The following is a 112,342-nucleotide window of genomic DNA, read 5'->3' as shown; positions in this document are numbered from 1 at the left end:
TCTACCTCTTGTCTGTTCCTCCTCTCGTCTCCTCTATTCTCCCTCTCCTCGCTTCTCCCCCTATCCTCCCATCCCCTCTTCTCCTGCTTATCTCCCTCTCCCCTCTTCTGCCTCTCTTCCTCTCCTCTCACCTCCCTCTTCCTCCACTCTCTTGTCCCTGTCCCTTTCCTCTCATCTCCCTTTCCTCACTTTTCCCTCTCCTCTCTTTTCCCTCTCCACTCCCGTTCCCTGTCCTCTAATCTCCACCTCCCTCTCCTCGCTTCTTCCTCTCCCTCTCCTCTCTTCTCCCTCTGCCTCTCTTCCATCTCTCCTCTCTTCTACCCTTTCCTCTCTTCTCCCTCTCTTTTCCTTCTCTTTTCCTCTCCCCTCTTAATCCACCCTTCTCCCTCTCCCCTCTTCTCTCTCCATCGCCCCTTTCCCCTCTTGCTCCTCTTTTCACCCTGGCCTTCTCTTCTCTTCTCCTTCTCCCTCTCCTCTCTTCACTCTCTCCCTCCCCTCTCTTTTCCATCTCCCTCTCTTCTCTTCTCCCTCCCCCTCAATTCTCCCTCTTCCCTCTTCTCCCTCTCCCGCTTCTCTCATCTCCCTCTGCTCTCTTCTGCTTCTCTCTCTGCTCTTCCTCTCCTCTTTTCAACCTCTCCTTTCCCTCTCTTCTCCCTCTCCCCTCTTCTCCCTCTCTTGTACCTCTTCCCTCTTAATCAACCCCTTCTCCCTCTCCTCTCTTCTCCCTCTGCCTCTCCTCTCTTGTCCCTTTCCTTCCCCTCTCTCCTCCCTCTCCGCTCGTCTCCCTCAGTTGTCCCTTTCCCCTCTTCCCCCTCCTTTGACCCTAGCCCTCTCACCTCTTTCTGTCTCCTCTCTTCTCCCTCTCCCTCTGCTCTCTTCTCCTCTCCCTCTCCTTTCTTCTCCCTCTCCATCTCCCCTCCCTCCCCTGTCATCTCCCTCTCATCTCCTCTCTTCTCCCTCTCATCTCTCCTCCCTCTGCCTCTCTTCTCCTCTCCCTCTCCTTCTCCTCTCTCTCCCACTCCTCTCTCCTCTCAATCCCTCTCCTTAATTCTCGCTCTCTCCTCTTCTCCTTCTCTTCTCCCTCTCCACTATTCACCATCGCTTCTCCCTCTCCCTCCCCTCTCTTCTCCCTCTCCCTTTTCTCTCTTCTCCCACTCCCTCTCATATTGCCTCCCTCTCCTCTCCTCACCTGTCTCCATTTTCGTTTGCTCCTCCTCTCTCTCTCCCCTCTCTCCCCTCTTCTTCTCTCCTCCTTTCTCTCTCTCTCCCCCCTCACTCACTCCACTCCTCGCTAACTCCCTGCTCCCTCTCCCCTCTCCTCTCTTCTCCCGCTCCCTCTCCTCTCCTTCTCCCTCTCTCTCCTCTCTTCTTCCACTCACTCTCCTCCCTCTCCCTGTCCTTCTCCTCTTCTCCTCTTCCTGTCCTCTCTGCTCTTCTCCCTCGCCCCCTCTCTCTCCCCTCTCTCTCTCCCCCCTCTCTCTCTCTCTCCCTCTCTCTCTGCCCCCTCCTCTCCCTCCCCTCTCTCTGCCCCCTCTCTCTCTCTCCCCTCTCTCTCTCTCTCTCCCCCCTCTCTCTCTCTCCCTCCACACATTCTCTCTCCCCTCTATCTCTCCTCCCCTCCTTTTCTCTCTCTGGCCCCCTCACTCTCTCTAACCTTTCTCTCTCTCTCTCTCCCACATCTCTCACTCTCCCGCTCTCTCTCTCTCCAAATTGCTTCTCTCTCGCCCCCTCACTCTCCGCCCTCCTTTCTCTACTCTATCTCTCTCTCCCTCTCCCCTCTCTCTCTCTCTTCCTTCTCTCTCTCACCTCTCTCTTCTCTATCCCCTCTCTCACTCTCCCTCTTTTTCTCCACTCTATCTCTCTCTCGCCCCCCTCTCTCTCTCCCCCCTTGCTCTCTCCTCCTCTCTCACCTCCTCTCTCCCTCTCCTCTCCTTCCCCCCCCTCTCTCTCTCCCCTCTATCTCATTCTGTCCTCTCTCTCTCTCTACCCTCCCTCTCTCTCCTCTCTCTCACTCTCCCCTCTGTCTCTCCCCTCTATCTCACTCTCTCCTCTCTCTCTCTCCTCTCTCTCACTCTCCCCCTCTGTCTCTCCCTCTATCTCACTCTCTCCTCTCTCTCTCTCCTCTCTCTCACTCTCCCCCTCTGTCTCTCCCCTCTATCTCACTCTCTCCTCTCTCTCTCTCCCCTCTCTTTCTCCATTCTATTTCTCTCTTGCCCCACCTCTCTCTCTCCCCCTCGTTCATTCCCTGTCTCTCTCCCCCTCTCTCTCCCCCTCTTTCTCCTCTCTCTCTCCTCTCTCCCCGCTCTCTCTCCCCTCCTATCTCTCTCTCCTCTCTCTCCCCTCTTTCTCCACTCTCTCTTTCCCACCTCTCTCCCTCTCCCCTTTCTTTCTCTCGCTCCCCTCTCTATCCTTCCCCGTCTATCTCTTTCCACATTTTCTCTCTCCCCCTCTAGCCTGCTCTCTCTCTCTCCCCTCTATCTCACTCTTTCCTCTCTCTCTCTCCCCTCTCTCCCCTTCCTCTCTCCTCTTTCTCACTCTCCCTCTCTCTCTCCTCTCTATCTTTAGCTCCCACTCTCTCTCTCTCCCCACTCTCTCTCGCCTCACACTATCTCAACTCTCACCCCGCTCTCTTCTCTCTCTCTTTCCCCTCTCTTCCCGCTCTCTCTCGCTCTCTCTCTCCCCCTCTCTCTTTCTCTTGCTCTCCACCCTCTCTCTCTCTTGTTCTCCCCGTCTCTCTCACTTTCACCCCTCTATCTCTCGCACTGCCCGTTTCACCCACTTTCCCCTCTTTCTTTCTCTTTCTCTCTCCCCTTCTTTGTCACTCTCTCTCTCCCTCTCTGTCTACTTCTCTCTCGCTCCCTCTCTCCACCTTCTCTCTCTATCTCCTCTTCTCTCTCTCTCTCCACTTTGCTCTCTCTCTTTCGCCACCTTCTCCCTCTCTCTCTATCTTCTCCTCTCTCCCTCTATCTGTCCCTTCCCTTCTCCCACTCTCTCTCTCGCTCTTTGCCCTCTCTCTCTCTCCCCCACTTCTGCCTCACTTTCTCGCTCTCTCCCCACCTTCTCTCTCTCTCTCTCTCTCCCCTTCTCTCTCTCGCTCCCTCCCCCCTTCTCCATCTCCGCCCTTCTATATCTCTCTCTCCTTCTCTCTCTCTCTCTCCCCCTCCTCTCTCTCTCCCCCTGTCCACCTTCCCTCTCTCTCCCCCTGTCCACCTTCCCTTTCTCTTTCTCCCCTTCTCTCTCTCTTTCCATCTCTCTCTCCCCCTCGCTCTCTCTATCTCCCAAATTCTCTCCCTCTCACACCCACTCTCACCCATCATCTCTCTCTCCCTCTCCCCTTTTCTCTCTCTCCCCTCTCTTTGTCCCCTTTCTCTCTCTATCTCTCTTTCTCCCCTTTCTCTCTCTCTCTCCCTTCTCTCTCTCTCTCCCCTTTCATGCTCTCTCCCTCTTTGCCCTTCTCTCTCTCTCTCCCCCTTATATCCCTCTCTCTCGCTCTCCCTCTGCTTGCTCCCTCTCTCTCTGCCCTGTCTCTCTCTCTCTGCCCTGTCTCTTTCTCTCTCTTTCCCATTGTCTCTCTCTTACTCTCCTGCCCTCTCTCTTTCCCCCACTTCTGTCTCTCTCTCTCTCCCCTTCTCACTCTCTCTCCTCCTTCTAGCTTTCTCTCCCTCCCCCTTCTCTCTCTCCCTTCCCCTTCTCTCTCTCTCCCGTTTCCTTCTCTCCCTCCCCCCTCCCTCTTACTCTCGCTCTCCCCCTCCATCTCTTGCTCTTCCCGTTCCACTTGCTTTCTCCTCTCTTTCTCTCTCTCTTTCTCTCTCGCTCTCTCTCCCCCATTCTCTTTCTCTCTCTGTCTCTCCACTTGTTTCTCTCTCTCTCCCCTACTCTCTCTCTATCTCCTTTTATCTCTCTCCCTCTCCCTCTTCTCTCTTTTTCTCTCCCCTCTTCTCTCTCTATCTCTCCCTTCCGCTTCTCTCTCTGTCTCTCTCGCTCTCTGCCCTCTCTCTCTCTCTCCCCTTTCTGCCTCACTTTCTCTCTCCCTCCCAACCTTCTCTCTCTCTCCCGTTCTCTCCCTCGACCTCTCTCTCCCCCTTTTCCCTCTCTCCCTCTCCCCTCTCTCTCTCCCTCTCCCCTTTCTCTCTCTATCTCTCTCTGCCGTCCTCTATCTCTCTCCCCTTCTCTCTCCTTCTCCCTCTCTCCCTTCTCTCTCACTCTGCCGCTTTCCCTCTCTCTCTCCCACCTGCTCTCTCTCTCTCCCCGCTTCTCTTTCTCTCTCTCTCCCTTCTCTCCCTCTTCCCCTTCTCTCTCTCTCTCCCTTCCCCTTCTCTCTCTGTCTCTCTTGCTCTCTGCCCTCTCTCTCCCCCTTCTGCCTCATTTTCTCTCTCCCTCTCTCCTCCCTCTCCCCCTTCTCTCTCTCTGCTGCCTTCTCTCTCTCTCTCCCGCCCTCTCTCTTTCTCCCCCACTTCTCTCTCTGCCTTCTCTCTCTCACTCTCTCCCCTTCTCTCTCTCTCCTGCCCTCTCTCTTTCTCCCCCACTTCTGTCTCTCTCTCTCTCTCTCCGACTTCTCTCTCACCCCCTTTCTCTCTCTCTCTACCCCCCGACCCTCTCTCTCTCTCTCCCCTTCTCCCGCTCTCTCCCCTTCCCTTTATCTCTCTACCACCTTCTCTCTCTATTTCTCTCCCCATCCTTCTATCTCTCTCTTTCTCTCCTCACTTCTCTTTCTCTCTGCCCTTCTCTCTTTCTCTCTGTCTCTCTCTCCCACCATTTGCTCTCTCTCTCCCTTTTCTATCTCTCTCTCTCTCTCTATCCCCCTACTCTCTCTCTTTCTTTCCCCTTTCTCTCTCTCTGTCCCTCTGTCTAGCCCCACCTTCTCTCACTCTCTCTGTCCCGCGCTCTCTCTCTCAGCTCTTCTCTCTCTCTCCCACCTCTCTCTCTCTTTTTCTCCCAACTTCTCCCTCTCTCTCTCACTCTCTCCCCATTCTCTCTCTTCTCCCTCACTCCCCCATCCCTCTCTCTCTTTCCCCCTTCTTGGTCTCTCTCTTTCCCCCCTTCTCTCTCTCCCTCTGTCTCGCTCCCTCCCCTTCATCTCTCTCTCTCTCCCTCCTCCCTCTCTCTCTCCATCTCTCTCTCACCCTTCTCTCTCTCTCGCCCTCTCTATCTCTCTCTCGCCCCCTTCTCTCTCTCTCTCCCGCCCACTCTCTCGCTCTCTGCATTCCCTCTCTCCACCATCTCTGACTCTCTCTCTCACCCTCTCTCCACAATCTCTCTATCTCTCCCTCCCCTCCCCTTTCTCTCTCTCTCCCCTTTCTCTCTCTCTTTCCCTTCTCTCCCTCTCTGTCTATCATTCTCTCTCACCCCCCCTTCTCTCTGTCTTTCTCTCCCACCTTCTCTCTCTCCCTCTGTACCCCCTTCTCTCTCTCTTTTTCATTCCTCCACATCTCTCTCTCTCCGCGTTCTCTCTCCCTCGATCTCTCCCCCTTCTATCTCGCTCTCTCTCCCTCTTCCCCTTCTCTCTCTCCCCACCTTCTCTCTCTCACCTTCCATCTCTCTCTTGCCTCCCTTCTCTCTCTCTCTGTCTCTCTCTCCCTCCATTCTCTCTCTCTCCCCTTCCTCTCTCTCTCTGTATCACTTTCTCATGTATTCTCCCTCTCTGTCTCTCTCCCCCTTGCTCTCTCTCTCATTACCCCCTTCTCTCTCTCTCTGTCTCCCTCTCTCCCCTTCTCTCTCTCTCCCTTCTCTCTCCCCCTACTCTCTGTCTCCTTTTCTCTCTTTCCCCTCTTGCTCTCCCTCTCTCTCTCCTTCTCTTGCTCTCTCTCCCCTTCTCTCTCACTCACCCGCTTGTCTCTCTCTCTCTCCCCCTTCTCTCCCTCTCACCCTCTTCTCTCACTCTCCGTCTTCCCCTTCTTACTCTCTCTTTCTCTACCTCACTCTCCCTCTCTCCCTCCCTCGATCTCTCTCTCTCCCCTTCTCTCCCGCTTTCCCTCCTTCTCTCTGCCCCTCTTCCACCTTCTCTCTCTCCCCCTCCCCCTTCTCTCTCTCTCTCTCTCACACACCTTCTCTCTCTTTCTCCGTCTCTACCGCCTTATCTCTATCTCTCTTTCCCTCCCACCCCCTTCTCTCCCTCTCTGTCTCTCTCTCCCCCTTCTCTCTCTCTCTCCCTCTTCCTCTCTCTTGCACCTTCTTACGCTCTCCCCCTGCTCTCTCTCTTTCCCACTTCTCTCCCTCTTGTTCCACCTTCTTTCTCTCCCTCTCCACCTTCTCTCTCTATCCCTCTCTTGCCCGCCCTCTCTCTCTCTCCCCATTCTCTCTCCCTCTCTCTCACTCTCACCCCCCTCTTCTCTCTCTCCCTCCCCCTTCTATCTCTCTCTCCCACCTTCTCTCTCTCTCCCTCTCTACCCCTTCTCTCTCTCTCTTTCTTTCCTCCCCTACTCTCTCCCTATCTCTCTCTCCCCTCCCCTTCTCTCTCTCTCTCTCCCTTCTCTCTCTCTGTCCCCCACTCCCTCTCTCTATCTCTCTCTCCCCTTCTCACTCTCTCTCTCTATCCCCCTTCTCTCTCTCTCTATCTCTCTATCCATATCTCTCTCACTTTCTTTCCCCCTGCTCTCTCTCTCTTTATCCCCCTCTCTCTTACTCTATCTCTCTCTCTCTCTACCGCCTTCTGTCTCTCTCTCTAACTCTGCATCTCTTTCTCTCTCTCTTTTTCCACCCCCCTCGCTTTCTCTCTCACTCCCCCCTTCTGTTTCACTCTCTCTCCCCTTTCTCTCTCTCACTGACTCTGTCTCTCTCTCTTCACCCTTCTCTCACTCTCTTTCTCTCTCTCTCCCTACTCTGTGTCTCTTTATCTCTTTCCCCTCATGCCCTCTCTCTCTCTCCCTTCTCTCTCTCTCACCCGCTTCCCACACTCCCTCTCCCCTTTATATCCCTCGCTCTCTCACCCCCACTTCTCCCCCTCTCTGGCTCTATCTCTCCCTATCTCTCCCTCTCTCTCTGCATTCTCTCTTTCTCTCCCGCATTTCTCTCTCTCTCCCATTTCTCTCCCTCGCTCTCTCTCTCTCCTTCTCTCACTCTCTCTGCCCGCTTCTCATCCTCTCTCTCCTCCCCTTCTCCCTCACTCCCCCTCTCCCCCTTCTCTCTCTCTCTCTCTCTCATACACACACACCCCTTCTATCACCCTCTCTCTCTCCTCACTTCTCCCTCTCTCCAGCCATTCTCTCTCTCACCCTGTCTTCCTTCTCTCTCTCTCCACCCATTCTCTCTCTCACCCTGTCCCCCCTTCTTTCTCTCTCCACCCATTCTCTCTCTCACCCTGTCCCCTCTTCTCTCTCTCTCCACCCATTCTCATTCTCTCTCTCTCTTTCTCTTTCTCCCCACTTCTCTCTCTCTCTCCCCTTCTCTCTATCAGTCTCTCCCTTTTCTCTCTCTCTCTGTCTTCCCCTTCTCCCCCCCTCTCTCTCTCCCCCTTCTCTCACTCTCTCTCTCCCCCACCTTCTCTCCCTCGCTCTTGCTCTCATGCTCGCTCTCACCCCCTTCTTTACATACATCCAAACATTTAGGGGGTCCAACACCCCACTTGGTGCAAATACATCTTTATTAAAAGAAAACAACACGTAAAAGTCTTTCTTAAAAATAACCGAACACAAAAAAAAACAACAATCTTTATTCAGGAACACAAAAAAAATGAAAGGTTCAAACAGGTGTAACTCTCTCCACCTTAGCATAATGCTTCTTCCAGGTCCTTTCGTTTTGGAACTCTAGGATTTTGCCTTTTCCCTTGCACCGAGAGCACAACAGGTACAACACTATTCCCAGCTGGCAAACCACGAGGATGTGGGAAGTCATTCTGACTCATGAAGGGACCTCTATGTTTTCGAAAATGTCCCACCAGGGTGGGACTGTGGTACCTTGAATCTCTCCCTCTATCTCGTGAGCTTTCTGTCCCAAAGTATAGAAATACTTTTGTGATAACTCTACAGATTTTAGTAGTTTAGTGAGATGTTCTGGTAGAGGGGGAATTTTGTAACCGAAATGTGTGACAGAGCTCTGCAGGTTGGTAATGTTTTCCCTAACAGTGAGGTGAACAGTGGGGGGTTCAGGAATGGGGACAATCCATTCCTGGGCCACTTGAACTTCTGCCTTGGGTTTAAAACAAAAACTGCTGTCACTTACCGGACACCAGATGTGCTGTCCAAGCTGGTAGTGGGGCGCACTTATGGTGACACAATATGTCCCACCACCTATATATACTACCTGTGGGGGAACATGGCCTTGTGCCATTACCTCCATGGTACAGTTTATAGGCCGTGCACCAGCAGTTTTAAACCCGCACTGTGGTCTGGAATAGGCGTTCAAGTGCTGGGGACACAGTACTACGTGTGCACCCCAGCTCCGGCACCCAGAGAGGTCTGTATCTGTCATCATGTGTTCCCACTTTATATCGTAAGGTGGGACCGCTGCAAAACGGACGTGTGCACCCCCTTGAATGACTCCAATGTTCTCCACCCTATATACCGGTGCAGGTCGGGCTGTCCCACCCATGACCGGCATCCTCACTACTGTACCCATGATGGTGTGGTTGGAGTGCCCACAATCTACTGGGACAGGGTAAGCTTCAGAGGCTAGGCGGAACTGACACGGGCTTAGTGAATTCACAAATGGGTGGAGGGCTGCGAGGTGCTTGTTGCTGATCCAGGAGGGGACTAAACCTTGCTTTAAATCCTCCAGGTTGCTACGGCCCTCGCCCAGCAACCATGCCCCGTACAGCACGCGCACCTCATTCTGTGCAGCCTGGTCTGATGCATTCCTATCCTCTCGAATGAGTGCATTCATTGTTTTGGCGTGCCTTTCCAACTCAGCAATAATCTCCTTTAAATGGACCGTCATGGCCTGGTCCTCGTGTAGCTCTGAGCCTATCACTGTGTTCTCCTCTGTTAAGATTTTTCGTAATTGTGTTTTTAAACCGTTTATTTGTGTTTGCAATTCTATGTCATCCAGACTGTCTATCACAGAGGATCCTGTATTATATGCTGTGAAAACATCATTCCAGGTGCCCCTCCTTTGTCTCCCCGCATTGCTAAAGTACTCAGTGTGGGTAGTGTACAGTTCTGTTTTGTCTACATTGGCAAAATCAAACTCATAGAATTTCCTGAACATTTCTCTTAACAGGCCCTGGTAAAGCTGTTCTGTCTCCTTGGGGCACCACTCAGGTAAGTGTACCTCTGTGAGGTTTAGAATTACGGAAGCTACCGCGTAGTGTACCCCCTGGTATAGCACCTTTTCGGTCGGCACTAGTACCAGCCCATTCCCTGGTCCCTTGGTAATGGCAGGGCACTTCTCCATATGTGTCCTTACTGTCGGGGCCATGGGCAGGGGCTTTTGGGCATGTGCCACGGGTTCAGTGGCCTTAACTGAGGCTTGAGAGGATGGGGTTATGCAAGTGTGTAGGTGGGAATCCCATTCCACTCCCTTCCCCTTGTCCAGCCATGCTGCAGAAAAGTGGGGCAGGTCTTCTGTGATCCCCACATGCAGACATAGATTTCCTGTTCCGATTTCCACCACTTGTCCCTGCACACGCTCACCCATGGTTCATTGTAATGGTCCGATGGGTGTCGTTCCCCAGTTGCTCCCAGCCAGCTGTACCATCCCCCATGTCTCTGCTCAGCTTCCTGAGCCACCACCACCTTCCCAGGGGAATCTGTCCTCTGCATGTCACAAAGATTTCTGTCAAGGGCCCAGCAATCTCCTCCCTTGCCTCCCTCAGTACTCTGGGGTAGATCCCATCTGGCCCTGGGGACTTATCCACCTTAATATTCTTCAAGACGCCTAACACCTCCTCTTTTTGATCTCAGCATGATCCAAGCTATCTACACACTCTTCCCTAGACAAATCGACTGTTAAGTCCTTCTCTTTGGTGAATATTGATGAGAAGTATTCATTTAGTATCTCTCTCATTTCTTCTGGCTCCACACACAGATTCCCACCTCTATCCCTGAGTGGGCCTACCCTTTCCCTGGCTACCCTCTTACTTTTTACATATGTATAAAAGGCCTTTGGATTTTCCTTGATCCAGGTTGCCAGTGACCTTTCATGACCCCTTTTAGCCCTCCTGACTCCTTGCTTAAGTTTCTTCCTACTTTCTTTATATTTTCCAAGGGCTTCATCTGTTCCCAGCCTTCTAGCCCTTACGAATGCTTCCCTTTTCTTTTTGACTAATCTCACAATATCCTTCATTATCCAAAGTTCCTGAAACTTGCCATGCTTATCCTTCATCCTAGCAGGAACATGCTGGTCCTGAATTCTTATCAACTGATGAATGAAAGCCCCCCACATGTCAGTTGTTGATTTGCCCTCAAACATCCGCCTCCAGTCTAGATTCCTCAGTTCCTGCCTAATTTTGTTATAATTAGCCTTCCCCCAATTAAGCACTTTAACCCGACGACTCCTATTATCCTTATCCACCAGTACCTTGAAACTTACTGAATTATGGTCACTTTTCCCGAAATGCTCCCCTACTGAAACTTCGACCACCTGGCCGGGTTCATTCCCTAATACCAGGTCCAGTATTGCCCCTTCCCTAGTTGGACTATCTACATATTATCTCAGGAAGCCCTCCTGGATGCACCTTACAAATTCTGCACCATCCAAACCCCTAACACTAAGTGATTCCCAGTCAATATAGGGAAAGTTAAAATCACCCACCACAACAACCCTATTGCTTTCACATCTTTCCAAAATCTGCCTACAACCTGTATGCTGGGGCAGGGGAGGGAGGCCTCCCCGTAGGTGAACCCGGTCTGACTGGAGTATCGGGCGGAGTTAGATCCCAGCCACCCTGGCCATCTTCCCACATGGGAATAGGTAGTGATCTCCTCCATGTTACCTCGCCTCCCAGCGGCCATTCCTATCAGGGCGAGTAGGAGTATGCCCCCCAACCTATCGAAATCCTTTCTGTAGGGAGACATAAGAGCATAAAGCCAGATCCTGAACAGATTCGCTGGCTTGGGTAAAGCATAGTCGAGTCTTGCGACCTCGACTCAATACAAACACTCTTAAACAATAATACTTAAACTACCAACTACCTTATTTAAAATTTAACTAAAACACCCAAACTTAACAATCTCAAAATTAAATAACAGAAGTTATGTACATCCGCCACCCGTCCCCGGGCGGCCAGGTTAATCTCTGTTCGGGCTACAGGACACTACTCCCTTCGGTGTGGCCGCCGTGTCCTGTACCTTTGGTCCCTCGCAGCCTGCAGCTGCTGGCTGGGGACCTCTGTCCTCAGATTGATCCCTGACTTGAGGGGCTGCCCTTTTAAACTGGGAGCCGGTGACCACGGTTTCTTTGGCCGTGGCGGTCGTGGGGACCTTCTCAGGACTCTGGCTGGTGGGGGTTTTCTGGCTGGTGGGTCTTCAACCCGAGCCACTGACCCCTCTTGTACGGTCTGTGGAATCTCCACTGCCGCTGGCTGGGGATTTCTATCCTCAGGCTGTACCTCTTCTAAACCTGTGTCAGGGGCAGGTAACTCTCTGCCCTCAGGTCCCACCTCATCTGAGTCCCAGATGAGCGGGGGAGTGTCCCAAACGGTGGGTGGGATGGCCCTTCCCTTAAAACAAGCCACTGCGCCTGCTTGTGCAGTCTGTGAGTTTGCTCCTGCTGCAGGCTGAGGATTTTTATCCTCAGACCTTGCCCCAACTGGCTGTTCCCTTCTCTTGGATTTAAACAACTTACATTGGTTAATGTGGAACCATTTGGTGCGCTGAGGCAGCTTTATGGCGTATACCATGGGGCTTGCCTTATCTACAATGCTGTAGGGCCCCATGTATAATGGTTCTAGACTGTTTACCCGAGCAAAATTCCTAACCATAACCTGATCCCCTATCTCCCACTCGTGGTGCGTACGGGGTTCTAGCAGCAGTCGGTTACTCCGATGCTGTTTTCCCATGTTGCTAGCAGCCTGCCAGTGAACCTGTTTAAGGTGTTCAAACAGATTCCTGATGAAGCTGTCCCAGTTCTCTGAGCTGACCCTCCGTGAGCACCGGGGCTAGCACATGGGTGGGGGTCCGCATAGCCCTACCAGTCATGAGCTGGTGTGGGGAATACCCTGTGCTTTTTAACTGGCTGGCTCCGATCCCCATTAGGACCAACGGTAAGACTTCTACCCACTTTCTAGGTGAGTCTACCGTCTCTTTCCTCAGCCTTTCTTTCAAGGTTCTGTTCATCCTTTCTACAATCCCTGAGGACTATGGGTTGTGTGTAACGTGCCATTTCCCTTCTATGCCGAGTACCATAAGGGTTTTCTGCATGACCTGCCCGGTAAAGTGGCTCCCTTGGTCGGACTCCACGTACTGTGGTAGCCCCCATCGTGAGAACACCTCCCTGACCAGGATCCTGGCTGTACTCAGAGCCGTGGCTGTTCGGCAGGGGAAGGCTTCTACCCACTTTGTGAACACATCCACCAGGATTAAGCAGTACTTATAGCCTCCCTGGGCGTTGGTAGGGGCCTGATGTAGTCGACCTGGATCGACTGCCATGGTCCTTCTACCCTCCTGATGTGTCCCATAGGTACCTTCCTTTTGTGCAGGTCAGGGTTGTTAGGAGCACACACCAGACAGCTGGCAGAGAACTCGCGGACATCTTCCCTGAGTCCTGGCCACCATCCTGCCTGTTTCACCCGCTGCCAGGTGGTCTCAGGCCCAGGATGCCCCGCTCCTGGACCCTCATGGGCCAGTTGAAGGAATTCCCTCCTGTGCTGCTGTGGTACTACCCATTGATCTCCCTTAAACAGCATGCCTCCCTTTACAGAGAGGGCTGCTGTGCTATAAGGGCCGTCTACCCTTTCCCCTTCTGCCACTGCACTGAGGACTGCCGTGAGGACGGGGTCTCGGATTTGGACCGTCTTAAGGTCCGGGGTTAAAGCTACCCCTGCACTCCCCTGTGTCCCATTCCTACCCGTGACTGCTGCTATAGGACGGGACCCATATGGGTCCCAGAAAATGCCTGTGCGGGTACCCTCCTTAGCTAGCACGTCGCATGCCGGTTGCCTTCACTCCGGGGTTCTGCGGAGGAATGGGCTTTCACCTTATGGATAAAAACCTCCCCTTCCTTCCCCACTGCTGCTAAGATTTTCTCCAGCAAGGATTTCACTGTGAGGGGTCTCCCGTCAGTGGAGGTGTATCCGCGGCGGGACCAGATCGCCAGGTACTCCGTACAGGAATTGCATGTGAACATGCTGTCCGAGCAAATCGTGTATGGGGTGGGGAATATCTCAGGGTGTGTAACCACATACACTACCGCGGACAGTTCAGCCTGCTGGGTGCCCATAGTGCTGGGGAGCTTAATTGCCAGGACAAGGTTTGCGGCTGGGTCATAAACTCCATACCTCGTGAGTCGCTCCCCAGCAGATACTGTGCTGGAGCCATCCACATAGATTTCACGGCCTGTGGGGTGTATCCCAGCCCGTAAACCTATGTCTACTACCCAAACCTCTTCTATGGAACACCGATGGGCTGTTCCAGGATATAGCTTTGGCTCGCAGAACCCTTTTACTTTTAGGTCCGTCTGTGAGAGAAGCAGGGTCCAGCGAGCAATGCGGGTACTGCTCACTGTCCCATCCTTGATTCTCCCATCCTGGAGCATCTGGGTGGGCATGTAATGGGTGAGGAGGGTGATGGGAGAGGTGCCTGTGAAGATCAGTGATCTTTTCACAGCCCAATGTGTGGCCAAGAGGTGCCTTTCATAATTGGAGTAGCTCCTCTCCACATCTGTGAGTATCCCGGAGGAGTAGACCACCGGTCTCAGCTTGCCACGCCGCTCTTGGAGCAGCACAGCACTCAGGCTGTCCCCACTGGCTGCTGCCTCCAGGAAGAACTCTTTCCCTCCATCTATGGCCCCTAGAGCTGGTGCGGTCTGCAGATCTTTCTTGAGCTTGACAAATGCTGCCTGGCACCCCTCATCCCAAACCCACTCCACTCCCTTATGCAGGAGTCGGAGCAGAGGGGCTGCTGCGGCCACATAGTCCTCAATGAAGTCTCTGTAGTACCCGGTTAGCCTTAGAAACGATCTCACTCCCGTGACTATGTTGGGGACGGGTAACTCCTGTACTGCTTCCCGTCTAGCTTTATCTATGGCCCTTTCCCCAGTACATATTGTCAGGCCCAGGAATTTCACCTCCTGCTGGCCGATCTGCACTTTCTTTGGGTTCACTTTAAAACCTTCCTGTCCGAACAGTTCCAGCTGTTCGGCCAGAAGTGGGCCATGCTCCTCTCTCGAATCGGTGAATAGGAGCAGGTCATCCACGTATTGTACCAGCCGCCTGGGCTGGCTGAAGCCCTTTAAACTGTTTGTCATGCATTGGTGGAAAATGCTGGGGCTATTGTGGAAGCCCTGAGGCAGACAGTTCCAGGTGTACTGTTGCCCTTTAAAGGTAAAGGCAAACTTGTACTGATCCTCTCTCCTTAAAGGGATGGACCAAAACCTATTGGAGATATCCAGCACCGTGAAAGTGGTCGAGGATGCTGGGATACTTCCTATCAGGTCATCAACTGCTGCTACCGTGGGTGCACAGGCTGGGATGTTACTGTTGAGCACCCGATCGTCCACTGTGGCCCTCCAGGAGTTGTCCGGTTTTCTAACCGGCCACAGTGGAGAGTTCACGTGGGTGGCTATTGGTCTCAGGACTCCCTGTTGCACTAAAGAGGACATGGCTGCTTCCATGTCTGGCTCCGCTTCCCTGGGGAAGTTATATTGCTTTTGTGGTTGGGTCACGGGGTCCCCATCTCCACTGACCTCGAACCCGTTGACCCTCCCACAGTCGTGTTTGTGTGTGGCAAATGTGGCTAGGTGGGCTCGCACAAATGCCTGGAACTCCCTTGGGGTATTACTGACCATGAGTTCGAGGTTATAACCCTCTTCAGGCTTCATGGTGCACAGGGTCCCCTTCCCCTGTTTCCCTGGGATGACTACTACTCCGTCTTCCTTTCTTGTTTTTGCCCCCCATAGGCAGTGATTCCTCAAATCCACTAGGATCCCGTGACCTACAATAAAGTCGGCTCCATTAGGATACAGGTCCACTTAGAGCAGAATGTTCCTAAATGAATGGTCAGCGGGATGGAAAATGAGCCAGCCTGTTCTTTACCTGTGGATCCCGACAGACTGTATGGGACCCCGTTAGATAGAGGTGAGGTGGTGGGGTTAGCTGAATGGATCACGGTACATGATGCTCCTGTGTCCAACAGATAGGCCCCCTTTACCTCTTCTACCTCCATCTCAACGAGGGGTCTCTTCCATAAGTCGTAGGTAAGGGAACACAGGTAAACAGGCTGCGCTGGCTCTAGTCAGAGTTGTGGGTTAGATGGGGCTGATGGGGTCAGCGCACCGGTGGGGGCTACTACCTTCCCTGGGCCAGTCAATAGGGTCCTCATGGCATTCAAAAATGACTCAACCATGGCGGGAGAGATTTCTGCCTCTGTCTCTTGGGCTGGGGTTGAGGAATTCTTTCCCTTGTTATGTTTCCAAGGATTCTTACACTCCTTCCTCCAGTGTCTATTCTTCCCACACCCATAACAGTTGAGCTTTGTGCTGGAAGGGTTATTCCCTTCCTGATGCCACTCCTTCCTACCCTGGCCGGGTTTCATTTCATGCACTTTCCCTTTAGGTGGGTGTGCATCGGTTCCTTTACCATTAGGGTAAGCTATGGTCAATTGTCTGATCACTGTGAGTTCGGTAGTCAGGGGATTCTTTGGGTCAAACCACATTCCTGCCATGGCCCTGACCTGTGGCAAGCTGTTTGCCACCAGGCAATGGAGCCAGTGGGCCCGCTGATCCTGGTCCAGGTTAGCCGGGTTAGGCGTCCCACTGCATGCGCTCCTATACACCGACCACAACCTGTCTGCAAAAGCCTGCGGGGGTTCTCCTACGAGCTGCACGGTTTCTTCCACCCAGGAGAATGGACTTCCCTCATTCATCCCCATGGCCTCAAGAACTTCCTCCTTGAGCTCCCCATAATCACACTGTCCCATCTTACAGTGGTCAGAGAGGGACTGGAAGAGCTTACTCTCCAGGGAGAATAGCAGCATTTTGGCCTGTTCAGTGTCATTGCACTCATTGATGCTTGCTGCTTGTTCCACTTCCCTGAAGTGGACCGAGGGATCCCCATTTGCCACAAGTTTAGTTAGATGGCTTACCGTGGCCCTAAGCTGTTGGGTGCTGTGGGGAACTACGAACTGGTTTTGGAGGGGTCCCTCATCCCTGTTATCAGTGGGCGGGCTGAACCTTTGCTGCCGGGCCGGGCACATCGGCCCCGGTCCCAACATTTCTTGCTGGGGGGTTTCCTCCTCAGCTTCTGCCCCTAATTCCACCCCTCCTCCTGCTCTTCAGCCGGGTAGTCCCTTGGCACTACCTGTGGTATCTGAATCATCCTCCCCAGGTTCCCTGTGAAGTCAACCTGGGCTGCACTAGGACTTATGAGGCACACCATGCCTTTTGCCATCCTTAGAGAAAGGTTCCGACTCTCTGCTTCTAGCAGGGGCCATGGTCTGCATCCTCAAACCCCTGTGAGCTCACTATCTTATAGGCTGCCTGTAAGCCTTTTACTTTCTCCTCCTGCTCTCTTACTTGTCTTGCTAGGCGGGCATTCTTTTCCCACAACTCCAGCTCACTGTTCTTGGCCTCAGTGACCTGACACTGTAAATATTCCTGCTGGGTCTTATGCTCCCCCAATAACTGCAGCCTTTCCTGGTTCGGAGCCTGCAATGTTAACAGTAACTTCTCCCCTGCTCGGGCCTTTGTTTGGACTTCCAGGGCCGACTCCCGAGTCTCAGCTGCCTGTGCTTCAACGAGCCTGTCCAAAAGCTGGATCTGTTTCCTGAAGCATATCAGCCAGAATGCCTTTTCTATGGATTTTTTATGGTCCTTCCCTTCTGTCCATTTAGCTGCAGCATCTACCGGGTACCCAGCCTTTAACAGATTAGTGACCCATTTTTTTTCCATATTCACCTTACTGAACACATAATTTGAGATCCTCTCTTCCATTAGAGTTCTCTCTTCCAAATCAGTGTCCACTGCATCGCATCCCTTTTGCCAAGGTCCTGGCGCGGTTGCCATTATGTAGGAGGTGGTGTATGTGTCAGCTCCACCTCTGACTTCTGAGTGGTTCGAATCGCTCCCACTCCCTGGGTTCTAGACCTTGGACTTATTTGGGGGTTGTGACAACGTGCAGCAGACAACTGGTTTTGAAGCAAGAAAAAAACTGGGTTTATTGAAGTCACAAATGAACTTATAACATTAGGATTACACTGAGATTATACAGACCTACAAAGTATACTTAGTTAAGAATGGGGAGCACACGGCATAACGAGGGAAAAATCACGCTACTAATCCCCTTACCCTTGTCCCACCCCCAAAACCTAACTAAATTGAACTAGGAGAAGTCAGGGATCATGCTCACCAACCAGGGTTCCTTGACAGCTCAAAATCCAGCCAGGTAAGCCGGCTGCAGTTTTGGGGTACGCTCTTTGTGTCCTCTGGGGCTTGCCGTCCCCACGTGGTCCTGGTCTGTGGAATCTGCGAAGGTTCTTCAGTTGGGTGGAGGGCGCGGTTGTGGGTGGTTGATCTTCGTGGAGGGCTGCGGTTGTGGCCTTGTTGTCTTCGGTTGAGCCTGCCACCCCATGCCTCTCACCGTGATGTTACCTGCGGGCCTGCAAACTTCCAGATCTCCTCCCTGCTTAAACTCTGCTTCAACCGCTCCAAAATCTGCTCCCCCTCCCATCCTTCCCTTTGTAATTGGTGGCCCAGCTATACTGTTTTTCGAATTTCTTAGCTGAATCCAAATCAAGGTTAGTTCTTTGTCTATTGGTGGGCTTCTTCAGGTGATTGTTGTCTCGTTGCTTTTAATGGGCTCACATGATGTTTATCATTATCTTCCTGTCCCCATAACTAGTCTTGAACTGAAAGCCATTGTATATGTGGAGTATTGATAGATTCGCATAATTGCATTGATTGCCGCCTTCCTACCTTAGTAGTTAGTAGCGATTATTTATGCAAGATTTTGATGGGCTTTAGTTTCGTGTAAGATGAAGTCTTTCTCTGGGTTGATTGTTTTAAAGGGAAGAATGCGTATTCTGTCTCCTCTCATTGTCTGGTGTCAGGCAACAATCCACACTGCACTCAACAAGCCCGGGCATGTCCAGTCCCAGGCCTTCATGGGCCTAGCCTCCTGTCAGCAGGGTTCTATACTTAACTCAGCAGTTGGGTCCGCTGCCATTAAAGTCCAAAAGTCATATCCTTGTCGATGATATGAAAAATGTGAGAATTTTGAGAACCCTTCACCTTCTTCCCCCCCAACTTTTCTATCTCTCTCTCTCTCCCCTTCTCCCTCTCTCACTCTCCCCTCCTCTCTTTCTCTCTCACTCCCTCACTCCCTCCCTTCTCTCTCCCTCCCCCTTCTCTCTCTCTCTCCCCTTCTCTCCCTCTCTCTCCCTCCATCTCTCTCTCTCTCTCTCACTCCATCTCTCTCTCCCCTTTCTCTCTCTCGCCTCCCCTTCTCTCCCTCTCTTTCTCCATCTCTCTCCCTCACTCCCCCTCTTCTCTCTCTCTCGCCATCTCTGTCTCCCCCTTCTCTCTCTCCTTCCATCCTTTCCCTCTCTCACTCCCCTCGTCTCTCCCTCTCCCCCTCCCCCTCTCTCTGTGTCCCCCCTCTCTCTCTCTCTAACTCCCCCTTCTCTCTCCTTCTCTCTCCTCTTCTCTCTCTCACTCTCCCCACTTCTCTCTCTCTCTCCCCTGTATCTCTCTCTCTCTTCCCCACTTCCCTCTCTGTCACTCTCCCCATTCTATCTCTCTCTACCCCCTTCTTCTCTCTCTCTCCCACTCCACTCCTCTCTCTCTCTTTCTCTCTCTCACCCCTTTCTCTCTCTCTCACTCACCCCTTCTCTCTCTCTCCTCCCTTCTGTCTCTACCTTTCTTCCCCCTCTCTCTCGCACTCCCCCCTTCTCTCTCTCTCCTCTTATCTCGCTTCTCTCTCCCCTTTCTCGCTCTCTCTCTCCCTTCACTCTCTCTTTCGGTCTCTCCCCCTTCTCTCTCTACCTGTCTCACCCCCTTCTCTCTCTCTTACTCCTCTCATCTCTCGCTGTCTCTCTGTCCCCCACTTCCCAATCTCTCTCTCCCCTCTTCTTTCTCTCTCTTCTCATTCTCTCGCTCTCTCTCCCCCTTGGCTCTCTCTCTGTCTCTTTCTCCCCCAATTTTCACTCTCTCGCCCCCTTCTCTTTCTCTATCTACCCCCTTCTCTCTCTCTGCTCCACTTCTCTATCTCCCCCTTCTCTCTCTCTTTCTCTCCCCATTCTCTCTCTCTCTCTCCATCTCTCTTTCCCCTTCTCTCTTTCTCACTCCGTTCTCTCCCTCTTTCACTCCCCCTTCTATCTCTATCTCTCTCTCCCCCTTCTCTCTCTCTCCCCTTCTCCCTCTCTCTCCCCCTTCCCTCTCTCTTTTCCCCTTTCTCTCTCCCTCCCTTTCCCCCTCTCTCACTGCCCTCCTCTATCCCTCTCTGTGCCCCACCTCTCTCTCTCTCTCTCTCTCCTCTCCTTCTCTCGCTCTCTCTCCCCTGCCATCTCTCTCTCTCTTTCAGTCTCCCCTTCTCTCTCTCTTCCCCACTTCTCTCTCTCTCACTCTCCCCCATTCTCTCTCTCTCTCTCTACCCCCTTCTTCTCTCTCTCCTCCCCTTCTCTCTTTCTCTCTCCCTCCCTTCTCTCTCTCTCACCCCCTTCTCTCTCTCTCCCTCCCATCTCTCTCTCTCTCCCCCTTCTCTCTCTTCTCCCTTCTGTCTCTGCCTTTATTCCCCCACTTTCCCTCTCTCACTCCCCCCTTCACTCCCTCTCTCTCTCTCACCCATTTTCTCTCTCTCTCTCTCTCCTTCTCTAACTCTCTCTCTCTTTCTCACTCTGCCCTCCTCTCTCTCCTTCCGTTCTCTCTCACCTCCTCTCTCTTTCTCTGTCCCCCTTTCTCATTTTTTCTCTGTCTCCCCCCTACTCACTCTCACTCACCCCTTCTCTCCCTCCCCACTTTTTTATCTCTCTCTCTCTCCCCTTCTCCCTCTCTCAATCTACCCTCCTCTTTCTCTCTCTCTCTCCCCCTCCCCCTTCTCGCGCTCTCTCTCCCTCTCTTTCTCTCACCCACCTTTTCTTTCTCCCCCTCTCTTCCTCCCTTCTCTCTCTCTCCCTGTTCTCTCTCTCTCTCTCTCTCCCCCTTCTCTCCTTCTCTCTCTTGCCCTTCTCACTCTCTCTCTCCCCACATCTCTCTCTCTTTCCCCCCTTCTCTATCTCTCACCATCTCTCTCCCCCTTCTCTCTCTCCGCTTCCCTTCTTCCCTCTCTCACTCCCCCTTCTCTCCCCCTCTCCCCATCTCTCTCTCTCTCCCCGTTTCTCTCTCTCTCTCTCTCTCTCCCCCTTATCTCTCTCTGTGCCCCCTCTCTCTCTCTCTACCTTCCCCTTCCCTCTTTCTCTCTCTCCCATTCTCTCTCTCACTCTCCCCCTTCTCTCTCTCTCTTCCCCACCTTTCTCTCTGTCACTCTCCCCATTCTATCCCTCTCTCTACCCCCTTTTTCTCTCTCTCCTGCTCTTCTCTCTCGCTCTCTTTTTCACTCACCCCCCCTTCTCTCTCACCCCCCTTCTCTCTCTCTCTCACTCACCCCTTCTCTCTCTTCCCCACCTCTCTCTCTGTCACTCTCCCCATTCCAGCTCTCTCTCTACCCCTTCTTCTTTCTCTCTCTCCTCCCCTTCTCTCTCTCTCCCACCCTTCTCTCTCGCTCTCTCTCTCACTCACCCCTCCTTCTCTCTCTCACCCCCTTCTCTCTCTCTCTCACCCCCTTCTCTCTCTCTATCACTCCCATCTCTCTCTCTCTCTCCCCTTCTCTCTCTCTCTCCCCCTTCACTCTCTCTCTCTCTCTCCATCTCTCTCTCCCCCTTCTCTCTCTCCTACCTTCTGTCTCTACCTTTCTTTCCCCCACTCTCTCTCCCCTCTTCTCTCCTCTCTCTCTTCTCTCTCTTTCTGTCTCTCCCCCTTCTCTCTCTCTCTTACCCCTTTCTCTCTCTACCTCTCTCACCCACTTCTCTCTCTCTCTTACTCCCCCATCTCTTGCTGTCACTCTGTCCCCCGCTTCCCACTCTCTCCCCTTCTCTCTCTCTTCACCCATTCTTTTTCTCTCTCTCTCCCCCTTGCCTCTCTCTCTATCTCTTTCTCCCCCACTTTTCTCTCTCTCTCACCCCCTTCTCTTTCTCTGCCTACCCCCTTCTCTCTCTGCTCCACTTCTCTCTCTCTCTCGCTCTCTCTCTCCCCTTCTCTCTCTTTCTGTCCCCATTCTCTCTCTCTATCTCTCTCTCCCCATCTCACCCCATTTTCTCCCTCTCTCATTCCCCCCTTCTCTCTCTATCTCTCTCTCCCCCTTCTCTCTGTCTCTCCCCTTCTCTCTTTCTCCCTCCTTCCCTCTCACTCTCTCTCTCTCTGTCCCTCTCCCCCTTCTCTCTCTCTCTCTGTCCTTCTCCACCTTCTTTCTCTCTCCCCTTCTCTCTTGTCTCCCCTCTCTCTCTCTCCCTCCCCCTTCTCTCTCGCTCTCTCTCACTCTCCCCCTTCCCTCTCCCTCTCTCCCCATCTCTCTCTCTCTCTCTCTCCCATTCACTCTCTCTCACCCTTCACTCTCTCTCCTACTTCTCTCTCTCTCTCACCCCCTACCCTTTCTCTCTCATGCTCCCCCTTCTCTCTCTCTCCCCTTCTCTCTCTCTCTTATTCACCACTTCTCTCCCTCTCTCCCCCCTTCTCTCTCTCTCCCCACTGTTCTCTCTCTCTCTCTCCCCACCCCTTTCTCTCTGTAGCCACAGCTGTTGAACCCTGCACACTTTCCAAGGAGCAATGCTGAGGAGGTATACAATGTGGCCCATTCTACTTCTGGTGTTATAAGTGAACTCTGTGAGGGCTATAGAAGTAATTAATGGGTCAGAATGGGTCCTTCAGATGGCTGGACTGGTCAGGACTTCTAGCCTTTTAGTACTTTCTATTTGCGGCTCTCCAGGACAACAGTGGTATGTGTATCCAAGTACTGGTCTCATTCCCAAGTTTTCAATCAACAGCATGGGTCCGAAACAGAAACAGAATTACCTCGAAAAACTCAGCAGGTCCGATTCCTGGTTATAACAGCCTTCCATGATTCATCTGCATCTTATGATTAATTGTCCATGACTATGGCTGAGGAATGTTATGACTTGTGAGTCAAAATAACTCATCAGGCAAATGTATCCTAAATGCAATATGCCAGAAGTTTAAACCAGTTATTGCAAAACAACCAGAATAATGTAACCAACAGTGCAGAACTGGAAATAAAATCAATCCAATCAATTAAGCCAGCATTAGTAGTTGTGTTGTTTATACTGATAACTTCTGATTAATCATGTAAGTTAGTTAGAAATGTTAAATAATGTCTAGTATGTAGAAAATGTATTATCTGAATTTCCATATTAATATATGTGACAAAGGCTTTTAGATCAATCCTTGTCCTTATTCCTGATCTGAAATCTAGCATCTAATATTATTACTTTTCATTAACTTTTAAATTTCTTCTGTTACAACAGCAACTTGCATTTATATAGCACTTTTAATACAGTAAAATGTCCCAAGGGACTTCACAGGAACATTATCAAACAAAATTTGACACCGAGCCACACAAGGAGACAATAGAGCAGATGGCCAAATACTTGATCAAAGAAGCAAGTTTTAAAGAGCATCTTAAAGGAAAAAGAGAAGTGGAGAAGCAAAGAAGATATTCCAGAGTTTAGGCTCTAAGTAATCAAAGAATGATTGCAATGGTGGAGTGATTATAAGTGGGAATACACAAGATGCCAGAATTGGATGAGCATCAACATCTCAGAGGATTGTAGGGCTTGAGAAGGTTGCTTAACCAGGAGTCAATGTAGGTCAACAGTAGTTAATACGAGTTAGGATACAGGAAGCAGATCAGCTTAAATTTATGGAATGTGGAAGACGGGAGGCTGGCCAAGTCATTGGAATAGTCAAGTCTGGAGGTAACAAAGGCATCTATGAGTTTTTCAGCAGCAGGTGATTTTAGGCGGGGCAGAGTCAAATAAATGTTACAGAGATGGGACCAGGCTGTCTTAATGATTGTGCAGATCTGTGAAGCTCACCTCAATGTCAAATCCAACACCATGGCTGTGAACAGTCTACATCGGCCTCAGACAGTTGCCAAGGAGAGGGATGGAGTCAGTGGTTAGGGAACAGAGTTTGTGGTGAGGACCAAAAACTATGGCTTCAGACTTTCAGCGCAACAATGAGAGTAATAGCTTTTAGTCAGAGTCAAGACAGCGTCAAACACAGACAGAAATAAACTATTGGTATTTTATTAAAATACTTTGTGTCAACACACCTAATATCATCACCAAATTAAGAATAATCAAAAGCATTTAGATATATATATTATATATATAATTAATTGACAAAGTGTAAATCTTAACAGGCTCAAATCCAGGTTTCATGGCATTGAAGTATATTGGTTGCAACTGGGGTCTGTCGATATAACCGAGCTATTTTCAATTAATAAAATTACAGTATAGCTTTGCAAATTTACATCAGCACACAGGATTCAGCATTTTCTGCTGATGTAAAGTCCCTGACTATTTTAATAACCTTCAACATAACACATGAAGTCAGATTCATAGGATCTTACAATACAGAAGGAGGCCATTCAGACCATCGTGTCTGTGTCAGCTCTTTGAAACAGTTGTTCAATTTAGTCACGTCATGAAAAGCCGATTACCGCCATGAATTACTTACGGGCGAATTGAACTTTCTAAGGAAGACTTGTGTGTTTTTAAAGAAATACAAGAAAGGACACTGAGCAAAAGATGCTTGATCATGTAAAGTGACGACTTTCTGGAAAATTCCTAAATGAATTATACTGACAGACTGCCCTGAAAGAACATGGAATGTCACACCTGAAAAAGTGTCATGATCTTCTTCAAGCAGAGACACTTGATAGGAAGTTAGGAAAGATGCATAAGACAGAACTTTAATCTCCTGTGGTTGCGGAGGCAAAAGGCTGATTTACATGTCTCAGCAGTCACCCAAAACTCTGCCAGTTGCCTTCACTCCGGGGTTCTGCAGAGGAATGGGCTTTCACCTTATGGATAAAAACCTCCCCTTCCTTCCCCACTGCTGCTAAGATTTTCTCCAGCAAGGATTTCACTGTGAGGGGTCTCCCGTCAGTGGAGGTGTATCCGCAGCGGGACCAGATCGCCAGGTACTCCGTACAGGAATTGCATGTGAACATGCTGTCCGAGCAAATCGTGTATGGGGTGGGGAAGATCTCAGGGTGTGTAACCACATACACTACCGCGGACAGTTCAGCCTGCTGGGTGCCCATAGTGCTGGGGAGCTTAATTGCCAGGACAAGGTTTGCCGCTGGGTCATAAACTCCATACCTCATGAGTCGCTCCCCAGCAGATACTGTGCTGGAGCCATCCACATAGATTTCACGGCCTGTGGGGTGTATCCCAGCCCGTAAACCTATGTCTACTTCCCAAACCCCTTCTATGGAACACCGATGGGCTGTTCCAGGATATACCAGGTTAGCTGCGAGCTTTGCTCACTGTCCCATCCTTGATTCTCCCATCCTGGAGCATCTGGGTGGGCATGTAATGGGTGAGGAGGGTGATGGGAGAGGTGCCTGTGAAGATCAGTGATCTTTTCACAGCCCAATGTGTGGCCAAGAGGTGCCTTTCATAATTGGAGAAGCTCTTCTCCACATCTGTGAGTATCCCGGAGGAGTAGACCACCGGTCTCAGCTTGCCACGCCGCTCTTGGAGCAGCACAGCACTCAGGCTGTCCCCGCTGGCTGCTGCCTCCAGGAAGAACTCTTTCCCTCCATCTATGGCCCCTAGAGCTGGTGCGGTCTGCAGATCTTTCTTGAGCTTGACAAATGCTGCCTGGCACCCCTCATCCCAAACCCACTCCACTCCCTTACGCAGGAGTCAGAGCAGAGGGGCTGCTGTGGCCACATAGTCCTCAATGAAGTCTCTGTAGTACCCGGTTAGCCTTAGAAACGATCTCACTCCCGTGACTATGTTGGGGACGGGTAACTCCTGTACTGCTTCCCGTCTAGCTTTATCTATGGCCCTTTCCCCAGTGCGTATTGTCAGGCCCAGGAATTTCACCTCCTGCTGGCCGATCTGCACTTTCTTTGGGTTCACTTTAAAACCTTCCTGTCCGAACAGTTCCAGCTGTTCGGCCAGAAGTGGGCCATGCTCCTCTCTCGAATCGGTGAATAGGAGCAGGTCATCCACGTATTGTACCAGCCGCCTGGGCTGGCTGAAGCCCTTTAAACTGTTTGTCATGCATTGGTGGAAAATGCTGGGGCTATTGTGGAAGCCCTGAGGCAGACAGTTCCAGGTGTACTGTTGCCCTTTAAAGGTAAAGGCAAACTTGTACTGATCCTCTCTCCTTAAAGGGATGGACCAAAACCTATTGGAGATATCCTGCACCATGAAAGTGGCTGCGGATGCTGGGATACTTCCTATCAGGTCGGCAACTGCTGCTACCGTGGGTGCACAGGCTGGTATGTTACTGTTGAGCACCCGATCGTCCACTGTGGCCCTCCAGGAGTTGTCCGGTTTTCTAACCGGCCACAGTGGAGAGTTCACGTGGGTGGCTATTGGTCTCAGGACCCCCTGTTGCACTAAAGAGGACATGGCTGCTTCCATGTCTGGCTCCGCGTCCCTGGGGAAGTTATATTGCTTTTGTGGTTGGGTCACGGGGTCCCCATCTACACTGACCTCGAACCCGTTGACCCTCCCACAGTCTTGTTTGTGTGTGGCAAATGTGGCTAGGTGGGCTCGCACAAATGCCTGGAACTCCCTTGGGGTATTACTGACCATGAGTTCGAGGTTAGAACCCTCTTCAGGCTTCATGGTGCACAGGGTCCCCTTCCCCTGTTTCCCTGGGATGACTACTACTCCGTCTTCCTTTCTTGTTTTTGCCCCCCATAGGCAGTGATTCCTCAAATCCACTAGGATCCCGTGACCTACAATAAAGTCGGCTCCATTAGGATACAGGTCCACTTAGAGCAGAATGTTCCTAAATGAATGGTCAGCGGGATGGAAAATGAGCCAGCCTGTTCTTTACCTGTGGATCCCGACAGACTGTATGGACCCCGTTAGATAGAGGTGAGGTGGTGGGGTTAGCTGAATGGATCACGGTACATGATGCTCCTGTGTCCAACAGATAGGCCCCCTTTACCTCTTCTACCTCCATCTCAACGAGGGGTCTCTTCCATAAGTCGTAGGTAAGGGAACACAGGTAAACAGGCTGCGCTGGCTCTAGTCAGAGTTGTGGGTTAGATGGGGCTGATGGGGTCAGCGCACCGGTGGGGGCTACTACCTTCCCTGGGCCAGTCAATAGGGTCCTCATGGCATTCAAAAATGACTCGACCATGGCGGGAGAGATTTCTGCCTCTGCCTCTTGGGCTGGGGTTGAGGAATTCTTTCCCTTGTTATGTTTCCAAGGATTCTTACACTCCTTCCTCCAGTGTCTATTCTTCCCACACCCATAACAGTTGAGCTTTGTGCTGGAAGGGTTATTCCCTTCCTGATGCCACTCCTTCCTACCCTGGCCGGGTTTCATTTCATGCACTTTCCCTTTAGGTGGGTGTGCATCGGTTCCTTTACCATTAGGGTAAGCTATGGTCAATTGTCTGATCACTGTGAGTTCGGTAGTCAGGGGATTCTTTGGGTCAAACCACATTCCTGCCATGGCCCTGACCTGTGGCAAGCTGTTTGCCACCAGGCAATGGAGCCAGTGGGCCCGCTGATCCTGGTCCAGGTTAGCCGGGTTAGGCGTCCCACTGCATGCGCTCCTATACACCGACCACAACCTGTCTGCAAAAGCCTGCGGGGGTTCTCCTACGAGCTGCACGGTTTCTTCCACCCAGGAGAATGGACTTCCCTCATTCATCCCCATGGCCTCAAGAATTTCCTCCTTGAGCTCCCCATAATCACACTGTCCCATCTTACAGTGGTCAGAGAGGGACTGGAAGAGCTTACTCTCCAGGGAGAATAGCAGCATTTTGGCCTGTTCAGTGTCATTGCACTCGTTGATGCTTGCTGCTTGTTCCACTTCCCTGAAGTTTAGTTAAATGGCTTACCGTGGCCCTAAGCTGTTGGGTGCTGTGGGGAACTACGAACTGGTTTTGGAGAGGTCCCTCATCCCTGTTATCAGTGGGCGGGCTGAACCTTTGCTGCCAGGCCGGGCACATCGGCCCCGGTCCCAACATCTCTTGCTGGGGGGTTTCCTCCTCAGCTTCTGCCCCTAATTCCACCCCTCCTCCTGCTCTTCAACCGGGTAGTCCCTTGGCACTACCTGTGGTGTCTGAATCGTCCTCCCCAGGTTCCCTGTGAAGTCAACCTGGGCTGCACTAGGGCTTATGAGGCACACCATGCCTTTTGCCATCCTTAGAGAAAGGTTCAGACTCTCTATCTGCTTCTGGCAGGGGCCATGATCTTTCCCTTCTGTCCATTTAGCTGCAGCATCTACCGGGTACCCAGCCTTTAACAGATTAGTGACCCATTTTTTTTCCATATTCACCTTACTGAACACATAATTTGAGATCCTCTCTTCCATTAGAGTTCTCTCTTCCAAATCAGTGTCATCTGCATCGCATCCCTTTTGCCAAGGTCCTGGCGCGGTCGCCATTATGTAGGAGGTGGTGTGTGTGTCAGCTTCACCTCTGACTTCTGAGTGGTTCGAATCGCTCCCACTCCCTGGGTTCTAGACCTTGGACTTATTTGGGGGTTGTGACAACGTGCAGCAGACAACTGGTTTTGAAGCAAGAAAAAAACTGAGTTTATTGAAGTCACAAATGAACTTATAACATTAGGATTACACTGAGATTATACAGACCTACAAAGTACACTTAGTTAAGAATGGGGAACACACGGCATACCGAGGGAAAATCACGCTACTAATCCCCTTACCCTTGTCCCACCCCCAAAACCTAACTAAATTGAACTAGGAGTGGTCAGGGATCATGCTCACCAACCAGGGTTCCTTGACAGCTCGAAATCCAGCCAGGTAAGCCGGCTGCAGTTTTGGGGTACACTCTTTGTGTCCTCTGGGGCTTGCCGTCCCCACGTGGTCCTGGTCTGTGGAATCTGCGAAGGTTCTTCAGTTGGGTGGAGGGCGCGGTTGTGGGTGGTCAATCTTCGTGGAGGGCTGCGGTTGTGGCCTTGTTGTCTTCGGTTGAGCCTGCCACCCCATGCCCCTCACCGTGATGTTACCTGCGGGCCTGCAAACCTCCAGATCTCCTCCCTGCTTAAACTCTGCTTCAACCGCTCCAAAAACTGCTCCCCCTCCCATCCTTCCCTTTGTAATTGGTGGCCCAGCTATACTGTTTTTCGAATTTCTTAGCTGAATCCAAATCAAGGTTAGTTCTTTGTCTATTGGTGGGCTTCTTCAGGTGATTGTTGTCTCATTGCTTTTAATGGGCTCACATGATGTTTATCATTATCTTCCTGTCCCCATAACTAGTCTTGAACTGAAAGCCATTCTATGTGCGGAGTATTGATAGATTCGCATAATTGCATTGATTGCCGCCTTCCTACCTTAGTAGTTAGTAGCGATTATTTATGCAAGGTTTTGATGGGCTTTAGTTTCATGTAAGATGAAGTCTTTCTCTGGGTTGATTGTTTTAAAGGGAAGAATGCGTATTCTGTCTCCTCTCATTGTCTGGTGTCAGGCAACAATCCACACTGCACTCAACAAGCCCGGGCATGTCCAGTCCCAGGCCTTCATGGGCCTAGCCTCCTGTCTGCAGGGTTCTATACTTAACTCAGCAGTTGGGTCCTCTGCCATTAAAGTCCAAAAGTCATATCCTTGTCGATGATATGAAAAATGTGAGAATTTTGAGAACCCTTCACCTTCTCCTCCCCACAACTTTTCTATCTCTCTCTCTCTCCCCTTCTCCCTCTCTCACTCTCCCCTCCTCTCTTTCTCTCTCACTCCCTCGCTCCCTCCCTTCTCTCTCCCTCCCCCTTCTCTCTCTCTCTCCCCTTCTCTCCCTCTCTCTCCCTCCATCTCTCTCTCTCTCACTCCATCTCTCTCTCCCCTTTCTCTCTCTCTCTCACCTCCCCTTCTCTCCCTCTCTTTCTCCATCTCTCTCCCTCACTCCCCCTCTTCTCTCTCTCTCGCCATCTCTGTCTCCCCCTTCTCTCTCTCCTTCCATCCTTTCCCTCTCTCACTCCCCTCGTCTCTCCCTCTCCCCCTCCCCCTCTATCTCTCTATCTCCCCCCTCTCTCTCTGTGTCCCCCCTCTCTCTCTCTCTAACTCCCCCTTCTCTCTCCTTCTCCCTCCTCTTCTCTCTCTCTCTCTCACTCTCCCCACATCTCTCTCTCTCTCCCCTGTATCTCTCTCTCTCTCTTCCCCACTTCCCTCTCTGTCACTCTCCCCATTCTATCTCTCTCTACCCCCTTCTTCTCTCTCTCTCCCACCCCACTCCTCTCTCTCTCTTTCTCTCTCTCACCCCTTTCTCTCTCTCTCACTCACCCCTTCTCTCTCTCTCCTCCCTTCTGTCTCTACCTTTCTTCCCCTCTCTCTCTCACTCCCCCCTTCTCTCTCTCTCCTCTTATCTCGCTCTCTCTCTCTTCCCCTTCTCGCTCTCTCTCTCCCTTCTCTCTCTCTTTCGGTCTCTCCCCCTTCTCTCTCTCTCTCCCTCTCTCTCACCCCCTTCTCTCCCTACCTGTCTCACCCCCTTCTCTCTCTCTTACTCCTCTCATCTCTCGCTGTCTCTCTGTCCCCCACTTCCCACTCTCTCTCTCCCCCCTTCTTTCTCTCTCTTCTCATTCTCTCGCTCTCTCTCCCCCTTGGCTCTCTCTCTGTCTCTTTCTCCCCCAATTTTCACTCTCTCTCGCCCCCTTCTCTTTCTCTATCTACCCACTTCTCTCTCTCTGCTCCACTTCTCTCTCTCCCCCTTCTCCCTCTCTTTCTCTCCCCATTCTCTCTCTCTCTCCATTTCTCTCTCCCCTTCTCTCTTTCTCACTCCGTTCTCTCCCACTTTCACTCCCCCTTCTATCTCTATCTCTCTCTCCCCTTCTCTCTCTCTCCCCTTCTCCCTCTCTCTCCCCCTTCCCTCTCTCTTTTCCCCTTTCTCTCTCCCTCCCTTTCCCCCTCTCTCACTGCCTCCCTCTCTCCCTCTCTGTGCCCCACCTCTCTCTCTCTCTCCTCTCCTTCTCTCGCTCTCTCTCCCCTGCCATCTCTCTCTCTTTCAGTCTCCCCTTCTCTCTCTCTTCCCCACTTCTCTCTCTCTCACTCTCCCCCATTCTCTCTCTCTCTTTCTCCCCCTTATCTCTCTCTGTCCCCCCTCTCTCTCTCTACCTTCCCCTTCCCTCTTTCTCTCTCTCCCATTCTCTCTCTCACTCTCCCCCTTCTCTCTCTCTCTTCCCCACCTTTCTCTCTGTCACTCTCCCCATTCTATCCCTCTCTCTACTCCCTTTTTCTCTCTCTCCTGCTCTTCTCTCTCACTCTCTTTTTCACTCACCCCCCTTCTCTCTCACCCCCCTTCTCTCTCTCTCTCACTCACCCCTTCTCTCTCTTCCCCACCTCTCTCTCTGTCACTCTCCCCATTCTATCTCTCTCTCTACCCCTACTTCTTTCTCTCTCTCCTCCCTTTCTCTCTCTCTCCCACCTTTCTCTCTCGCTCTCTTTCTCACTCACCCCTCCTTCTCTCTCTCAGCCCCTTCTCTCTCTCTCTCACCCCCTTCTCTCTCTCTATAACTCCCATCTCTCTCTCTCTCTCCCCTTCTCTCTCTCTCTCCCCCCTTCACTCTCTCTCTCTCTCCCTCTCTCTCCCCCCCTTCTCTCTCTCCTACCTTCTGTCTCTACCTTTCTTTCCCCCACTCTCTCTCCCCTCTTCTCTCCTCTCTCTCTTCTCTCTCTTTCTGTCTCTCCCCCTTCTCTCTCTCTCTTACCCCTTTCTCTCTCTACCTCTCTCACCCACTTCTCTCTCTCTCTTACTCCCCCATCTCTTGCTGTCACTCTGTCCCCCGCTTCCCACTCTCTCCCCTTCTCTCTCTCTTCACCCATTCTTTTTCTCTCTCTCTCCCCCTTGCCTCTCTCTCTATCTCTTTCTCCCCCACTTTTCTCTCTCTCTCACCCCCTTCTCTTTCTCTGCCTACCCCCTTCTCTCTCTGCTCCACTTCTCTCTCTCTCTCGCTCTCTCTCTCCCCTTCTCTCTCTTTCTGTCCCCATTCTCTCTCTCTATCTCTCTCTCCCCCTTCTCTCTGTCTCTCCCCTTCTCTCTTTCTCCCTCCTTCCCTCTCACTCTCTCTCTCTCTGTCCCTCTCCCCCTTCTCTCTCTCTTTCTGTCCTTCTCCACCTTCTTTCTCTCTCCCCTTCTCTCTTGTCTCCCCTCTCTCTCTCTCCCTCCCCCTTCTCTCTCGCTCTCTCTCACTCTCCCCCTTCCCTCTCCCTCTCTCCCCATCTCTCTCTCTCTCTCTCTCCCATTCACTCTCTCTCACCCTTCACTCTCTCTCCTACTTCTCTCTCTCTCTCACCCCCTACCCTTTCTCTCTCATGCTCCCCCTTCTCTCTCTCTCCCCTTCTCTCTCTCTCTTATTCACCACTTCTCTCCCTCTCTCCCCCCTTCTCTCTCTCTCCCCACTGTTCTCTCTCTCTCTCTCTCTCTCCCCACCCCTTTCTCTCTGTAGCCACAGCTGTTGAACCCTGCACACTTTCCAAGGAGCAATGCTGAGGAGGTATACAATGTGGCCCATTCTACTTCTGGTGTTATAAGTGAACTCTGTGAGGGCTATAGAAGTAATTAATGGGTCAGAATGGGTCCTTCAGATGGCTGGACTGGTCAGGACTTCTAGCCTTTTAGTACTTTCTATTTGCGGCTCTCCAGGACAACAGTGGTATGTGTATCCAAGTACTGGTCTCATTCCCAAGTTTTCAATCAACAGCATGGGTCCGAAACAAAAACAGAATTACCTCGAAAAACTCAGCAGGTCCGATTCCTGGTTATAACAGCCTTCCATGATTCATCTGCATCTTATGATTAATTGTCCATGACTATGGCTGAGGAATGTTATGACTTGTGAGTCAAAATAACTCATCAGGCAAATGTATCCTAAATGCAATATGCCAGAAGTTTAAACCAGTTATTGCAAAACAACCAGAATAATGTAACCAACAGTGCAGAACTGGAAATAAAATCAATCCAATCAATTAAGCCAGCATTAGTAGTTGTGTTGTTTATACTGATAACTTCTGATTAATCATGTAAGTTAGTTAGAAATGTTAAATAATGTCTAGTATGTAGAAAATGTATTATCTGAATTTCCATATTAATATATGTGACAAAGGCTTTTAGATCAATCCTTGTCCTTATTCCTGATCTGAAATCTAGCATCTAATATTATTACTTTTCATTAACTTTTAAATTTCTTCTGTTACAACAGCAACTTGCATTTATATAGCACTTTTAATACAGTAAAATGTCCCAAGGGACTTCACAGGAACATTATCAAACAAAATTTGACACCGAGCCACACAAGGAGACAATAGAGCAGATGGCCAAATACTTGATCAAAGAAGCAAGTTTTAAAGAGCATCTTAAAGGAAAAAGAGAAGTGGAGAAGCAAAGAAGATATTCCAGAGTTTAGGCTCTAAGTAATCAAAGAATGATTGCAATGGTGGAGTGATTATAAGTGGGAATACACAAGATGCCAGAATTGGATGAGCATCAACATCTCAGAGGATTGTAGGGCTTGAGAAGGTTGCTTAACCAGGAGTCAATGTAGGTCAACAGTAGTTAATACGAGTTAGGATACAGGAAGCAGATCAGCTTAAATTTATGGAATGTGGAAGACGGGAGGCTGGCCAAGTCATTGGAATAGTCAAGTCTGGAGGTAACAAAGGCATCTATGAGTTTTTCAGCAGCAGGTGATTTTAGGCGGGGCAGAGTCAAATAAATGTTACAGAGATGGGACCAGGCTGTCTTAATGATTGTGCAGATCTGTGAAGCTCACCTCAATGTCAAATCCAACACCATGGCTGTGAACAGTCTACATCGGCCTCAGACAGTTGCCAAGGAGAGGGATGGAGTCAGTGGTTAGGGAACAGAGTTTGTGGTGAGGACCAAAAACTATGGCTTCAGACTTTCAGCGCAACAATGAGAGTAATAGCTTTTAGTCAGAGTCAAGACAGCGTCAAACACAGACAGAAATAAACTATTGGTATTTTATTAAAATACTTTGTGTCAACACACCTAATATCATCACCAAATTAAGAATAATCAAAAGCATTTAGATATATATATTATATATATAATTAATTGACAAAGTGTAAATCTTAACAGGCTCAAATCCAGGTTTCATGGCATTGAAGTATATTGGTTGCAACTGGGGTCTGTCGATATAACCGAGCTATTTTCAATTAATAAAATTACAGTATAGCTTTGCAAATTTACATCAGCACACAGGATTCAGCATTTTCTGCTGATGTAAAGTCCCTGACTATTTTAATAGCCTTCAACATAACACATGAAGTCAGATTCATAGGATCTTACAATACAGAAGGAGGCCATTCAGACCATCGTGTCTGTGTCAGCTCTTTGAAACAGTTGTTCAATTTAGTCACGTCATGAAAAGCCGATTACCGCCATGAATTACTTACGGGCGAATTGAACTTTCTAAGGAAGACTTGTGTGTTTTTAAAGAAATACAAGAAAGGACACTGAGCAAAAGATGCTTGATCATGTAAAGTGACGACTTTCTGGAAAATTCCTAAATGAATTATACTGACAGACTGCCCTGAAAGAACATGGAATGTCACACCTGAAAAAGTGTCATGATCTTCTTCAAGCAGAGACACTTGATAGGAAGTTAGGAAAGATGCATAAGACAGAACTTTAATCTCCTGTGGTTGCGGAGGCAAAAGGCTGATTTATATGTCTCAGCAGTCACCCAAAAATCCAACTCCTGTTGATTTATATCTCAATGTTAAATAGTTCTGATATGAATGTAAGACAACTATTTCCACTCCTGGAATACGCAGGAAAAAATGGGTTAAAAAGCTAGCTGCAGACTGTGTTGGTGTGGTGTGCTGTGAGAGTAACAGCACAAGAAGGCCAACTAGTCACCCTTGCAGTTGCAGGTGAAATCTCTCTCTCTCTCTCTGTCTCTCTGTTGCTGGAGACAAGGCTCAGCAGAAGCCATGATCAAAAAAGAAATAGGACAGCCTCTTCAGCTACCCTGCAGAACCAAGTGTCTCCAAACCAACTGCGAAACTGCCAAAGTCAGCTCTACTGGAACCACCCAACTTAACGGCCGCAACGTACCAGAATCTATGCCTCACGGACAAGCCAAAGACTGACTTGTACTATCATGATAATACAAAGACAAACACTGAATTGCATCCAGAAATATTAGACTTTAAAAATAAGACCTGAGTTTTAATAAAATATACATGCTGCAACGCTGAAGGGTGACTCCCTAAGATGCGATAGAGCCCTGTCCTGTTTCCAGACAAGGTACTTCTAAAGACATCTAGAAAGTAATGGTGCCCTCTGGTAGAGACAATGGGACATAATGAAAGATGAGAATCATTTTAACAAGAAATCCTGTGAGCAATGCCCAGACAGATTTGTGAATTTGCTTCCCACTTGAAGTATACAAAGAAGGGGTTAAAAGTGAGCTGAAAAGCTGCCCTGGTGTCTGTCTGTTGGTGGGTGTTCTGAGACAGAGCAAGTGCTGGAAGTTTGACTCAGAAGTAACAGCTACACACAGTACTCCTGAAAATCGCCATTTTTCAGGTATCCCGATCTTTCTCCCTCTCTACCGAATACACCACACTTGAGGTGCTGTTGGGGGCAGTGATGGGCCAGGGAGAGATGCTCTTCCTAAGAAATAGCAGGATGAAGCCAGCTGCTGCTCCATAGGGAGTGTGACTTGAGGTTGCCCAGGAAGTCAGCTATGCTCCTGGATTCAGTGTAGGTATCACCTTGATGATCTGATCTGGTAAAGAAAGGTGAGTACAGTTGCACATTCACTTATACTCTGCTGTGTGCATCATACCCTACCCCTCACTCTTCTTGTCAAGCATACTTCATCACATAGAAACATAGAAACTAGGAGCAGGAGTAGGCCATTCGGCCCTTCGAGCCTGCTCCGCCATTCATTATGATCATGGCTGATCATCCAACTCAATAGCCTGCTCCCGCTTTCTCCTCACACCCTTTGATCCCTTTTGCCCCAAGAGCTATATCTAACTCCTTCTTGAAAACATACAATGTTTTGGTCTCAACTACTTTCTGTGGTAACGAATTCCACAGGCTCACCACTCTCTGGGTGAAGAAATTTCTCCTCATCTCAGTCCTAAATGGTTTACCCCATATCCTCAGACTGTGACCCCTGGTTCTGGACTCCCCTACCATCGGGAACATCCTTCCTGCATCTACCCTGTCTAGTCCTGTTAGAATTTTATAGGTTTCTTTGAGATCCCCCCTCATTCTTCTGAACTCCAGCGAATATAATTCTAATCGACTCAATCTCTCCTCATATGTCAGTCCTGCCATTCCAGGAATCAGTCGGGTAAACCTTCGCTGCACTCCCTCTATAGCAAGTACATCCTTTCTCCGATAAGGAGACCAAAACTGCACACAATATTCCAGGTGTGGTCTCACCAAGGCCCTGTACAATTGCAGCAAGACATCCCTGTTCCTGTACTCGAATCTTCTGGCTATGAAGGCCAACATACCATTTGCCTTCTTTACCGCCTGCTGCACCTGTATGCTTACCTTCAGCGACTGGTGTACAAGGACACCCAGGTCTCGTTGCACATTCCCCTCTCTCAATTTATAGCCATTCAGATAATAATCTGCCTTCCTGTTTTTGCTACCAAAGTGGATAACCTCACATTTATGCACGTTATACTGCATCTGCCATGCATTTGCCCACTCACTCAGCTTGTCCAAATCACACTGAAGCATCTCTGCATCCTCCTCACAGCTCACCCTCCCACCCAGCTTTGTGTCATCTGCAAATTTGGAGATATTACATTTAATTCCCTCATCTAAATCATTAATGTATATTGTGAATAACTGGGGTCCCAGCACCAATCCCTGCGGTACCCCACTAGTCAATGCCTGCCATTCGGAAAAAGACCCATTTATTCCTACTCTTTGTTTCCTGTCTGCCAACCAGTTTTCTATTCATCTCAATGCACTGCCTCCAATCCCATGTGCTTTAATTTTACACGCTAATCTCTTATGTGGGGCTTTGTCGAAAGCCTTCTGAAAGTCCAAATAAACCACATCCACTGGCTCCCCCTCATCAACTCTACTAGTTACATCCTCAAAAAATTCCAGTAGATTTGTCAAGCATGATTTCCCTTTTATAAATCCATGCTAACTCTGTCCGATTCTGCCACTGTTTTCCACGTGCTCAGCTATTAAATCTTTTATAATGGACTCTAGAATTTTCCCCACTACCGATGTCAGGCTGACTGGTCTATAATTCCCTGTTTTCTCTCTGCCTCCCTTTTTAAATAGTGGGGTTACGTTAGCTACCCTCCAATCTGTAGGAACTGTTACAGAGTCTATAGAATCTCGGAAGATGACCGCCAATGCTTCCACTATTTCTAGGTCCACTTCCTTAAGTACTCTGGGATGTAGATTATCAGGCCCCAGGGATTTATTGGCCTTCAATCCCATCAATTTCCCCAACACCATTTCCCTACTAATACCGATTTCTTTCAGTTCCTCCCTCTCACTAAACCCTGTGTTCCCCAACATTTCTGGTATGTTATTAATGTCCTCCTTTGTGAAGACAGAACCAAAGTATGTATTTAGTTGGTCAGCCATTTCTTTGTTCCCCATTATAAATTCCCCTGTTTCTGACTGTAAGGGACCTACATTTGTCTTCACCAATCTTTTTCTCTTCACATACCTATAGAAACTTTTACAGTCAGTTTTTATGTTCCCCGCAAGCTTACTCCCATATTCTATTTTCCCCTTCTTAGTCAATCCCTTGGTCCTCCTTTGCTGAATTCTAAACTGCTCCCAATCCTCAGGTCTGTTGTTTTTTCTGGCCAATTTGTATGCCTCTTCCTTGCATCTAATACTATCTCTAATTTCCCTTGTAAGCCATGGTTTGGCCACCTTTCCTATTTTACTTTTGCACCAGACAGGAATAAACAATTGTTGCAGTTCACCCATGCGCTCTTTGAATGTTTGCCATTGCCTATCCACTGTCATCCCTTTAAGTAATGTTTCCCAATCCATCATAGCCAACTCGCGCCTCATACCATCATAGTTTCCTTTATTAAGATTCAGGACCCTAGTCTCAGGATCAACTACGTCACTCTCCATCTTGATGAAGAATTCTATCATATTATGATTGCTCATCCCCAAGGGGCCTCGCACTTTATTTTGCCAATTATTCCTTTCTCATTACACAATACCCAGTCTAGGATGGCCTGATCTCTCGTTGGTTCCTCAATGTATTGGTCCAGAAAAACTTCCCGTATACACTCCAGGAATTCCTCCTCTATGGTATTGTTACTAATTTGATTTGCCCAATCTATATGCATATTAAAGTCACCCATAATTACAGATGTTCCTTTATTACATGCGTCTCTAATTTCCTGTTTAATGCCATTCCCAACATCACCACTACAGTTTGGGGGTCTATATACAACCCCCACTAACGTCTTTTGCCTCTTAGTGTTTCTCAGCTCTACCCATACAGATTCCACATCGTCGGAGCTAATATCTTTCCTCACTATTGCGTTAATTTCGTCTTTAACTAGCAATGCAACTCCACCGCCTTTTCCTTTTTGTCTGTCTTTCCTAAATACTGAAAACCCCTGGATGTTCAGTTCCCATCCCTGGTCACCCTGCAGCCATGTCTCCGTAATCCCAACTATATCATACTTGTTTACATCTATTTGCGCTGTTAATTCATCCACTTAATTGTGAATGCTCCTCGCGTTAAGGCACAAAGCCTTAAGGCTTGTCTTTTTAACATTACTTGTCCTGTTCCCACTATTTTTCACTGAGACCCTGTTTGATTCTTGCCCTTGATTTCTCACATCACACCTCACACCCACTTACCTTGTAAGCACACCCATCCTTCCCTTTCAATGAATGTCCTCACATCCCCATCTATTCGTACACTGCTACCACTCACTTTCATTCTTATTCATTTCATTACCTCTTCCTCATAGGCACACTCACCAAACACACTGCTTTCATCAGACAAATTGACGTCATTGTCATGGGCCTGCTCTTCTCCCCATTGCAGGAGAGTGCAAGACAGAGGGAGAGGAAACGAACCGGAGATGGTCCTCCACAGATCCCATAACTGCAGAGAAGGAGGGGCTGAAGGTCAGTGGTGCGTTGGTGTCCTTGGTCATCAGGGCAGGCTGCAGCTGCTGGAGTTTGCCTCTATGCTCTCCAGCAACTGCTGCTGACCATGTGTTCAAGCTCCAATCTGAGGCAACCAAGTCACTATTCATCCCGATGATTTAAAAAACCGTCAAACTGTTTAGTAAACACGCTTTCCTCTTCATTAAGGCTGATAATACCATTCACTGGAAAGGAACTGACCAGGGTGACTGCAGGATGCAACAATGTAGAGATTATGAGGAGTTCAATTAAAGCCATTGCGGTAATGATCATTAGTAAAACATTAACATTGGTATAAGCAGCTGTGAATCCCTTTGTGCATCTAAGACATCTTTCTAATTTACTTCCTCTTACTCCTACACAGTGAGAGCCCTGTGGCTTCAGCTGAGCTGGAGGCAAATTAGTTCACTTCAAATACATATCCTTTTGGAAATTCCTATGGAATCTGATCTCTCTACTCTTTCAGATACAGTAAAACCCCACTGTTTGCAACTTCCTTGTTCACTTTACCGCACTTTGTATTTTGTGCACAGCATCGCCCACCAGCTGAGCAATGTCCACTTCTCTCACTCTCTCTTCTTTCCCCGGGGACTCAGCAGCCATGATGGAACAGAGACTGGAATGATTTCAGCTGAAATGCAACTCGAACAAAGGAATTAACCCCAAAATGTCTGAATTTCTGGGTCCAGAGCTGCGATATCAGTTCTATTCAGGTTTAAATCGTCACCAATGTATTTCTCAGAGGCTTCCCCTTCTGTCCAATACAGGTACAGTTTTGCTGGAGAGTCCAATGCTGTCCCCACATGGCCAGAACATATCTAATCGGATCAGGAAAGAAGGGCCCTAGAGTAACTGATTTAAAAGGTTTAATGTAAAGGAATAAGCCATGGCATGAGAGCTCAAAGCCTTGGTGTGCTCTTCGCGCTCCATGTGGGAAGCCAGGAACATTTCCAGTGCCTGAGACCAGCATGTGTGCAGGAAGTGTGTCCAGCTGCAGCTCCTGGAAGCTTGGGTTTCAGAGCTGGAACAGTGGCTGGGGACACTGTGGAGCATCCGCGAGTCTGAGAGCATCGTGGATAGCGCGTTCAGAGAGGTGGTCACACTGCAGCTGAAGGGACTTGAGGAAGGAAGGGAATGGGTGACCACCAGGCAGTCCAAGAGAAACAGGCAGGTAGTTCAAGAGTCCCCTGGGGTTCCGCTTGCAAATCGGTATTCCATTTTGGAGGCTGATGAGGGAGCTGGTTCCTCCAGGGAGTGCAGACAGAGCCAAGCTTCTGGCACCATAAGCAACCTGTCTGTACAGGAAGGGAGGAAGAGAGGAAGAGCAATAGTAATAGGGGATTCTATAGTCAGGGGAACAGGTAGGTGCTACTGTGGCCGTCAACGTGACTCCAGGATGATGTGTTGCCTCCCTGGTGCCAGGGACTGGATGACACTGATCGACTGCGGGGGATCCTGAAGGGGGAGGGGATAAGGCAGAGATCATGGTACATGTTGGTACCAATGACAAAGGTAGAAAGAGAGATGAGGTCTTGCATCAAGAATTTAGGGAGTTAGGCAATAGACTAAAAAGCAAGACCCCTCTGGTTGTAATCTCTGGTTTACTCCCAGTGCCACGTGCTAGAGAGCTCAGAAATAGGAGAATAGCGCGGATGAATACATGGCTTAAGAGTTGGTGCAGTAGGTAGGGTTTTAGATTCCTGGACCACTGGGGCCATTTCTAGGGAAGGTGGGACCTGTACAAGCGGGACGGTCTACATCTGAACCAGAGCGGGACTAACATCCTTGCAGGCGGGTTTGCTAGTGCTGTTGGGAGGAGTTTAAACTAATTCGGCAGGGGGAGGGGACACAGAATGTTAGCAGAATAGGGACACATCATAATACAGTAAAACAATCAAGTCAGAGGGAGTATAGCTGCATTAAGTTTCAAAGGAGTAAGGCTAGGCTGGATGGCCTCTACTTTAATGCCAGGAGTATTACAGATAAAATGGATGAGATAAGGGTGCGGATTGACATGTGGAATTGTGATATAGTAGCCATCACTGAGATGTGGTTGAGGGTGGGGTAGGATTGGCAGCTCAACATTCTGGGAGAAAGAATCTTCAGGCGAGACAGGGGAGGGGGTAAAAGAGGAGGAGGCATTGCATTATTAGTTAAGGAGTCAGGTATTACAGTAAGGAGAGATGATATATTGGAGGGGGCATCGAATGAAGCTTTTTTGGGTAGAGCTTAGGAATAAAAAAGGAGCAGCTACATTGTTAGGTGTTTATTATAGACCCCCAGATAGTCAGCGGGAAATTGAGGAGTAAATATGTACACAATTTGTGGAGGTGTGTAAAAACAATAACAATAGGATAATTATATTAGGCGATTTCAACTTTCCCAACATTAATTGGGATAGACATAGTGTTAAGGGCTTGGATGGAGTGGATTTATTGAAATGAGTACAGGAGACCATTTTAGGTCAATATGTAGTGGGTCCAACAAGGGAAGGCGCAGTGCTGGACCTAATTCTGGGGAATGAAGCCGGACAGGTGGCTGCGGTGATGGTGGGGGAGCATTTTAGTGATAGCGACCACAGCATGGTACAAATTAAGCTTGTTATGGACAAAGAAATAGACAAGTTGCAAAAAAATGTTTTGGATTGGGGGAGAGTGGATTTTAGTAAAATAAGGCAGGATCTGGCCAAGGTAGACTGGGAACAGCTACTTGTGGGGAAATCTACAGAGGAGCAGTGGGGGTGTTCAAAAAGGAAATGGGGAGGGTACAGGCTCAACATGTTCCCTCTAATGATAGAAAAGAGTAACAAGCCCAGAGAACCATGGATGACCAGAGATATTCAGGTTACGATGAGAAGGAAAAGAGAGGCTTTTAGCAGGTACAAGGGAAGTAAATCAGCAGAGGCATTAGTGGAGTACAGAAAGTGCAGGATGGAGCTTAAGAAAGTAATTAGGAGAGCAAAGAGGGGATATGAGAAAGCTCTGGCTGATAAAAGTAGGGAAAATCCCAAGATATTCTATATGTACATCAATGGGAAGAGGATAACCAGGGAAAGAGTAGGGCCCATAAGGGTCCAAGGGGGCAATCTATGGGTTGAGCCAGAGGACATCGCTAGAGTGTTGAATGAATACTTCACATCTGTCTTCACCCAAGAGAATGAGGATGAAGGTATTGATCTTGGGGAGAGAGACTGCGAGGTTCTTGAGCAAATTGATATAGGGAGTGACAAGGTATTGGAGGTGTTGGCAGGCTTAAAAGTGGACCAGGTCCAGATGATTTGTGTCCCAGACTGCTGAGGTAGGCAAGGGAGGATATCGCAAGGGCTCTGACCCAAATTTTTAATTCCTCTCTGGCCACAGGGGAGGTGCCAGTGGACTGGAGAACAGCTAATGTGGTTCCGCTATTTAAGAAGGGTTGTAGAGATAAGCCAGGGAACTACAGTCCAGTGAGTCTCACGTCAGTGGTAGGGAAACTATTGGAGAAAATTCTGAAGGAGAGAATCTATCTCCACTTGGAGAGGCAAGGTTTGATCTGGGATAGTCAGCATGGCTTTGTCAGAGGGAGTTCATGCCTAACAAATTTGATTGAATTTTTTGAGAAGGTGACCAGGTTTGTAGATGAGGGTAGTGCAGCTGATGTAGCTTATATGGATTTCAGCAAAGCTTTTGACAAGGTCCCACATGGGAGACTTATAAAGAAGGCAAATGCACATGGGATACAGGGTAATTTGATAAGGTGGATTCAAAATTGGCTTAGTTGTAGGAGACAGAGGGTGATGACAGAAGGATGCTTTAGTGACTGGAAGCCAGTGTCCAGTGGTGTACCACAGGGATCTGTGCTGGGTCCCCTATTATTTGTCAATTATATAAACGACATAGATGACTATGTAGGGGGTAGAATTAGTACGTTTGCGGATGACACAATGATTGGCCGGGTGGTTAACAGTGAGGTTGAGTGTCTTGGGCTACAGGAAGATATAAACGGGATGGTCAAAAGGGCAGTTAAGTGGCAGATGCAATTTAACCCTGAAAAGTGTGAGACTTTGGAAGGAGTAATTTGACAAGGAAATATTCAATGAACATCATGACACTAGGAAGTTCTGAGGAACAAATGGACCTTGGCTGTGTCCATAGATCTCTGAAGGTGGAGGGGCATGTTAATGGGGTGTTGAAAAAGGCATATGGGACACTTGCCTTTATCAATCGAGGCATAGATCACAAAAGTAGGCAGGTCATGTTGGAGTTGTATAGAACCTTGGTGAGGCCACAGATGGAGTACTGTGTGCAGTTCTGGTTGCCACATTATAGGAAGGATGTGATTTCACTGAAGGGGGTGTAGAGGAGATTCACCAGGATATTGCCTGGGATGATACATTTAAGTTATGAAGAGAGGTTGGATAGACTTGGGTTGTTTTCGTTGGAGCAGAGAAGACTGAGGGGCGACCTGATCGCGGTGTACAAGATTATGAGGGGCATGGACAGGGTGGATAGGGAGCAGCTGTTCCCCTTAGTTGAAGAGTCAGTCAGAAGGGGACATAAGTTCAAGGTGAGGGGCAGGAGGTTTTGGGGGGATGTAAGGAAAAACCTTTTTACCCAGAGGGTGGTGATGGTCTGGAATGCGCTGCCTGGGAGGGTGGTGGAGGCGGGTTGCCTTACATCCTTTAAAAAGTACCTGGATGAGCACTTGGCACATCATAACATTCAAGGCTATGGGCTGAGTGCTGGTAAATGAGGTTAGGTAGGTAGGTCAGGTGTTTCTCACGTGTCGGTGCAGACTCGAAGGGCCTCTTCTGCACTGTGTGATTCTGTGATTCTGTGAATTGAGTCCCATTCAAAAGCAATTTTCCTTTTTGCGATTTTGCTGTTTGTGAGGTTTCGCAGGAACGTAACCTCCACAGATGGCGGGACCTGACTGTGGTGCATTCTTGGTTATAACAGCCCTCCATGATTCATCTGCATTTGGCAACATCATGAGTTATCATTAATTATACATGACTATGGCTTAGCAAAGTTATGACTTATAAGTCAAAATGGCTCATCAGGCAGATGTATCCTAATGCAATATGCCAGAAGTTTAAACCAGTTCTGGTGAAAATTCATGCTGGAATTCTCTGACAGGATTTCCGCTTGTCTCTTTTGCCCTGCTTACCTTCATTGCTTTCCATTTCTCTCTTGGTGTTTGACAAGGTGTTTACTAAAACTCACTTTCACAGCCATATTTCCTTCCTAATATCACTACCGTCAACACCCCTTTGACCTTTTGTTTATGATATCTTTGGCAATCTCTCCTTTGCCTCCACCTATCACTGGCCCTCTCTGTCTTCCTCTCCACAGATGCTGTCAGACCTGCTGAGTTTTTCCAGCAATTTTTGTTTTTGTTGGTGAAACATTAAACATGGTTAACCCCAACTCTTCACTAAATAACTGATTCTACAGTGTTTTGGCACATTTGAGTTTAAAATCAAGAGGTACCAAAGTATAATACAATGAGCTTTGAAATAAAATGCAGTTTTTTATGATCAGGTGAGGAGGGGTTGAAAGGCCCTCTTTTCCCTCTCTTCGACTGACTGTAACAGGGTGTTTGTGAAAACAATATACTTGCCAATTCAGTGAGTGTTTAACTGTTTACACACTGTGAACATAAAAGACATAATCAAGCAGGTTTTCTTGAGTTGTAACAAAGAAAGAAGTTAGCTTTATTATACTTAGTCGGAGGATAGTAAAAATAATAAAATACATTCCGACTTTTATACATGCACACACGCATGCATGCGCACATGCACACACACGGACGCACACACACACACAAATAGATTACAGAGTGTGGAAAGTTAGATTAATCAAATTACAGTCCAGAGAAATAAAAGAAGCATACAGTCTGTGGAGGTTGGCGATTTAGTTAGCTTCAGGCTGAATTCGATGGTCTCCTGCATTTTCCTTAGTAGTCCTGATGCTACCAGCATTGTCACGATTTAAAGATGAAGATGGCTGATTTTGGCTCTTCTCCTGCAGACAGTAGTGCAGGGTCGATTTCCTTCAAGAAGTCTCTGCCTGGAGCGGGGGCGCCCCTTGACGGTCATGGCCAGCAAGCAGCATTCAAAGCCTGCAGATGGGTTGGAGAGGCAGAACGGAGGGACCCGACTCGGGTTTTCTCTCATCACCATCTCAGCTGCTTGTCCAGTCCTTGCTGCATTTGGATATGCTTCAGTATCTGAGGAGTCGCGAATGGTGCTGAACATTGTGCAATCATCAGCAAACATCCCCACTTCTGACCTTATGATGGAAGGAAGGTCATCGATGAAGCAGCTGAAGGTGGTTGGGCCAAGGACACTGCCCTGAGGAACTCCTGCAATGATGCCCTGGAGCTGAGCTGACTGACCTCCAACAACCACAACCATCTTCCTTTGTGCTAGGTATGATTCCAACCAATGGAGAGTTCCCCCCGATTCCCATTGACTCCAGTTTTGCTAGGGCTCCTTGATGCCACACTCGGTCAAATGCTGCTTTGATGTCAAGGGCAGTCACTCTCACTTCACCTTGGGAGTTCAGCTCTTTTGTCCATGTTTGAGCTAAGGCTGTAGTGAGGTCAGGAGCTGAGTAGCCCTGGCGTAACCCAAACTGGGTGTCAGTGAGCAGGTTATTGCTGAGCAAGTGCCGCTTGATAGCACTGTTGATAACCCTTTCCATCACTTTACTGATGATCGAAAGTAGGCAGATGGGGAGGGAATTGGCTGTGTTAGATTTGTCCTACTTTTTGTAACAGGACATACCTGGGCAACTTTCTATATTGCCAGGACAGTGTTGTAGCTGTACTGGAACAGCTTGGTTAGGGGCGCGGCAAGCTATGAAGCATGAGTCTTCAGTCCTATTGCTGGAATATTGTCAGGGCCCATAGCCTTTGCAGTATCCAGTGCCTTCAGCTGTTTCTTGATATCACATGGAGTGATTCCAATTGACTGAAGACTGGTATCTGTGACGCTGGAGACCTATGGAGGAAACCGAGATGGATCATCCACTCAACGCTTCTGGCTGAAGATTCTTGCAAATGCTTCAACCTCATCTTTTGCACTGATGTGCTGGGCTCCTGCATCATTGAGGATGGGGATATTTGTGGAGCCTTCTCCTCCAGTGAGTTGTTTAATTGTCCCCTACAGCTGCATGTGGTAGGACTGCAGAGCTTGGGTCTGATCTATTGGTAGAGGGATCACTTAGCATTTTTTTATTCATTCAAGGAGTGTGGGCTTTGTGGGCTAGGCCAGTATTTATTGCCCTAATTGCCCTTGAGAATGTGGTGGTGAGCTGCCTTCTTGAACCACTGCAGTCCATGTGATGTGTTATGGTCATGTATGCCAGGCAGACCAAATCCACAAGGGAAACTTGACCACGCTATCACAACGGTTTTGCAATTTGTATTTATTGTGAGAAGATTTGTGCACTAACACCTTTAGAGATTTTAAAATGTAAATTAAAACATTTATTAACAAAATATTTCAAGCACATACATAAGATTACAGTTACATAATACTGTAACAAATCCCAAAATTCCAAGTTAACCTGACTCTCAACCATACACCCCTTTAAGGCAACAGTCCAAAATAGATTTTAAATTTAAATAGGCAAGCCAGCAAGTTTACCACAGCATCCACTCGACAGTGGAATTCCAAAGGCCTTCCTCCGCCTTTGGTTACTGGACACAGCAAACTTCTGCAAAAGTGGCTGGGGGCTTCCCTAAGGCTGTTTTACACGGTCCTTTTAAATCTTACATGGCCCCACATCACCTTCCATCCTTCTTTATATATGTTTCTCTCTCCTTAATCTGTAAATTCCATTGTTCCATATGTCTTTGGAAATTTACTTTTCCCATAATATTAAAAATCTTTCATGTTGCCAATATAGTCAGTACCTTTGGGAAAAATAAACATACTGCTTGGCCTTGCTTATCTTGTTAGTAGTAAACATCATATCATCCCTTTGAAACCCAAACAACCCCTTCACTTATCTACAAACGTATATTTCCTTCACACCCTACATACTAAGCTCTCATCCATGTTTACTCATTAGCATTTCAAATACCTTTTACCCCTAACTTCTTTTGATAATTTCAAACTTGTAGTCTATCTGATTCTAATTCAATCACACAGACAGAACTATCTACACTCACACCCATAAACCTGTTTTTACAATAAATCACAATAACATAATGAAAAATATTTTAGTTTCATGATAGGTATAGGTACACCCACAGTGCTGTTAGGGAGGGAGTTCCAGGATTTTGACTCAGTGACAGCGAAGGAATGGCGATATATTTCAGGATGGTGAGTGGCCCTGTCTATCGTTTGTTGCTTATGCTGTTTGGCACATCCTGTGTTATAGCTTCGCTAGGTTGACACCTCATTTTTAGATATGCCTGGTGCTGCTCCTGGCATGCCCTCCTGCACTCTTCATTGAACCAGGGTTGATCCCCTGGCTTGATGGTAATGGTAGAGTGGGGGATATGCTGGGCCATGAGGTTACAGATCATGTTCGAGTAAAATTCTGTTGCTGCTGATGGCCCACAGTGCCTCATGCTTGCCCAGATTTTAGTTGCCAGATCTGTTTGAAATGTATCCCATTTAGCACAGTGCTATTGCCACACAACCCAATGGAGGATATGCTGAATTTGAAGACTGAAATTTATCTCCACAATCACTGTGCAGTGGTCACTCCTACCAATACTGCCATGGACAGATGCATCTGTGGCAGGCAGGTTGGTGAGGATGAGGTCAAGTATGTTTTTCCCTCTCGTTGGTTCCCTTACCACCTACCGCAGACCCAGTCTAACAGCTATGGCATTTAGTACTTGGCCAGCTTGGTCTGTAGTGGTGCTACCGAGCCACTCTTGTGATGGACACCTCCCCATAATCATCTATTTTAAGTGCCCATATCCACTGGTCAAATGCAAGATGCTTAATCCTTTCAAACTCGATGTAACCTTGCTTGGGACATTTTCAGAAAGTTTGGAACTTTTAGAGGTCCACCTCTGGTTTGAGCTTGTATGCACTCAGGATAGCCATTTTGGGTTGTCTCATAGTTTGATGAACTCTCGTCAGGCAATAGGGAATAAACTTCATGGGCTTTTCCTGTTAATTTCCTTTGCAGCAGTAGGGTCCAAACCTCTGCTGGCCACTTCAATTGCTTTCCAAGCTTTTCAAATGAGATGAAAAATGCTTCCACATGCCCCTCATCAAGCTTTGGTATCAAATGGGAGTACTTTAAGAGCTCAACATTCGCTCCTGAGCTAGGACTGTTTCCCTCACTAGAGATGCACTCACTAGATACAGTTGATCTCTCTGAGCTGCCTTATTTCCCGTTTCTGCCTCTCCATCTGGAAAGCTTGGTCCTTCTCTCTTTCCTGGAATTCTAGCTCTAGTCTCCACTGCTTCAGCTATATCATTGCCAAACCAGCCTTTCATCCCAATCCCAGAGCTTTCGACCTTGTGAATTGAGGTGGTGGCTGCCAATGGTAAAGCAAGTAAAATCCGCAATAAAATTAAATGTTTATTCCAATAAAATTTTTCTAATGTCATAATATTGAATATAAACATCTGGAATATAAAATAATTCACAGATAAAAATAATTCTGATTTATAAGGTGGACTTACTTAAAATCTGAGTATTATTATTTGTACATTGAACACTATTGCATTCACATCAATAGAAGATAGAGTTTGTCAATGAAAAAGCATATTGTTAGAATACTATTAAACAAAGCACAATTACTAAAAGGTAATTAAAATCTCTTCTATATAACATGATAGATGTAAAACTTAGCTCATGAATCTTGGCTAAAGTGTGGACCAGTGAGACCCAGCAAAATTAAACGTTCATGTGTTTGTCTCTACTTTTCATCTTGAATTTGAAGCTAACTACCCAAAATGCAATTGTTTATTTTGGCAAAGTTCCCATAAACCACAACTACTCATAGAATTTATTTGTGACCAGCAATGGCTTTTTTAAAGCTAAAAAAATTGGCTGGGAGTTAATGCAGATGCAATGGCCCCAACCACTGGCTGCAAAGTCCACCCCTGGAAATACAATGGAATTCTAAGTTGTTCAAGCAATTAATTACTTGAAGTGATGGCTTCCACCACACTGAGGCAGGTTATCCTGTCTCCAAGAGCTAGTAGCCAAACAGGGGGTTGGCAACTCTTCATTCCCAGCAAAGCCACCAAGAGTGACAGTCACTGCTCGGACTACAGTAGACACAGACCAGGAACATTGCCAGAGGCCCGGTGTTAATGCAAGTGTGGCAGGCACACTAGGGCCAGTCAGGCAGGGGGGCACCACCTGAGCCTGCAGACAGGGTATACCCAGCAGCCCCACCATGAGGTGTGGGCCCCATCCGCCACTAATAAAATACCAGTGGCCGCATGATCCTGTGCTGGTACCCATGTCTTTATACTATGGGATAGGTGTTCATCCTGGAGGAGGTAGTGGGAGTTGGGAAATTTCCCGGTTTGGCCAGCCCATCTTGGGACAAAGTGCCTGCATAGGCAGGATTTTCATTCTGGGGTGCTAACGGGAGTGGGGCCCACTGACCCCAGAAACAGTTTGGAGGCAGCCACATAGGATGCCAGGTGCGGAGGTGGGCTGTTTGAAAGGTCCGCCTTGGTGCCTTGAGAGTGCATCCCAGTTACAATAAAAATAATAAAACAAAAAAAACCGCTCTCTAGCCCTCACCCCTCACACACCCTCACCCCCCACAGAGCACCCATGCCCACCATGCCCCCCTGTACAGAACCAATGAAAATGATAGTACCAAGGTCATGCATGAAAATGTGTGAAAAAGCTTCATTACACATTCTTGGCTGAGAGCCCAGGCATCTATTAGTCTGTTAAATCAACTGCACCCAAGGAAAAACATTGATTGATTGACATCTCTTTCTCTGTGATCTATTTCTCAATTGCTCAATGTTTATTTACACAAGATAAAGAGGTGTCAAGTGATTGCAGTTTCTGCTAACAATACTTTATAGGGCAGGTTGATTTACACTTTTATAGATGTAGTAAAAGGAATTTTTGATAGAAAGTGGAAAGCTATGGATGAATGACATTTTGTAAAAGCTTTTTCACACATGACATTGTTATTATAGGATTCATTGGTTCTGTACAGTGTGTATTCTGGGTACATGGGCATTGAAGTGCCGTGGGATGGCATAGAAGGTATGAAGAGCCACTGGCATGGGCAGAGGGGCATAGGTTGGCATGGAGTGTATAAGGGCCAATTGGGAGTGGGAAGAGGGGCATAGGTTGGCATGGGGGCATGGGTAAGTCCTTTTAAACTTGCCTTTCAAACGGTTCCCTCACGTAGACTATGGTTCATGACACTGTTGATGGGCTGTGAACGAGTACTCATTGAAAAGCTGGCCTGACTCCACAATAACTGCGGAGGGCTAGGAGATGCCAATCCCCGTAATGGAGCCTGACAGGTCGGGAGTGCAGGGTGCAGGCTGACAACCAGAACCAGCCAGCACCTTATCCAGCAGTGATGAAAACTGGGGCCAGGAATCCTGGAATTGGGTCCCATCGAAAAAATCTGGCCCTTTTATTTCATGCTGACTCTCAGGACTGGAATGCACTAGAAGCACCTAATATTGCTATGTAAGCGTCTAACACTTTAGATGTCAATCACCACAGAACAGGAACTGCAGATGAATGTTGACACTTTTAAAATGGGTTTTCCCATTGATCAAGCTTGACAAAGGAGTTATTAAAGTATTTCTAGACAGAATCATGCAACCCACTTAGTGGGTGGAATTTAATGCCCTCCCATGTGGCCAGTTTGGTGGTGGGGGGGCATTTAATCACATTGATAGATAGCGGGTGGGGGCTCCGCTGCCTTCCAGCCTCCAACCCCATTAAGTACATGATAGGAAGGCCCACGGATGGCCTTCCCGCCCTGCCACCAAGTGGGCAATTTATACCCACTTAAGGGCCTCGTCCCGCCCCTGATATCTACCCAGTGGCAAGCTGGGGGGCTCACCATGCAGGGAGCACGTCTAGCAAACTCAGGTGGGATTGCCGGTGAGCTCCCAGGGGAAGTCTCTCGTTGAAAGGCACTCAGTGCCTAATCGAGGGAACCGGCATCAGGAAGGGGGAGCCCACTGATAACCACCCCCCCTGGCTTGCTGCTGACCCTCCTACCCCCCTCCCCAGTCCCCCCCTCCCACACCACCCCACCCTCCAGTCATTTCTGACCTGTGGCCTGGGATCTAGCTGCAATACTAGGCCTTGGGTGAGTGTGATATCGGCAGCAACCGCTATCTTCTCTGTGGTGCTGCCATTCATTAGAACTGCCAACCTCTGATTGGCCGGCAGCTCTTGCCAGGCAAGATTTCCACCCCCACGGTCCATGATTGCAGAGGAAGGCCCGTCATTGGCCTGTTAATGCCTGAGTGGCATTTAACATGGCAGGCCTTTCCTAAAAGGCCGGCAGGCGACACCCCTGTCACCTCCATTAAATACAGTCCAGCATTTCTGACATATAATAGATGGTAATATTTCTCCTATCTATGAGCTCTTGTTGCTCTGAGGATGATATTTTAGAAATTGTACTATTAGCCTACGTTCAGGATATTGAGGTCGACGAGCGGGGGGCGGAACTCCCAACGTCACCCCGCGTCATTTCCATTTTCAGGTTGGCGGGGGTGCAGCAGAATCAGCTGTGTGCCCGCCGACCTGTCATTGGCCAATTGAGGCCATTTAAAAAGTAACTGAGCTAGTTAATGGACCTGCCCTTCTAACCTTAAGGTTGGCGGGCAGGCTGGGAGCCCTGGCGGGCTTCAGAAAAAGCATGAAACCTTATCCACGGGTGGGATGAAGTTTCATGTAGGTTTTTAAAAATTTAATTAAAGTTTGAAAGTGATGGACATGTCCCAACTCATGTGACAGTGTCACATGAAGGCATATGTCAGGGAAATTTTAATTTTGTCATTGACCATTTTTGAATTCGGCACCGATCTCCCTGAGGCAGCACTTAGCCTCAGGGAGATGAGTGCGCTCTTTTGCGCGCATGCACGAAAGAGCGCACTCCCGGCTGAGTGAGCCCTCGCGCCCCCCCCCCCCCCGCCCCCTCTGCTCGCACAGGGAGCGCATAGCGCTTCTTGGTGGATATCACAATGGGCAAGCCTTAATTGGCCTGCATGTAAAATGGTGGTGTGCCCCCAGTTGGGGGCACTGATTGGAGCTGCGTCTGCACGCGCCAGCTCCTACACTTACCCCCCATCGGGGGGGGGGGGAATTCTTCCCATAGAGTTTCTCTGCCACCAGTACATACTTGCAAAATTAGGCCAATTGTCACCCTTGTATGATAAGCCTCAAAATTACTAGGGGAGATGTTTTTGTACAAACTCTTAATGTGCTAATATCAAATTCTTTTCTCATAAATTTTAGCAAAACCACTGGTTTACTTAATGTCTTTTTAAAAATTCAGCCACTTTTTTGTAAATACTGAGTTGCTGAACTTCTAGTTTAACTCGTTCCTAATGCTGCCATTGATGCACCTGAGTTGAAGTGGGCAAATGTTTGAACATTCATTTTTGATTGGCAATGCAATTTGAGGGGCAAGAGCCCTTGTGCATCATACCAGCAAAGTCAGAATTAAAGGGAATAAGGAGTAAATCAGACATTATAAAGAACTGGGAAGATAATCAGCAGTTATTACAGAAAGAAATCTACTCGTTCTATATCATCTGTTGATCTCTGAAGAGTTCAAATCTGCTTGTTATATTGATTCAGACATTTTAGAAGTAATGTGTTGAGCTGGTGCCTTGTCCTCCCTGCTTTGGGTTTTGATATTCTTCTCCCTTATATTACAGACCGAGATGAATCCATAGGACCAGCAGAGGACTTTTTAAATCTTTTGTACATCTGGTAAGCTGGTTGTAACAAAACAACAATATGTTATAAACAAACAACAACATATGAATCCCATTATGAAGTTTAAGTGCCTTCTGAGATCAAAGGGAAAGTTGACATGAGCAGAAACAGCTGCTTCACTCGATTGATGATTGGCTTAACTAAAAGTTTATTGTTTTTAAAAAAATTTGGGAGAAAGATTGCCTAAGGCTCATTAACCAGGCACGGGGATTGCAACACAGGAATAACCCATGCCCGTTCATGCAAACTACATGCTGCCTGAGAATTTAAATGATAGTGTTGATCAAGCTTGTACGAGACTAGTGCCACTTGATGTTAGCCTGCACCTCTTAAAGGAGAGATGCATTTTGGCTGTAACAGCTGCTGGAATGGTTAAACTCGAGTGTGTGAGCAGGAAGAGGAGTGCAAATGGTGCAACAGACCAGATAGCTTGCCCCTAGGTTCCCCTGATGTAGCACTGGGTGCCTTGGTACTGGAGGCGAACAGGAGGAGAGGAGTGGGTGAAAAAATGAGGCTGATTACTAATGAGAGTACAGCACATAGTAGCTGAAAAGGGAGGTACGACTTACATACTGAGTATGTGAAAAACATGATTTTTGGGATCGAAAAGTGGGGTTGTCTTACATGTCAGGTTGACTTATACACCACAATCTATAGTAATTTACAAGTTGCAGATGGTGTAAGCATGTCTCTGTTGTTTCTCCCCTCAAAAGGATATGCTTGTATTGGAGACGGTACAGCGAAGGTTCACTAAAGTGCTCCCTAGGATGAGCGGGGTGTCCTATGATGAGATGCTGAGTAAATTGGGCTTATATTACTGGAGTTTCGAAGAATGAGAGGCAATCTCATTGAAACATACAAGGTTCTGAAGGGGTTTGATAGGCTAGCATAGATTTAAGGTGATTGGTAGAAGGATTAGAGGGGACATGAGGGAAAACTTTTTCATGCAGAAGGTGATGGGCATCTGGAATTCACTGCCTAAATCAGTGGTTGAGGCTGAAATGCTCAATTCATTTAAAAGGTACTTGGATCTGCATTTGAAGCGCTGTAACCTGCAAGGCTATGGACCAGGTGCTGAAAAGTGGGATTAAAATGAGCGGCTAGTTTCTTTTTCATCTTTTTCTGGCCAGCACAAACATGATGGGCTGAATGGCCTCTTTCTGTGCCATAAATTTTCTGTGGTTCTATGGTAGACACTGAGATTGTTTCCGCTGGTCGGGGAGTCTAAAACACTGGGGCACAGTCTCAGGATAAGGGACCGATCATTTAGAATTGAGACGTGGAGAAATCACTTCACACAAATCTTTGGAATTCTCTACCCCAAAGGTTTGTGGATGCTGCATCGTTGATTATATTTAAGGCTGGGATAGACAGATTTTTGGTCTCTCAGGGAATTAAAGTATATGGAGAGCGGGCAGGAAAGTGGAGTTGAAACCCAAGATGAGCCATGATTGTATTGAATTGAGGAGCAGGCTCGATGGGCCATGTGGTCCATTCCCGCTCCTATTTCTTGCGTTCTTATGTTTATTCCCTCTAATCAACTCTACCCTTTTGCCTTTATCCTATCAGATACTCAGAAGTTGCCACCTAGTCAAGAACTGGTGTGGAAACCTGAAGAGATTTATCTGTGGCTAACCAAAAAGGTTATGGATACTATTAGATTAAAAGAAGAGATATGTGATATTACCAAGGAGAGTCACAAGCCTGAGGATTGGGAGAGTTTTAGACAGCAGCAAAGGATGACAAAACATTGATAAAAAGGAAGAAAATAGAACATGAGAAAAACTCGCCAAAATTATAAAAGCAGATTTTAAAAACTTCCACACGCAAGTAAAAAAGTAGCAAAAGTTAAACATGGGTCCCTTTGAGGCTGAGACAGGAGAAATTATATTGAGGAATACCAAAATAATAACGATTTCAAATAAATATTTTGTGTCTGTCTTCACAGTAGAACACGCAAGAAACATATCAGAAATTGCGGGGAACAAAGGGTCCAATGCGAGTGAGAAGTTTAAAGAAATTAGTATTAGCAAATAAAAAGTACTGCAGAAATTAATGAGACTGTGTAGTAATTATAATTCAGATAAACATAGGACTGTAGCGTGTTGTAAGATTACATGATCTGTATAAACCAATGGGTTAGCAGCATGGAGAACCTCTATGGGAGAGTTCTTCTTTCGATATGAAGTTTGATGCAAACATGTAGTTGCTGCTGCTGTCTTGTAAATAAAGTTCAATGTTTCCACCAAGAAAAGTTGCCTGGAAGATCAACTCTATAACAGACTGTAAGTCAACCAATCCCCTGGACCTGATGGCCTACATCCTGGGGTTCTAAAAGAGGTGGTTGAAAAGATAGTGAATGCACTGATTGTGATCATCCAAAATTCTCTAGATTTTGGAATAGTCCCAGCAGTTTGGAAGTAGCAAATATAACACTTGCAGACACGCAGAAGTACTAAGCGGAGAAGTTAATGATGGCAGATCCTCTTATCGCCCGTCGCCAGGCGCATCAGAACCATGGCGGTTTCCAACAGGATCTTGACTGGCATGGATGCTGAGCTGGAGTCCCACACTGGACTGGAGATGCTGGGAGGGAACCATTGGTTTCACTGCCCTGGCCCCTGTCTCAGCAGCACCTACTGACAGGTTGCTGAGGAGCAGGGAGAAAACTGGATCGATGATACTGGGTGTCAGCAGCGCTGGCTCATGCCTTCCTGGGCAGCAGCCAAGAGTGAGCCCCACACCGCTTCCATGGCTGGGAGCCACTACCACACCTCTGCCAAGCTTCAGCTGGTGATCCTGGGGAGGAGAGTCTGTGTCTGGAACCCTTTGGCCCCAGCTCAGAGGGACTGAATCACCAGGTGATTTAACTAAATAGGGGAAAATCTTGTGCAAAATTTAGTGATAATCTGCTAAATTCTTTTCATCTTTTCAAAATCCTTGCTTTAAAATAACCCAGTTTCAGTCAGAAATCCTTCAGTAATGTCACTTGCAGTGACATCTCCTGGAATATGACCAGCCAGAGTTGGCAACCCTAGGAACCAATGGATGCCTTATACTTGGATTTTCAAAAGGCATTTGATAAAAGATAATTTGCCTTAGAGAGGATGCAGCGGAGGTTCACTAGTTCCGGTGATGGGAGGGTTGTTATGAGGAAAGATTGAGTAGAATGGGCCTATACTCTCTGCAGTTTAGAAGAATGAGAGATTATGGAATTGAAACATATAAGACTTTGAGAGGGCTTGACTGAGTGCATGCTGGGAAGCTGTTCCCCCTGGCAGGTTATGGGATTATCTCAGGCTCAAGAGATAGCCATGTTGGGCTGAGATAAGGAAAATTTTCTTTACTCAAGAGGGTTGTGAATCTCTGGAATTCTCTATCGCCGAGGGCTGTGGATGCTCCATCGTTGGTATATTCAAGGTGGAGATCGGGTTAGACTCGAATCAAGTGATATGGGAATTAGAAAGTGGATTTGAGTTTGAAGACCAGCCATAGTCTTGTTAAATGGTGGAGCAGGCTCAACAGGCTGGATTGTCCACTCCTGCTCCCATTTCTGATGTTCTTATGGCTTTTGGCATGGACCATAGAAGCATGCACAAGTGCCACGACCAGCATTCTGGTACCAAAATGGCACCTGTAGGATCAAAACTATGGATGCTATGGAGTCCAATTTTGAGGTGTTTCTAGTTTACATTCATAGGGTTCTAAACAGTGAAACTTGAAGTACGTGTATATATAGGTATGTATATTTATGTTTATGTGTATTTGCTTATCTTTGTGTATATGTGTATATGTATAATGGGTATATTTCGTCATCTGGCACCATTTTACCTTGGTGACTAGCAAAATTGGGTTCCTTAGTTGCTTAAAGGGCTTTTGTTTCAAAATCACATAAACTAAAATTGCATTTGTTGACTGATAGAATGCGGTGCAGCATGTTTGTTTTTTGCCATCAGCACAAATTTATTTTCTCATGTACTTTGTGGTATTGCAATTATTGGAGTTTTGAGATTACCTATATTACTCAGCCAATCTTCTTCTCCTGTGGTCATCCCCCTGCACCCTGCCACCCCAACCCCACTCAACAGGCCAAATCCTGTCAGGAGTAATATTAGTGCTGATCAGGAAATGAATGCCAAGATGAGTAGTGCGCACAAAACTTTACAGTCACGTCTTTCATTTCACAAGTGCACCTACCTGTTACAAACACTAATCCATAAAATATTTGAAAGCAAATATAAATGAAAGGGTATGCAAACATGGAGGACAGCTGTTCCTTGAAGGATATCATTAGGATTGTTGCACATAGGTTTCCATTTTGTACTCCTGTTTCTAATGCTATAGTTCGACATCTGTAAAAGAAAACAAAACAAAAATTAAATTAGAATAATCATTGAATATGTGAGTAAGCCACCTTCAACATGAAAGAGCTATTCTTGTTTATATAGCTTGTTTATTAAATAACTGGTTAATTCATTTGATCTATGCACCTAACAGATGGGTGCACTTGTGAAATGAAAGCAGTGACTGTAAAGTTTTGTGCACACTACTCACCTTAGCATGAATTTGATCTATCACATTTATTAACCACAGATCTTAAATAAACTATATACCAATAAACTATTTCCCTTGCAAAATATTCTTGGGAATTCATGATATTTTAATCAGACGGGCGGTCAAGCAACAGTTTTGCATAGTCTTCTCAAAGAATGGAGTTTGTTGGATAACATCCCAGCCATTTCTATCACCATCCCTGATGGTCTGGCAGGTCTGGCAGTATCTGTGGCGAGAGAAACAGAGTTTCTCTTCTACATATGACTCTTTTTTGGAGTTCTAAATAGCATTCCCTAGAAATGGTGTCCAGTATTGGCACACAATATTCGAGTTGGGGCCTAACCAATGTAAACTTGTTTTTGTACAATATAGCTCTATTTATAAAGGCTAGGATCCCATATGCTAATATATTCTCAGCTTGTCCTGCCACCTTTAAAGAATAACAAAGGACAACACTTCCTTTTTCTGTGACCTCTATCATCAAGAAGGCCAAGAGCAGCAATGTCATTTTCACACACCATCTTGATTTGGACATATATTGCTATTGTTACAATCCCAGCTGTTGTTAATACTGGACAAGTCGGATCCAAGTGAATAAAAACAAAAACAAAAAACTGCGGATGCTGGAAATCCAAAACGAAAACAGAAATACCTGGAAAAACTCAGCAGGTCTGGCAGCATCGGCGGAGAAGAACAAAGTTGACGTTTCGAGTCCTCATGACCCTTCAACAGAACTAAGTAAAAATAGGAGAGGGGTGAAATATAAGCTGGTTTAAGGTGGGGGGAGAAGTGGTGGGGGGTGGGGGGGCGGTGGTTGTAGGGACAAGCGAGCAGTGATAGGAGCAGATAACCAAAAGATGTCACAGACAAAAGAACAAAGAGGCGTTGAAGGTGGTGGTATTATCTAAAAGAATGTGCTAATTAAGAATGGATAGCAGGGCACGCAAGGTACAGATAGCTCTAGTGGGGGTGGGGTGAAATAAGACTAAAAGGGCATAAAAGGTATAGATTTAAAAATAATGGAAATAGGTGGGAAAAGAAAAATCTATATAAATTATTGGAAAAAACAAAAGGGAGGGGGAAGAAACAGAAAGGGGGTGGGGATGGAGGAGGGAGATCAAGATCTAAAGTTGTTGAACTCAATATTCAGTCCAGAAGGCTGTAAAGTGCCTAGTCGGAAGATGAGGTGCTGTTCCTCCAGTTTGTGTTGAGCTTCACTGGAACAATGCAGCAAGCCAAGGACAAACCTGGCTTGATAGATCCTAACTTTTTTTTAGAAACTGTGGAGGAAAGTTACTGAACAAATTCACAGAAGTCTGCTGCTGAACATCTAACACAAAGAATAAAATATTTATTAAGCAAGAAAAATGAACCATATTACACCAAAAAGGTTGGAAAGATCTCAATACAAACACAAGACGATAATTCAAATTCACACTATTCCTTTACCCCAGCAATATTTTTACAGACACACAAAGCAATGAAGAGTTACCACTAGCTTGACACAAAGGCTTCTGGCTTGGTAAGAGACATGAGTTGGGTGAAAAGCATCGAGTGAATGCTTAAGAATTCACCAGAAGAAACATATGCCAGTCTCAAGACACTATTTCCTTAACTGCAGAACAAACAAAAAAGTTCCCTAAACTCAGTCGTCCAGTGGCATCTCTGCTAAACTGATCAATTTACTAAGTTCTATAAATGACTATTCAGTCAACTACTGTCCTCAATAGCCTTTTAGTCTTTCTCATCAGAGAGCTTAAAATTCCTGTCATCTCTCTCTAACACTCACTGAACTTTCTCTATTTTTGTCTTTTCTTCTGTGTCTATATCACTTGACCATTGTCACTTGGCAAATGTAAAGATTTTTTCTACTTTGTGTTGTTCTCCCCACAATCACTAAACTTTTAACCTCTTTTAACCCATCTCAGTAACTTCAAGGCTTGTAAAACCTCATTAAAAATGTATACATACAAACAAACGCAAAAGACCTGATCTTTAGTCAGGAGGCTATCCAGGCTCCCAGGCATGAAGGCTCACAAACATCCTAAATGAAACTGAAACGATTTTACCTTTCTTAACACACAAATATATATATAATATATATTCAACTTAAAAATTATATGTTGTTCATAATACAATTATTGTTCCTGGAGCAAAATCCTGGAATTCTCTACCTAACATCATTGCAGGAGCACTATTACTGTAAGCACTGGAGTTTCTCAGGACAATTAGGGATGGGCAATAAATACAGTCTGACCAGTGTTATCCACACCCTGAGAACAAGTATGAAGATAAAAATAATTTATTTGCGTCATATAGCACAATGCATTTAAGGGAATCTGAATAATGCCAGAACAGCACAGGGAAGAGCAGTCCAATGAAATCATGTGGCACTTCTGCAGCATGAGGATAGTGTGGCTCAAAAGATACAGATTTGGTCTGTTAACTTACTTGGTCCATGACTGTTGTACAAGCACAGCCAAAATAAAACCAGTCACGTAACCAATCAGTGGGTTGATGATTCCAATAATGAACAATGGTAAATCTGCATTCCACGAGCCTTTGTACAGTAGTGAGGTTACCACTGCTAAAACAATTAATACGAATGTACCTATGCCAGTTCCAACCTGTGGAGAAACACAAACATTGGTTATTTAAGTCAGCACACTGTTTAAGAGTTCTGTAAAGGGAACACAGTGTGCACTGCATCACCAATCATATCACAAATGAGAGGGAGCAGTAGGAAAAGGACTTTGGATCTGTGATTTACTGGTGGAATTTTCTGTTCTGCAGACTAAGTGCAGTGGCAGGCAGGGATGTTGGCATGCTTCCTGCTGGGCAGCGGGGTGGGGGAACACACGTGATCTTCCAATTTTCAGCTCCTTATTTATGCATGAGTGGGGGGCTCAGCAAATTTTGTGGCAGAGTGGGCAGGAAGCTGCCCACCCCACTGTTACTTTATGGGGTCTAAGATCCTGGCGCCATATTTAAAGGGCAGCTGGACAGGCTGCATTGCAGGCAAGGAGTTCCGCATTACTCCTCCAGAGTCCTTGCCACCGCAGCTCATACTGGAGAAGCTGGCAGATGTGAACAACCATATCCCGGGACACACAAGCTTGCCTCCAGCATTGCCTTTTGCTCTTTCCTAGGCAAGATCACAGCTAGCAATACGCCCATGGTTGGGCCAATGCTTATCATTGCAGTGGGCTATGTTTGCCATTTTCTTGGCCTTATAGAGGCCCCACTGCCCCATGCTCCTCTTAGCACTGTGCCAACCGGTGATGGGCCCTCCTTCTCCTCATCTGGATGACAGCCATTACCAATGCAGAGTTGTAAGCCTGTAGCCTGCATTATCGATGCCTCAGTGAATGTGTGAACGAATTGAAGTGCTAATTTAGTGAGCATGTTGTTTGCAGGTTTCCCTCCATCTCAAAGTCAAGTGCTAAATCCTTAACCTGGCCTCCATATAGACATGGCATCCCCACCCCACCCCTTTGAGGTAAAGGATATCCTGGAGGACCAGAGATGGATGGTCCTCCCATTCCGACATGAATGCATATGGAGACATTGCTCTTGGACCAGGGTGATGAGAGCCATGTGCAGGAAGCCTCACATGGACACTTTTCTGCTTTCCTCAACCATCCTCAGGACTCTATGGACAGACCACTGCATTGGCAGCATAGAAGGCAATTGCATGATCCTTTGTCAGCCATTACCATTCACTCGGGAGGATGGAGGTTTGGAGTCGCGAGTTGGCTGTCCTCAATCACCATGCCCCTTGGAGCCATCCACCTCCCTCCCTCCTTTCATCCCTGCCTCTGACTGCAGTGGATGGCAAAGGGTACAGAGTGAACAGCAGTTCCACACCTTGCTGGGGTCTCAAGGTTTTAAAACCTATGAGTCTGTAATAAACCTGTTGCCGGATGGGCTTCAGCTGTGAGAGGAGAACACATCTGAGCATTTTTGTCATCCAGTTTCCTCATGATTATTCGAGTGTCCCTTTAATCAGCCTATTGTGCTGACCTTGAACTCCACCCACCCTAAAAAACCCTCGTTCCACTGTGAGACATCACAGTTTTACATCAAATGGAAAGATGGTGCGTGTAACTTTCCAGACATGTTCCACCACTATCTACCCTCCCCCTTACTCATCAACTTCTACCCATATATCCACCCAATACCACCGTCCCTCTCCCCTCTGTCACCCTTGAACCTCCCCTGCTACCCTGGACCCTATCACGACCCAGCTCCACATGCCATTCCTTCCCTCAGAGTCAACACCTGTTACCATCCACAGGCCTACCCTGACCCTGCCCCCTCCTGTTATCTGAGCCGCCTGTTTTGTCCCCCTCATGACCTACCCGATGATACCTTCATCTAACAGACTTACACCCTGAACCTGTCACCCTACCACATCCCATTTTCCCCTCTGGCTGTGACTGTTCCCTCCTATCACCAGTACCTTGAGTTCACGCGACCAGGACCCCACTGTCAACTCTACCGATCCCGGCCTCTAAGACACCCTCCCCCTTACCCGGAGAACTTCACCCTCAACCCCCACCTTCCCCTGCCAGCCTGCCTCCCATGTCCAGCCTTGGAGCTGCCTGTGATACATGCATCCGAATTATGACCCTTTTAAAGGCAGGTGAAAGCAGCGTCTACAAACCTCGAAGTCGCTGACGAAATGAAGCTCGCCAGGTGCACACCAGTCACGTACACAGTCACGAAACAGACCATACTAATTATCCACTGGCAGGGCAGGGGAAACATGATTCCGACGAACTGGCCTTTTAATGAACATTCATGAGATGCTAACAAATGTGAATGTGGTTCCAGACAGATCAGCGAAACCTCGTGACACCTTTAACCCACCATCAAAGTTGCAGAACAAAACTCCAAACTGATTTCCCTATGGCAGGAAAGTGACTTTTGCAATCACTCCAAATTTAGTGCCACCCTACCCGCCATGATTCCACCACTGGTGGGAGTGGAAAATTCCACCCACTCTGTGTGGGAGACTGAATGATCGCCTGTACAGGGATGCTAGGCACCCTGAATACCTTCTGCAAATGGCTGTAGGGCAATACTAATGGAGGCCTGCGAGCAAGACTCCAGCCACTTACTCTAGGGGGAAAGATAGGTCAGCTGAATCTACTTCAAGAAGAAAGGGATAAGGTGGGAGAGATAAAAAGGGCAGAAAAATAAAGATAAGAACACATTTGAAAAGAAAGCACTAAAGGCAGCTTTCTCTTACATTCAGAAATTAGCAAACATATTGTCCCCAAAATTCAATTAGTGGCAAGGTGGATGGATTTCTGGAATGGATGCCAAGAAGTGCAGTTCTAATGGCATCTAACATGTGCTTCCCATTCTCCTATTTTCTGAGGGGGTTTAAGTCAATCTTCCCCCCAACATTTCAATAGAGTGTGTCGGGAGCGGGGGGGTCCTTCTTCAGCTACCCTGAAAATTGCACCCATTATACCCTAAGTAGGCCTCAGTGGAGCTAAGAGCTAAAAGAGCAGTTCAGAGGCTAGGAATTCTGTGGCGAGTAACTCATCTCTTGACTCCCCAAAGTCTGTCCACCATCTACAAGGCACAGGTCAGGAGTGTGATGGAATACTCTCCACTTGTCTGGATGAGTGCAGCTCCAACAACACTCAAGAAGCTTGACAGCATCCAGGACAAAGCAGCCGCTTGATCAGCACCCCAACGACCATCTTAAAATTCGCTCTTGCTACTACAGGTGCACAGTGGAAGCAGTGTGTATACACGATGTACTGCAGTTAATTGCCAATCCAGTAGCCCCTTCCAAACCCATGACTACTACCACCTAGAAGATCAAGGGCAGCAAATGCATGGGAACACCACCACATATAAGTTCCCCCCAAGCCATCCTGACTTGGAACTTTATACTACCAATCCTTCACTGTCGCTGAGTCAAAAACCTGAAACTCCCTAACAGCACTATAGTTGTACCAACACCAGATGGACTGCCAAGGTTCACCATCACCTTCTCAAGGCAATTAGGGATGAGGAACAAATGCTGGCTCACATCCATGAAAGAATTAAGAAGAAAGCTCACCCGAGTCCCAGTGCGAAAAGGAAATTGCTGGGAGTAGATAGATTATCTTACTGAGGCAAAATGCTTACTCCACTGGAAGCAGAACAGGAGACATTTCTTCAGAGTCTCTGCTCCTCCATAAGACCAACATGGTGCTTTCCATCAGCAGCTCAGGGCAGGCGTCCTTGATATACCCTTCTGGCACAATGCCTCAACCCTGGCCTTACAAATGGCTGTCTCAGGCATTTGGAATGTGGTCAAGGGTCTAGAGCTGGAGTGGGCAGAAGGCCTGTCCACAGTTGTACTATGATGTGGTCTCCCAAGTTACATTAATACATACAAACTTATGAACTAGGAGTTAGAGTATGCCTCTCGGCCCCTCGAATCTGCTCCACCATTTGATAAGTTCATGGTTGATCTAATTTTAACCTCTACTTTCCCATCCAACATCGCCCCCCCACCCCCCCAACAAAGTCTCTGACTTCCTTGTCAGTTAAGAATCTATCTAACTCGGCTTAAAAATATTCAATGACGCAGCCTCCACTGCTCTCTGAGGAAGAGAATTCCACAGACCAAAGACCCTATGAAAGAAAAATCTTCTCCTCATCTTTGTTTTAAATGGGAGACCCCTTATTTTTAAACTGTGTCCCTAGTTCTAGTCTCTTCCACAAGGGAAAAGATCCTTTCAGCATCTACCCTGTCAAGTATCCTCAGGATCTTGTGCTTCAATAAGATCACCTCTTCCAAACTCCAATGGATACAGGCCCAATCTTCTCAACCTTTCCTCATAAGGCTCCCTTCAGTCGAATGGACCTTCTCTTCACTGCTTCCAATGTTAATATCTTTTTCCAACTAAAGAGACCAAAACTGTACACAGTACTCCAGGTCTGGTCTCATCAATGCGCTGTACAACTGCAGCAAAAATTTTCCTGATTTTATATTCCATTCCCATTGCAATAAATGACAACACTCCATTTGCCTTCCTAATCACTTGCTGTACCCTCAATTTTTTTTTGTGATTCATGTGTCAGGACACCCAGATCACTCTGTGCCTCAGAGTTCTGCAATCTGCCTCTACTTAAATAACATGCTGCTTTTCTATTCTTCCTGCCAAAGTCGACAAGTTCACATTTTTCCACATTATACTCCATCTGCCAAATTTTTGCTCACTTATTTAATCTATTGTTATGAAACAGCAGCTGGTAAAGCTGAGTTATTTAAAAATCCCAGAGGGAAACTTTAAACAACTGTTATAATGTTTGAGATGCAACTGTGAATTCAAGCATCAAACCATCAGTTCTCGAGAGGTTTTTATATCAAATTACAGGAGACATTTATTAATTTACAAAAGTTAAACACATACACATGGTTACAAGTTACTACTATCTTAATTTTTAACAAATTCCCAAACTAATCTCCACTAAGGCAACAGCAACCCATAGACTTTAAGCAGACACAGGCAAAGCATTTTCACCGTACAAGTTCAAAATGAGTTTCCTTTCACTTTGGCTTCTTTGCAGACAAACACAGTGGTAGGCTCCTAGGCTTTGATGTTACGTTGCCTCTGCTCTGCACACACAAAACTGCTGTCTGTTATACCCAGCACATCTCATTCAATGTAAATTCTCATTGGAGAGAATTTTCCCCCACCGGGGGGGGGGGGCAGGCGTGGACCCAATTGGTGCCCCCGATTGGGTGGGCCAATTAAGGCTTATCAACCTTACGGTTGGGCGGGTAGGTTTCTCAATGGGGTTAATTAGTTAATTAATGGCCTTAATAGGCCTTTGACAGTTCGGTGGGCACGCAGCCAAGTCGGTTGTGCGCCCGCCGAACTGAACTTCTAAATGACGCGTGATGATGTTTGGACGTACGCCCAACATCACCCTGCGTCATTTTACACCTCAGCTAGCAGGCCCCAACCCCGCTCGCCGAGGCGAAGATTCAGCCCATTGTATCATCAGCCCCTTTGAACTCTACCTCTTCTGACAATAAAACCCTTTTCATAGTACCAATTTTTATTATTAATATAAACATTGTTTGGTCTCTGCTAGTTAGGTGCCAAATTTCACTCCCCTCTTGAATGCTCTATTCAACAAAATGCAAATGCACTCTACCTCTTACATCTCAAAACTAGTATATATCAAAGCACCCAGACTACCTGGTTTTAATCCAATTAAGACACACCCACATACTAAACCTCTATTTAAAAAAAAATTCCAATAACATTATATAGATTAATAGTTTCATGCCCTATGTCCTCTTCACAACTTATTCTCCTATCTATCTTTGTGTCACCAACAAATTTAGCAACCATACATTCAGTCCCTCCATCCAAGTCATTGATATAATTGTAAATAGTTGAGGCCCCAGCATTGATCGCCTGTGGCACTCCACTGGTTACAGCTTGCCAACCCAAAAATGACTGATTTGTCCCTGCTCTCTGTTTCCTGTTAGCTAACCAATCCCTTACCCATGGTAATATGTTACTCCCTGCATCATGAGCTCTTATTCTGTGTAGTAACCTTTGATATCCCACCTTGACAAATGCCTTTTGGAAATCCAAGCACACCACATCCACAGATTTCCCTTTCTCCACATTGCTTGTTCCTTCCTCAAAGAACTCTAATAAATTAATCAAACATGATTTCCCTCTCACAAAACCATGTTGACTCTGCCTGATTGCATTGAGATTTTCTAAGTGACCTGCGAATAATGGGTTCAAAATCAGATTCACCCAATCTATATGTAGATTAAAATCACCCATGATTATCACCGTAACCTTCTCACAAGCCTCCGTTATTTCTTCAACTACACTCCGTCTGAAAGTGTGGTTAATGTTAAGGAACCTATAAACCACTCCCACAACTTCAGATGAAGTGTATACATGAGAAGCATAATAGCCTGTCCTCTTTACAGATTTTCCAGCAATTTTAGTTTTTAATTTGAGAGCAATGTTGACTTTGGGAGATAAAAGCAAAAAATTGCGGATGCTGGAAATCCAAAACAAAAATAAAAATACCTGGAAAAACTCAGCAGGTTGGGCAGCATCTGCGGAGAGGAACACAGTTAACGTTTCGAGTCCGTATGACTCTTCAACAGAACTAAGTAAAAATAGAAAAGAGGTGAAATATAAGCTGGTTTAAGGGCTGGGGGGTGGAGCTGGATAGAGGGCCAGTGATAGGTGGAGATTGCCAAAAGATGTCATAGACAAAAGGACAAAGAGGTGTTGAAGGTGGTGATATTATCTAAGGAATGTGCTAATTAAGGGTAGAAAGCAGGACAAGCAAGGTACAGATAGCCCTAGTGGGGGTGGGGTGAAGGGAAGGGATCGAAATAAGCTAAAAGGTAAAGATAAAACAATGGATGGAAATACATTTAAAAATAATGGAAATAGGTGGGAAAAGAAAAATCTATATAAATTATTGGAAAAAAAAGGGGATCGGAAAGGGGGTGGGGATGGAGGAGAGAGTTCATGATCTAAAATTGTTGAACTCAACATTCAGTCCAGAAGGCTGTAAAGTGCCTAGCCGGAAGATGAGGTGCTGTTCCTCCAGTTTGCGTTGAGCATCACTGGAACAATGCAGCAGGCCAAGGACGGACATGTGGGCATGAGAGCAGGGTGGTGTGTTGAAATGGCAAGCGACAGGGAGGTCTAGGTCATGCTTGCGGACAGACCGAAGGTGTTCTGCAAAGTGGTCACCCAGTCTGCGTTTGGTCTCTCCAATGTAGAGGAAACCGCATTGGGAGCAACGAATGCAGTAGACTAAATTGAGGGAAGTGCAAGTGAAATGCTGCTTCACTTGAAAGGAGTGTTTGGGCCCTTGGACGGTGAGGAGAGGGGAAGTAAAGGGGCAGGTGTTGCACCTTCTGCGGTTGCATGGTCTGTTCTGATGATGCCACTTTCAAAAACAGTTCCTCTGACATGTCTTCCTTCTTCCTTAACCGAGGTTTTCCACCCACGGTGGTTGACAGGGCCCTCAATCATGTCCGGCTCATCTTCTGCGCATCCGCCCTCACAACTTCCTCTCCCTCCCAGAAACATGATAGGGTCCCCCTCGTCCTCACTTATCACCCCACCAGCCTCCGCATTCAAAGGATCATCCTCTGCCATTTCCGCCAACTCCAGCATGATGCCACCACCAAACACATCTTCCCTTCACCCCCCCTGGCGGCATTACGCAGGGATCGTTCCCTCCGGGACACCCTGGTCCACTACTCCATCACCCTCTACACCTCAACGCCCTCCTACGGCACCTTCCCATGCAACCGCAGAAGGTGCAACACCTGCCCCTTTACTTCCCCTCTCCTCACCATTTTTCTTTACTTTCAACTGTGTGCGAGGTATGGCCTGATTTCAGTTCTTCTCATTCCCTTTGTTCTTTCTTGCTTTTTCTCATCCTTTCATGTTTTTTCTTGCTTTTTATTCTCGTCACCAGTTTGTTGGATCCTGTGCCCTGGTTTGTTGGGGCTGAAGGATCCGGGTTGCACGCTTGTTTCGAGGTGACCGAGTTGGTACCAAAGACAGAGAAGATCAGTAGATTGTTCTTAGAAGAAACACATTCTGTTTATTTACAAAAGGAACTCAGCAGATACACTTGTGTGGCTTACAACTCAAAACTCTCTTTACACTTCTGACTCTAACTCAAGACTACTGACTACAGAGGTAGCCTGCGTTACTCTGCTATTGGATATCAAAATCATGTGATCTGCCGTTACCACATTCGTCTTAAAGGTATATTACATATCAGATTACTACAGAATCATTGTTTGTCTCCACTTCCATCAGCCTAGTGGGCAGCGAATTCCAAGTCATTGCCACTTGCTGTGTAAAGACATTCTTCCTTAAGTTCCCCCTGCATCTCATGACCCAAAACCTGAAATCTATGTTCCCTAGACTTTGTACTATTAGCTAATACCATCAGTTATCGACCTGAATATTTACATCATTTTCTCTTTTTATTCCAATCTGTGCAGCTGTGTTAACATTTAAACTAATCTTTACTGCTGTACATCAATCCTGCATGTCATTTACTAAGTATTTCACTTGTGTGGGAGGAAGAGAAATTAAATCATTGCTGCGCTGACTATGTATTTGTTACAGCACTTTGCTGTTTGTTGGTTTATTTTCAAGAAATCTTTAACCCATTTTCATGGACACTACACTTTCTTACCACATAGTTTTTCCTTAATTTTCATGTCCAAATTTTCTTCATTATACATTTTTCCAATTTTAGACATGCCACTTTATCTGGAGCCTGGCTAACTTGGCAGTTAATTATTGCTGTAAACTTTAGGGTTGGTGAAAACAATGCTAGTTAGTCGGCATCACTATGACACAATTATTGTGAAGTAGCTCCAGCAATCGTGAATGCAAGACGTGATCTAAATTAAAGCGCCACACTACTCAGGGAGGAGTACCTTCTATCTGAAATGCTGTCCCTCTGAAAGGGTTGAAAGGTTTACTTAATATATAAATATTTTCTCTCGTCACAGCTTTCCAATACATTGGTTCCTTTGTCAAATAATCACTTCATACCTTTTCAGAATGAGCACTCTTGGCGTGGTGTCTCAGCCCTTCTCCCAGGACCACATATCATTAAATCACAATGCCCACAATTTTCCAGCTACTCAGCCTTTGAATTCCACGCATGCACGTTCTACAGGAGTGCCACAGTTTGCATCTTTAGTCATTCCTGAAACTCTGGGCACAATAAAATCCAAGAAAGCTTTGTCCAATCCATGTAACAAATTTACATGCGCTCACATATGTGAAGGGCTGCAAGTAGTGATTTGGGTGTCCCTTAACACATTCCTGCTATTGTAGATCAGAACACTGCTTCCCCATTTACAGCAGAAGGCTGCATAAAACAGGAGGGAGCAGACAGGCATGGAAAGAACTTCAAGCTATTGAGTTTTGTTTTAAGAGATTGTACTAGAATTCTTAACCTTAGAGATCACAGAGAACGTGGGGGAGATTGAAGGTATTCCATGTTCTTTCTTCTTATCACTGTCTCCTCTAAGACTTTTTAATCACATTATCCAACTATCCTGTTACCTTCAGGGGTCTGGGAACATGCACTCCAAGGCCACTCTGTTCCTTGACACTTCTCAGTATCCTATCATATATGGTGTATTGCTTTGCCTTGCCCACTCTCCCAAAGTGCATGACCTCACACTTCTCTGTGTTGAATCCCATTTATAATTTTTCTGCTCACCTGACCAGCCCATTGATATCTTCCTGCAGTCTACAGCTTTCTTCCTCACTATCAACCACATGGCCAATTTAATCATGTCTGCTGCATTTAATCGTTGATGTGCACATGAGAAAGAAGGGACCGAAGGCAGAATTTCCCATTCCGGGAATGGGGAGTGTTTTCCACCACAGAGGTGGCTGGGGATTTGCACCGTATCGTGCAATCTCATTAATTATGCATTCGGGTCTTCCCGGCGTATCACTCAGTAGGGTAGGCTGGATAGCACGTGCCCCGCCATCATATCTGGGCACCATTTTTTAAAAGGTGTGCAGATAGCAACCTACACAACATTGAGGGAGGAGATGGCCCGAAGGGGACAGGGAGATCCGGTGGCCAAATTCAACGATGCTTCTCTGGGCATCCTGCTCGACAGAGTGGAGGCCAGGAAGGGTGTCCTCTATCCACAGGATGGGAGGAGCAGGCTGAGCTGGGAGAGGAACCCGACATGGGAGCAAGACTCCAGGGCAGTCAGTGCCCAGGGCCTCCAGCAGAGAACTGCCCAGCAGTGCTGAAAAATAATGAATGACCTCATCCGCTCAGCCAGGGTAAGTGAACCCTCAGCTGCTCACATTCACCTCACTGAATGGGATAGGGGGCATGGGCCTCAGCAGCAACGTGATAAGGTGATTCTTCATAGCCCCACTGCAGTCCACCCACTCTGCTGGTGGAGAGGCCACTGTGGGTCCCTGACCCTTCCACACAGAGGCCTCACATGCTGTCTGAGAGAGGGGTTGCGGTGGGAGTTGGTGGAAGGGGTTCAGGTGTTGAGAGGATCAGCATCACTAATGACATGCCTCTGTGAGCCTTATCCTTATATCCGCAGGGGCTCACTGCTCTGGAGGGTGTTGCTCTAGAACCCCTCTGGACAACCTGCAGTGCATCAGTCAAATGGCACACGATCCAGTGGGTTATTTGGAAGACTGGAAGCATGGGAAAGATACATGAAAACCAACTTCCTCCGACCCCATCTTCTCTGTTTGCGCAGGAGAAGTTAAAGGAGAGAGATGGTCACACCTCAAAGGCCTAACAGACTTTGAGGAGTGGGCAGCCCAGCTGGCAGGGTTGGAGAGGGACAGAGCCTGTGGAAATGACGAGATGGGTTTGCAGTCTCGATCCAGTAAGGAGCCATGCACGTCATAGAAACCTAAGGTCATGCAGCTCATGCAGTCACTGGCTCTCTCCTCCCTCACCAGATGGCACCAGGAAGAGAGCAGGGCCCGAAGGTGATGAAGCCCTGTCCAGCACTTGGACAAACAGAGAAAATGGAGGACATTACAGAGGAAGAATGTGCAAATGTAGAGGGATCACAGCAGGCACCTGCACCCCGCACCAGCCCAGTGACATACACCTCAGTCGGTATTAGATCTAGTTTAGGAAGGGTTTCACTGCACAGACAGGGGGAGTCAGTGTTAGCCAAGCTCACTGGCACTTGGAAGACTGCTGGGGAAGGGGCATCTGCAACGTTTGAGTCCGATGACGAGCCTCTGGAATCGGCCTTCCAACTGATGGTGGAGAGTCAGCAAGAGGCGGGGGAGCATCAGGCAGAGATGTTGGAGAGCTCACATGCCGTCTGAGGAAAGGGGTGTGGTGGCAGTGGGGCGAAGGGGCTTCGGCGTTGAGGGCACCAGCACCATGCATAATTACTTGCATTTTTATATCATATATAAGGATATAAGATAACCCTATATCTGCATGGCTCACTGTTCTGGAGGGCGTTGTGCTCCACTTGCACTTGAATAAGGTCTGATGTTCCTTATTTGCAATGTAGTCCCTAAGCCTGTGTGTCCCCCCTTCAACATCTTACAAAGGAGAGGCCAGGCTGGGTCCATGTCCCCCGGAATCATGCATGTCTAAGGAGACAAAGGTCTTTGCCATAGGCCTTGTGAGCCATGTGCATCAAGTCTCTCGTGCACAATGAACTTTGCCCTTCACAGCTCATCTGTCCCAAGGCCCTAGCATTGTACATACTACATGCTGAGGTTCCCCTTCAGTTGTCTAGTTGAGCTGACCTGCATCTCCAACCACCCCCAATGACCCAACTCCCATGGAGCATCTTAAGATCTCCACCACGAGTTTCTGCACAGCGGAGCATAGCGAGCAGCCATGCTGCGAGTAGCATTCCATGTTGAATCAAATACCTTTTCCCCTTCCCCATGACCCACACCCTCTCCCCCATGACCATTGACCCTCCCAGGTGTTACATTTAACCTCCCCACTGTCACCCTTCAACCCTCCCCATCACCTTCCATCCTGTGCTGGTGAATGTTGAGAGCCCTTCCTTCCTGAAGAGCCCACCCCCATTTCAACTGACATTAGCCCTGCTCATCCTGCTGACCCCCAGAATCGGCATCACTGTCTGCATCCACTCCAACAGCACCCCCTTAACGCCCCTTCACCCGCCATCGCCACATCCTCACACTCCCAACCTACTGGCTCCCACTGCCCCCTTTAACCCTCACCACCCCATCCGATTACTGATACCCTCAGTATGCACCCCAGGAGCCCTCCATTGACTTCTACAGACACCTGCCTCTGAACGCCTGTCCCCTCTTCACCCTAATGCCCGTTCACACCTGCACACACCCCGCATACCCTCACACACCTGCACAACCTCCCATGCCCCTTCGCGCTCGCACAACCTCCCATGCCCCTTCGCGCTCGCTCCCTCCCATGCCCCTTCGCGCTCGCTCAACCTCCCATGCCCCTTCGCGCTCGCGCACACCCCCTCCATGCCCCTTCGCGCTCACGCGCACAACCCCCATGCCCCTTCGCGCCTGCACGCACGCGCCCCACTAACCCTTCCCGCCTGCGCGCCCGCGCCCCACTAACCCTTCCCGCCCGCGCCCCACTAACCCTTCCCGCCCGCGCACGCGCCCCACTAACCCTTCGCGCCCGCGCCCCACTAACCCTTCGCGCCCGCGCACGCGCCCCACTAACCCTTCGCGCCCGCGCCCCACTAACCCTTCGCGCCCGCGCACGCACCCCACTAACCCTTCGCGCCCGCGCCCCACTAACCCTTCGCGCCCGCGCCCCACTAACCCTTCGCGCCTGCGCACGCGCCCCACTAACCCTTCGCGCCTGCGCCCCACTAACCCTTCGCGCCCGCGCCCCACTAACCCTTCGCGCCCGCGCCCCACTAACCCTTCGCGCCCCAATAACCCTTCGCGCCCACGCCCCAATAACCCTTCGCACCCGCGCACACGCCCCAATAACCCTTCGCACCCGCGCACACGCCCCAATAACCCTTCGCACCCGCCCCAATAACCCTTCGCACCCGCGCACACGCCCCAATAACCCTTCGCACCCGCGCACACGCCCCATGCCCCTTCGCACCCGCGCACACGCCCCATGCCCCTTCGCACCCGCCCCATGCCCCTTCGCACCCGCGCACATGCCCCATGCCCCTTCGCACCTGCACACACGCCCCATGCCCCTTCGCACCTGCACACACCCCCCATGCCCCTTCGCACCTGCACACAGCCCCTTCACACCTGCACACACCCCCACCCCCGCACTGCCCACACTCCAGCATGGCCCTTTCCGCCCTCCCGCTCCATATCAGTTCACTCATTTCATCACTCCTGCAGAATCTCTCTTTCCCCCACCACTGCCAACCTCCCCCATCGCCTGTAGTCCTCCACACCCACTCCACCTCTTCATTCCTCACCTCCCCATCTAAACACTTTCCCCAGCACAGACCATTGCCATCCAGCAGTACCTACTGCAGCCATCCTCCTGCCGCTTGAAGAGCTGCAGCTTGAAGTTCCGAACCCTGGGAGAAGCCGCAGTGCTGAGAACAATCACCTCCTGATGCTGCTGCAAGGAGAAGATCCACGTGGTTGATGCTCCACCGAGCCACTGCTGCACGTGGCATTCCAGGGTCCAGTTGCTGGGGGCTTTCATCTTCTCTTTGGATCTTCGTGAGCTGCCCCAGGCCTTCTTCAGGTAAGTGCCGACACATACATGCCAAGACGTGCTCTGGACAGGCGTGAATTCCACTGGTGGCGTGGACGATTGGGTGGGGTGGGGGGATCAATTCTGGTTGGGCCTTCATCTGCATCCCACTAATGGCTTTCACCATTTCACACCGGCCTTTGACGGGAATGGTACCCTCCAATATGGGCAGGAGTGCAAGTTCCCACCATCATTTTACACCAGCGGGAAATTGAATTTTCAGCTCCTGCCGCATTGTTTCCCCCCAGCTCGCCATTAAGCCCGCTGTAGGGGGATCGGGAAAATCCCGCCCTTAGACATATTTGAGGACTAGAATGTCAGGGGTAGAGTCATACTCCAACTATGCAGACCCCTGCTTAGACCATCCCTGGAATAATGTCTGTAGTTCTAGGCACCATGCCTTAGGAAAGATACATTGGTCTTGGAGAAAGTGCAGCACAAATTTACCAGAATGATACCTGGACTCCAAGGTTTAAATTATGAGGAGAGATTTCACAAACTAACATTGTATTTCCGGGAATGTAGCAGGTTAAGGGGTGATTTGATTGAAGTTTTCAAGATAGTAAGGGCAACTGTTAAACTAGATAGAGAGAAATGATTTCTACATGTTGGGGAAGTTGGCACTAGGGACATAACCTAAAAATCAGACTCATGCCTTTCAACAATGAAAACGGTGGTACAGATCCGGAACTCTCTTTTGTAATTGACAATTGATGCCAGGTGAATTGTTAATTTTAAATCTGAGATTGATGGATTACTGTCAACCAGAGGTATTCAGGAATACGGGGAAAGTTGGCTATATGGAGTTGGCCGCAGATCAGTCATGATCTCATTGAATGGCAGAAGAGGCTCGAGGGGTCTATACAGCCAACTTCTATTCCTATGCTCTCTCTTCTGACTCAAAATAAAAGTAAAAACCAACCAGAGGTAGAAAGCTTGTATTCTCTTAAACCTACCTTTCACATGGAGCTTAATATTAACATCTGGTGTGTATGCTGTCTGCTGAGCGGGTCCCGACCAGGGATTGGGAAATTCATCAGGACACTAAAAACCTCTCATTTCAAGCTGCTCAAGAGAAACGTATGTGGACAAAAAGCCAAACTTGAAAATTGAAACCGGGGGTTTCCAGCAGGAAACAACTAAGATTGCACAATGTCACTTCTTGGGCTTGAATAACATTTGCATATTCACTGGTCAGAAAATCAGCCTTCAGAAGTGCACAAATAAATAAAATGCAGAGGAAAAATTTTAATTATTAAAACTGCCAGTACTTCAAAATAGAAAGGCTGAGATTTGCTACTTCTCCCTCAAACCTCTGTTTGACTTTGTGCTGATGCTACAGTCAGTGGCAAACAATGAGTGCCAGCCATGCATCACACAGATTTTCTGTGGGTTTTGGCACAGAAACTTGCAGTGATTAGAAATCCATTTCAGCGCAGTGTCCTGTACACAGGATCCGAGACTGTGAGAATAAGGCAAACAACGCTGCATTTCCTTAACCAATTAGCTTGAAAAATTCTTAATGAGGAGCACAGAGTCTGAGCCAGGGAATGTAAGTTATAATATAGTCGTATGGTAATACAGAGTATTGTACAGAATACAGGTATTGCTGAAAAAAGAGACATGCTGTTGAAGTTTTTCATCTTGCACTGATCAGGACAGTTCGCAAGAATACCAATAGCAAAGGGAACAACAATTTATACGGCATGAGAAGTGAGTGCTGGTTGGCAAGTAGACTCTGATTGGTAGAGGTGTTGCCAAGGAGAATGCACCAGGGAACAGTTAACTGCCGAGCTTTCATCCAAATTCAAAACAGGCAGGTCAACTGTGATTGGTCAAGGCATAGCCATGAGGAAAGAACCAGGGAATGGCTGCCCCCAAGCATTTGTTCAGCTGAAAAAGGTGTAATGCATGGACACGCTCCTTCTCTCTGCAAAACTGAATACATATACTCACACGCAGGGCCCAGTCTTTTGCAGACAGAGAAGCATGTCTACACATTGCCGTTCCCTGGTTCACTCCCCATGGCAATTCCTTGACCAATCAAAATTGACCTGCCTGGTTTGAATTTAGACAAAAGCTTACCAGTTAACTACTCCCTAAAGTATTCTCCATGGTAATGCCTCTACCAATCAGAGTCCAACCAATCAGCACTCTCTTCTCATGCAGTTTAAATTCTTGTTCTCGCTACCATTGATATTCTTGCAAACTGTCTTGATGAGTGTAAGAGAAAAAGCTTCAACAGTATGTCTCTTTTTTTCAGCAATACTTAAGTTATAATAGCTAATTTAATGTCAAACTAGGAATGAAAGCAAAATAAAGGGAAGGAAAGAAAGATAGGATTACAAGAGTGAGAGAGATAAAAGAAATGAAACACATTAAAACATTTTTAAAAATCGTCAACAATAGTTAAAACCTGAAGGAATGAGACCCCACACTTGTAAAGGCCAATTGACACATCAGACAATAGGATCTGCAGTAGGGTACTTATACTGGAACGAACAAGTCCTAACTTTTTCTGACACATTTAGTGGGTACCTATCATAAGTTCTCCAGATTTCCACTAATCTTTTATGTGAAGAAATGCATCCTGGCATCAACCCTCAGCAAACTTGTTCTAATTTAAAGGCTATGACCCCTTGTTCTGGACACCCCTACCAGAAGAAATAGTTTATCTCGATATATCCTATCAAATCCTTTAGTCATCTTAAACACCTCAATTAAATTACCCCATATTCTTCTATATTCAAGGAGTACAAGCCTAAGTTATGCAACCTGTCCTCATATTTTAAACATTTTAGCCCCAGTATCATTCTAGTGAATCTACACTGTACCCCTTCCAGGGCCAATTATCCTTCCTGAGATACAGTGCCCAGATCTGAATGCAGTAATCTAAAAGAGCTCTAACCCAAGCTCTGTGTAGTTGTATATATTCCACCCCTTTGAGATAAAGGCCGACATTTCATTAGCTATTTTTTTGTACCTGTCCACTAGTTTAATGATTTTTGCAATTGTATCCCTAAATCTTTGTTCTTATTTACAGTTCCTGGCTTCACACATTTGGAAAATACTCTGATCCATCTTTCTTAGGTCAAAAGTCAATGAACTCACTTCCCCACACTGAACTCCAACTGCCACAGTTACACCACTCACTTAATGAAGCAATGTCATTTTGCAACTTCCTACTCCTATCTACACTATTTACTCAGTGTTGCCAGAAAACAATGGCTCTCTATTTGTTTATCTAAGTCATTTATAAAAATAGTGAATGCAGCACTGAAGAACGCTGTAATATCAATTAATACTAGTTCCATAGTTCAGTAGAGGGGATTTCACAGATTTAGACAAACAGAAGAAAAATGCTAACTAACCTTCAGAATGATTTTTGATTGTTTTGGCCATTTCCTTGCCACAAAAATTCCAAATGATATTGGGATGACCAAACCGATCATTGATATGCCTGTTCCAGAAACAAAAATAATATTTTAAAGTGACTAGTTAACTGGAAGCATCCTTTAAATTTGTTTTAACATTTAATCCTATATTCACATGTTCTGGAAGTTGATTGCATATTTTGTTCCGTTTTATTTCTAATCTGTCTCATGCTTATCAGCTTGTATATAAATATATATGTTGTATGTATGTTATATAATTCTGCAATACTGAAGGAATTTTGCAACTTTATTGATGTACCCAATTTAGCCCATTAATCTACTTCCATCGGGGTCTGACAGAACGTCCCGTTTCCCCACAGTTTCTGATGAATATACAGCAACATTCATCTGCTTCTTAAATTTCATTACCATCAGGCAGGAATTTGGGTGATCCTATTGTTGGGAGTGCACAGGGTAGTGCAGACGACCCCCACAATTTCAGGAGGAGTCTCCCAAGATCGGTGCTTTGTCAACCAAGCTCTGCCAGGGGCAACTCAGAAGAAAAGCTCATTCAGAGATGATTTAAAAAGAAGAAAGACTTGCATTTATATAGCACCTTTTAAGCACCACTGGATGTCCCAAAGCTGATTACGCACTTTTGTACCTTCCCCTTGCAACTCTCTCCGGTAGCAGTTCCTATTTGGTGCATCACTTGTCGGGGTTTCAATCTGAATTTACATTTTCTGATTGTAATGCTGCATGATTTCAGCGTTCATGAAAAGCAGTATTTTAATCACAAGTCACAGTGGCCCTCAGATTAATAAAAGTTGTGGTGGAGAAATCAGAGAGCGAGAGGGGGAAATCAGAGGCCAAAGGGGTGTAGGAATCATGGTGGGAGGCGGCACCACCACAGATTCTTTACATGTGGGATGGGAAGAGCTCTTCATCATCCTGCAGGCCTGCCTTTGTTTTCTTATGGGTTAAATGCTGAATTTCTTGTGCAAGAATAAGTGTTGGGCTGTGCACCAACTATCTGGATCTAATGTGTGAATCAAAGATTTATTCATCAAAAGCAATATTTATGAATTTGTAGATTCGCATTTTCATTGAAGAAATTCATTCTTAAATGTTTCCAGCGCATGAAAGCAGTTTGGACTATTGAAACTGTTTAACTCAGCCAGGAAGATTCGAATCTCTTGTCTAACAATCAGTGCTAGGAGCTGCAAAGCTACAAAATAAACCTGGAGCTTGTGGTGAAAGCTTGTGAAAATATATTTGCTAAATATTGTCTTGTTATTAATTTTCTTTCTTACTTTATGTCCCAAAAATCTTTCATCTGCAAAGAAAGGCAGATGAGGTGTGCCCCAGCTATGCTGCAGCCCTGATTTTCATGTGGGTAAGGTGTGCAGGAGCAGCCCCCAGTGAGATACTGCCCAGTATTTCTGAATCATAGGACAGGATTTTCTGGTCCTGCCAATGGCAGGTATGTCGTGGGCGGGATGGGAACATTTAGAGAGCGGTCAAAAGACAATTGTCTTTTGGTCGCTCTCCAAATTTTCCTATCCTTCCCATGATGATACTTGCCATTGGCGGGGCTAGAAAATCCTGGCCATAGGATCTTACAACACAGGAGGCCATTCAGCCCATCACATCAGTGCCAGCTCTTTGAAAGAGCAATTCCCCTTTTCCCCCAAAGCCCTTTTTTTTATGCTTTTAAAATATATACCCAAGTCCCTTTGAAAATTAGGAATGAATCTGCTTCCACCACACTTTCAGGCAGTGCAGTCCAGATCATAAGCACTCACTACATGAAAAAAATTCTCATCTCCCCTCTGGCTCGTGTGAATTACTTTAAATCCATATTCATCCATCTGACCCAACCCTCCTCTCATTGTTTCTCCTTATCTATTCTCTAACAACTTTTCATAATTTTGAAAATATCTATTAAATTTCCCTGTAACTTTTTCTATCCTCGAGAGAAGAACGCCACCTTCTCCAGTGTCTCCATGTAATTGCAATCCCCCGTCTATAGTACCATTCTAGTAAATATTCAGTACACCCACTGCAAGGCCTTGACATCCTTCTACCATGGATGAGGGATTGCAGTTACATGGAGATACTGGAGAAGGTGGCATTTTTCTCCCGAGGATAGAGAAGGTTACAGGGAAATTTAATGGATCTTTCCAAAATTATGACGGGTTGTGTTGTTACGGTACTATGGAGGAGGGATGCCCTTATACCAGTTTGGGGGGGAGGAAGGAGTGAAAAGTGGGCAGAAGGAAACTACAGAGATAATTAATGCAACACACATGAGAGGTGATCGCCAAGGTGGTGACAGCCAGGAGGCCTGCCCCAGGACATGGCTCCAGTGCCTCAAATAATGTAACAATTTACACGAATGGTCAAGGTAAGGTCACGGGTTGGATTTAATGTGGGTGACGGGGGTCTTGTCCACTGGTGGGAGACCAGGCAGGAGACCCACATTGCTTCTAGTGGGGAGGCCTGACCAAATTAATTGGCCAGCGTTGGGCCTTCCCTGGGGTTACGGACCTGGGGTGGAAATCCCAACCTCGAGAGCGGCTGGCCAATCAGAGGCCAGTAGCTCTCCTTTGCTGGCAGCACCAATAGGAGTGGCGGCTGCTGCCAGCAATGCTCCAAGGACTTTGTCAGGGGTTGTCACTGAATCACTGGACACGGGTGCATGAGGGTGGGATGGGATCATGGGAGAAAGGTCAGGGATGTTGGAGGCAAGGGCAGGGAGCGTCTTTCAGCAGCCTCCTCTTCCCAATGCCGGGTCTCTCGATCGGAAACAGAGTGCCTAACAATGCTGGACACCCCTGTGAGGCTGTAGGCAAACAAAACGGTTTTCTGGGCAGCCTTTGGGAGGCATGGGAGAGCTGTGTGACTCCCATTTGGTCCCTGAACCACCAGTAAAAAATTCTAGTGGGCTCAGGGATAATTGGTGTCAATTAGCTCATTAAATGAACCTAACTGACATTCAGCTACAAGCAGGCGAGTTTCTCACAACAGTCCCTTCTGCCCTCCGACATAATCACAGGAGGCTTTCCTGCCTTTGAGAGACTGATGCATGGCCTCTCATGCGATTAAGTGGACCCAACCACCATGTTTCCCGCTGTGACAGGCTGTATTAAGTTCTGTTCCACATCTCACAACCACATTTCTCATGCACCACCGCCAGCATCCTAAACTCAACACACTTCATGCACCATCTAACCATACCCTAACCTTCACCTAGCCTACATTGTTGCGTCCTTCTCAGGCACTGCTCACACCCCTGACACATTTCATGGCTCTTCCACTATATGAGGCATTACACACACACACAAGCATACCTGCCAATCGGCTCATTCACAATCACCACTTTTTCTCTTCTGAGACAAGATAGCACATAACAGGTGCCAGTAGGACCTGACCAATGGAGGGGAAGGATGATTCCATGACATTGCTCCTCATGAGGAGGCGATGTTGGTGGTAATTGGGAGGGGAATGGCAGACAACTATTACCTGGAGTTATGTGGCCACTCTGGCTTCCTTACAAACCCACAGCTACTACCTATTCCTAATTCTCCAAACATATCCTCACTCAAAAGTTCCATACAGTCTCTTCACACACCTTCTCCTGTAGTTTGCCCTAATCCTTCTAGTTTTATCATTGCAGGCTCTCAGGAATACGATCGATGTTGCTAGCTCCCCACACCCACACCCAACACCCACACTCCCTCCCCCGCCACGCCCCCTCGATCACCACAGAGGAATTGGAAGAGGAAGAAAAGCCTCTTCACCTCCCTGGAGGAAGAGAGAGAGGAATAAGGTAGCACATCAATGGATACCATTGTCATAGGAATTAGCTCAGGGACCGGCAACGCGTGTCACTTAGGGACCAGTCCAGATCGCGGATCCTCACAGTGGGAGGCACCAGGCAGTAGTGTGCAGCAGGTGGAAGGAAAACCACAGGTGCTATCTTGTCAGGAAGGGGGCAAGGTTGCATTCTAGCTCTGCTTCACCTGTGGCTTGATGCAAAGCCTGGAACCCTTCCTCTCCAGCAATGGAGATCGTGGCCATGATCCATATGAAGGACAGTCAGCCACCCTAAGAGCTGCTGGAAAATCAGAGGGCTGCAGCTCAGCAGCACCAGTGGGAGCGGTGGTCACTGTTAGGCCTGCACTTGGAGGAAGAGCACACATTGCACCCTCACAGCTAGGTAAGTGCGGAGAATGGGGGAAGTCAGTGAGGGTAGGCAAAGCTGTTATAGTCACAACGGCCAGTGCAACCAGGGGGTACCTTCTGAGGACTAAAGAGTGCCTGAAAAGGAGGGTACTTCCTGAAGCCTGCTGGGAGTCTCCCCGCGAGGCAAAGAATGCCCAGCTGCTGGCTAAACACTGTAACTCCTGACACTGATTGACCAGGCGCTAGGAACAGTTGTACTTGCACACTTGGCTCACACTGTGTCCACCGGCACATGTGCAATTTCTTCCATTGCTGACGTGATTGGTGTGTGCCAGTCAGCCGGTGCCAGTACTGGTTGCACCCGCGTGTGGTGATGGCACTCACTCAGCCTCTCTCTCTCTCCTCTGGTTCGGGATAACTGTGTGCTAGTCACTCCACCTACACCTCTCGTTGTCTGCAGCTCAGGGGTGTATCATATCCACCACTGGCCCAATCTTTCACTGCCTCTTGCTCGCCCCTCTCCCAAACCCTTGCTGCCTTTCTCCTGCACATTGTGCCATGCACTGCTCCAATCTCTGACTGTTGCCAACCATGATCTATCGGCTCCGTCACCAAGCTTTGAATTGAAAATCCCATTTCGTGCAGCTGACTTAAAGACTACAGCAGTCATGGTACATGGATATTATTTTGGAGCTATGCTATCAGATTTGGCCAACTTAAATTTCCAGTCACTGAAAACTGATTCAATATTGTTTGCAGTCTCCAGTTCAAGGTTTAATTGCTTCTTCCCCACTGTGACTCAGTCACCAAATTGCAGAGCATTTAATACAAAGATAACTATAATCAGATAAAAGCAAAAAACTGTGGATGCTGGAAATCCAATACAAAAATAAAAATACCTGGAAAAACTCAGCAGGTCTGACAGCATCTGCGGAGAGGAACACAGTGAACGTTTCGAGTCCACATGACTCTTCAGAGCTGTTCTGTTGAAGAGTCATACGGACTCGAAACATTAACTGTGTTCCTCTCCGCAGATGCTGTCAGACCTGCTGAGTTTTTCCAGGTATTTTTATAACTATAATCAATGTTTCTGCTTAAGTCCAAATAAGAGGTGAATACAGCTACTGCACTCCTGGGATTTCGGCACCTGACTCACTAACCTGGCAGACCATCTCCTTCCGTCCTTGTTAGGTCTGCACCATCTTTGATGCAGGCAACCTGTCCCCCAAACTACTTATGCCAAATTTATTTGTTTATTTGTTCGGTCTATATGAAGATTGCCCTTAGTCATTTGCCTTTACAAGAAAATGATGAGCACGTCCCAGTTCCACAGAAACTTGTTTTACTGTTAAATTTCTTAGATTCCTCGCCGGTATGTGCTTGATAGATCAGAGACTGGACAAGTCAGGAACTGCTCCGATCTCAGGTACGAGAACAAGTGCTACCTGGTTGGTCACAGGAGCCCGTAGCTGATGAAATTAAACTTTACTTCAACAGAAGACATGAAATAACCAGCCAGGATGATATCTTATTATGGGGAGCACGAGTGATAGTACCTCCAAAGGAAAGGGAGCCTCTTTTAGTTGAACTACACAGTGCCCATCCAGGAATTTCCTGAATGAAGACCACAGCACACAGCTATCTATGGTGGCCTGGGATGGATGGCAAAATAGAGAGTTTAGTAAAGCACTGTGTGCAATATCAGCAACTACTAAAGTTGCCAGCGACAGCTCCATTGCACACACGGGAGTGGCCAGATAGACCCTGCATGCGGTTACACATTGACTATGTTGGAACTTTCCTGGGAACAATATTTCTGCTCATTGTCGATGTCCATTCAAAATGGTTGGACATAGATGAGGTGAAGTCACCAACGTCGGCCGCTACAACTGAGAAACTATGTCAGAGTTTTGCATTTCATGGACTAACAGAAGTAGTTGTTTCTGATAAAGGCACGGCATTTCTAAGCACTGAGTTTCAATGGTTTATCAGCCCCAGCGGTATCACTCATGTAAAAACTTCACCGTACCACCTTCCTCAAATGGACTGGCCAAAAGGGCAGTTCAAACGTTCAAGACAGGAATGAAAAAGCTAACTGGTGATTCCTTGGCAACCAAGCTAGCACACTTTCTTTTTCATTACGGGACTATCCCTCACACAACAACAGGTGCCACACCTGTGGAGTTATTATTGAAACACCATCTCAGGACGAGATTGAGCTTAATATTGCTGAATATAGAGGGGAAGATGGAAAGGAGTCAGTCAGGGAAGTCAGAAAACTAGACGCACTGGCATAGTCATGAGAGGAAATTTACAGGGGAGACACAGTATATATGAAGAACTTTGGGGAAGGACCAAAGTGGTTACTGGGTGAAATAAGTGTGGTAGCTGTACCTCTATCTTACCACATGGATGTGGAAAGCTGGGTTATCTGTAAATATGTGGACCATTTAAGGAAGAGAAAGACAAATCATCAAGGTATGGTTCCACCTCCACCTCCTATGCACTTCCCATTCTGATGTTCCTGTAAGAGTTGAGGATACAGAACTGCATGTGCTCACCAATGTTCAGGCAACTCTTGAAAAGGAGGTTCTTGACAAAGAATCTGAAGATCTGAAGTTGTGCAGCTGCGACATTCCACAGGTACCAGGAAATCACCTGAAAGACTGAACTTGTAAATTCCTTACCCAGTGTAAATATTATGTTGTCTCAAAAAATACGTACTTGTGAATATAATATGTATAGCCAAGTTAAAGGGGGAGGAATGTAGTAATTATGGTTTTATTTAGTGAGTAATGTACCTTTAGAATAATACTTGTTAAGGAAGATCACAAGATCTGTAGTAACCAATAGGAGAGTAGTGCGGGCTACCTCAGCAGCCAGTGTAGAAATAGAGTTGGAGTTGAAAGCACACGTGTAGTTGCTGCTGTGTATATTGTAAATAAACTTTGACCTGAATTTTTCAGTCGGCGTGCGGGGGCGGGCCCGACATACCGGTGTGTAAAATGACGTGCGATGACATCGGGCGCACTTCCCGACGTCATCACGCTGTCTCGTGATGTTTCGTTCAGCGGACACGCGCCGGAGTTGGTTGCGCGCCCGCCGATAACTGATAGGCCTATTAAGATCATTAACAAATTAATTAATGTAATTGTTTACGCTGCCCATCCAACCTTAAGGTTCGCGGGCAGGCGAAAAGGCCAAGCGGTCTTCATGGTTTTTACGAAACATCATCCATGAGTGGGATGAGTTTTCCTAAAGCTTTTATTAATTAAATTGAAAATTTTTCACATAAATAAAAACATATTCCATCTCATGTGACACAGTCACATGAGGGGAGATGTTTAATTAAATTTTTTTCCATAGCGATTCAATCTCCATGCCTCAGGGAGGTTGAAGCGCTCATTGGCGCATATGCGCGAAAAAGCGCTGGCCCTGACTCTCCCTCCTCCCCCTGTCCGCACAGGTAGTGCTGCTACTGCTCGCGTCTTACACTGGGCGGGCCTTAATTGGCCTGCCCACGTAGAATGGCAGCATGGAGCCAATCGCAGGCAGCAGTCGGCTCCGCGACCGCCCTCACCCGCTTCCGCGAGCCCACCTGTCAACTGAGAAATTCAGGCCTTAATGTTTGCACCCAAGAACTGTCTGCAGTTCAACTCTATTACGAAAAGTACAACTCAGCCACCCTACAACTGCTACTCCTCCTTTTCCATTTTGTCTGTCATTTTGAGACATCAAGTATCCTGGAATATTTAATTCCAACCTTGGTCAGCATGCGACCATGTCTCTGTTATAGCCATTTGCTCAAACCCATTTAGCTCTATTTGTGCCATTAATTCGTCTATCCTGTTACAAGTACTTCATGCATTCAAATAAAGTGCCTTTAATTTTAACTTTTAACCTTATTCACCAATGCAGTATTATCATTAAACTTTCTGTCCCTTCCTGTCATGCTTCTTTTTACCCAAATCACTACAGTACTCTGTGGCCTTGAGTTTTCTCTTTAGATTTATACATCTCCCTCACTTGAACACTACTCTGTATTTTTAGCTTAAAATTCCTATTTATTGCTTTAGTGATATGATTCACTAGGGCACTGGTCCAATCCCAGTTTACTGTATTGCTGGATGTGTTGTGGGCTGTGAGGTGGGTCAAGTGAATCAATTGTCTGTGGGGTACACTTGAGTAAGGACGATCGATGTATCATAAGGTTCAGATTTGTAACGGGGAAGAGTAAGAAACTCTTAAATTAGAAGAAGACTATCTTCAATGGGATGAAAGAGAGCTCTAGCCAGGGCAAAATGGAACCAAAGACTAGCAGAAAAACTGCAACAGAACAATGGGTGATCTTTATGGAGGAGATGTCTCAGTTACAGGCTGGTACATTCCAACAATGGTGAGTGTTAGGGGAACCAAAGCCAGGGCTCATTGGATGACGAGGGAGATAAAAATATAATGGAATACAAGAAGACGGTCTATGATGCATGTCAGGTGAATTCTTCAATTGAGAGCCAGGCCAAATATAATAAGTTGAGAGTAGAAGTGAAAAGGAAAATAAGACTGGCAAAGAGAAAATATGAGAATGGACTGGCAGTTAATATAAAAGATAAGCTAAAAGTCTTCTACCAGCATATAAATAGTAAACCACAAGGTGGGTGGGTCTATTATGAATAAAGAGGGTGATATATGCTCAGAGACACAGGGCAAGGCTAGAATACTTAATTAGTACTTTGTTATCGGTGTTTCTATTGGTGTTGGTAGAAACGGAGATGGCAGAGTTAATGGAATGGAGTCAAAATTGATAGAAAGGATCTACTGGAAAGGCTGGCTCTGCTTAGAACAGATAAATTGCTTGGTCTGGATGGCTTGCAACCCAGGTTGCAAAAGGGAGTGGGGGTGGAGATAGTGGAGGGCTTGCCATAATCTTCGAATCGTCCCTAGATACTGGGGAGGTGCCAAGAGGTTTAGAGTGACAAAAGTGATACCTTTATTCAAAAAAAAGGTGTAAGAACAATCCTAGTAATTACAGGCCAGTTAGTTTAATATCAGTGTTGCGTAAGGATTTAGAAACAATGATTAGGAAAAAAAATCAACAGGTATCTGGATAGATTTGATTTAAGGAGAGCCAGCACGGATTTGTAAAAGGCAGATTGCTCTTGATTAACCTAATTGAATTTCTTGATGAAGTAACAGAAAAGGTTGATGTAGGGAAAGCAACCAATGTTATCGATATCAGGGTTTTCAGAAAGCATTTGACCAAGTACCACACAAAAAGCTGGTTAACAAAATTCAGGCTTATAGAATAGGAGGGTCAGTGTCAGCTTGGATAAAAAAATACTGGCTTAAGTACAGAAACAGCCAGTCATGGTAAATTATTATTTTTCTGATTAGAGGATGGCAGACAATGTGTTCCCCAAGGTTCGGTGCTAGGGCCACTGCTTTTTATATAAATATATGTATATATATATAAATAAATAAATGACTTGGATATTGGAATACATAGGAATGACCTGAAAACTTGTCAATTACACCAAACTTGCAATTGTGACTGACAGTGAAGATGTTACCAATTGACTAACAGGACACAGGTAGGCCAACAGAATGGGCAGGCAAGAGATAGATGGAATTTAGTACAGAGAAGTATGAGGTAATGCATTTTGGCAAAAGGGATAGGGAGAGACAACATAGATTTACGGGCACAGTTCTAAAGAGAGTCCTGAGAAAGACAGATCTGGAGGTTCATTGCATAAGTCTTTGAAAGTTGTAGGACATTTGAGAATAGTTAGCAAAGTTGGATCTTGGGGGCTTCAAAAATAGGCATATTGAGTACAAAAGCAGGAAAGTTATGTTGAACTTTTATAAAGCTCTGGTAAGGCCACAACCAGGGTATTGTACCAGTTGTGGTCACTATACATCAGGAAGAATGTGAGGGTCCTTGAGAAGGTGCAGAAGAGATTTGCCAGATGTTTCCCAGGATGAGGGATTTTAACTACAAGGTTGGGTTGGAGAAGCTGGTGTTGTCCTTGGAGAAAAGGGAGATTGAGGGGAGATTTGATAGAGGTGAATAAGATTAGGACAGGTTTAGATAGAGTGGACAAAGAAAAGCTGTTCCCTTTAGCTGATGGTACAAGGATGAGGAGATACAGATTCAAGGTTTTGGGCAAGAGATACAGGGGGATAAACATTTTTACTCAGTGATGGTAATGACCTGGAACTCACTGCCTAGGGGAGTGGTGAAAGGGGAAATGATAATTGAAATTGTGTCGTGGCACAGGCATCAAGGGCACACCCAAAAACCAGGGGTGACCCAGCCTCAGCCATCTGTGGGATCCTAGTCGTATTTTACAGGGAGTCAAGCAATGAATTGGTTGCGATCAGGGCTGCTGTCCCTTTAAAGCATGGCTGTCCACGTCCACAAGATGCCAGCCAATTGGAAAATCAGTGACCATTGCTGGGACTGCACCTGGAGGAAGAAGATGCCATGGAAGGATGCCGCCCTCAAAAACCAGATAGGTGGGGTCTGGGGCGCTGACACCAGTCAGACAGGCCTGGCAAGATGGTTGATGAGGGCAGGCGTCATTGTTGTCGTGCAGCCATTGCCCCTAGGAAGCTGTCATGGGCCAAAGATTGCCCGAACAGGAGGGTCACACTTGCCCCCGCACCAAGCCCATTCCGGGGCCACCAAAGTTTAATTCACGAGGGCCTGCCCACTGCTAGTAAAATGCCAGTGGTAGTGGGAAGAAATCCTTAATTGGCCACTTAAGTGACTCCATTGATCTCTGGGTGAGTGGGCCATCCTCCACCTTCTCCGCCGCTGGCAAAATGGCAGGGCACCAGGAAGACGACAGGCATTCCACCCCACCTACCTTTGCCATTTTATGAGCCCCCACCTCCTCCCACCTTTCAGCCTGACCCCAGGCCTCTAGTAAAAGTAACCCAATGGATGATTTCAAAAGGAAAATTTATAGGCACTTGAAGAGAATAAATTTGCAGGGCTACAGGATAGAACTGGGGAAAGGCACTGATTGGGCTACTCTGCAGAGAGCTGGCATGGACTCGATGAGCCCATTGATCTCCTTCTTTAGTGTAATAACTCTCTGACTATAGGTAGAGCCCAGCCCAACAGAACAACTCCCTCTTTCCCCTGTGCTGGTGCCAGTGCCCATGAATCAAAATCCGTGTCTCCTACACCACTCTTTGAGCCACAAGTTCATCTCTGATGGGTTTGGCCTTCTGCCAATTCATGAATGGTATAGGTTTTAACCCAGAGATCATAACCTTTGAGATTCTTCTTTTAAATTTGGACTCTAGCCCCTTAAACTCTGTCAGAAGTATCTCATTCTATGTTCTTCCAATTTGATTGGTCCCTACATCTACCACAACAACTGAATCTTCCCTCCTCCCACTCCAAGTTCTTTATCCCTGGAACTGGGCAGGCAACACAACCTTCAGAACTCCCAGTCATGGTTGCCATCCCCCTGATTATACTATTGCCTTATCACGACAACATTCCTTTTCACAGCCCCCAACTTGAATGACATCCTGTATCATGGTGCTGTGGTCAGTTTGCAGATCCAGCTTCCAGACTTTGCTGTCGTACACATGAGCAGCCAGAACTTTGTACCTGTTGGATAAGGTTAAAGACCATGGCTCCTCCAGCACTGCACCTGGGATCCACTTACCTGCCTGACTCACAGCCACACCCACTCGTCCCTGACCACTAATTAGACCTACACCACTTACTTAACCAAGGGGTGTGCCAGCCTCCTGGAACAAAAAGTCAAGGTAACTCTTCCCCTCCTTGATGCCACAATTTCTGCACCTGGAGCTCCAGTTCAACAACTATGAGCTGAAGTGCCTCAAGATACAGACACTTACTGCAGATCTGGCTGTCCAGGATTGTAACGCTCACCAAAAGTGGGACATCACTGTAGGAGTTCCTCAGGGCAGTGTCCTCGACCCAACCATCTTCAGCTGCTTCATCAATGACCTTCCTTCTATCATAAGGTCAGAAGTGAGGATGTTCACAGATGATTGCACAATGTTCAGCACCATTCGCAGCTCCTCAGATACTGAAGCAGTCCATGTCCAAATGCAGCAAGACCTGGACAACATCCAGGTTTGGGCTGATAAGTGGTAAGTAACATTACTGCCACAAAAGTGCCAGGCAATGACCATCTCCAACAAGAGAGAATCTAACTATCTCCCCTTGACATTCAATGACATTACCATCGCTGAATCCCCCACTATCAACATCCTGGGGGTTGACCCAAAACTGAACTGGACAAACCATATAAATACTGTGGCTACAAGAGCAAGTCAGAGGCTAGGAATCCTGCGACGAGTAACTCACCTCCTGACTCCCCAAGGCCTGTCAAGCCCATCTACAAAGCACAAGTCAGGAGTGCGATGGAATATTCTCCACTTGCCTCGATGAGTGCAACTCCAACAACACTGAAGAAGCTTGATGCCGTCCAGGACAAAGCAGCTGCTTGATTAGCACCCCATCCACCACCTTCAACATCCATTCCCTCGACCACTGAAGCATAGTGGCAACAGTATGTATCACCGACAAGATGCACTGCAGGAATTCACCAAGGCTCCTTTGACAACACCTTCCAAACCCACGACCGTTACCATCTAGAAGGACAAGGGCAGCACATAGATGGGAACACCACCTCCACTTGGAAGTTCCCCTCCAAGTCAGTCACAATCCTGACTTGGAAATATATCACTGTTCCTTCACTGTCAGTGGGTCAAAATCGTGAAACTCCCTTCCTAACAGCTCTGTGGGTGTACCTACACCACATGGACTGTAGCAGTTCAAGAAGTGGCTTATCACCATCTTCTCAAGGGCAATTAGGGATGGGAATAAATGCAGGCCTAGATAGTGATGCCCACATCCTGTGAGAGAGTGTAAATAAAAGAAAAAAATGCTGCAGTTGTGGCACACCACCTGCACTACCATCCCTATATAACTTTGTTTAGAGTCATACAGTTATACAGCACAGAAACAGGCCCTTTGGCCCATCGTGTCCATGCCGGCCATCAAGTACCTATCTATTCTAATCCCATTTTCCAGCACTTGGCCCGTAGCCCTGTATGCTATGGCGTTTCAAGTGCTCACCTAAATACTTCTTAAATGTTGTAAGGTTTAATTTATTTAATTCATTCATCTATGTATTTAGTCAATTTTAACTTAGTTTTTAGTCTTTTGCCTGATTACTTGATCTAGTTTAAGTTACAGGTAGATCAAGTTAAATATTTAGACTTGAAGCACAAGTACTGGGGCAAAATGCAACATTTCCTTTCCCCTCTGTACCAATCCCTACTTGCACTGAATTCCCAGCTTTTTTTTCACATTCGGTTTGCAATACAGTCTCTTCTGTAACCACTCTACCAACAGGAGAGTAGGAAGGTAAAAGAATGGATAGTGGTTTAGGGGATCAAGGTACATAAGGAGGGGAAAAATAAAAAGGTGGCATCACTGGATGAAGGGAAGGGTAGGAGACACTCTCCGGTAAATCTTCACCAAGGCAACAATAACCCATAGCTTAAACAGACCAGGCAAAGCACATTTTCTCTTATGAATTCAAAAAGAGATTCCTTTCAATTTGGTTCCTTCACACAGTTGTAGGCTTACAGGCAGCATCCCTCTGACTTACACACACAAAACTCTTTTCTGTATATACCTAGCCTTCCATTTGAATGCACATTCTCATTGTATCACCAGGTCCTTTGAACTCTGCCTCTCCTTACAATAAAACCCTTTTATAGTACCAATTTTATTAGTAATATAAACATATTGCTTGGTGTCTCCTCGCCAGGTGCAAGATCTCATCCCCAGTCTTTGAATGGTTTATTCAACAAAATGCAGATGTACTCTTTACCTTACTGTTTAACATCTCAAAACTACTATACATCAAAGCACCCAGACTAGCTGGCTTTAATCCAGTTAAGACACACACACTCACAGACACAGACTGTACTACAAGTATAATTTAAAATAATTTCCAATAACATTATATACATTAATATCTTCATGACAATAATGAAATATGAGTAGCTTGACTACTGAAGTAAGACAAGTTGAGATTTCACCTGAGAAGTCTGGCTGACAGTGAAGCCAATAAGAAGGCCGAGACTAAACTCTGTGGTAGAAAGAGGGCAAAAAGGAAGCAGGTTCCGAAAAGACAATAAAAGGCGGGAATGAAAAGGTTAACAAGTGAATCATTGGGAAGCTCAGGTTTCCTATTTCACTACAGAACAACCACCACATTACGACAGGTACAACACCTGCAGAGTTACTGATCAGGCGCCGTCTTCGAACAAGACTAAGCCTGACACTTCCCAATTTGGAAGGGAAGGTGGAGAAAAGTCAAGGAAGCCAAAAAGTGATTCATGATTTGCATAGTCATGAGTGCCAATTTACTGTTAGAGAAGCAGTATATGTAAGGAATTTCGGTGGAGGACCAAAGTGGTTACCTGGTAAAGTAAGCTCTGTGACCAGACCATTGTCGCACCACATGGAAGTGGAGGGCCACCTGTAAGCATGTAGATCATTTAAGAAGAAAGGAGATACCCCAACAAAATGATGTTCCACCTGTAACCATTGCTGAGCCTATGGTTCCTGTTGAAGTTGCTCAACCAAGGACAGACCTGCCCGATGTCTCTGTCGGAATGGAAGACACTAAACTGCCTGTGCCTAATGAGGTACCTGAAGTTAATACAGTTCCAGAGAATGCGGTTCCTGCCAAATAATCAGAAGTCGTGGAGCTACGACATTCCACCCGGATCAGGAAGTCACCAGAAAGACTGAACTTGTAATTTTATTACCTGTGTAAATACTGTATTGTCATGAAATAAATATCCTTGTAAATACAAAAATGTACAGAAAAGTTAAAGGGAATGTTGTCATTATAGTTTTGAAATAAATTATTGAAATATGGAAATAAATTACATTCATTTTGGAATTAAAAACAAAATAAAATTCTGGGTAAACATAAACATAATAAACATTTTCCCCATCCCTTTTGATGCTTAACTTGCCCAGCACAGAGCAACACATGGCCCAGATGTTTACAAAACCAACCGAAGAGTGGAATTTCCAAAAGCCCCAGCAGCCATTGAGGTCACTTTGCAAGTTGCCTGTCTCTAGCTCCTTGTTCCTTCGTCTTAATGCGCAATAAAGAAATTAAAGCAACAAGTTTCCAAGTCTCTTAAAATTTGATGAAGAATGAATAAATATAATTTTGATCACCTATCTCTTTATAAGGCACTGTGATGTTCCTTGCTTGTGTTGCTAAACTGGAATTGTTGAATTCTTGTGTCCAGGTGGTTGAGTAAATATAAAGACTCAATGGCATGAAACCAATGGCCAGGATTGTGGAGCAAACAGTCATGGAAACACTGCAAAGCATAAAGTAGTTATTATTTTTAAAATATGAAAACACTGATATTCATTCTCTGTTTAAGAGTGTTGATTTAAAAAGCATAAGGCTGGATTTTGCAGTCAGTAACCAACAAAGTGATCATGCCCTACAAGCGGAGAAATGTCCTTGAGACATTACAAATTTAAAGAATAGATAGCATGACACATGAGTGACCACCAGGCTACCCATTAAGCTAATAAGTAAACAAACCTTAGTTACGTAGCTAGGTTTGTTAAAAAATTTTGCAATTAGAAGCAAATGAATAGCACTAGCAGTTGATCATTAACATAATTTTTTGACACCTCTCAGCTCAATATACATTTTCTATTGGATACTTTGAAACATTTTAAATTCTCATAAAAAATTCAAAACAAGGATAGGACATTCAGTCTTCTAACCCGCCCAAGCATAACAAGATAGATTTTTGTTAGGTAAAGGTATCAAGGAGATGTGGATCATAGGCAGGTAAGTGCAGTTGAGGTGCAGATTTGTCATGATCTAATTGAATGGTGGAGCAGGATTGAGAGGCTGAATGGCCTGCTTCGAATGTTCCTATGTTCATTAATGGCCATCCAGGAGAAAAATTTGTCAACTTTTGTGCAGGCCTTTTCCTGAAGCATCCATTGTGTTACAATTATGAGATTTATAAGGTTGTTATGTTTTGGGACTGTATATTTAAGGTAAAATAAAGGCAGTCATGTGACCTATTCTGATGTCTGCCTGACAGCAAGCCTGGGTGGTTAGATTGTTGAAGATTAAAGGGGGTCCAGATGGTTTTACTGAGAAGAAGGTGCAAGGTGTTTATACTTAGATGCAATGGCAGCAGACAGTGTGCTAACAATGGATATACTGAGTCTCCAAAGTCCCAGAAAAGTGTTGAGAATGTCAGGTTGTAAAAGTTGTGCTTTTAACTGTCCATTTCGTTCGAAGATGAAAGAAAGCTGGGTTCTCAAGCATATATAATCAGCATTTCTACCTGGATACAAGGTCCATATGATTCACGTTGCCATAGAAATGGGCTTTGAGAGGGGAAGGATTTCTAGGATACCCCTGAAAACTCACAGACACAGTTAGTCTGCCAGGGTTCTGGAAAGAGAGAGATCAGATAGAGGCCAAAAGTCTCTGTGGTTCACTGTGCCAGAAGGTGGGTGGAAACCCACACTTGGATTGAAAAGGCCAAATTTATGAGGAGTTAAAACAAGGCTGGAAGATTCACCTAGCTTGCACTAGAGGGAGAATCTCCAGGAACCCTCTCATCATGAAGGACAGTTATGGGGGTTAGAAGTTACCAGCTGAGAAAGGGAAAGAAAAGAAACAAACCCTCAAGAGCTAAGTTACTTTGGACTGATTTCAGAATTGTATATCAAATGCATTGTAATGTACAGTTATAGAGTTTGTTTTTTCAGTTGTGCCAAAAATAAAAGTAGGGAATTATTTTTCTGTAGTTTAAAGTGTAAGTTGCCTACAAAGATTGCGTATAGTCTATAACGTCTTTAGTCATTTGTTACAGTAAATGTCTTAAAACATGAAATCTTGTTTTATCCTTTTAGCTATTAATTGGAAGTTCAAATTTCTTTTTAGAAGTTATCAGTCTCTTCAGAGATCATAAAAATTGAACCAGGTGTGTAGCATCTGGATTGCTGCTCAAGTATTTCTGGTGTAATATGGTCCTCTGATTTGCTTTGAAGTCAGGGCCACTTAGATGCACCGGCTCTGAACATTTTAAGAATGTTTACAGTGCACCAGGTGAACAGGGCATTGAAAAGACGTCAGCTTTCAGGTCCAATCTAATGCATCAAGCTATCACCTGGCACATATCTGCACCATGATGGGCCGAAGGGCCTTTTTCTGTGCTGTAGACCTCTATGACTCATGAGCTTTCCATAATTGGCTAAGTTTAAAGTTCTTGCTTGTCAAGATTTATTTAGCTTAAGGTTTCTTAAACCTATAATAATTTCCTTGGTACTCAGAAAATATTGGAAAAGAAACAGAGATTAGAAGGGATCTTTTATCTTCCTATTATGACGTACATCCTAAATGGCACAGCTACTTGTAGAACTCTTTAAACTCTTGTTCCTGGAATCTGTTTTCCCGTTTACAGAACCAGTGGCTGTATCATATAACTTCCCAGCTGGGAAATGAGCAGCTTTTCAATTTTAGTATTTTCACTCAGAGAAATGATGACTTATCTTGCATACATGCTAAGACCTACTAACTTTCTCCGCTATCGCCAGTGATTTGAACTCTGCAATTAATTCTGAATTTTGTACAGTCATTTTCTGTCTGACAAGGTTGGTGATGATTAGACAGGCCCTTAGGACACTCAGATCATCTTCAACAGCAGAGTTAGAAACATTTCTGGTAACCTATAAAGGAGCAGAAATTGCTGTCGTAAATCGAGTTATTTTTGTTTTAGTCACTTACATGATGTGGACATCATTAGCAAGATCAGCATTTATTGCCCCTTTCTAATTGTCATGGAGAAGGTGTTGGGGAGTGACCTTCTTGATAACTGAGTAGCTTGCTATATCATATCAGAGTTTACAATCAACCACATTGCTGTTGGTCTGGAGTCACATAGGCCAAACCTGTTAAGGGCAGGTGATTTCCTTCCCTAAAGGGCATGAGTGGGCTTTTAGAACAAAACAGTAGTTTCATGGTCACAATTACTGATACTAGTTTTTTATTCCAGGGTTGATTAACTGGACTTAAATTCCCCAGCTCATAGTGGAACTTGAACTCATGTCACCAGATCACTAGTCCTGTAACATGATCACTGTGCTACCATTGCCATTGTTAAAGAGCATGGAAATCCAGAAGTTGCTGTCAGTGATTTTACATTTCTCTAGCAGGTGTGTGTTGAGCCCCCTTGCCCCAGACTGCAATCAATGATGATGATGACCATTGCCGAAAAAGCCCATCTGGTTCACATACCCCCTTTAGAGAAGGAAATCTGCCATCCTGGCCTGGTCTGACCTACATGTGACTCCAGACCCACAGCAATGTGGTTGACCCCTAATTAGGGATGGGCAATAATGTTGGCCAAGGCAGCCAAGCCCACATCCCATGAACAAATAACGAAAAAGTTACTGGAGCTGCAAAGGCAAGCTCGGGAACATCAGGAAGGAATGTCCGCTGCATTCCTCAGGTTGCAAAGCATGATGGAGGACCCTGTCCGCTTCCAGGCTGAGGTGAAAATGCCAGCATGCCAACGCACCAATGCCAACACTAGTAGGATGGTGGCCACCATGAAGACCTTGGTCCAGGGCGTCCACTGCTGTGTGGCCTCCAACAGTGTCAACGTGAGGGGGATGTGGGTCAGCCTGATCTCACTCCAGCTTCCCCTTCTCCCAAGGGCCCTCGGGCACCCATAGGATCAGCAGGTTCACACCCCAGGGCCATCCACCCAGGTGACCCCAGGAGTGTCCGGTTCATCCGAATCCCCTCTTCCTGTGACCTCAGCAGCTCCAACTCCCCAGGCCGAGGAGGATGGCACTAGCACACAGCAGGGCCCCAAAAGCAGGCTGGGGCCTCCAGGTCTCAGCCCTCCAGAGGACACCTGTCAAAGTCATCACAGACAGGGCGTTGCAGTCAGCAGGCTGCCTCCACCTCCACTACGGATGTCAAGGGAGTGCCAAGCTGTACGGCAGGGTTAGGGAGGTTAAGAAGATGTAGTTGCACAGACTTGGCATGCGTGTGAATCACTTGTACATAATATCAATACCAAGGATATCATCTTGCCTATGGTTCCTTGTTCTGACGAGCAGTGTTCATGTCACACAGATGCCAAACTTTGATTCCTGCATTCCCTCATTCTCTCTGTGCTCTCAGAACCTTTGAGGCGCGGCTGTCTCCCCAACCCACCAGCATCTGTGACCAGTGACAGTGTGGTCCTGAAGGAGACCGGGGTGCGAGTGGAGAGGCAGTCAGGAATCTGAAAACAGCACGAGTGGAGAGGCAGTCGGCAGTGGAGAGCCAGAGGCAGTAACCATCACCTAGAAGAGCGGACAGAAAGAGGGCCTGGAGACAGCAACCACACCCAGAATCAATGTGCTACAGTCATCAACGCATCCGCCCCAACACTGGATGCTACAGACGAGTCCAAAGAGGAATTTTACTCCAGCCTCGAACAAGCCCTGGCCCGAGTCCCAAAGGGCGATAAGCTGATCCTCCTTGGCGACTTCAACATCAGAGTTGGGGAGGACATAGACCTCTGGGAGGATGTAATCGGCAGAGAGGGGGTAGGGAAATCCAACACCAACAGTACCTTGCTCCTGACAAAATGCCTAGAACAGTCATAACCAACGCCTTGTTCTGTCATAGACACAAGTACCAGGCCTCATAGCAAAACCCTTGCTCCAAGCACTGGTACTTGCTCAACATCATTGCCCGAACAAGGGGCCACAAGGATGTGCGTATCACCCACGCCATGACAGGTGCCGACAACTGCTGGACGGATCAGCGCCTCATTTGCTCCGTCATCAACATCAATGTAGCCCCAAAGCAGCGATGGCAACAGAAACAATGCCGCAGGAAAATCAACACTGAGGCACTCAAGGACCCTGATAAGAGAGCCCTATTCACTGCCAACCTGGTGACTCCCGGTGACCCAGAGACGGAGAGTGTCCACAGTGCCAGATCTGCCCTCAAGGCCTCCATCATCAGCACCTGCGATGAGATGTTTAGTCACTCGACCAGAAAGCACCAAGACTGGTTTGATGAGAATGACCAAAAGATCCAGGAGCTGATAAGCTGCAAGTGCAAGGCATTTCTGAACCTGAAACAGCAACCCAGCTCGAGAGCAAGTAAGCAACTCTACAGACAGCTGAAGGCTGAGGTCCAGCAAAAAGACCCATGACCTAAAGAACCGATGATAGGTGGAGAATGCGCAGGAGATCCAACAGTTAGCCGACAACCATGACGTGTGAGGTTTCTTTAGCAGAGTCAAGGCCACCTATGACCCAAGCACCCAAGACCCCAGTCCACTGCTGGCCAAGAACGGAGAGGTGCTTATGAAGGGCAGAGAGGCAGTCAGCACCTGCTGGAAGGAGCACTTCAAAGATCTTAACAGAGACTCTGTTTTCAACACGAGTTTCCTCGACTCCATCCTGCAGCATGCTACCCGCCACCACCTCAGCACAAGACAAACCCAGCACGAGGTAGAAAAGGCCATTCGACAGCTAAAGAACAACATGGCATCAGGAGCAGATGGAATCCCCACCGAAGCACTAAGCACAGTGGAGAAGCACTATTGGCGCAAATACGTGGCATCATCTGCCTTATCTGAAGAAGGATAGCATGCCAGGAGATCTCAGAGATGCTGTAATCGTGACCATCCTCATGAAAGGTGATGAGACCGACTGTGGTAACTATAGAGGAATCTCCCTGCTGTCGGCCACGGGGAAGTGCATTGCAAGAATCCTCCTCAGTCGCCTTCTCTCTGTGGCTGAAGAGCTCCTCCCAGAGTCGCAATGCAGATTCTGCCCACTATGGGGCACAACGAACATGATCTTCACCACGTGGCAACTGCAAGAAAAATACAGGGAACAGCACCGACCCTTCTACATGGCCTTCTTTGACCTCACAAAAGCCTTCGACACTGTTAACCACGAAGGATTATGGGGCATCCTCCTCCGTTTCCGCTGCCCCCAAAAGTTTCTCACCATCCTCCGCCTGCTCCACGATGACATGCAAGCTGTGATCCTGACCAATGGATCCACCATAGACCCAATCCACGCTCGGACCGGAGTCAAGCAAGGCTGTATCATCGCACTGTCGCTCTTCTCAATCTTCCTTGCCGCAATGCTCCATCTCAGCAAGCTCTTCACTGGAGCAGAGCTAAACTACAAAGCAAACGGGAACATGTTCAACCTCCGCCGCCTGCAGGCCAGACCCAAGGTCGTCCCATCCTCTGACATTGAACTACAGTATGCAGACGATACTTGTGTCTCCATACACTTGGGAGGCCAAGCTCCAATCCATCGGCAACACCTTCACCAAGGCATACGTGAGCATGGGTCTTATGCTAAACATCCATAAGGCAAAGGTCCTCTATCAGTTTGCCCCTCCACACTGCTCCCACCTCCCACCACCCACCCCCCGCCCTCCGTTATCAAAATCTACGAGGAGACTTTGGACAACATGGACCACTTCCCACACCTTGAGAGCCTACTGTCAACAAGCAGGTGAAGTTCAACACCACCTTCAGTGTGCCAGCGCAGCCTTCGGCCGCCTGAGGAACAGAGTGTTTGAAGGCTAGGACCTCAAACCCGGCACCAAACTCACACCTACAAAGCATCATATAAGTTGATATATGGCTCAGAGATGTGGACTACGTACAACACTCTATCAGCTCTGCTGGGCGGGCCAAATCGTCCAAATGCTTGACACGAGACTCCCGAAACAAGCGCTCTACTCGGAACTTCAACACTGCAAGTCATCCTTGACTCTGAGGGACTGCCTAAGAGAAGAAAAGAGAAGGGTTCACCTCACGAAGGATGCCATAGGAATTGGATAAGTTAACTTTCCCCCACTGCATCTCCATGATATAACCCTGTTCACAAAACGCAAACAAGGTGCCATCAGCCAGACAGGAGTCAGACACTCACATAAGCTGTGTGAGGATCTATGGAGTGTCCCCTCTGCATGTCATCATCATCCTCCTGGAATGTAGGGACTATGGGCATCCGCTACATCTCCATGACAGGAGCCTTATCACAGAGGGTATGTACGTAGTCCACATCTGAGCCATATATCAACTTATATGATCAGCCAGAGAGGAGTCAAATGTTCACAGATGCAACGTGAGGATCAATGGAGTTCCTCACTGCATGTCATCATCATCCTTCATAAATCTAGCGGCTATGAGGGCCTCCTGAGCACACCTGCCTTGTCTGAATAACACGATGGCCTCATCGACATCATCCTCGCCTTTGAGGACCTCATTATCCTCACCCCCGTCAAAATCCTCCTCATCAGAGGAGACGTGCAGCTCCTCCACCTCCTCTTCTCCCTGTTGCAGTGCCAGGTTGTAAAGGGCACAGCAGACGACGACAATGTGTGACACCCTCTGCAGACTATATTGCAGGGTTCCACCAGACTGGTCCAGGCACCGGAACCTCATTTTCAGCATCCTGATTGTTTGCTCCGCCAAGTTGTGAATTGCAGCATGAGCCTTGTTATACCTTCTTTCTGCTGCAGTCTGAGGCCACCACACGGGTGTCATAGCCATGTCCTCTGCGGGTAGCCCTCGTCCCCAAGGAGCCAACCCTGCAGTTTCTGTGGACCCTGGAAGATGTCAGGGGTCTGAGACCTACTGAGAATATAGGATTTGTCGACTCTCCCTGAGAATCATACTGTAGGATCTGTAGGATGCGCCTGTGGTGTTTGCACACCAGCTGAACATTCAATGAATGAAAAACCTTCCAGTTGACATAATTGACTGCTTGTTAACACGGAGATCTGAGTGCCATGTGAGTGCAGTCGATGGTACCCTGCACCTGTCGGAAACCTGAGATCTGGGCAGTGGATGCCATCCTTGTCCCCGTGGCACCAAATCCTGCAGCAGGTGGCAGATGTGACCCACTAGTTCCTTGGACATGCGCAATCTTAGGCGACACTGGTTCTCAATCATCTGCATGAATGACAAGCACCTTTTGCAGACCCTGGCTGCCAACCCACGATGGCTTGCTGTTGCTCTCCAGTGGTATGCACAAGAACCCATGCCACCCCTTCTTCCTGAGGGTGCTGCTCCTCCCTCTGCCCAGTCAAGCGCCTCCGTCGATCTCTCTTCCTTCATCTTCGCTCCCTGTAAGGCAAACAGCTCGACCACCAGGCTCAGTGCTCCTGATGTACTCCTCCTGCAGGATGAAAGAGAGAGACGTGTGGGTTAGCATGGGTGTACTAAGAGCCACTTTTGGTTAAGTCTGGAGAGCGCTGGCCACCACTTGGATGGCCAGAGTTTAGTGCGCTGCATGGCTGTCTGAAACCCCACCCACCTCCACCCCACTCCACCTGACTGACTGGAGGCAGCTTTGCCCATTGGACTGCATGCTGTGCTCTCAGCTCAGGCGCAGGCATTCTCCCAACCCGCACTGCAAGGCTGTACTGTTAGCTTGAACCATCAGGGAGACTGGTCCAAACCGGGTGATGACATTGCAAGGAGCTGTGAGCGCCTCCACCATGGACTGCTCCATGGCCAGCTTTAGCAAGGAGATTGTACAACTTGCCCAGTTGTCCAACTGTTCTGCAGTCCACTAAAACGCTCATTAGTTTGCAGGCTGTGCTCAAGAGGTGAAAAGTTCAGGAGCACTTGGTGGCAATTTCATGCCTCTGCGTCGCCTGAGTGGGCAGATAAGCAAGAGGCCCAACTCCAGCTTGCCAATGCACCTGAACTGTCTCAGCTGCCTCACTTTATGTAAGGTTTCCCTGGTGCGTGTCCACTTCCCTCACCCCACCGCATGTGCACCACCATCAGGCGGTACTGCCTTGTTCCCCCCGCAACTTGTCCCAACTCACCCCAACTGCAGTGCAGCCCTTGCCCCGGCACCACGCTGTCAGACAGCTTGGAAAAGCGACTTGCCTGTGCCCTTGCCTGAATTTGCAGCGCCTCTTCCTCGAAGCCAAATGGGTGATCCTCATGAGTGCTGCGCAATGTTAGTGTGCACTCCCTCCGAGTTCCCCTCAAAATTCAGCTCGTCAAGCACACACCGGTGTCCCATCAGGCCGACCTGCCCGATGATCCAGCGTGGGGGGCTCATTCTGAGGAGCAGGGCTTATAATGATATGCAATTCTATTAAAATGACATTCCCATCGTGCGGTGGCAGGAAACGCAGCCCACCATTGACAGGTGGAGTGGATAATCGCAAACTGGTTTCATGACAGCGTAAAACAGATTTTTGGCCTTCTTGCCATATTGTCTGCTCATGCCCGCCCTGACGCAAGATGCCAACAGGGACATAAAATTCCGGCGAACGTCTCTTGTTTCAGCATTACTCAAGTTCTGTACTACCAAACAACGTATTTACTCTTGTACACTGTACCTCAATTTATAAAACCAAAATTCCATTTGTCTTTTTATGGCTTTACCAACATGCACTTTCAGGGAATTATGTTTTTGAACCCCCATGTCTTACCCTTCAGTGTCTTTCCACTGAATCCACTCTCCCAACCTTCGCAGGTTAACTACATTTCTCATTCTAACAATAAGCAATCAACAGCATGAAGAGAACAATAACAACCGAAATCATTCAATCTCTCAAACTAGGAATTCTCATTATATTATACTGACATGATAAATGTCATGCTTTTGCTGTCTTAGCAATATTGCTCACTGGAATACATATTGAGAAAACATGCACTTAGCCCCTTAGTATCAGGCCAATCATTTAATTTGCTTGAGGAGTGCCATTTTGTAAAATTAATCCCATGACGCCTATCCCCTTGTATTCTCTTCAGAGAGCAGCAAACATCCTTGACATTTGAAACTGATGACCAAAGTTCTCAATTCCTTCAAGTTTGAACTTTATTTCAAGATGGGACTTGTCCTGGCAACATTTGACAGTCTTAAACTTTGATATTCTTAGCCTACCACATACCATTGCTTCTACGCAATTCAATTCTCTATTGCTGCTACTATGATATTGATACATAACATGTTGCAGCAAGTTCCTGGAAGCAAGGCATGGTACCTTACTCGTCATGTTTTTTGGCCACCAGTTGAAAATAAAGCTACATTTCCGGTAGATTCTGTCTTTCAGATGAGCTGATAAACCCAGGCCCCATTTGCCTCAAATGAATGGATGACACTATATCAAAGAAGAGCAGGGAAGTTATCCCCAAAGTCCTGGTTTAGATTCTGTGGTGCTGAAAATTGAATAAGGTCCATTAGCTGGCACAGGAATCACGACGCAAAATTATCCCACGCCTGATGGAGGCAGTGAATATGCTGCTGCTTGGCTGCACACTCAGCAGGGGGCACCACCAGCTGCCACAGAAGAGGAGGACATGGACGGCAAGGTCGTCTTCTTACCACTGATGGGTACCGAACATCCCTCCTCCCTTGGGCCTCCTCCACCCAGGACCTGCAGGGCCGCATCCAAGAACTTGCGTGCCCTCTTGCTTGGTCCTTGAGCCACCCTGCAATGCTCTATACCAACCAGCACAATTCATACCTTTAATGGAAATGGGTGAATGGATCCCAGGTATACTGCTCCATGAAAATTTCATGTAACCGACACTTGGGTACTAAACCCAAGTGGCTGCTTAAGCACCTCCAGGCAAGTTCAAATTATTGAAATCGGCAATTAATCCAGATTTTCTAACAGGTTTACCGGGTAGCAGCGATCCCCATGCTCCTATATGCTTTGGAGACTCGGATAACCTACAGCAGCCACCTCAAAGCACTTGTGAAGTACCACCAGTAGTATCTTCACAAGATCCTCTAAATCCGGTGCAAGAAAGCCGGTTCCAACTGCAACATCCTATCCCAAGCCAACATGCCCAGCATGGAGGCGCTAATCACTCAAAACCAGTTGTTCATATGCCTGACACCAGACTCCTGAAGCAATTGCTCTACTCGGAATTCAGTCATGGCAGGAGACTCGCAGGCGAACAGCAGAACGCTTTGGAGATGTCCTCAAAGCATCCCTGAAGAGGTCAAACATCCCCTCCAGCATATGGGAGACCCTGGCTTGTGAGTGACCAAAATGGAGAAGGTTCCTTTGGAAAGGCACCAAACACATCGAGAGGCTTTGTCACGAACGCATAGAGGTGAAAGTGTCAGACAGGGCACACAAACCTCCAAACAACTCATCTACCTGACCCTTCAAGCACCATCTGCCCCACATATGACTGAATCTACAGATCGCACATTGGACTTATCAACCATCTCAGAACCTATTGAATCATAGTGAAAGCAAGTCATATTTGATCCCGAGGGACTGCCTAAGAAGAAAGAGGAGGAGATCACAATAAAATAGAAGATGGGAAGGGCAGCATGAAAATTCTGTTAAAGTATTTTCTGTTCAGTACTGAAAGGCAGATAGACACCAGGGACTATATTTTCCTGGCCCACAGGTGACAGGCTTGGAAGTGGGGGTGTGGGCAGGAAAATTACGGGAAGCCATTTTGGAACAGCTACCTGGATTCCCACCACTGGACCACTCTCCTAGGGCAGGCCGAAAAGCCGCTCTGGGGTTGCACCACAGAGACGGGCAGCCAGTATACATCACTAAGGCCCCAAGTAAGGGCAATTTTATGAGCTTGCCGGCAGTTTGATTGAGGCTATATGCCCCAAAGTGGACATGAATGGCCATTCCTGCAGCCTAGTGAGACAACTGGAGAGGTTTCCCCTCTGATCTGAGGGGCCTTCTGCCTTTGTCCCTCCGATTTTACCTCTCCAAGGGCACTTCCATTTTGGGGTTGTGGAGGCTTTCAAGCTGCCAGCCCTCTGATTGTCACTGGCAGGATCGGGGGCACACCAAGCATGGAAAGAGCCAAATAGGAGACCATCACTGGGAATATTACCAAGCCAGTCTCGGCACCAGCAAGGGCGGGTTCAGGGCCCTCATTTGGTTCTGAATACCATAGGAAAATGCTGTGCCTGGAGGGTCGACCATCTCACTGTCTTTGTGCTGATAGGGGACCCCACCTGAAGCACTGTTTTAATCTTCTTATTTTTGTCTTGTTAATAGAAAGTTTGTTGGTTCTTATCTTCAACCAAATTTAAAATCTTCCTCTATTTTGCCTGTGTACTTGCACTTTTCAAATAGTTAAAGATCTGGGAAGCACACTTTCCTTTTCACTTTCTAAATGAGCTTTTGCAATATGAGAACACTTCAGAATAACAGCCATGGCCAACAATTTCTTTTATGTAATTGGAATTCTTGAACATCAACAACTTGTACTTACATAACATCTTTATTAAGGAGATATTAGGGTCGGAATCTCCTGCCCCCGCAGGAAGCAGCTCCTGAGGATTTGGCAGGTTGTCATTGGGACCGATAGCTGTGCCTTCTGGCCTCCACTGGAAGTAAGTTCTGAGCAAGAAGGCCCGTGGTCGGCCTTCCCGCCCCACCTCCACTTGAAACCCGAGGTGGCCAATTAACGACCGCCTCTTCCCCACCTCTGCTGCAATTTTCCCTGCTGCAGGCAGGTCTGCCGACATGTGGCCTGCACGACTGGTAAAACTGTGCAGGCTGCATGTCAGCTGGAGGGGGTGTCCATCTGCACTAATCTGTACATGATCTAGAGCATGGACGTGGCTGACAGCTGCCACCCTGCCCCCTCTCCCCATGACACCCACCCTGGAAGACACCCCCAAACCAGCCCCCCCACCTCCACATCACACCTTTTTCCTGGGTGGCTCCGCAATTCTGGGACCTCTGGATGAGCAGCAGCCACGGCCTCCTCGATGGCCTCTGATTGGTGGGTGGGAAGTCATATTCTGAGGTCCTCAGTCTGGAGGAAGGCCTGCTGCTGTCCACCTTAACTGTCTGATGGGCAGGCGATACAACGGGCCTTCCTCTTCAGGGTCAGCATGGGTGTCTAGCCGCTTTTTCAGGTAGCGAGCGAGACACCTGCCGAGAACAAAATATTCCGCCCGCGGACGTGGTAACCAAACAGTTGGTCAGACAAGTGGGTCCTAAGAATGGTTTTAAAGGAGGAAAGGAAGAGGGAGAGGCAGAGAGGTTTAAGGAGAGAGTTTCAGGTAATAGAGCTTAGACAGCTAAAAGCAGAGCAGCCAATGATGGGCAAAGTGTGGGCAGGATGCATTAAGCCATGGTCAGGCTGGAGGAAGTTACAGAAGGGATTTACAGACAATAATGAGGTTTTTAAACTGAAAGCGTTCGCGGCCAGGAGCCAATGTTGGTCAATGCATGCAGGGGTGAATGGGATTTAATGCAGGTTAGGATACAGGAAGAAGAGCTTGGATGTGAATATGGGGTTGGAAATTCAGCCCAGAATCGAATAAAATACTAAGATTGCAAACAGTCTGGATCAACATGAGATGGTAGTTAGGGAGTGGGATAGAATTGGTGGTGATATAACAAAGCCTGTGGGGAAGGCCCAAAATGGTAGCTGTGATCTTCCAGTGTCATTCGTAGCTTAGTGGTAGCACTCATCTCTGAATCAAAAGGTTGTGAATTCATTTCATTCCAGAGACCTGCACACATAATCTAGCTGGCGCGTCGGGTGGAATTTTCTTCTCTTAGAAGATACCCAGGCTTCGGGGCCATATGCAGGTCGAAAAGGTGTCCGAGTCCCACTCACCTGTGCAACCTTCCCAGAAGTAACCCATAAACAGGCCTCTTCCTGGAGCTCTATCTAATTAGGGACAGTGGGCAGGTTCCGCAGGTGGGTGGGCCAATTGGAGTGCCCAAGGCAGTGCGTGGCTGGCAGCTCTGCTGGGAGAGGTGAGGACTGCCAATATAGGAGACCGAGAGTACATCTCAAGATGGATGTGTGCTCTGAAGATTTCTTAAATTGATCAAAGCAAGTGTGGCTACAGCTGCAAGGTCATTATTATAGATGGGGATCCCATGAAAGGGTGGCCTTAGGCCATGGCTAACATCCTTTGGCATCCATGTCTCTGGAGAGTAAGGGGGAGTTAAAGGAGGCCTACCCTAGTTAGGTTAAAGGATGAGGCCTCTGGGTACCTGCAGGTTTTGGGTGGGGCAGCTGATCATGGTGTTGTCACCAGTTTGCCCCTAAGTGGGCACTTAATTGATGATAAGCTCCCCACCACTACCAGGTGACTGGCCATCACAAGACAGTGGTGGAATGGTTGAGCTGGCTGGCATCAGCCTACATGAGAAAACTGGCTGCATGTCTGTGGATTATATCACCAAAGAGCAGCATGTAGATGACAGCTGCTGTAGAGGTAACAGTGCAAGGATGGTTAGAAATTATTGTGGGCTTGTTCTGGTCAGGGTTGGGTTGGTAAGAATGGAACCAACCAGTCCCACTATGCTGGATAATGGTAGAGAGGCACAGGAGGAGAATGAAGTGGTCAACCATGTCAAAGGCTGCATACAGGTCGAGAAGGATGAGAAGAGATAATGCACCAGAGTCACAGTCACAAAGGATGTCATTCGTGACTTTCATTAAGGATGTTTCAGTGCAGTGGTGGGGCAGGAATCACAAAATCACACTGAGCAGAAGAGGCCCTTTGGCCCATTGAGTCTGCACCAACACGCGAGAAACACCTGACCTACCTACTTAATCCCATTTACCAGCACTTGGCCCATAGCCTTGAATGTTATGATGTGCCAAGTGCTCATCCAGGTACTTTTTAAAGGATGTGAGGCAACCCGCCTCCACCATGCTCACAGGCAGCACATTCCAGACCGTCACCACCCTCGGGGTCAAAAAGGTTTTTCCTCACATCCCCTCTAAACCTCCTGCCCCTCACCTTGAACTTGTGTCCCCTCATGACTGACCCTTCAACTAAGGGGTACAGCTGCTCCCTATCCACTCTGTCCATGCCCCTCAATCTTGTACACCTCAATCAGGTCGTCCCTCAGTCTTCTCTGCTCCAACGAAAACAACCCAAGTCTATCCAACCTCTCTTCATAACTTAAATGTTTCATCCCAGGCAGCATCCTGGTGAATCTCCTCTGCACCCCCTCCAGTGCAATCACATCCTTCCTATAATGTGGTGACCAGAACTGCACACAGTACTCCAGCTGTGGCCTCACCAAGGTTCTATACAACTCCAAAATGATCTCCCTACTTTAATAATCTATGCCTCGATTGAGAAAGGCAAGTGTCCCATGTGCCTTTTTCACCACCACACTAACATGCCCCTCTGCCTTCAGAGATCTATGGACACACACGCCAAGGTCCCTTTGTTCCTCAGAACTTCCTAGTGTCATGCCGTTCATTGAATACTTCCTTGTCAAATTACTCCTTCTGAAGTGTATCACCTTACACTTTTCAGGGTTAAATTCTATCTGCCACTTATCTGCCCATTTGACCATCCCGTCTATATCTTTCTGTAGCCCAAGACACTCAACCTCACTGTTAACCACCCGGCCAATCTTTGTGTCATCCGCAAACTTACTAATCCTACCCCCACATAGTCATCTACGTCGTTTATATAAATGACAAATAATAGGGAACCCAGCACAGATGCCTGTGGTACGCCACTAGACACTGGCTCCCAGTCAATAAAGCATTCTTCTGTCATCACCCTCTGTCTCCTGCAACTAAGCCAATTTTGAATCCACCTTATCAAATTACCCTGTATCCCATGTGCATTTGCCTTCTTTATAAGTCTCCCATGTGGGACCTTGTCAAAGGCTTTGCTGAAATCCATATAAATTACATCAACTGCAATACCCTCATCTACACACCTCCTCAAAAAATTCAATCAAATTTGTTAGCATGAACTCCCTCTGACAAAGCCATGCTGACTATCCCTGATCAAACCTTGCCTCTCCAAGTGGAGATAGATTCTCTCCTTTAGAGTTTTCTCCAATAGTTTCCCTACCACTGACGTGAGACTCACTGGTCTGTAGTTCCCTGGCTTATCTCTACAACCCTTCCTAATTAGTGGAACCACATTAGCTGTTCTCCAGTCCTCTGGCACCTCTCCCGTGGCCAGAGAGGAATTAAAAATTTGGGTCAGAGCCCCTGCGGTCTCCTCCCTTGCCTCCCTCAGCAGTCTGGGACACAAATCATCCGGACCTGGAGATTTGTCCACTTTTAAGCCTGCCAACACCTTGTCACTCCATATATCAATTTGCTCAAGAACCTCGCAGTCTCTCTCCCCGAGATCAATACCTTCATCCTCATTCTCTTGGGTGAAGACCGATGTGAAATATTCATTCAACACTCTACCGATGTCCTCTGGCTCCACCCATAGATTGCCCCCTTGGTCCCTAATGTGCCCTACTCTTTCCCTGATTATCCTCTTCCCATTGATATACTTATAGAATATCTTGGGATTTTGCTTACTTTTACCAGCTACAGCTTTCTCATATCCCCTCTTTGCTCTCCTAATTGCTTTCTTAAGCTCCATCCTGCACTTGCTGTACTCCACTAATGCCTCCACTGATTTACTTCCCTTGTACCTGCTAAAAGCCTCTTTTCCTTCTCACAGTAGCCTGAATTTCTCTGGTCATCCATGGTTCTTTGGGCTGGTTACTCCTTCCTATCACCCTAGTGGGAACATGTTGAGCCTGAACCCTCCCCATTTCCTTTTTGAATGCCCCCACTGCTCCTCTGTAGATTTCCCCACAAGTAGCTGTTCCCAGTCTACCTTGGCCAGATCCTGCCTTATTTTACTAAAATCCACTCTCCCCCAATCCAAAACATTTTTTTGCAACTTGTCTATTTCTTTGCCTATAACAAGCTTAACTTGTACCATAATGTGGTCGCTATCACTAAAATGCTCCCCCATCACCACCTCAGCCACCTGTCTGGCTTCATTCCCCAGAATTAGGTCCAGCACTGCGCCGTCCCTTGTTGGACCCTCTACATATTGACCTAAAATGGTCTCCTGTAAACATTTCAAGAAATCCACTCCATCCAAGCCCTTAACACTATGTCTATCCCAATTAATGTTGGGAAAGTTGAAATCACCTAATATAATTACCCTATTGTTATTGTTTTTACACACCTCTGCAAATTGTGCACATATTTGCTCCTCAATTTCCCGCTGATTATCTGGGGGTCTATAATAAACACCTAACAATGTGGATGCCCCTTTTCTATTCCTAAGCTCTACCCACAAAGCTTCATTGATGCCTCCTCCAGGATATCATCTCTCCTTACTGCAATACCTGACTCCTTAACTAATAATGCAATGCCTCCTCCTCTTTTACCCCCTCCCCTGTCTCGCCTGAAGATTTTATATCCCGGAATGCTGAGCTGCCAATCCTGCCCCACCCTCAACCACGTCTCAGTGATGGCTACTATATCACAATTCCACGTGTCAACCCTCACCCTTAACTCATCCATTTTACCTGTAATACTCCTGGCATTAAAGTAGAGGCCATCCAGCCTTGCCTTACTCCCTTGAAACTTAATGCAGCTGTACTCCCTCTGACTTGATTGTTTTCTGTATTATGATGTGCCCCTATTCTGCTAACATTCTGTGTCCCCTCCCCCCGCCGAATTAGTTTAAACTCCTCCCAACAGCACTAGCAAACCCGCCCGCAAGGATGTTAGTCCCGCTGTGGTTCAGATGTAGACCGTCCCGCTTATACAGGTCCCACCTTCCCCAGAAATGGTCCCAGTGATCCAGGAATCTAAAACCCTTCCTCCTGCACCAACTTGTAACCCACATATTCATCTGCGCTATTCTCCTATTTCTGAGCTCGCTAGCACGTGGCGCTGGGAGTAATCCAGAGATTACAACCCGAGAGGTCTTGCTTTTTAGTCGACTGCGTAACTCCCTGAATTCTTGATGCAAGACCTCATCCCTCTTTCTACCTATGGGAACCTAGGTTGAGAGATGCACATGTGGAGTTGCTAGAGTGTTGGTTACAAATGTGGGAGGTAATAATGCACTCAATGCCTTTAATCTGCAAAGGGAAGTTGAAGATGAGGTGGTAGTTTGCAGAGACAGAGGATTAGTAATCTGTTGAGGTGACGCTGTAACAGGTGAGGCTGGAGGTTCTTTTCCCCTGGAATGGCAGAGGATTAGAAAGGTATGGCTCCAATATGTTTGCAGGAGGTAACAGATCCAATGAATGCAACAGTGTCTGTGGAGAATTGTACTCATTGTTCTTTACCTGAGTCAGCTCCTTCTGAAGGAGTTTAAACAATCCAGTTGCTGGCTATTATTGAGTCACTAATGGCTTTCCTGTTGACAATAGCTGCAGATACAGTTGAAAGCAAACACTGGAAAAGCAAAACCAAATCCTGTCAAATAACAAAAACAGAATTACCTGGAAAAACTCAGCAGGTCTGGCAGCATCGGCGGAGAAGAAAAGAGTCGACGTTTCGAGTCCTCATGACCCTTCAACAGAACTGAGTATAGTTAGGAAAGGGGTGAAATATAAGCTGGTTACAAGCTGAAACCAGCTTATATTTCACCCCTCTCCTAACTATACTCAGTTCTGTTGCAGGGTCATGAGGACTCGAAACGTCGACTCTTTTCTTTTCTGCCGATGCTGCCAGACCTGCTGAGTTTTTCCAGGTAATTCTGTTTTTGTTTTGGATTTCCAGCATCCGCAGTAGTTTTTTGTTTTTATCCTGTCAAATAACATCCACTTTCACTCTGAATGAACAATAAAGACAGTGAACTGAAGGCAGCAAAACTTTGGATTAAGTTATTAAATATTTATGTCCATCCATTAATATTTTAATAACAAAATAAATTAATATGAATTCAAAAGTTTTGAAACCAAAAACTTTTCATAAATGCGTACGTTTGAAGCATAGTCATAGTCCTCCATATTTCTGATCAATTTATAATATTAAGCACTGATCTTTCATCTACATACAGTCATTTGTAAAATGATCTCTGGTTAGACATGAAGTTTGCAGGGATATAGGGAAAGAGCAGGGGAATGGGGCTAATTGGCAGATCTTTCAAAGAAACCAGCACAGAAACAATGGAATAAACTTTTTCCTTCATTGCTATATGATTCTTACAGCACATACCCAAATGGAAGGATTTGGGTGATCTATAATTGCAAAACAGATAGCTTCATTGCTGACTTAATGTTGTCACCACATACATAGTGTTGGACAAGCTTGAAAAAGGTTCACACAAAGCTGCTTACCAGTGATATCAAAGTATATCCAGGGCACTTCTGAATTATTAAGAAGACAAAGTGCCGTACTGACAACATAAAGAGAATGCAGAGAGATAAATTTTCTCACTCCACAATTAAATAGTTAATGTTATACAGAAAACATATGCAGGGAAGAACATGCATAACTTGATCAGTGAAATGTGAAGAGGAGACCATAAACACTGACCTGAGATCCATGTCCCCATCAGTCCAGTAGCTCAGTACATTTGAAATAGCTCCTCCAGGGCATGAGCCCATAATAAGCACAGCAATTGCTGAAGCAGGTTTCAACGCAAAAGAAATTGCAAGGGTAAAGGCAATGACTGGCATAAACACAAACTGGCAAACCATGCTTACAGCTAGTGCCCAGGGTCTCTTCAAGTGAGCCCACAGCTTCTTCAGGTCAACAGTGCAGCCCATGGAAACCATGGTCAACATGAGTGCTGCAAAAAGTGGTACACTTACAATGCTCATCAGAGTCTTATTATAAGTGCTATTTTGATTCACCCCTTCATTGCTGTTTGTAGTATTCTGGAGCAGATTTTGACTGTTCGTGAAATTTTCCATTTTCAATTTTACAGCTATACAACTTGCTCTGACTGCCTGTAGCAGAATGTGCACTTTCGATTCTAATGGATTTAAGATTTATATGGAAACACCCCATGGAGAGTTTCTACGTAAGGCTGGAATGTGTGTTGGTATTGGACAGAGTAAATCTAACATGGTTGAGTTAATATTAACCACTTGAGGAACAAAACAGTGTACTTCAGATGAACTCCAAACCAAGTCATTGCACCTGATTAAAGAGGATATAACCAAGTGAAAAAATGGGCAGGTATCAATTACTGGCTATAACAACCTATTCACCTGTCTGCGCTTTTAGAAGAGTCATATTGGACTCGAAACGTTACAGTAAAGTCGCGCCTTTGGGACCTTCCTTGTTCACGTATTTGCTTACCGGTGCTAAAGCCTTTGTACAACGCCCATCGTGTGAGCAATGTTCTCTTCCCCGCGTTTTCTTTCCCCTCTCTCCTCTTTCCTGGAGGAGACGGCAGCCATGAGAGTGCGGAGACCTCGACACGTTTTAATGGGGAGACGGTGTTGATGTCCCATGCAGCGGATTCCTTCCATTAGTCCTGGCCATGGACATTTCATTCTCATTTTTTAAAGCACGTTTCTGACAGGGGTGAGAAGCGGTGCCTGGAATGGTTGCAGCTGAAGTGCAGGCTGAACGGAGAGATTAACCTGGAAATGTCCAAATCTCTCGGTCCAGAGTTGCAATAACGGCTCTGTTCAATTTTGAAGTGTTCACCGATTTTGTCTGCCAGTTTTGAAGTGATTCACTTTTTTAAAAAAAATGAGGATGGTCTCTTTTTAAAAATTTCAATCCGTCTTGTATTGCTCAGAAGCTCCGCCGCTACCTGT

The 112,342-nt window shown here is 47.0% G+C and overlaps 1 protein-coding gene across 1 annotated transcript; it reads right to left on the bottom strand.

The window, feature by feature from the left end:
- Positions 1-51,573: 51,573 nt before the first annotated feature.
- Positions 51,574-111,515, bottom strand: LOC144686005 (sodium-dependent organic anion transporter-like). The gene is made up of 6 exons (XM_078551163.1): positions 111,105-111,515; positions 91,996-92,144; positions 76,545-76,633; positions 59,356-59,531; positions 56,548-56,702; positions 51,574-52,349 (listed from the first exon to the last, which is right to left on the bottom strand). Exons 1-6 carry the CDS (start codon positions 111,482-111,484, stop codon positions 52,279-52,281), a joined length of 1,020 nt encoding a protein of 339 aa, XP_078407289.1. The 5' UTR covers positions 111,485-111,515; the 3' UTR covers positions 51,574-52,278.
- Between the last annotated feature and the right edge of the window lie 827 nt (positions 111,516-112,342).

Source organism: Cetorhinus maximus, chromosome 1 (genome assembly GCF_964194155.1).
Source record: "Cetorhinus maximus chromosome 1, sCetMax3.hap1.1, whole genome shotgun sequence".
Taxonomy (NCBI): Eukaryota; Metazoa; Chordata; class Chondrichthyes; order Lamniformes; family Cetorhinidae; genus Cetorhinus; species Cetorhinus maximus.
Note: the sequence above shows the minus strand (reverse complement) of the source record. Positions and strands in the feature narration are given on the sequence as shown.

Coding starts and splice junctions, on each gene's coding strand:
- LOC144686005 (XM_078551163.1), bottom strand. CDS start 111,484: ATGGAAAATTTCACGAACAGTCAAAATCTGCTCCAGAATACTACAAAC. Junction 59,532..76,544: donor AATCAAAAATCATTCTGAAG/GTTAGTTAGCAT, acceptor GTTTCTCCACAG/GTTGGAACTGGCATAGGTAC. Junction 52,350..56,547: donor TGGATTAGTGTTTGTAACAG/GTAGGTGCACTT, acceptor TGTTACAACCAG/CTTACCAGATGTACAAAAGA.